Source organism: Cibotium barometz, chromosome 26, assembly GCF_041138505.1.
Source record: "Cibotium barometz isolate CiBa-2024 chromosome 26, ASM4113850v1, whole genome shotgun sequence".
NCBI classification, from domain to species: Eukaryota; Viridiplantae; Streptophyta; class Polypodiopsida; order Cyatheales; family Cibotiaceae; genus Cibotium; species Cibotium barometz.
Genome location: NC_141071.1, coordinates 424882 through 551150, shown reverse-complemented (window position 1 = coordinate 551150; position 126269 = coordinate 424882). Strand labels below are relative to the sequence as shown.

The 126269-nt window shown below is 45.5% G+C and overlaps 1 protein-coding gene across 11 annotated transcripts; it reads right to left on the bottom strand.

Moving 5' to 3' along the window:
• Positions 1-10452: 10452 nt before the first annotated feature.
• Positions 10453-112084, bottom strand: LOC147623544 (uncharacterized). Of its 11 annotated transcripts, XM_086820082.1 has the most exons (13): positions 111678-111995; positions 72378-73222; positions 72192-72256; positions 71967-72095; positions 71376-71461; positions 70809-71240; positions 48524-48893; positions 47902-48440; positions 47718-47762; positions 47486-47530; positions 47310-47369; positions 11451-11846; positions 10453-11354 (listed from the first exon to the last, which is right to left on the bottom strand). In XM_086820082.1, the coding sequence occupies exons 2-13, from the start codon at positions 72386-72388 to the stop codon at positions 11205-11207; spliced, it is 2328 nt and encodes a 775-aa protein (XP_086676208.1). In that variant the 5' UTR covers positions 72389-73222; positions 111678-111995; the 3' UTR covers positions 10453-11204. The 11 variants fall into 11 exon arrangements, with proteins under 11 accessions (XP_086676208.1, XP_086676201.1, XP_086676205.1 ...); XM_086820075.1 differs by having other exon boundaries at positions 72192-73222; positions 111678-111996; XM_086820079.1 differs by having other exon boundaries at positions 71967-72256.
• Positions 112085-126269: the final 14185 nt, after the last annotated feature.

Sequence of the window (126269 nt, the reverse complement as noted above, 5' to 3'; positions counted from 1 at the left end):
TTGAATAACGAAAATGTTGTGAAAACTAGGATGTCTACTTAAATTATCTGCCACAACATTTTCTTTGCCTCATAGGACTCAATGGCTCCTCAATGGCTGATGCATTTCCTCCAATATTAATCATTTGAAAGGTTGTGTAATACACAATCTCTTTTGGAAGAAAAGATAACCATCATGGCATCAATGATCACCAATAGGGTTCCAATTGTTGTCTACTATCAGTATAATCCAAACATCAGCAAAATTTGGGTCCTTATCATAGGATTCTCTCATAGGACTCAATGGCTCCTCAATGGTTGACTTTGAATAACGAAAATGTTGTGAAAACTAGGATGTCTACTTAAATTATCTGCCACAACATTTTCTTTGCCTGGTTCATATTGAATCATGGGTTGAAAACTTTGGATAAATGAAGCCCATTTGATATGTCGATCAGATATTAATGGCTAGGTCAACAAATGACGAATGCTTTGTTGGTCTATCTTGATTAAGAATTTAGATCCCATTAAATAATCTTTCCAAAGTCTTAAAGCATGCACGACATCAGCTAATTCTTTGTCATATGTACTATAACTTCTTTCTGCTAGTTTCTTGATAGCATTAGTCAAACTAAATGTCATAACTAAAAATTCATAATGTCCAGTTTGGGTTCTAAAGGCAGTCTTGAAGATATCCCCTTCGTCCATTTGAATCTAATGATAACTGGACTTCAGGTCAATCTTGCTAAAGACGGGCTCTCTTAAGCTTATCTAACAAGTCATCCACTTGAGGTATCGGATATCGATTCTTGATAGTAATCTTGTTAAGTGCATGATAATCGATACACAATCGATATGTTCCCTTCTTCTTTTTAACAAGAAGAACTAGAGCACCAAATGGAGAACTACTAGGTCTAATCAATTCTTTCTCTAGTAGTTCTTTAACTTGCCTTTGGATTTCTTTTTACTCAAGCATGTTGACTCGATAAGGAGCTTTACGTGGTGGTGAGCTACCAGGAATTATCTCAATTCTATGGTCTTCTGGACGAGGCTTGGATAAGCCAGGAGGTAAGTCATCTCCATGAAGCAGTTAGAGAACTTAGAGATGAAAGGGTCATGAGACACATTTGGAGTCATCTTGAGCAATTAGTTGGTTGACAAAAATAAAAAATGTCTTCTCCTTTTTTTGTACAACTCTTTTTGCTTGGTGAAGACATGATTCTTCGGTTGACCATTTGAGGGTCTTGTTGTTGTTGTCCTTCCGAGCATCTCCTTTAATTACATCTTTATCGTTATGCATCTTGGATTTATCAAAAGTACTAAAAGGAAAAGAAGGTTTAGTAGACTTTGTAAAAGACTTATCCTGTATCCTGAAATCTCTAGAAGTAGATGTTTTATGTTCAAAAGTTAAAGCGAGATCCATAGCAAAACTAAGATCATGCAGATGAAACATATTAACGTCAACCCTAATGGTAGCTTTAAGTGTAGTAATGAATTTTATTTTTTGCTCTTTTTCCTTGACTTTTTCAATTACTTGAACTTGTAAAAGAATGCCCCCAAATTTATCGATATAGGCTTGGACATTCTCTTTCTCGATCTAGCATAGTGTCCCATCCTTGACGCGCTTTAGCCTTATACTGAGATGGTAAAAAGTGCTTCTTTAAAAGTTTCTAGAACTCTTTTGATGTTGAAGGTTGATGTTTACCTTGCTTGATGACATTCCACCATAAAGAAGCACTTTCAATCAAGTGATTACAAGAACATTTAATTTTGTCCATTTCTGAGAATTTTTCGATAGAGAAATAGTCATCTAATTGGCTAATCCATGAAATAAGAAATCACGTATCCTTCTTGCCATCATAATTTTGGAAAGTGAACGCCTTTTGGGTAATTTGTGAGCCTTTCTAGGAACCATGAGCACGTAAGGTAGCTTTAATAGTGCATCTAACATGATCACTTTCCTCCTTGTTAGAGTTAGGAGAGCTGGAAGAGTCACGTTTGCATTTAGAACGCTGCACTTGACGCTCTAATTTGTGTCAGAGTTCACGCTCACTAGCAATTTTCCCTTGCAGTGCAAAGATTTTCTCTTGCACAGTGGGTTGTGCAGGTAAAGTGGCCATTGCAATTAAATAGATAAAGAAAGTGCAATTTAATAATGCAAATAAATAAATGGAGACGGAAAACTTAGCTCTTGAATTGTTGAATTCATCGCCAAATGGTTGGTCTAGGCACCGTTCTTCAAGAATTTTCCGGTATTTCTTTGATGTCCTTTGATGTCGAAAATTGCAAGAGGCTTTCAATATTTTTAGAAAAAGAGATGATATCTTTTCTCAATTTTTTCGATAGATTTTTTTGCAATCTAAAAATTTGAATTAGCTGAATTTTCCCTTGTAGAAGCCCTTCTCCTTCTTTGAGAGCTTTTCGAAGCATTGAAGATAAGTTTTATAAGCTTATATAAGATTTATAACATATAGCTTACTATAGAAGCTTATAGTTATAAGCTTTTTCCTTGCAAAGCTTATTAAGCTTTGAAAAAAAAACATAGCTATGTAAAAGAAACCCGCCAATGCTATCCAACAACACGAGAAAAAAAAGAAATTCTGCACTATCCGTAAACGCCGCCCCCGCTGGTCGCCAATTGGAGAGGAGGAGGAATAAAAAAGAAATTTACGTTGCCGCACTGCCAGGTTGTTGTTGCAAATGGAGTCCATGATGGGGGGTCTCTACAAGATCACCAACTTTTCTTCAAAGATTCGTCACACTGACTGAAATATTCATTAGCTTTTCTCCCCCTTGATGGATTTGGTTTATGAGGGGCAGATACTTCTCTATGGCATTCTTGCTTCTATCATCTACCTACTAGTACTGCCTTATAGAATTTCCATTCCATTAGGTTGTCAGAGGACTACCTCAACTTAGGTCTCTTTCACGCATGTGCTCATCCTACATGATGGGATCATCGAGATGCATTTCCAGAGGAGGCCACTCATCAAGCAACCCGAAGACTTTCAAATCTTGCTGGACCCATGGAGGTTGAGTCTCTTGGAGGGGCTTGATATTTTCTTCTTCTTGTGGATGATTTCACTCGCAAATCTGAGTATGTTTTTTGGCTCACAAGTCAGATGCTTTTTCCAGTTTCAGGACTTGAATGGCGATGGTGGAAAATCAATATAGGGGTATAGTTTCATTTCTTTGGATTGATAATGGTGACGAGTTTGTACGATTTGATGATTTCCTTGTGTCGAAGGGCATTCGCCCATAGACTATATAGTTCCTTACACTCCTCAACAGGATGGAGTTGTGGAACAGAAGAACCGGACCGTAAAAGAGATGGCTTGTTCTTTGTTGCATCATGTAGGTCTCCCTCTCCTGGTTGGGGTGAAGCTATGGCTACCTCAATTTATCTCATTAACTGCTCTCTCACAAAAGTGGTTGAGAGGATGACTTCGAGGAGGCTTTTACAGGACACAAGCCTTCTGTTTCTCATCTACGTGTTTTCAGTTATGTTGCTTATGTGCATATCCTAGATCAGAAGAGGACCACACTCTCACCGAAGTCAAAGAGGATGATCTTCACAAGCTGCAGTCTGAGATACAAAGGGTACCGCTTTTGGGATTTGAAAGTTGATGACATCATCATTTCTCGTGATGCTGGGTTTGATGAGAGTTTGTTTGGCATCGAATCCTCTCCACCTAATGCATCTACAAACTTTTTGGATGATCCATTCCCCGATGGATGTTAGTGATCTTATATCTCTTCCATGCCTAGATCCTCCTCCTCCTGCTATAACTCTAGTGCTAGCTACTACTTTATAGCCACTAGTTCCTATTGCACTAGCTTTTGCAGCTCCCAATCCCTCTATGAGTCCTACTTTGACTTTGGGATTACCCCCACCAGTGCTTACTTCATCGCCTCTCCCAGCAGCATTAGATGAGTCCTCTACTACAGTAGAGTTGGATCTTCTTCTTCTTCACGCTTTGAGAGGAAGGCTAGCTTACCTCGGTCGGTTCAGCAACTCTTTAGAGATTCTGGTCTCACTGTTGCACAACTCCATAACCAAATCTCTACCACCACCCATGGACCTCATCGTTCATCTCAGGCTTCCACATCTCATCACACAGTGAATTATGCTCTCCTAAGTCCTCACCAAAAGATCAATGAGCCTAAGAGGCGAGAGGAGGCTCTCTCACAGTCACAGTGGTGGCAAGCCATGGAAGTAGAGATGTCCTCTATTGAGAGGAATCACACTTGGTCATTGGTGCCATGGTCTTTACATCACATGTGAATGGTGTGAAATGGATTTTCAAAGTCAAGTTTCATGTAGATGTTACTTTGGACAAGTATAAAGCCCACCTTGCTCAAGGATATGCTCAAAATTCAGGTGAATACTTTGATGAGACATTTTCTCGTACCGTCAGGTATACCACCATCAGGCTTGTTTTGGCTCTAGTTGCACACTTCAGATGGCCCGTGTTCTGGATGGATGTCAAATCTGCTTTTCTGAACGGAGATTTAGAGAAGGAAGTTTATGTTGAGAAACCTCTTGGTTTTGTGATTCAGGGATAGGACACCCATGTGTATCTTCTAAAGAAGGCTCTTTATTGTCTCAAACAGGCACCCCGTGCATGTATCAAAAGATTGATGCCTTCTTGTTATCTATCGGCTTTGAGAGGGCATATGCAAACAACAACCTCTATGTGCTTCTTTCTGATGGGGATATTTGTGTCATTGTTTTGTATGTTGATGACCTCATCCTTTTTGGCTTAGATACTAGGTTGATCACATAGGTTCAGTCCAAGTTGACATTTAAGATGGCTGATCTTGGCCTTCTTCATTATTTTCTTGGACTCGAGGTTTGTCAGAACGTTGATTGTATCTTTATTTCTCAATAGAAGTATGTGAAGAATCTGCTCTCACTTTATGGGTTGTCAGACTATACACCTCTCTCTTGCCCCATGGAACCCAATGCCAAGTTATCCAAAGAGGATGATACACCCTTTGTGGATTCAATAAAATATCGGCAGATTGTTGGCTCATTGCTTTACCTAGCCAATACCCGTCCAGATATCTTCTATGCTATAAGTGTCCTCAACCAATTCTCATCAGTTTCTCGAAGGTCTCATTGGTAGGAAGCCTTGAGAGTTCTTTGTTATCTTCGAGGGGCTTCAAATTATGGCATCACCTATTCCAGTGGTGCTGATTTGGATTGGTTTCTCGGAAGTCTCAAAAGTAGAGGATTGTTTCAGCTTCTTCCAACAAGGCTAATAACAAATCCTACCTTCTCTCCTCGACTGAGGCACTTTGGATTCATCAGATTCTGGAGTATTTGTGTTGTGCCGACACTTTCCAAGTTACCATCTTCTCGGATTCTCAGAGTGCTATTGCTCTAGCTCAGAATCCTATGATACCGGGACAATCAAAGCATACTAAGGTGCATTATCATTTTGTATGTGATTGGATCGATTTGGGACTTCTTTGGTTGACCTATTGTTCTACCAAGGACAAAGTGGTTGATCTCTTCACCAAACCACTTCCGAGAACTACTTTGGAGGTGTTACTTCAGTGTGCTCGTATTGGACCGCCCTTGGTGTTGAAGAGGAGGTGTTGGAATATATATCATCTCCAAAGGGTCTACATGTACCTTTTCATGCTTGTACTAGTCATTTTTATGAGGCCCTACATTAGCATATTTAGCAGACATTATTTAGGATTTTTCTAGCATTTTATGAGTCTTTTTTAGGCTATTTAGGTATATTTATGCTCCATGACAGCTGTCAGCTTGCTACAGCTAGCCGATATGGGACATATATAAGGGATCACTCCCTTCTCTTCAATTCCCATCTCATTCTTGCATATTCGCTGGAGGTCACTAGTTGAGCAACAGTCTCTTATGCTTGTAACGGGCTTCCCTCATGCTCATTTTCAACAATAATCCATTGTTCTCAGCCTTCTACAGTTTGTGCTTTTGCCTACAACTCGTGTTTCCTCTTTCTTTCAAAACCATGCTAACTAATGGAGTGGTTAATAGTACACAAATTTTTTAATGGGGGGGGCTTGTCCTTCTCTCCACAATACCTCTAACAAGATTTTCTCTCCACAATTCCATCATTATTAATACTCTAATCAACTCTAAACACAAAACAAACATAAAATCAAAGCATAAACATAAAAAAACAACACAAAATCAACACAACAGCACACAAACAACTTCCGGGTCTGTGCCTTTTGTGGTATGCCACTACTCAACATCGGGTAATGGTGGACTTCATTATTGGAATCGAAATGAGAAGCCCAACAAACGAAAGCGGTAAGGTACTCTGGTAGCGACGTCATTTATGTTAACCAATTTTATGTACAAGAAACTTACCAAACCACCAACGAGCTCAAGAGCTGCGTCCTTGTGTGTGGACAGCTACTCAGTTGCACTCGTTGTCACACCAATGTAAATCGTCCCAATGGGTAGTGCAACTACTCCTCACAATGGTCAGAGTGGTGATCCTTGAGAGGAGTTGATCGCTATGCTAGGCCTAATTACTCCATAAAGAGGGAAGAGAAGAGAATAAGATGAAGCAAGAGGAGACGAGCTGATTAGCACAAAGCATGTCCCAAACCCCAATCCTCATCACCTCCACACATGCTAGATTGGAGTTGCAAGAGAGAGTAGAGAGAACACTAAAATCTATTGCATGAATGGGGAGAATGATTACAAACGTGAGAAATTATATTTATACTTCATAAGTCTTTTCTCACATTAAGCCATCTAGAAGTAGTTGACTCGAGGTGCCCATGAATAGAGGGCTTTTACAAGTGATTGGCCTGTCTAGCCAGGTTTCTCATGTTATGACCTTACATACAAGAGTCAAGAGATTTATAACATCAAATGACGGGAACTATAATATAAGTAAAAGAAGCTCATTACAAAGTGTAGGGTCATTGACGAATAAGAACAATGTTAAGCGGAAGTGGTCAGGCATCCAAGAGCCTTGTGACTATGTGACACACCATGTTTCAGGAGAGATCTATGGTTGGAAAGAGGCACCGTGATCAGTATTCAATTTGCACCGCCGGATTTTAAAGTGACCTACAGGTGAACTAGGGTTAAGTGAACTAAGGGTGAACTAAGATTAACATTATCTGGCAAAAAGATGAACTAATAGTGAACTATAGGAATAAACTTGAGGTGAACTAGGGGGGTGAACTGAGGGATTGGAAGATTAGTTTCTTAGCAGAATAAAGTTTTTTTGGTGATCCTAAGTTCTTATTAGAAAGTATAGCATAGTGGTTAGACATTTCACTTTCAAAATGCAATTTCTGAGTTCAAATCCTCTATTGAACTTTTTTTATTTTTTAAAAAGTCCTAAACCCCTCCCCCTAGTTCACTCCTAGTTCACCTGCAAGATCGCTTCCCCTAGTTCACTCTTAGTTCACCTGCAAGATCGCTTCCCTTAGTTCACTTCTGACAACAAATCAATGGTCCAAAATTACCGCGATCGCGATGCCTCTTTCCAAGCATGGATCCTTCCTCAAACATAGTGTATCACATAGTCACTTGTAGTTCCCGCCATTGTAGTTCACTTGTAGCCAACTATAATGCGGCTACTCTTGACAATTTTTAGTGGATCCCCCCGGGTGCCCGAGTCAAATGGGGACTTCACATCGTGGTGGAGCAGCAGATTGCCCCCCTTCTCCTCTTGAGCATTGGGAGGAAACTTCTCACCACCCACCTGTCCTTCCTTGATCGGGCGTAGTGGCCAACCAAGTCCTTCTCACCACAATGTGGTACATCACTAGCCAAATGCAACGGTTGATCGTGGAGATGGCAGGCTGCAAGGGCCAAGGTGGCCTGGCAAGTGCTTCTTCAGTCATCAAAGTAGGCGACCTTTTGCCCTCATCATAGACGGTCGGTCCTTACCCAAACTCTGCGGACATGGGAGGCGCTTCCCAAAAGAAACGCAGCAGCACCTGCTGGGTGTGCGTGGCCCCCTTTGATTGGCTTCTCCCCCTGTCGAGTCGAGAGCCTTCGGATGGCGTCATTCTCCAGGCCCGAGGTTCCCCTCCTCATCCTCCTAGGCCTGCCTTTGATCACGATTGGAGGTTGGTTCCCCCGCAAAAGCCTTAGCCGCTCACGACAATTACATCCCTCCACAGAGTTCAATAGTAGATCTCCAAGGTCGGAAGTGGGACATATCGCTCCCCCTCCTCCTTGAGGTCATGGGCATCGCACCTTGGTGCTTATGGCTTTGGGGAAACAGACCCTTGGTGCATGTCCTTTGGGACCCTTGCATAACCTCAACGCCCATCCCTATGGTCCCTTCGTCAGATTCTTCAACAACAGCAAATTGACAGCATCCCCACTGTCTCCCCTCACTCCCACCACCTTCCTCGAAGATTTTTGGCAACGCTTCCTGCCCCGCTGGTTTGATAGACGTTGGTTGGCTTTGGACAAGGTTGTACTACGCCTCATGCAGCCTAATGAAAAAAAGTCTTACAAAAGCCTAAAGTATAAAAGCATCGACAAAATTTGAGTTTCAAGTGAGGGCTAGAAATCTTAAAGCACTAGAGTATTATAGATATATGATGGATGGAAGCCAATGGAAAGACCCTTGGTGAGGATGATTTCGTGCATGATTGAGAGTGAGCCATCAGTGCCAAACGAGATTGTGCCAGCAGAGATGGGGACTGCACCGATAGTGACAGAGAGGCTCTACTCTCTAGACAGTGACATACTGGCGCAAGTTATGGGAGCTCCCACATGACAAATACCCCAAGCTTGCCATGGAGTCCTTGAGACACTCGCATAAGTTATGGGAGCTCCCACAGGACAAATACCCTAAGCTTGAAGACACACAGTGCTAGTATGCACAACTGAGCACTTGGTTGAATATACATGGCATGCAGATGGAAGCACTCCCCCCTTTTCAATACAACATAGAGGCACCCTCCTTGGATCTCAACCCCATAGAGCTGAAAAAGGTCATTAGGAAGGACTTGGCGCTCACCCACTCAGCCCTTGGGGACGAAGATGTCCTTCTACAAAGGTCACCTTCTTCACTTGACGGAGAATAGTTTTATCACACGCCCACGTTTCATGGACACACATCTATCATTTCGAGTGTGCTGTGCAATTGGCCAAATCCGCACCTTATCCCACCAGTTGAGAGTGGAGGCAGCTAGACATGGGATAGGAATGGTTGCACGAGCGACCGATAGGATGTGTTAGCTTTGCCATATAGAGGTTGAGACACATGAGAATTGAATATACCGATGTTCGGTATACTATGAGATCAAGCGGAGGTTCCGCTGCCTTGTCTGAGACGGCTCTCCAAGATCATGGACTTCCTACATGAGAGATGCCTAGGGCTCTTCCTTCTGGACACAGACAGTTACTATTGCAACCCGAACCAACAGCAGCTACCCGAGGCTCAACATAGAGAGCTCTCACTCATTTCTTCCAAACCCAAGCTCCAAGGGCAGACCTACCCACCCAGCTGGGACCCCAAGTTGACGTACGAGCCCAACCCACCGAGCTATGCAGAGGAGGTCGACCTCGCCCCAAAGGTCCATGCCTACGAGGATCAAGGCCATCATGTTACACCAACACAAGACTTCCTCTCGCCGACTCATCTTTGATATCTTATGATGATATGCCAGCCTTAGGCCATCTCAGTATTAGGATTTTAGCTTTGTCATTTTATTTCATTTTAGTACCCATGATGATGTATTCCATGGAAATGATGCAATCCTTTTGGTCCCATAGGTCATTTTGACCTTTTGTAGACATTACTATAACTTTATTTCTTTATCGCATGCTCCACAAGATCACCTATTATTATCTTAAAGCTCAATCTACGAACATGATACTTTTTTGTCATATGCTTGCATTTACAAAACTGAATAAGAAATAAAATTAAAGATAAAACAAAAACATTTAATAGTTGAAGCTGTTTGTTATGACATACCAAGCCATTCTTTTTGTAATCTTGGGGGGTCATCTTAATCATCTCCCTATATGTATAACTCTCTCAGTTTTCACACATCCTTGATTTCTAAAGCCATACAGACTCTCTGTAATGACAAACGTGTGACACCCCCCCCTTTTTTTTTAAACAAAAACAAAAACAAAAAAACCACACACATGCCTTCTTTACTTCCAAAAGAAAAAAGAGCTTTCTTATGTGTGAGAATACTACATTATCTTTGTTTCAATATCCTTCATATACCCTGAAACTATGCCATGCTTTTCACAATATCCTTCATTACAATCGTTACGGGTAGCTGTACCTTCGAACTGTTGGTTGACAAAGCACAACTCAAAAAACATTCATGGTGCTCATTTGGTGACATCTTAAGCTTGATTTGTCGAGATTGCAGTTTACTACACAATGCCTTGTGTTATTTTGCATTCAAATAACTGCAAGCTTATATGCATATGCGAATGATGTTTATGCTACTGAGGATGAATTTATGCGTGTCGTGATAGTAATAGTACCTAGAATGGCATGACATAATCCATTAACCATCAACGTCAATTTAAGAAACTGTTTTTGAAATAATATAATTCCTTCCGAGACTAGGATTTTCTCATGCTCAAAGCTTGCTACCTTTGCCACTAGCTCTAAAGAGTGCTCTTCCTTTTACTAGAATGTGCATCAGGACTTTCAACATGATCCATTAACGCTTCCTTGGGTGCACCAGGAGAATTCACAACCCCTTAAGTTTATGTCGATTCCTATCAGTTGTTTGGTGATAACTTTGCCTGCACGTCTATGTGTCCTTAGAGAAATTGGTTGATTTGGACGGATACTACAATGCTCAAGGAAACAATGATGGGTCATGTTCAATTCCTAATCCGCATATTGGTGGAAAATGAGAATGAGAAGCACTCTTCTCGCAGCTCGTGGTAGCAAACCTTGAGCATGAGATAATCCTAGGCTGTTAGCAAAGATATGACCTTTTCTGTAAGTTCATGGATGATCCTATATTATTACAAATGCTAGAGATACTTCCAGAGCTTTAACGAATAAAATACATAGAGGACTTGCAAGTATATCTTAGTGAAAGCTCGGTTCCTATATGATAAGACAGATTGAAACAGCTACATGTAGTAGCTGCAATGAGATCCATCACAGACAGGTTGTAGTCAAGATGACGTGGTCAAACAGATGCATACTGGGATCTCCATTTTAGATGAAATGGTCAATTCCATTGCACTCTGCAACCTAAATTTCAAAGATCAGGTGCTGGAGATTGAGAGGGATCCACCCTGCCCTTTGGAAGGACACCCACAGGCACCCAGGCATACCCTTTAGGCAACCGTTTGTTTTGTGCACATGCCTCCATTGCTGTCATGACCACTTCCGTAGGTAATGTTTCAGCCTGCCGAACATGTTCCAAACATGCATTAAAACCAAAACACAAGATTAAAAGCACAAAACCAGAACTCTCGACTATGAGCACAAACTCTCTCTCAACCTTTCTATGCTTCTTGGGCAGCAACTTTTCTTTGTCAGTTTTTGCGAAGGCATCACGGGCTGCACTAAGCCTCCCTTGTTCGTGTGCAGCACCCATTTCAGAGTTGTGATTCTGTGCTGGTGTATGCCATGAAGCCTCTGATGAGCTGAGTGGAGTTTGATAAACAGACTCGCCAGAGAGAGTATCTAGGTTCCTGTTCACCTCTCCGACTGCACTATTCCAACTGCATGATTGGCTTTCCAGTCCTTGCTGACTACTGTCCATAGTCCATGAATTATCTTTGACTGGCGTGTCCAAGCTAGTGAAAGTAGAAGATATGTCATTGGAGTCCACTGATGGAGGCAATAAAGACAAGCGTTCCATATACAAATCGATCATGCAAATCAGTCTCTCACGCTTGTAGCCACAAACAAAGCAACAAAAAATAAATAAAAAATCAGTCTAAAGTGTTTAAGATGAAAAAACAGACTCAAGAAGGGTAAATTAGAGCACAACATTGGTGCAACCTTACTCCTCCCAACCCACCTCAAAAAAAGTCCCTGGACCCCACAAGACTTGCAAGAATTCTTATACATAATCAAACATGACTTTTCCTGTAAATTTGATATCTAGAGAGCTAAGAAACGGTGTCTTGATCCATGCACTGATGACACTATCCTCAGTAACAATGTGATAATGACCGAGGTTGAAGATCTTCAATCATGGGCCATTGAAGTATTGTTTTTTTTTAATTATATTTTTTTTCCAAGAAAAAATCCTTCCATTAGTTACCAAAATGCAGCCGAAATGGCGTAGTACATGTCCCAGTCTCAATAAAGGGAGATGAGAAAAACAGTTAGGGATAGAGAGGGGCTTTTCCTCGCTGGCTGGCCGCTCTCAAAGGAAGGCTATCGCATACAATTTGGGGAAGGGGAAAGACAGCCAAACACGTGGCCTGTAATGCCAAGTAGCCTTGCTGTCTCTGACCCAAAGGAAAGAACACATATGCTCAGAGCCGCCTCGCTTGTATGATGTCTGTCAATATGCTCTAGATGGACTCGGCGGGTGGCATGGTTGTAAGAGGCCTCCCAGCCCAATCTAACCAAGATCTCCTAAACACAACGCAAACAAGATTAGAGAAACCAAATAAAAGGGATGCAAGCAAGCTCACCACCCAACCGTAGGATTAGTACTTCGATCCACCCCTGAGCTAGGGGCTAAGGTTCCACTCCATAGATACATGCCAACCAGCACTGGCCTCTCATACCACCAGTAACTGCCCAGAGGGGCCCTCAGGAAAAACATTGCACGACTGACTACACAAAAATAACCCAAGGCATCACTTATACAGTGATAACTACCGCTATAAATACCTAACTTGCTATAGATAGCCAGTAGACTAGTTTTATTAATTCTGAACCTTAGCCCTTTGTATCCGCTTGTGATCTCCTAATCCCAGGGTCCTGCTAGATTAGACCCGCTAATCCGAGGATAAGCTCCAAGTACAAAACGTACTTCCCCTCAACGTTTCCACTCTTGGAAAAAAAATCTGCCTAAGCAAGAAAACCGGGGGACCTTATAATAGTGGTGTAATGTGCACATAGCGCCAAATAATATATTAGGGATAGTGCACACATGCACATAAAGAATAAGTGCTAGGGGCAAATTAGGTGTTAGGTTTAATGAATGGTTGTAAACCTTAGTCTAGCACATAGCACTTCCATTAGTATAATTACACAAGTGCACACCTAGATGTACACATGGTATGAGAGCATTTACTTGCTATAACCTTTGTATGTGTCATTATTACTATACGGGCCAAAGGTCATATCTTGTAATAAAAGGAGGATTATACTTTAATAGAAATTATGCTTTTCCCAACTTCACGAATCCTGTTCATTTCCCTTCATCCCCTTCGTGAGCTGGTCATCATCCTCTCTCTCTCTGACTTACCTTGAGGATGACCTTACACCAGCCCGGGTGGCACACAGGAGGGAGTGCATGCCTCGCATACTGGAAGTGTGTAAGGCAGGAAAGTGGGCAGTGTACAGAGAAGGGAGGGTGATTATCACCGAGTGGCCCTCTCCATGACGATGCGTGGCCTATGGGACCAACCACACTAGAGATTGTGGTTTGGAACTGCAATGGCACTCTACGAATAGATGCAAGTCTGTTTGAAGCAACATTTAGAGGACGTGACATGGTCCTTTATACAGAGACACAACAGTGCCAGGGGAGCACTTTACCTGAGGTGCGGGGATATAGATGGGAGTCCGTCCACCACCCACAGCCCCACACAGTAGGCGGCACTAGAGGTTCAAGAGGAGTGGCTATATTATACAGAGAGGGACTGCAGCATGTGATACAGGTGGTCAGACGGGATGAGGATGCACAGTTCATGTGGGCAAGGATCAGGACGGAGAGGGCCAGTGATATCTACCGTGCAGTGTGCTACTTTGCACCATCCACAAATGCCACCTGCGGGGAGTCTCCATACCTTCCATGCTATGAGGACATTTTAAAGTTCTCCAATCTAGGGGATATCCTCCTTGCTGGAGACTTCAACGCCTGACCCAGTCATGAGGGACATCCAAAGCCGCATGGGAGGTCCTTGAAGCCATGCCTGTGAGTTCTTTTCTTGAAGCAGGAGTTGGATAACCTCAAGATGAATGAGGGAGATTCAATGGAAGATCACCTGACAAAGGCTGAAGGATCTCAAAGAACAACTCCTCAACATTGATGAAATCATATTATATAGACTATAAGTAGCTTGTAACTACTAGCCTCAACTCCTTGCAAGACTCCTATTTCAGTTTTCATACATCCATCAACCTGTCCATGAGGAGTGGTGTAAAACTTTTATCTTTTTATGAGTGGATTGGATTACTTCTTCAAGAGAAGCAGACAGGGAAGAACAAACATTATATAGGGGAAGAGCGGGCTTTTCTCTCTAAGGCAAGGTGGATTCTGGATCACACGGTGATACATCCAAGAAAAAGAAGGAGAAATCTCACTAGTGCCACAAGGCTAGACACTACATCAATGAGTGTCAGAAGCGGTTTGCCAACGAGAACAAAGACGCTGGAAATGAAGCTGCTAACTCAACCTTAGAGGAGCACAAGAAAGATGAACCCCAACTTGTTGACACAGGCTGGGTTTTCTAGACATGCAGATAACCATTGAGGGGGGAATGTTAGGAAAAACAGTGCCTCAGAATCCCCAAGACGAATCTGAGGTTCACTACATGCTTCTCCAAAGAACGGCTATATATCAAAATCTCGTCTAAGTATACCACAACGAATTTCGCCAAACAATCCCGAAAGAGATCGTTCATCATCTGGTGAAAAGTAGTTGGAGCACTCGTGAACCCAAACGGTAATACGAGAAACTCGTAATGACCATAATTGGTTTGAAAACCTGTCTTAAAGATGTCTTCCTCGGCTATGTTGATCTAGTGATAACCCATACGAAGATCAATCTTCGTAAAATACTTGGCTTCTTGGAGCATATCTATAAAATTGTCCACTCTAGGAAGGGGATATTTATTTTTGATTGTAGCTATATAGTCGACACATCCTCCAAGTTTTGTCTTTTTATGCTTCAAAAGCACTGGAGCTTCCCAAGGGGATTTACTTTGTGGAATCTATCCCATCCTAAGATATTCCGACAACTGTCTTGCGATCTCATCCTCCTCCAGCTCACTCATCCTATAAGATGCAATACTCGGATACCACATGCTCTCACCAGAGAGCTACGCATTGCATTGAGGAGATATGGACAGCCTTCTCTTTCCGCTCCGGTACTACCGCTTCCACGCAGGATAGAGCCCTCCTTGAGATTAATACTTTTCTCCAATCAATAGCACAAGTGTCATGTGCATGCTCATTCCCACGGCTATTTCCTTGAAGGGCAACAAATAAAGTACTAGATAGAACCAGATATAGGAGCTTGTGCTACTTGTATGGCTTGTGGAGGACACAGGAGGCTGTCAGCCAGCTCATAAGAAGAATATGCTTCTATCTGCTGCAGCATATAATGGAATATTTGTCCAAGACCTGGCCGACAGCAAGTCGGCCAGTCCATAGGGGATTTCATGGCTTATAAAAGGGCACACTTGCTCATTGTTAGAGTCATTGACTTTCCCATGGGCCGAGGCATAGAATAGGGTTTCGACTAGGTGATTCACCACCTTATGATGGCAGCCAAGGGCTAGCCAAGAATGTACCCTTCTGATACTATATGAATATACTAAAACTCGGCTCTCTCTCTCTCTCTCTCTTCTCTCCATCTCTCTTGTTTGCGTTTGTTCCAGGATGGTGTTTTGGGCTGAAAGATGACTCCCAAAGCTTCTCCATGTGACATTGGTATCAGAGCTTCAAGTTGGTTTTGAGATATTGTTGCTAACGATGTTCCACGCACCCTCCCTTGCTGCATCGTGCATAGATCAAACCATCGCCCGTGTCTTGATCTTTTGCTGGTGTGGGGACCAGGTAAAATTGTTTCAGTATCAAGTTTAGCAACGCTAAACATTGATGGTGACCCAAATGAAGGTGCACAGTCCAAGGAGAGTAACACAAGACATGGAAGAAGTTCCCAGGAGGTTGGTTGGTGGTGTTCCACAAGACCCAAGGGAAATGGAAGTCCTATGAGTCCGGTGCCACTTGGGGCACACCAGGAAAGGCTTCAGGCAACGGTTCCAAGGGAGGATGATCCTCCAAGGGGTGGAGTGAGAATGCCAGACTCAATACTTAGGAATAGAAGACCAGAGAAAGTGCTCAAGGATAGGCATGAAGGACTAGGGGACAAGATGGAACAGATGCATGGATTTTTAGCAAATTTGGAGTGAATTTGGAGACTGTCACCAATTGGCCAACCATTTGATCCATCTCCAGATTCTTGTCTTGTTCACTTGAGGCCAGACCGGTGTCTCATGTGAAGGGACCACTTTTTTTTTTGCATAACATGGACGGGAGCCAGCAGACTGGTGCCACCCGTGTGTTAGCAGGATGGTGTCGTATGGATGGGAGCCAAACTGGTGCCACTCGTGTATGACCTGGTCTATGTTCTATCCATGGGATTGTCATGCCATGGAAGAGCCAGTATTTGTGCCGTGTCTTGCCTATGGGATTGTCACTCCATAGGGAGGCTCGTGCTTGAATCTGTGTCTTACCTATGGGACTGTCACTCCATAGGAAGACCGGGATTCATGTTTTCTGTCGTGCCATCATTGTGCCCGACAGAAATGTTTAGTACTTGTTCCATGAACGGGAGATATGTCCATGATATTGTTTGCACATGCATTCATGTTTTGCATGTTTGGAACTGTTTTCGCATGACTTGTATTCTTGTGTTTACCTGTTTGACGTGCCACTTACTGAGCGGGGACGCCTGCCAGTGAGTCGTGAAGTTTGTTCTATCTTCTGACAAGTTTTGTTGCGTGTGAACAGGTGGTAAGTGTATTGCACTCGTTTATTTTATAGCATTCTTTTTAACCTTTGTTTTTATAAGATTGTAGATTCACACTCATTAATGAGTGGTCACCCTCCCCAAATATTACTTGGTGTCCTTGGTAGGGTGGGCACCCACGTTTGGGTCATGGTGGGGAGGGAAACCCCTCATGTGTGTGGGGGTGGGTGCATGGCCACCTATCCACTCCCCACTTTGGAACCTTTGGAACTGGCCGCCTCCATGCAAATGAGGTGGGCCGGCCCATCGCTCAGGAGTGAACCTCCTCTTGTTTATAGGCGACTGTGCATGACCACCTTGGATGATCTGTCCGCCAGGCGACTTCTCCAACGTCTACCCACAGACGGCTGCGTCCAGGCAATCTAATTCTCTCTTGCTTTGCCACACGACTGCGCCCTGATTGCCTCTCTTTCGCTTGCTTACAAGTGGCTGCGCTGGCCTTTCTTCCGCTTGCCCTCAGGCTGCCGCACACAGGTGGCTGCGCTGGCCGTTCTTCTTTCGCTGGCTTATAGGCTGCTGCACGCAGGTGGCCGCGCAGGCCTCTTTTGCTTATCCACAGCCGCACACAGGCGGGTGCACAGTTCATCATCCACTCGCCTTGCAAGTGGCTGCGCACAAGGAGCTGCACGCAGGTGGCTGCGCACTAGCGGTTGCACACAGGTGGTTGCGCAGGTTTTCTCCCTCTCTTGCTTTGCAGGCTGTCGTGTACAGGTTCCCCACCTCTTACCTTGTAGGTGGCTGCACACACAAGTCTTCTATCCCTTGCGCTCACGCGACTCCAGCTCTCCCTATCATCGGGCAGCTACTGGCAAACCATCATCTATCCCTCAAGCTGGCTACAACAGCAGTAATAGAGACTTCTTCTTTCATACGGATACTCTCTGCTGCTAACACCCGTTCGGTGCCGGGTAGTCCAAGCTTCTGGAGAACGACGGTCCATGGGTGCCGAGATCGGGAGAGCCGGGCGTTAGTACAAGAGCGCCTGTTTGTGCGTGGTCCTAGAACACCAGTGGGGCGCTCTCTGCGGATTCCAGTGAGGGCACGGGACCGTAGAGAATAGACTTCTTCCAGTGCATCGCTCTCCTTCGAACATCTACTTCAAGTTTCTTGTTTGGTAACTGTATTCATCTCAGTTGTACATGGACATCATCTGGTTCATTGAACCCATGGAGCATTGTATCTTTTAAATACTCCCAATAATATATCATATATTGAGGGGGGGGTCGGCGGATCGCTCTCCTTCGAACGTCTACTTCAAGTTTCTTGTTTGGTAACTGTATTCATCTCAGTTGTACATGGACATCATCTGGTTCATTGAACCCATGGAGCATTGTATCTTTTAAATACTCCCAATTATATATCATATATTTAGGGGGGGGGGGGGGGGTCGGCCCGTTCCGGCCCCAGTGCTGGTGTCCATTGATCATCATTTTATTTCATTTCAGTTTTCAGTTGTTATTAAGTTGTCCATTCATATTGTGATATTTAAGTTGTGCTATTACGCGTGTGGGTGTCCAACGAGTCTATTCCCACTTGACGGGATCGGTTTCATTGGTATCAGAGCATGGTTATTTTCCTCTTTTTAGTGGAGAAACAAACCTGTGTATTGGACACCCCGCTTCTAGCACACTTAACACAATGGACAGCCAAGGCTACCCTTTGGAAGTGCCTAATTCGAGGGGCCCATCACGTGCCTCGCGTGGTTCTGATGCTTTACAGGGAAGGCACAAGCCCCTTGAGAGGGATAGTGATTCAAGGGGACAACTGTCTCGAGGAAAGACAGTTATGCAAGAAGAAGAGCCTGATGCAATGAGGGCTGAATTGGAGCATATGAGAAAGCTTTTGCAGGCACAAGAGCAAGAGCTGAAATTTTTGCATGAAGATCCCCATGTGCAAAGTGCCATTGAAGCAAGGAAAGCCGATGCAACATAGTTGATGTGTACGTACGGTACGTATTTGTACGTTGTTCCGTACAGATAAAATTTGTGTACGTAAAAATACGTACCATTGTAAAAAATATCAATTTATATGGCATTTTATATCAAAATAAACATAAAAAGATCCAAATACATTTTAAATTGTGAGAGAGACCTACAAGACAATCTAATAAGGTCTTTGCTAATACACATTTGATTAGTAATCACAAAACCCTTGCCGCACGTTGTAAAACTTGTTACTTCAGAAATCAAACATCAGATACCAAAACCAGTTTTCAATCAGAGATCAATCTTCAATCACCAATCACCACTCTTAGCTCTATATAAACTGATGAATCAGTGTTTACACAACAAAAGTCTCAACTCTCATCCATGTTAAAAGGCTGCAAATGCATCAAAACAAACTGAATACAATGCACATACTACATAGCAAGCTGCAACACTACATCATAGAAATGTCCTCAAAAGGCCCATAAGGGCTAGTCCACGACTCCACAATGAAACGTGATCTAAGAGTCAAAACTCCTCATCAGATGATGATGACGACGATGCACCAGAAGAGAGCAAGTCCCTATCTGTCAGGCATTGCCCTCGTCGTCATACTCAGGCTCTGCCATCACGGGCACATGTGATGATGTGAAAGATATATCATGAGATCCATGTGCTACATCATCATCTCTTGGCCCACTCTGAGTATGAATGAGAGTGACAGCCTCATTCGCCCGAGTCCGCTGCGTACGAACAGGCAGCTTCCCCCGACGAATGCTCCTCCGTCTAGCGCTCTCTGAATCTGCAGCCTCCTCACCCAAAGGTATCGCCAAAGCCCGTGCGCATGGCCTTGTGACACGGCGATCGATGCTCTCCAACTCTTTATGAAGGAGTCCTATAATATCTGCCTGCTCGTCCCTGACACGCTGCTCCACGTCGTCCTCAGTAGAGGTTGGCACCATCTTCACACGGGTCAGATCTACCTGTGGAAAAGCAAAATCCGACAAGTCAGAACCACAAGAAATGACTTAATTATATTGAAATGTGTCAAAAGACGTACGACAGTTAAATATACCTGCTTGGGTATCCCCAAAGCATGATAATCTCGCACGAGCTTCATAATCGCTCTAGCTGAGCGGTACTAAGTCGATTGCGGATCTTCGTGTGAACCAAGGAGTAGGCGCTCCAATTGCGCTCACAAGCACCAGCAGAACAATCCTACGATCACGAATCACGATACGATTTTGGAGTCAAAACCCTTAATGAATTAAACTTTAAAGATGGATGCAATTGTGAAAGAGTCAAGAGTACCTGCGAGAGGATTCGGAGAGCAAGATGAGTCAGCTTTGGAAGACCTTGTCTTCCATAGCTCTGCCACCACGTGAGGAAATTTCGTCGCCTCCTCTCTCAAAACCACCGCTCCAGCAAAGGATGGTCCTAGATTGTTCATAAAACTCACCATCTTTGCATCAACCTCAAGTTGCTCATCCTCGTCGTACATTATGTTGATGTACTGGTCTTTCTGCGTGAGCAGAGTGCTCTCACTAAACAGCTCTGGCTTCTTGTAGAAGGGATTAAGCAATGCAGCCATCCCATGAATGGGACGGCTCATAAATGTCCATCGCCGCTCTACAATAGCCAAGATGTCACCTTGGCTACAAATTGACAAGCCAACATTCCAACAGTCATTATATAATATAACTTTAAACATATTGTTGCAGTGTGCATATTATTTAATATTAATATAATCAGCCAAGAACAATATCCAAGTGTACACTCACCGAGACTCCGTCAATGTCGTACAGGCGGCAATATGGCGCTTCATCTCCATGAAGAGATGATAGACCAGTCCAAGAGTAGAGCCCTCCATATCTGTGAGTCCGAGGAGGACATGGATAGGCTGCAATGCCACCGTCAAGCTCTGTACCTCTGTCCAAAAGGCCTCGTCAAGCACTTTCCGCTGAATGTATCTAGTGGCCTCTGTCTACGCATGGTGCATAAACCTCCATTTCGGGTCCACCACAGTCTGTAGTAGTGGGTCCCGCAATCTAAAAAGCCTCTGCAAGACCAGGAACATATAAGAAAACCTGGTCTTCGAGGGTCACACCATATCAAGTGCACTATGGCTCCTGAAGATGGCCAAAGCCTGATGTTTTTTTCGGAAAAATGTAGTAATCTTCGTGGCATCTGCAACATCAGGTTGCACCCATGGCAACTTTCCAATATCCTCCATCAGTAGGTCCAAGCAATGTGCAGCACAAGGAGTCCAAGCAATGCGAGGAAACTCTGCCTCGACCAATTCACCCATACGCTTGCAATTTGAAGCGTTGTCTGTCACCACTTGGACCACATTCTCTGGCCCAACATCCAAAATTGTCTGTCTGATGTGGTGATAAATAAACTCAGCACTGATGGATTCTCTTGCCTTTCCTGCATCCACAGCCCGCAAGAAGTATGTGCCAAGACATGAGGATACTAAAATATTGATAATGTGTCATCTACGCATATCACTCCAGCCATCAGATATGATGGTGCACCCAAAAGACTGCCATCCTGCCTTGACAGGTACCAATGCCTTGTCTATCAAGGCTTTCTACTCTTCAAGCATCGTGGTACGCATTTTGTTATACTCCACCCCGGACCACGAGTCTGTGTGGCCAACCTCTGCTATGGTCCTCACCATTCTCTTCCATTGATCAGTCCTCAGTACATTGAAGGAGATGTTGCACTCCACAAGAGTGCAAGCAATCTCCATCTCAGCCACTTTTTGTCTCTCTTTCACCCACGAAAGAGATGACACACGTGAAGGCAAAGTACTCTGTCTCAGCACATGTGCATCATCATCCTCATCACCCTCCTGCATGACACGGGCCCTCTTTCTGCCCCCTGTAGGTTGGCTATCCTGTGTGGAAGAATCACCCATCTCCCCCACAAGCGCATCATGAAGTGCATCTTGAGTGTGTTGGCTGCCCCTTACCTTCTTTGAACCCTTTGCTGTTGATGAATTCTCAGCAATGAGCTTGTCTCTGATATCCTGCGGCACCTGCTTGCACCCACCACAATTGTCGGTGGTGCCAATACCTGTCAAGTGTATCACGACACGAGAAATTGTGCTCGTGAGCTCGAAGTTGCAATACTTGCACTGCCATCTACGCGTGCCAGAACCAGCTTGGGTCGGCGTATTAATAACACGGATGACATTGGTGTGCTGCTGCCAGTAGGAGTTGCATGGCTTCAGCATATTGGATCCTGGAAGCTGTGTGACACAAAAAAAGAGAGAGAGAGAGCTTAGAGCATACTCCAAAGAAAGAAAGAAAGAGAGAGAGAGAGAGAGAGAGCTTAGAGCATACTCCAAAGGAGGAAAGAGAGAGAGAGAGAGAGGGGGAGAGGGACTCGGGAGGGAGCGAGAGAGAGACGAGATTAATCATGTAGTACATTGGCCGCTCGCGGTTGAGAGAGAGAGAGAGAGAGGGAGAGAGAGAGAGTACAGTACGAGACAGAGATGCATCATGAGGGACCAAGGCCATGAGCGAGAGAGAGCATGAGAATTACCTGGTTGCAATGTGCACAGTGTGCAGAGACAGAGCGAAAAAGAGCACTGCAGGCGAAATTCCAAAATAAGCCCAAATTCGTATGTTGAAGGTCAAAAAGGGACTTTTTAAAAAAATAAACGTACGGATCGATCTGTACGCGTACGGATCCGTACAGTACAATCCGTACGGTACGTACGGCTGCAACCTTGCGATGCAATGGTAGATATGACTTTTGAGTCCATGGCACGAGAAGTGGGCAAGAAGCCAAGGGAGTTGGCACTTTCCTACCTCCTCCGCAAAGGTGACATCAAAGAGGGGGAAGATGGAGAGCTGAAATTCAGAAATCCACCTCGCTTGAAGCATGGAGATCCCGCATCTCAAAGGTTGAGGTCATTTATGCAAAGGGAAGAGGTGACAGCCACCTCTCGTCATGCATCTTCTCCACAAGGCACAAAGGCTGACACGTATATGTATGCTAGTGCTCATGGAGGGCATGATGGTCACATGTATTCAAGGCATGTATCCCATGGAGGGGGTGACAGGTCTGCCACTAGAAGAGCTTTGCCTACTGAGTTGTCTCATGGAGAGACATTGCCTTATGCAGGAAGGTCACATGCATCTGATTCTCAGGTTCGTGGAGCACATGCCACCATGCTTCATGAAACTTCCATGATGGCCCATGGAGCCCATGCAAATAAGGCTGCCCCGTTGGATAAGGGGAAAAGAAAAAGAGAGGACCATGAGCCTCATGCCAGAAAGCTCAAGGAATTTAAAGCAGGTGACAAGCACGTTAAGTTTGATGTTTTTCATGGAGAGCATGATGCTTCCAAAGTGTTAGCATTTGTGGCACAGTTTGACATTGCTTTTAGCGATGAGGACTTCACTGAGAAGTCTAAAGTACGCCATGCTAGCATGTTCTCGAAGGGGACCGCTGCTCATTGGTGGATCACTGAAAAGATCACCAAAGACCCCATTTGCACCTGGAAAGAGTTTAAAGACAGATTTTATGCTTTGTTCTTGCCACCTAATGCGGAGCAAACTCTCACCCAAAAGTGGGATAGACTTGAGCAAAGAGATAATGAAAGTGTGCAACAGTATGTCAATAAGTTTTGGAAAGTGTTGCTTGAGGTAACTCCTTTTATGCAAATCACTGAGGATGAAAGAAAGAGGAAGTTTCGCTCCGGATTGCATCCAGTTTATCGTTCGGGCATTGAATTGCACCCGAAACACACTTTGCAACAGCTTATAGCCTCTGCTCTTACTACGGAGCAATTGGTGCTCAAAATTAAGCAAGATCAAGGGCAAAGATAAGGCTGTCCCAAATCTGCAAAAAGGTGGACAGCCACCTGAAAAGAGCTTCCGGGAGATCCAGAAGGGAGGCAAAGATGAAAATACCTCATCCATGGATAGTGTGCTCAAGAAGAACAGGTTTGGCTTGACTCCTGAGCAAAGGGAGCAATATGCGAAAGAGGGGAAATGTTTTGCATGTGGAAGCAAAGAGCATATGTTTCGGCAATGCCCCAAACGTAAGCAAGATGCAAGAGGACAAGCAGTCTAAGCCTAATGTGCATGCAGTTCCCGATATGCAGGGCAGTGTTGATCATGCTGGCAAAGAGGGAGATTCCATCCCTATTGTATAACACATCCATATTAATAAAGCAATACAGAAGAATTTGGTACCAGATGCATTGTCAAGTAGGCCATATGTGGCTACAATTTCAGTAGCCTCACATGGGGAATTGACTACTATGCGTGAATTGTATCATTTGAATGCTGATTTTTGTCATATTTGGGCTGATTTGATGGCTAGTCACACTCATGCCTCTTATGTGATCAAAGGGGGCTATCTCATGAATGAAAATTGCCTGTGTGGTGAAGGACATGCGTCCCAAGGTTTTAAAGGAATGTCATGCCGCACCCTATGCTGATCATCGTGGTGTCATGCCTACAACACGCATGATTGAGAGAGATTTCTTTTGGCCAAGCATACGAAAAGACATTGAGGCATATGTACGTGCATGTATTACTTGCCAAAAGGTGAAATTTGACAGGCAAAAACCTCCAGGTTTGCTTCAGCCATTGCCTATTCCCTCGCAGCCATGGGAAAGTATTACTATGGATTTTATTATGGACTTGCCTAGATCCCAGCATGGGAATGATGCTATTTGGACCATTGTTTAGCATAAAATGGCTACTGACAAGCATAGAAGGGACATGCAAGTCAAAGAAGGTGATTGGGTTTTGCTGAAATTTGAGAAAGCTAGGTGAGAAGGATCATATCCTAAGCTTTCTCCTCACTATTATGGACCCTTCAAGGTGATTCAAAAGATCAACGAAGTGTCATACAGGCTTCCTTTACCTAGTCATTGGAAGATTCACAATGCATTTCATGTGAGTCTTTTGCGGAAGTATGTTGGGCCAGATCCTGAAGCGCCTGCCACAGAAGATCCGCCAGAGATTGATGAGCTTGAGGAGATCCTCCAGCCACAACAGATTGTCTTTCACAAGGAGAGGAAGCTACCTGCACGAAAGCTTTCTAGGAGATACCTTGTGAAGCTCAAGAATTATTTGCCCATTGATGCAAAGTGGGTAAAGGAGGATTATTTTGTTGATTACCCATAGCTATTGCAGGCATATCTTGAGGCTTTTCAGTTGAGGACAACTCTTTAGAAGCCCGGGGGAATGTCACCAATTAGCCGACCATTTGGTCCATCTCCAGATTTGTGTCTCGTTCACTTGAGGCCAGACCGGTGTCTCATGTGTGAAGGGACCAGTTTTTTTTTGCATAACATGGACGGGAGCCAGCAGACTGGTGCCACCCGTGTGTTAGCAGGATGGTGTCGTATGGATGGGAGCCAGACTAGTGCCACTCGTGTATGACCTGGTCTGTGTTCTATCCATGGGATTGTCACGTCATGGAAGAGCCAGTATTTGTGCCGTGTCTTGCCTATGGGATTGTCACTCCATGGGAGGCTCGTGCTTGAATCTGTGTCTTACCTATGGGACTGTCACTCCATAGGAAGACCGGGATTCATGTTTTCTGTCGTGCCATCATTGTGCCCGACAGAAATGTTTAGTACTTGTTCCATGAACGGGAGATATGTCCATGATACCGTTAGCACATGCATTCATGTTTTGCATGTTTGGAACTGTTTTCGCATGACTTGTATTCTTGTGTTTGCCTGTTTGACGTGCCACTTACTGAGCGGGGACGCCTGCCAATGAGTCGTGAAGTTTGTTCTGTCTTTTGACAAGTTTTGTTGCGTGTGAACAGGTGGTAAGTGTATTGCACTTGTTTATTTTATAGCCTTCTTTTTAACCTTTGTTTTTATAAGGTTGTAGATTCACACTCATTAATGAGTGGACACCCTCCCCAAATATTACTTGGTGTCCTTGGTAGGGTGGGCACCCAAGTTTGGGTCATGATGGGGAGGGAAACCCCTCATGTGTGTGGGGGTGGGTGCATGGCCACCTACCCACCCCCCACTTTGGAACCTTTGGAACTGGCCGCCTCCAGGCAAATGAGGTGGGCCGGTCAGCTGTTTGTGGGATGTCTCTCCATCGCTCAGGAGTGAACCTCCTCTTGTTTATAGGCGACTGTGCATGACCACCTTGGATCATCTGTCCACCAGGCGACTTCTCCAACGTCTACCCACAGACGGCTGCGTCCGGCGATCCTCTTCTCTCTTGCTTTGCCACACGACTGCGCCCTGATTGCCTCTCTTTCGCTTGCTTACAGGTGGCTGCGCTGGCCTTTCTTCCGCTTGCCCTCAGGCTGCTGCACACAGGTGGCTGCGCTGGCCTTTCTTCTTTCGCTGGCTTATAGGTGGCTGTGCAGGCCTCTTTTGCTTATCCACAGCCGCACACAGGCGGGTACACAAGTCATCATCCACTCGCCTTGCAAGTGGCTGCGCACAGGCGGCTGCACGCAAGTGGCTGCGCACTGGCGGTTGCACACGGGTGGTTGCGCGGATTTTCTCCCTCTCTTGCTTTGCAGGCTGTCGTGTACAGGTTCCCCACCTCTTACCTTGTAGGTGGCTGCACACACAAGTCTTCTATCCCTTGCGCTCAGGCGACTCCAGCTCTCCCTATCATCGGGCAGCTGCTGGCAATTCATCATCTATCTCTCAAGCTGGCTACAACAGCAGTAACAGAGACTTCTTCTTTCATACGGATACTCTCTGCTGCTAACACCCGTTCGGTGCTGGGTAGTCCAAGCTTCTGGAGAACCACGGTCCATGGGTGCCGAGATCGGGAGAGCCAGGCATTAGTACGGGAGCGCCTATTTGTGCGTGGTCCTATAACACCAGTGGGGCGCTCTCTGCGGATTCCAGTGAAGGCACGGGACCGTAGAGAATAGACTTGTTCCAGTGGATCGCTCTCCTTCGAACGTCTACTTCAAGTTTCTTGTTTGGTAACTGTATTCATCTCAGTTGTACATGGACATCATCTGGTTCATTGAAGCCATGGAGCATTATCATATATTGAGGGGGGGGTCGGCCCCTTCCGGCCCCAGTGCTGGTGTCCATTGGTCATCATTTCATTTCATTTCAGTTTTCAGTTGTTATTAAGTTGTCCATTCATATTGTGATATTTAAGTTGTGCTATTACACGTGTGGGTGTCCAACGGAGTCTATTTCCACTTGACGGGATCGGTTTCAGAGACCGGGCAAGGTTTTCTGTGAAAAGGTTGCCAGGAATGGAAGGATGACAGGTTTGGGACTCCATGAATAGACAATGGGATGATGATAGTCATCCAAGAACAGAAGTTGAATCCCATCATCAAGTTTAGCAAAGGGGGATGTCATACATGTGCATGCTCATTCCTAGGGTTATTTCCTTGAAGGGCAAGGATAAGAACCAAATACATGAGCTTGTGCTACTTGTATGGCAGGGAATACCTTGTGGAGGACACACGAGGCTGTCGGCCAGCTCATAGGAAGAATATGCTTCTGTCGACTACAGCATATAATGGAATATTTGTCCAGGACCTTGCTAACAGCAGGTCAGCTAGTCCATAAGGGGATTTCATGGCTTATAAAAAGGCACGCTTGCTCATTGTTAAGAGTCATTCAGCCTCCCATGGGTTGAGGCATAGAATAGGATTTAAACTACGTGATTTACCACCTTTTGATGGCAGCCAAGGGCTAGCCAAGAATGTACCCTTTTTGTACTATATGAATATACTAAAACTCGGCTACCTCTCTCTCTTCTCTTCATCTCTCTTGCTTGCGTTTTGCATCAGGTTGTTCCAGGATGGTGTTTAGGGCTGAAAGAAGACTCCTAGAGCTCCCACATGTGACAACAAGAGAGATTGGTGGCTTTTCGAGGACAAGAGAGGAGCTTACGTGCAGGTTGGGTCCATAGTGTGAACCCAACTATAATTATGCCATAACTCTAGTAAAACAAAATAGCTGTCACATAGCCTGTAAATCACTAGCAGTGTATCAACCATAATCTCCACCAGATATTAGTGCCCCCCTCGAGCTCAACTCCATACCCTGCCCTCTAAGTAAGCTTCTAAACATGCAAAGCTTCTCTATACCTATTCTCAATGCTGATATAAACCAAATCCACATCACTTGCTAGAACCTTCTCCCTCACAAAATGATAATATTGCACCTCAATGTGCGTCAACCTAGGATGATACATTAGAGTACTGACCAATTGTATGCTACTCATGTTGTCACAATAAATTACAACTGCCATATCCATCGGCTCACCTATATCAGTAGGTAGCTTCTACAACAAAGCTATGTTGCCATGGCAATGCCCCTATACTCAGCCTCTCTACACGACAAAGTAATCATTGGTTGTGTGGCACTTGCATGGTCTCGATGGCGAGGTTGTCTCTAATCCTCTGCGGGTCAAATCCATTGCCACTCACTTCTACTAAAAGCTGCTATCGAGACAGACCCTCCACCCCCGACCTAGGAGCAAGTGCGGCACCAAGTCTAGCAGCACTTGCGACAAGACCTCCAATAATCATTGAATTTTTCCATTCTCAATTGATGAGCCTAAGAAGGCTCTTCAAGATCATCCATGCCATAAGTATCCAAGAAAGGATAGGCTTCCAATTTCTTTCTTTCAATAGCATTGGCATCTCTTGGCTTTCAACAAGGTGATGCAGACAGGCTCCCTCCCGGGGCATTTGGCAGAGCGCCTATCACCAACCTAGACATTTTTCACTTTGAAAGGTGCCTGGTGGGCTCCCCGACATCTAAATATTTGAAAAGTACAAGCTTTGGGAATGGGGGATTATTCTGGGATACAAAGGATCACACTCCGAAAATCTAGGAGGGTTACTATTTTTTGACAACCCCGAATTGAAATTCCATTAGTGTAATGGCATCCGTAAGCTAGGCAAATGGGTGGACTTGCTTAAGCACCTTTGATAGAATGTCTACGAGTTTAGATATTTTCAGAGATGAAGTTTTGGGCAGGCTTTATTGCTGCAAACTAGCCTCTATTACAAAGTTGCATCCAAACGTTTGGAACGTTAGTGAATGTACACTTTTGATTTTATAGGTTTAAAAAACGGACGCAAGTCAAGGTCGTTTTTTATTTCGCTTTTCCTTCCGTGCATGCGGAAGCCTCTATGCGGCGCTAAAGTCTCTCTCTCTCTCTGGACATCCAGAAGACATTGACAATTGTACATTGATTTGTCTCATAGGTCGAGTTCGGCCTCTAGTAGACGTTAATAGAGCTCTCTCTCTCTCTCTCTCTCTCTCTCTCTCTCTCTCTCTCTCTCTCTCTCTCTCTCTCTCTCTCTCTCTCTCTCCCCGCTATGTCGCCTCCCTCTCCCGCCTACTGCCCCGCTTGCTCTCTCTCTCTCTCTCTCTCTCTCTCTCTCTCTCTCTCTCTCTCTCTCTCTCTCTCTCTCTACTTCCTCAGTACATATTATGCTTTATGCTAATGATATTGTATTAGTGTCTGAGTCTCCAGGAGGTCTACAGCAGCATCTACATGCACTCGATGATTTATGCACACAGAGGGGTCTTACTGTGAACCTTGGGAAAACCAAGGTTATGGTCTTTCATACATCGAGACAGGGCAGGAGTTAGCTGACATTCACTCTCGCAGGACGCCACGTCGAGGTGGTGACATCATACGTGTACCTAGGGGTTACCTTCTCTGCAGCAGCCACGCGCTTCACCATGGGTTCAGCAGCCAGAACCAGATTGACACGGGGATATGCAGCATTGGCTATGCTAGAGAAAGAGTGCCACCAAGCGCATTTTCAGGAGCCCCGGACCAAGGGATGGCTATTTGACACATTAGTCACACCGGCACTGATGTATGGAGCAACGGTATGGGCGCCACGACTTGCTACCCATTGGTGGACACAGATAGAGAGACCACAGGCCCTCATGATGGCACGCATGATACACAGCAAACCGTCAGTACCTCATGACATTATCTGAGCAGAGTTTGCTGCGCCTCCTATGATGGTAGAGGCCATATTCCAGACTATATGCCTGCTAGACAGATTCAGAGAGATGCCACAAGACAGATTGTCATACAGAGCTTTTGAGGCATCTAGACAGCTGGCTAAAGCAAGAGACAAAGGATCATGGTATGCACAGGTCACACATTGGTTCTCACAGCATGGCCTAGACATGGATCATCTACCACCATTCCAGTATGAGAGGGATGCACCACATATCCGTCTCTCTCATAGTGAGAGGAACAGAGTATTGAGACAGGACCTATGGCAGCTCTATACACGAGAGACATGGATATCACCTACACAGCCTCTTCCACCGAGGATGCTATACTACAGAGATCACTTCATGAGTATCACTACAGAGATCACTTCATGAGTATCACTGATGATGGATTTATAGAGAGGCCTAGATACATAGAGGGCTTTTTACCACACGGCTCCCGAGTAGCTATTTGTCAGCTTAGAGTCTCATCACATCGATTGGAGATCGAGACTGGCAGAGCAGCACGGATCCCCCGAGAGGAGACGGTATGCAGATTGTGCACAGAGGAGGTGGAGAGTGAGGAGCATTATGTATGCAGATGCAGAGCATATACAGCCATCAGAGAGAGATACCCCATTTTATTTAGAGAGCCACATTCCCTACGCCACATCTTTGAGGCAGCAGACCAACGCATACTCGGGAGATTCATTCTAGACATACAGCGTCACAGAGAGACATCATTACAGGCTCAGACAGCTCCAGAGGGGGGACGACAGACACGGATTACTACATTTTTTCAGAGATCCACCCCACTCCCAGCCCCTACACAGCAGGGAAATACTCTCCAGAGAGCAGAGACACTCAGAGCCCGCAAGAGACAGAGGACACCTGGCTTTCGGACACCACGCCTATACCAGAGAGAGATGACAGAGATCAGAGCTCAGTTTCACAGAGAGGGTGCGGAGCGACTGGCTCCCTTCAGAGCAGACCCAGGCATGTTCTTCAGGGAGCTGTGGACACCCCCTTCATTGATGTATACCATTCTATACCCCCAGTATGGTACAGGATGGAGCTAGCTAGGTTGCATATCATGATTGTATACTCCATGCATATAGCTTTGCATTCTCCTAGTAGTAGAGCTCCATCAACTTCCCCACTCATTGTACTTATTGCACACCCAGATTCAGCTTTTTAGTTCAGTACTTTTTCATTTTGTTGGGATGACGGAGGATACCCCACACAAGTACACTGATTTGTCTCATAGGCCGAGTTCGGTCTTTTGGAAGACGTTAAATAAAATCTTTCTTTCTTTCTTTCTTTCTCTCTCACATTAGCAGGAGGGCGGGTCGAGGTGGTGAGCTCTTATGTTTACCTTGGCATCACATTTACTAGCTCAGCTGGACGCTTCTCCATGGCTCAGGCAGTCTGCGACAGAGTGACCCGGGGGTATGCAGCTCTTGCTGGCCTCGAGCGTCAGTGTCATCAGGCACATTTTCAGGAACCCCGCACGAAGGGGTGGCTCTTTGATACATTAGTGACACCAGCCTTGATGTATGCAGCAGCGGTTTGGGCACCAGGGCTTGCAACCTCCACATGGGTACAGCTGGAGAGACCACAGATCTTGATGCTCTCGAGGATGATACGCAGCAAACCATCCGTCCTGCACGACATTGTTCGAGCTGAGTTTGCTGCACCACCTATGGCAGTGGAGGCATTGTTCCAGACGATCTCCTTTATATACAGGATGAGGGAGATGCCCACGGAGAGATTATCCTGCCGAGCTTTTGAGGCATCCAGACAGCTAGCCGAGGCTGGACACACTGGATCTTGGTATGCACAGATGCTACAGTGGTTCTCACATCATGGGATAGACATTGAGCGGTTGCCACCTTTTCAGTATGATCAGTCTGCTCCACGGGGTTACCTCTCTCTCAATGAGAGGAACAGAGTGATGAGACAGGACATATGGCAGCACTACATACAGGAGACATGGACAGCACCAGAGGGCCCACTACCACCGAAGATGCTGTATTACAGAGACCACTTTATGAGCATCTCAGGGGATGGGTTTATACATCGACCGTGGTACATGGATGTATACATGCCACACAGCTCTCGCGTTGCTATTGGACAGCTACGAGTCTCATCACATCAGCTAGAGATAGAGGCTAGGAGAGCGGCACGGGTTCCCAAAGCTGAGCGGATATGCAGATTGCGCCGCGAGGAGGTGGAGACTGAGGATCACTTTGTATGTAGATGTAGAGCCCACCAGGGGGTCAGAGATAGATATGCACGATTGTTTGAGGAGCACTCTTCACTACATCAGTTGATGGAGACCTCGGACCAGCGACAGCTTGGCAAACTACTACTAGAGCTTCATAGTTCTCGAGAGAGACTCCTCCAGACACCCGCTCCCACTAGGGGTGGGAGACAGTCCCAGTTCACAGATTTCTTCCAGAGAGCTATGCCAGTGCCAGCTGATGTACCACGTGGGTTGACCGCACAGAGAGAAGAGGAATTTAGAGCCAGGAGGAGACCTAGACAGACTGGACATAGAGCACCCCGACTCCGTCACCGAGAGATAGCAGCTATCCGAATGAGACACCAGATGGAGACACAAGAGAGGGTAGCTCGCTTTCATTCAGACTCAGGGTACATGTTCACGCCATTCACAGCCTCAGCATCGGCGATGTATGATATCTTATATCCCTCTTATGGCACTGGATGGAGTTAGACATAGATCTGCATAGCATGCTTGTACTACCCCTTCAGCATATAGAGATGCATCTTGCCTTAGCACTCCATCCACATCCCCACCCCCCCTTATATTGTTTGTATATGGGCTCCACCGATCCATGATGATTCACAATTGTATCCAGACACATGCACACTTTTTCTTTTCATTCTTTTCTTCCGATGACCGGAAGAACACAGTTGTATTATTTTTTGTCTCATAGGCCTGCTTTGGCCTCTCGTAGACGTTAATATCTCTCTCTCTCTCTCTCTCTCTCTCTCTCTCTCTCTCTCCTCGCTTCCGCCGCTCTCTCCCTCCCGCTGCCTGCCCGCTGCCTGCCTGCGCCCTCCTTTGCTCTCTCTCCCGCTGCCTGCCCTTCACCCCCCCTTCGCTGCCTGTCTACTTGCGTCCCCCCCCCCACCTCCCGCTGCCTCTGCGCCCCCCTTCGCTCTCTCTCCCACTGCCTGCCCTTCGCCCCCCCTTCGCTGCCTGTCTACTTGCGCCCCCCCACCTCCCCTGCCCGCTGCCTGCCTGTGCCCCCCTTCGCTCTCTCTCTGCCCTCCCCCCGTCTCTCTCTCCTGCGCATCTCTCCCTCCCCTCCTCCCCGCCAGTGCGCCCGCTCTCTCTCTCTCTCTTCGCTGTTCGCCCGCCTGGGCAAGCGCATTCCCCCCTCCCACCCACCCACCCACCCACCCTCTCTCTCTCTCCTGCGCATCTCCCTCCCCTCCTCCCCGCCTATGCGCCCTCTCTCTCTCTCTTCGCTGTTCGCCCGCCTAGGCAGGCGCGTTCCCCCCTCCCTCCCACCCAGCCACCCAACCACCCTCCCACCCACCCTCAGGCCCCCCAAGGCAGCAACATAACTCTCTCTCTCTGCTGAATCTCTTCTCTCTTCTCTCTTCTCTCTTTCCCCTACATGGCTTGAAACCCCCCCCCCCTCTCTCCCTGCTGCTGTTGTTTCGCGCTAGTGTCATGGATTAATTTCCAATCCATTGGCTGTGGGAAGTTCTGCAAAAAGTCATGGCCAAGACCAGGTTTAAAGAGGAGCTCGTGAAGGTGGAGGACAAGCTTGGCACAATTATCAAAGAAAACAAGATGGTCGACTCTTCCGTTACCACAATCATAAACCGCCTCTCCAAACTCGAGAAGGGATTTGACAAAATCCAAGAGCTCGAAGAGAGAAAGAACATCCAAGCAAGAGGCTGAGATTTCAGCCTTAAAGGAGGAACTAGTGGAGGCCAAAATTGCATGGTAAAAGTCAAGCGGCTGAAATCTCAGCCCTCAAAAAGGAGTTGGAAGCCACTTCAAAAAGCAAGCTTGAGGATGGAAAATTTCAGCCCTCCTTTATTGAAGAGCTGAATACCATCAAGGAACAAATGAGGATCATTCGAGAGGAGGAGGAGCAACATAAAGAGAAGACATCTTCATGGGTGGAGGTGATCACAAAGACACAAAAGAAGATGGACGAGGCGGAGAAATGGATCGAGGTTGCCAAGAAAGGGAAAGGTAAAGAATCGCCACCCATCCCCACTCCCACAATCATCAACATGACCCTTGAAGAGGAGCAAAGGAGGAAGACCCGGGCCTTACATGTACGAGTGTCTGGTCTAAAAGACCGGGAAGGGGAAACCAAGGAGCTCTTCTCTATGATGGGCATTGAAGCCACGCACACAAAGGCATGGAGAGTGGGAAAGAAGAGAGAAGGTAGTGGCGAATCTTCTAAGAAGAGAGCACTTATCATTCGTTTCCCCTCCATGGAAGCGAAGAAGGACTTCTTGAAGAGACGTCCTACACTCAAGAAGACGGGAATATTTCTTGGAGATGACCTCACACTCTCGCAACTTGCCCACATGAAAGAAGTTATGCCCGAGATAAGGGCAGCCCGAGAGAGGGAAAGTGGCCTTCTATAGAGATGGTAGAGTGGTGATTATGGAGAGGCGCTCTTCATGACGGCGCGAGACCTATGGGACTACACTCAAAGTTTCTACTTTGAATTGTAATGGATCTCTACGTCTTGATGTAGGGGCTTTTGAGGATAGTTTCTCTGGGAGGGACATCATCTTCTACTGTGAGACGCATCAAGCTCCTGGACAGTCCATGCCACATGTTAGTGGATACCAATGGGAGACAGCTTGTAGACACGAGACTCGTTCAGAGCATAGAGGACGGGGCTCAGGAGGAGTGGCAGTATTGTTTAGAGAGGAGCTACAGCCACTGATACATATAGTCCGCAGAGATGAGCAGGCTAGGTACATGTGGGTTAGACTGAGGGCAGAGACGGGCAGATATCTCTACATTGCTATATGCTATTTTGCTCCTAGTACATCAGTGTATGCATCACCTAGCGGGCAGTCTCCCTTTTCTATTTTGGATGATGACATTCGGGAGTTCTCCAAGGATGGTGACATCATTCTCTTGGGGGACTTCAATGCCAAGACCGCCCATAACCAGACAGTATTTTATGATACCTCAGAGGAGATGTTGAGGGAGCTTGATGGTAGGGATATGGGCCTATCTAGACTCTCACAGGATGAGGAACATACATTGTATGGGCGGTATTTGATAGACATGGGGACTGCACATGGATTGGCCATCCTGAATGGCCTACAGAGATTCCCGACATCGGGCGGTTTCACTAGCTTTCCACATCGGCATGGTGCTAGTACAGTGGACTATGTTATGGCTCAGCCCAGTCTCATTCCCTCTTTTCAGGATTTTATGGTAGGCACTAGGCCGGTTGGAATAGCACTGGATCATGCTATCTTGTCCTTCACTCTCACATTTCAGTTTAGCACCGCTCCATTGGGACAGGTCCCCACACACACTCGTTATACCTTTACGAGGGAGACTGACACCGTGTACACAGATACAGACGCTTATGTGCCGAGGAGCCAGGACGGCCATTAGATGAGCTCACTCAGATATTGATAGAGACGCTTCATGCTGCAGCATCAGAGGCATATCCCCATAGTCAGCCTACACGGAGACGATCTGGGAACATGCCCCAGAGCAGTTGGTATGATGAGGAGTGCAGAGAGATAAGGATCAGATTACAGAGAGAGGTGCTCATGGGTGTTACCACTCACAGACAGTCACGGATTACCTTCCAGTACCTAGTGCGACGCAAGAAGAGGGCTTATCTTGCTCAGTTAGAGAGGGATTTGTATCAGTTATTTATGAGTCAGGACTCAGGCGAGGCATGGAGACTATTCCATGAGCATTCACCATCACCACCCATTACCTCCACAGAGATTTGGGGTGAGTATGCAGCATCCCTGTACACAGCACCAGGACAGCCGCCCCTGCCAGACCCATCGGAGCCATCCCCAGAGACATGTGCTTTCTTTACTGCTGAGATGGTAAGAAAAGCTATTGACAGGATGAGGACTGGGAGAGCATATGATCATGATGGTTTGGTAGCAGAGCACTTTATTCATGCCAGAGATATGCTTGCAGAGCTTATTGCTATGATGTTTAACCGAGCCATGTGTGAGGGTTTTCCTGAGACTTGGAATATGTCCACGATTGTGCCTATCTTCAAGTCAGGGGATCCCGTGCTTCCTGGGAATTATCGTACCATCATGATTGGTCACACATTGGCTAGATTATATGCATCTATTTTTGAGCAGGAGTTCAGTAGATGGGCAGAGAGAGAGGGCATACGTGCATCAGGGCAGGTAGGGTTCAGGAGAGGTTTCTCCACTCTTGACCATATCTTGACACTCAGAGCTATTATTGAGGAGGGCAGATTATATGGCAGGAGGATTTATTGTTGCTTTGTGGATTTCCGCAAAGCTTTTGACACAGTACCGAGAGCCAGACTGATGCGCAGACTACAGGAGATGGCAGTGCCCACAGAGCTGATTTGGGGAATCATGGCTTTATACAGGACAGTTGTGGGGCAGGTACGTACTACTCAGGGTATATCTGAGATGGTTCACTCCACTATTGGGGTGAAACAGGGCTGCCCCCTTTCTCCCACCTTATTTGGGATGTATGTGGATGCTGATGATATTGTGCTGATCTCAGATTCTCCAGAGGGGATGCAGCGTCATTTGGATCCATTGCACACGTTTGCACAGGACAGTGGATTGTCTGTTAACCTTGGTAAAACCAAGGTGATGATGTTTAACACCACAGCACAGTGGGTTAGGAGGTCAGTACCCACCTTTACATATGGTCAAGAGACAGTGGAGTATACAAATGCATATACTTACCTTGGTGTGGTTTTTAGTGGCCCACTATTTTCCTTGAGGAGAGCAGCGGAGACCAGATTGACCAGAGCTTATGCAGCATTGGGAGACTAGAGAGGATGTGTTCGCAGGTTCAGTTTTAGGAACCTCGAACAAAGCTCTGGCTCTTTGACACTTTGGTCACTTCAGCCATGCTGTATGGAGTGGAGATATGGGGACCCTCAGTGGATCACCACAGCCGAGCTAGTAGCACTGATGGATGGAGACGTATGGAGAGGCCCTTGGTTTCTATGATTTCCCGGATGATTAGGACCAAGGCCTCCGTACCACATGATATTATCCGTGCAGAGATGGCTGCCCCCCCATTGGTAGTAGAGGCACTCACTCGATCAGTCTCCTTTATACATAGCACTTGGGCTCTCCCTAGAGACAGATATGCTCGCTTAGCCCTGGAGTCTTCACGACAATTGGCATCACAGGGAGACGGATCATGTTGGTACGCACAGATGACAGCTTGGTTCCAACTGCATGGCTTTAGTATGGACAGGCTACCTTCATTTCAGTACTCCCTGGATGCACCCTCCCTCTCTCTCACACGGGCAGAGATTACCAGACTTATCAGGCAGGACTTGACTTAGCTGGACACTAGGAGGACATGGATACAGCCGACACACGAGCTTCGTACGAAGATGGCTTTCGATAGAGATCATCTTCTCTAGCTCACGGAGGATGGGTTTGTGATTAGACCCAGCTACATGGATACTCATCTTTCTCATGGGGTACGGTGTGCTATTGGTCAGATGCGCACATCCTCACACTAGCTAGAGATTGAGACTGGCAGATTCAGAGGAGTACCAGTTGAGGCCAGGATTTGTCAGCTGTGCCAGATGGAGCCAGAGACAGAGTTACATTACATATGTCACTGTCCAGTATATTATGAGCTACGAGGCCGTTTTCACTGCCTGTTTAGAGAGGGTTTCGGACCACTTTCTAGAGTCATGAGATACCAGGATCAGAGATGCCTCGGATTATACTTGCTGGAGCTGCGTAGACATAGAGAGGGTCTCTTGAGAGGGAGAGGATCAGAGAGGGAGACACACCTACAGAGGCAAATTACAAACTTCTTTCGACCAGAGATTGAGCAATCAGGCCAGCGCATTGCAGCTAGCCCCAGAGTATAGCCGCACCAGAGGTACACTGATTGATCGAGCTATAGAGCTGGGGCCGTCTAGGCGCCCCAAGATGAGAGGCCCATCTCGACACCGGCGAAGACTACAACAGAGGATCAGGACCATACTAGCACGGCATGGGAGACGTCCAGTCAGAGTACTCACCATGGAGGACATTGAGCATATCCGCCATCGACCGATGAGAGACATCTTTGGATAGTGATGTGTATGATGCTTACCTTTGTTGCTGGAGTTTTCCTCCCAGATGTTATCCATTAGGAGCTCCTAGTACCGCACTTTTCCTCATAGTTGTTTCAGTTTCAGTTAGTTGTTTAGTTGTTTTTAGCTTTTCTTACACAGACATTGTATCAGATCCACCAATTGTTGTAACCTTTTTGGTCTCATAGGTCATTTTGGCCTTCTGAAGACGTTAATATATCATTTCATTTCATTCTCATTCTCTCTCTCTCTCTCTCTCTCTCTCTCTCTCTCTCTCTCTCTCTCTCTCTCTCTCTCACACACACACACACACAAGCACTCTAGTCTCTAGTCTCTCTCCCTCAAGCCTCTATCTCTCTCTCTGTTCGCCGCCCGCTCCCCTGTATGCTACTGTCGCCGCCGCCTTCTCCTCTGTTCGCCGCCCGGTGCTCTCTGTTCGCCGCCCGGTGCTCTCTGTTCACTACTGTCGCCGCCGCCCTCTCCTCTATTCGCCGCTCCCTCCCTTCCTCCCTCTCTCTCTCTCTCCCCTCTATTAGCCGCCCTCTCCTCTATTCGCCGCTCCCTCCCTCCCTCCCTCTCTCTCTCTCTCTCTCTCCTCTGTTCGCCGCCCTCTCCTCTGTTCGCCGCCCGCTGCTCTCTGTTTGCCGCCCTCCTCTGTTTGCTACTGTCGCCACTGCCTTCTCCCTGGGCCACCCCTCCTCACCACCGCCTTTCGCCGCTTGCTTCACTTCGCGCCTCTGTGCGTAGCCGCCCTCTCTGTTCGCCACTGACGGCCAGTACTGCTGGCAATATGCTGGCCTACCTCCCTCTCCACTAGGGTCTGCGGCCAGTACTGCTGGCAATATGCTGGCCTGCCTGCCTCTCCGCTAGGGTCTGCAGCCAGTACCGCTGGCAATATGCTGGCCTGCCTCCCTCTCCGCTAGGGTCTGCGCTCATTTCCCCACCCACCCTCACCCTTGCTCAGGCCCCCAAGGTAGCAACATAACTCTCTCTCTCTCCTCAATCTCGAGGAATGGCCCCGAGTCTCCAAGAGAAACTCGAGGCCCTCGAGACGGCAATGAAGGCACTAATCAAGGAGAATAAGAAGACATCCGATTCCAACCTCAATGAGGTGGAGAACAAACTACACCGGCACATCATGGCCCTCGAAGCACGTGTCACGGCCTTGAACAAGAGAACACAGCACTCAAGGAGGAGGTGAGTGCATTGAAAGTGGAACTGGTAGCCGTCAAGAACACCGAGAAGGAAGAAGGGGAGATCGATGAGAACACTCTCACGGCCATCAAAGAAGAGATCTCCAAGGAGATCACAAAGGACATGGAGGGAAAACTCGAAGCCAAGTAGTCAGGATGGGTTGAGGTGGTGAAGAAGAACATCCGCAAAGAAGTGAGGGAGGAGACTCAAAGGGAAGAACATCAAATCATCACACCACCATTGAGGAGGAGAAGATGAGGCATGCCCGCCGCCTCAACATTCGAGTCACAGGTATAGCCGAGACACCCAACTCCACTCCCGAGAAAGATGGACAGCTTCTATGCATGAAGCTAGGCTACAGGGAAGAGGACCCTCTCCCCTTCACCAAAGCATGGAGAGCCGGGAAAGACTCAACACGCAAGCGAGCCCTCAGAGACGGAGAGGGTCACCTTCATGAGGAAGAGGGTCATACTACGAGGCTTAGAGGGAGCGCCTATTTTCTTGGATGATGATCTCACGAGGATGCAGCTAGAGCATAGGAGAGCTTGCATGCCACGAATCTTACACGTGAGGAGAGAAGGCAAAGAAGACCTTCTATCAAGATGGTCGGGTCATCATTGATGGCCGGCCCATGGATTAGCGGTTTGGGGCCTATGGGACACAGACCAGGCCACTGACAGAGATACACATGGCAGTATGGAACTGTAATGGTTCACTATGGGTGCAGCTTGGACGACTGGAGCATGTTATGGTGGGGAGAGACATCTTACTTCTGACAGAGACACATCATACCCCAGAGAGAGGGATACCTCGAGTAGAGGGATTCTAGTGGGAGTCAGCATACAGAAGGACCACACGCCAGTGTACCTCAAGAGGGTCGGGGGGAGTAGCAGTTCTATTGAGATGGGAGCTACAGGGGAGACTGAGAGTGGTAGCACAGGATCCAGAGGCCAGATACATGTGGATCAGCTTACAGCTCTCACAGGACAGGGTCATATACATAGCCCTATGTTACTTTCCTCCTCAGGATCCTCCTATGTCATTACAGAGGACATGCCACAGGAGGAGGAGACAGGAGCCTCGCCATACACTTGTCTGTCAGAGGAGATTATGCATTATTCTGACATGGAGATCTCCCACCCTACCAGATTGACCAAAGCTTATGCAGCATTGGGGAGACTAGAGAAGATCTGTTCGCAGGTTCAGTTTCAGGAACCTCGAACAAAGCTCTGGCTCTTTGACACTTTGGTCACTTCAGCCATGCTGTATGGAGTGGAGATATGGGGACCCTCAGTGGATCACCACAGCCCACTTGGTAGCACTGATGGATGGAGACGTATGGAGAGGCCCTTGGTTTCTATGATTTCCCGGATGATTAGGACTAAGGCCTCCATACCACATGATATTATCCGTGCAGAGATGGATGCCCCCCCATTGGTAGTAGAGGCACTCACTTGATCAGTCTCCTTTATACATAGCACTTGGGCTCTCCCTAGAGACAGATATGCTCGCTTAGCCCCGGAGTCTTCACGACAATTGGCATCACAGGGAGACGGATCATGTTGGTATGCACAGATGACAGCTTGGTTCCAACTGCATGGCATTAGTATGGACAGGCTACCTCCATTTCAGTACTCCCTGGATGCACCCTCCCTCTCTCTCACACGGGCAGAGATTACCAGACTTATCAATCAGGACTTGACTCAGCTGGACACTAGGAGGACATGGATACAGCCGACACACGAGCTTGGTACGAAGATGGCTTTCTATAGAGATCATCTTCTCCAGCTCACGGAGGATGGGTTTGTGATTAGACCCAGCTACATGGATACTCATCTTTCTCATGGGGTACGGTGTGCTATTGGTCAGATGTGCAAATCCTCACACCAGCTAGAGATTGAGACTGGCAGATTCAGAGGAGTACCAGCTGAGGCCAGGATTTGTCAGCTGTGCCAGATGGAGCCAGAGACAGAGTTACATTACATATGTCACTGTCCAGTATATTATGAGATACGAGGCCGTTTTCACTGCCTGTTTAGAGAGGGTTTCGGACCACTTTCTAGAGTCATGAGATACCAGGATCAGAGATGCCTCGGATTATACTTGCTGGAGCTGCGTAGACATAGAGAGGGTCTCTTGAGAGGGAGGGGATCAGAGAGGGAGACACACCTACAGAGGCAAATTACAGACTTCTTTCGACCAGAGATTGAGCAGTCAGGCCAACAGGCATTGCAGCTAGCCCCAGAGTATAGCCGCACCAGAGGTACACTGATTGATCGGGCTATAGAGCTGGGGCGGTCCAGGCACCCCAAGATGAGAGGCCCATCTCGACACCGGCGGAGACTACAACAGAGGATCAGGACCATACTAGCATGGCATGGGAGACGTCCAGTCAGAGTACTCACCATGGAGGACATTGAGGATATCCGCCATCGACCGATGAGAGACATCTTTGGATAGTGATGTGTATGATGCTTACCTTTGTTGCTGGAGTTTTCCTCCCAGTTGTTATCCATTAGGAGCTCCTAGTACCGCACTTTTCCTGATAGTAGTGTTTCAGTTTCAGTTTTTAGCTTTTCTTACACAAACATTGTATCAGACCCACTAATTGTTGTAACCTTTTTGGTCTCATAGCTCTCTCTCTCTCTCTCTCTCTCTCTCTCTCTCTCTCTCTCTCTCAGAAAGAGCACCACAGAGAGACACTGCTACGGACTTATACCACAGGGAGAGGTGGGCGACAGCTCCAGCTCACTGATTTCTTCCAGAGATCTATCCCAGTGCCTACCCTGGCACAGGAGGGCGTTACACTTCAGTGAGCTACGGACCTCCGAGCCAGACGGAGGCCACAAGAAAACACCCTTGCTCGGTCGCCATCTCCTCTCTCCCCCCTTCGCTCCAAAGTAAACACCCTTGCTCAGTCGCCATCTCCTCTCCCCCAGTACCGCGTTTCTTCTCTGTGCGTACTGTGTTCAGGCTGTCCGCTTGTCCACCGTGTGCGCAGCCCTTGTCCATTCTTCTAGAACTTTCTGTGGTGAGGTGTCAACTGCCAAAAAATAGAAACCTCCAAATTTAGCAAGCACAGTTAGGAGGCAAAAATTACTAAATATAGTAAGTGATTCCTAAATTTTAGGAAATCTTTGTTTTTTAGGGTTAGCCTTCTTAGGGTAAGCCGAGGTCCCTATTTTTTAGGGCTCGGCCCTAGATTTTAGGGAACCCCCAATATGGGAGTCAAATGAAAGCTCTTTCCGTCCACATTCACAAAACAGTAATGGTTTTTCAATATGATGCATCTAACTCATGCAAAATGAAAATCAAGCAATCACTCTAACATAGACTTTAATTGATCATGCCATCTTATTGATTGTAACTGTCTGTTCTAGCGGATCTAGCCTAGACACCCAGGCATCAATCCTTTTTGTGTGCGAGCTTGACCCTATTATGCTTGAGTTCCAACCATAGGCACCCAATCAGGTCATATAGGTGGAAGTGTGCACTATCCATGTTCTAGCCCACTTTGTGGACCCACCATGACCTATGGCCACTCACCAGTAGAGCCAGCTCCTATGCACGAATCTATCCAAATGAATGGATTTTTTTGCTTATCTAAATTCAAAGGAAAATATGAAAAACATAGAAGAAAGTATAATTATTAGAAAGGATACAGAGAATTCTTTCTTTCATTTTACGTTGAGTCATGATAAACACTCTTTATCTGCGATAAGAGCATCTTGCATAACATCTTCACGTTTCGGGAGTCGACCGCTTCGGCTCAGCTGAGGCAAGAGAATATGGTGAATCTCCTTAAAATTGCTCAAAACCCTTGCCATCATGTAGAAATCCATGAAAAAGTAGCAAACTAGGTCAACTCGGAGCTAGACCATGTATAAGCTCCACCATGAAAGCGAACCACTAAGGACCAAGCATGAGAGAGTATGGAGTGATTTTTATGAGTAAAAACTCCAACAATGTCTCTTAAAGTAGGTGCCTATTTCAGAGGGAGGAGGGAGAGACAGAGATAAGTTTTCCATACACATACTGGAGGCCACACCTCTCCCATGAGGCAATAGCCTCACCGATCAAAAGAAATAAATGACCCAAATTCTACCCGCCCACTCTTTAATGACGTATGAATCCCCAACTCACTTACAAGCTGTCCGGCCACACTTTAATGAGGTGTGGACTGCAATACAGAAAAATGAGCCATAACTTATAATTGAATAACAAAGAGTTTAAAGACACACTTATTACCTGTCTACAGCTCACAAGCATGGTCAGAATATAGATTGAAGCACACAGTTCATGGGCGGGCATCCCCTACGTGTGAACTAGACATACAAGTCTTGCAAGCAGTAAAACAGTTCACGACGCGAAAAAAATTCCAGTCATGCAAGTATGCCATGCATAAGAATGTGCTAGACAATCTCTCTTTCATTTAGGTTGTAATGGGCGCTCATTTTGGGCGTAAACATTACCTCTTGAGTCCAACTAGAGTACCATACTTTCATATGGGTATGGACCAAAATCCCCGGCCTCACATATCCAACCTATTGGCTCTTAGCTTAGACATAAGTCCCTTGCTCTAAGGTGTAAGTCTACATGACCCTTGGCATAGACATAAGTACCTTGCCATAAGGCGTCACGTCCATGTCCACTATGAAGATCTCGTCCATAGGTCAGCACCGCAAAGAATGCCCAAATTGTGACACGCGACTTGGTGCCCAGTTGATGCTTTTCTACTGGATTCCCAGAGGCACTTCGGCATGCTACCTTGGATGACAAGTGGGCATTGACATGACCCCCCAGCAGTAAATAGCCCTCCTCCTGTGGATGCTACTTTATTACAGCTCATCTCGTCTTACTCTTGTTGGCCGAGGGTCATAGCCAACCAGTTTTTGCTGGCTACTACCATAATACATATGGTACATTGCTTTCATATTGGGCCTCATCTCCCTTCTGCATTGGCCAAATTCAAAGGCATCCATATCTACTTGCGATGGGCGCGCAAGTAGCTTGGAATGTAACTTTCCAAGCCCTCCACAAAGGGGGATAGGCATCATTGATCCCGCTTCACATTGCACAGCCCTTTTGGACAAGTTGATTGTCTGCAGCCTCCCACCAAGAGAAGTTGAGAACCAAGGAACAATTTTCTTCTAGCTTGCATCCTAGCTCGCACCCCTTCTCGTGGTGGCCCATGGCACATGGCCTGTGGCCCCCTAGCATCAAGTGGATATTCTCGACATATCTGCACGCAGATGAGTTTGTGGCCAACCTCTTTCATGCTTGGGAGGCCCTTCGCCCATCCCTCTTCCAGTTACCTCCCAGATGCGACAATGAGTGCCCTTGATAGCCTCTTATGAGGAATGCCCTCATTTAGCTCCCTTGGGCTTTGGAGGAGAGCCTTGTCCCACGTTGTAAGGATAACAACGGCAATGTGCGCGTTGCTAGGGCCAAGGTGGCTTAGTATGTGTGTAACATATTTGCTACTAATCCTTGAGATTAGTGGCCTAATCTAGCAGGGTTACAGAAGCCCTAAGATATAGGAGAAAGCAAGCTAATACAGGCAGCTAAGGTTATTATTAATAAATCCATGTGTATTGGCTATTTATAACAATTTGGTTAACAACATTGGCCGTTGCATAAGTGAAACATTGGGTTATTATTAATGTAGCCTCACTTGGTCTAAGTCTTGACAACGAATCTAGCCACAATTAGTGGCACAGCACAAAGATAGGGTTGCCTAGAGCCTCTATGAAGCAGATGCAGCTAGTAGGATTCCCAAGCTGTCAAGCATGGATCTGTGGGAGTCAAACCTTGGCCCTAGCTTGAGCTAGCATGCACCCCTCTTAGGAGGGTTGTACAGTTCATAGTTGTTACGAGGCACACCTCTAACAGTTTGAAGCGTTCAAGGCGTACCGAGGCGTCCACAAAAAAAAAAAGAAAAAATTTCTGGTTTGAGTCTCTAGACGGGGGCTTTAAAGGCCAAGGAAGCCCCTCTCACATACTCTCTCTCCCTCTCTCATAAATTGTGTCCCTCCCTCCCTTAAGCCTTTCTCAAGACCCAAACACACACGATGTTTTTTAGACCCACTTTTGGAAGTATCTCTGTACTCTACCATGTACTTTATAGTTGGATCATGGTTTTGGATCCGCTACAATCTCAGCTCATAGACTTTAGAGCTTAGATAGCTTAGTCCCCATCATACCCTACTTAGGTTTATCCCAGTTTATTTCATTTTACTTTGTACCGTTGATGCTGTATCCAAATGATGAGGATGTACTATTTTGGTCTCATAGGCCATTTTGGCCTTCTGCAAACGTTTGATACAGCTATCTGTCTTTCTTCTTTCTTTCACACACACACTCTTGCTCTCTCTCATACACACCCTCTCTCTCCCTCCCTCAAGGCTCATACATACACACTCTAGTGTCTCTCTCTCTCTCTCTCTCAACTTTCACTATATATCTATCTATCACTATACATACATACATACATACATACATACATACATACATATATACATACATACATACATACATACATATATATATATATATATATATATATATAACAAACACCTCTAACGTCTCTAAAAAATACGAGTCTTTCGAGGCACGTACCATACCCGCATCGTACCACCAACCAGGGTTGTTAGAGGCGCAATGTGATTGTCCAACCCCTCGACACCACAAAGGGGGTTAGGCATCATTGATCCCGCTTCACACTGCAGAGCCCTTTTGGGCAAGTTGATTGTCTGCCGCCTCCTCCCAAGAGGAGAACCATGGAAGGGTTTTCTTCTCGCCCGCATCCTGGTTCACACCCCTTCTTGCGGTGAACCCCCAACACCCACCCCCCCCCCCCCCCGCGGGCAGGGCGCGCGCATCAAGTGGATATTCTCAACAACCGCTCTTATGTGAAATGCCCTCATTCAGCTCCCCTGGGGTGCAGAGGAGAGCCTTGCCCCACATTATGAGGATAACTTATGGTCCGACGGCGATGAGCGCACTGCTAGGGCCAAGATGGCTTGCCCAACCCCTCCACAAAGGGGAATTAGGCATCATTGATCCCGCTTCACACTGCGAAGCCCTTTTGGGCAAGTTGATTGTCCAACGCCTCCTGCCAGGAGAACCATGGAAGGATTTTCTTCTCGCCCGTATCCTGGCTCGCACCCCTTCTTGTGGTGGCCTGTGGCCCCCCAGCATCAAGTGCATAGTCTCAACGGCTCGTATCCGCAGGCTTAGCACCTCTTTTGAGGATGATGAGTTTGTGGCCAACCTCTTTTGTGCTTTGGAGGCCCTTCCTTCGTCCAGTCACCTCCCAGATGTGACAAGGAGTGCCTTCTACAACCTCTTATTCGGAACGCCCTCATTTAGCTCCCCTGGGCTTCAAAGCCACGTTATGAGGACGGCACCAGCCTCGCCTCTCCACACACACACACCACGAGATGTAGTCTCCCTCTGAAAGTGGCCAGCCAGAGAGGGATCCCCACCCCCTCTTGTTCTCTTTTCCTTTTACCTCTAGGAGGGATGTACAAAGTAGGCGGACATCTCTTTACTAATGAATGATCTTAGTCACAAGTCATAGAAGATGGTAGTCAAGGAAAACTTTGAAACAAATGTATTTAGTTTACTTTCGCTTGATTATGATGGAGGTAGCTCAATGTGCACGGCTAAGGACCCAGAAAGCAAAAGAAGTGGAAAAGTATGAGAAAGGAAAGAAGATTATATGAACACATGCCGTTGCTACTTTTGGGGGATCTCAAATTTGAACGCTAATAAACGGAAGGGCAATACAGTCTTATGCAGAGTTTACTTGTGTTGACTGATCTACCAAGTTGACCAAGTTTTGACTTGGTTTGACAGTTGACCATGATGGGAAAGGGTTCTAACAGTTTTTGACCAAAGTTAGTTTTAAAGCCAGACAGTCTTCTTGCTGTTATCGTGAAATGAAAATCCTGACCCCAGCAAGTAAAATCTCAATTCAACATTGCACAGCAGCATGTAACCACACAAATTATCTAACCTTGATGTGTTCACGCCTGGTAATGCGCTCGCATAGAATGCGTACTCTTTCCAACTCACCCTGAAAAGTTAGACATCCCCCGATAGAAGCCAATGGACTTAAATCAATATTTTGCCGCCTAATCATCAAGATTTCTTGATGTCACCAAGCAGGTATGGAAAAAACCATATATTTACCCGTATTTTCTTGAGGGCATCCCATCCATGCCTTCCAGCTTCTCCCTGTATATCATGGAGAAAGTTCAAAAATGATTGAAATAAATGTGGATAATGGCTACAACAAAACAAATCCTGCATTCATTGCAAACACTGCAAGAATTTAAACTAAACCTTAGAAATTACTGAAAGATCCCATCTATCCTTCAATATTTCTTAAATCATACACAAAAAAAGGTGCCAAAAGTCCTACCAAATCCTCGATCGAACTTGTTTCGTCATTCACTCTGGGCACCCACTGCATAAGACAATATATATTCCATAGAACAGCTACCTTAACAATATCAAATTTATGGAGGACAAGTCAAGACACGCATGCACGCACGAACACATACACACACACAAGCGCCCACACACACAGACACAAATATAATTACAGGGTCAGAAGAATCTTTGTTAATGCTGTATGAGGCGAACTTCTCCTTTACTCCACCAGATGTGAGGACACTGCCGTGACTCGTGATAGTCGACAACCTTTCATCAAGGTTCTCAGCCAAACTTGATTTATTACGAGAAGTTCGAAAAGAAGAGCTTGTATTGGCCCTAAAATTCATGTTCATATGTCTTGATGTGTCTAATGGGGACACTACGCTGACCCCATATAAGTGTGAATTCGCTGCAATGGAAGCAGACGTGCAAAGTTCACTTATGTACGCACTTCCAAGTGAGCGTTCCTCATTGTTGGTGCACCCTCCTAGTCCGTCTTTCCTCAATGAGCCTAACCTGACCAATGCAACTGCACTTGCCATAGCCAAGGCAGCTTGAGCTCCCTTATTACGTCGTTCTTTCCGACCTTGCTTCTTTACTTCCTTTAAAGCGTCCAAATATTGGTTCACCAATATCAAATCTTTAGCTCGTCTTCGAGCAGCCCGGAGATCATCTGACAAGTTTGTGATGACTTTCATAATCAGTTTCTCTGTAAAACAGGAAGCAAAGATTTAGGAGCTGTAAAATTATGGAACTAACTAGCCGAAAATTGCAAGCACAAATCTTGCATACCGCCTTGATGATGGTTCTTCTCTGTGCAAGCAATCAGCCTTGCTTGTAATGCAAGAATTTCCTCCTCTAGCTCATTTTTTGGCACCTTATCAAATAACCCTAACCCCTTTGCCTCTTCGAGCTGCTTTATCTGAGCTTTAAAAGATTTATTCACTGGATCACTTTCTGGCTCCAATGAAGGATTAACCTTACAAACTGAGCCTCTTGAAATTCCATTTGTACCCATCTTCCACCCCTCTGCCAAAGTACTCCTTTGATGGGCAAAAAGTTCCTCTTCAAGTAAGGGCATACAAGGTGGTTGATCACCTTTGAAATTCTTATCCGGTTGAGATTTATCTTCAAATGAACAGCTGATTGAGGTTTGCCTACTCTGCAAAAGTAAAGAATGCACAATCTCAACAATAGCACATCAATAAGATCTGGCCAACAAAAAAGAATGCATTTAAAACGATAACCAACACGGATTAACTAACATACTGATTAACTGTGATAAAACATAAACAGACAACATGACAACACAAGATATAGAAAAATAAACAATGATTATTGTATTCTGATAATCTGATCATCTGATAATCTGGTTTGTGCTTTGTGCTGAATAAGTTACAACTGAGATGTGATACAAGCGTCACCAGACATCAAGTGCGACTGTCAGTATTTATGCTGAATGAATAAATGAAAGTATATTCCTAAGCTAAAGTATTATTAGGCTAAGGATTAGCACCTGGAACACCTGGTGGGTCAGCAGCCATACTACTGATGAATACCATACCCACACGGCTGCAAGGGTTAGAAGATGGATATGTAACAACGTATCTAGAATGGCCCAGTCCTAATCTATCCCATGGATGACGATTTGTTATATCACTAACTTGGGCTTCCAGATGACGAGCGGCATATTGTTGAAATTGTGATATTGCATAAGGAAAGAAAATTGGTCCCCAATCTGAAACTTCTACGGGCTCTGCATATGACCATAATCCTTCCGACTGGTAGTCTGAACTGCTCTAGCCATGATGTCAGTTAATAAGACTAAGGCTTCAAGTAGAGCGAGGTCGGACAAGAGACTTCGATGGCCGTGGTTGTGTAGGTGGTCTCGAAACTGCTGGTGCAGAATAACTTTCAACTGAGTGCATCCTAATAATATCTTGAAGTGGGTCCAAATCCAGGTGGAACACTTATACAGTAGACAAACAAGTACTGAATTTCTCTCATGCTCTCTTTTTTTTTTCAAGAAAGAGACTTCGATTAAGTATGAAAAAAGACATACAAAAATCACGGCTGTAAGCTGGAAAATGCCTTCTCCAATTGCCCAGACTCCAATTGATCCTATGCCACAGCAGACCACACAGCGTTGGGTTGTGGTCAGGGATGGCAGGCACCCTTGGGCCCCCGTACCTGCCCCTTCACCTACACCCCTAGTGGAGCACCCCAACCCTTATGCAGCTCTTGCCTCACAAGATGTTGATCCTTCTTTGGAGGATGAGGCTTTGCAGGCACAGGATTTGGATCCCTCACAGGAGGATACTGCTTTTCAGTTATAGGATGATTGTACCCTTGAGGACCAGCCTTGGCTTTTCCCCAGAGTGGGAAGGAGAGGTAAGGTTTACACCGTCAGATTTTTCCTCCCTTACCTATGCGAGACATACTTCCGTCTCTAAAGGGGGTCCTTCGTTGACCACGAGATTTGGTTGCTCCTACTCTGAGTCCTTATGAGGATTGTCTCTTGGAAAATTCAGGGTCTTGGGGGCTTTTTTCCGTGTCGGCGGAAAAAAATTGTCAAAATTTAGCTTCATTGTGCAGTTATAGGTGGACCTATGGATGTATTGCTTTTGCAAGAGCATAAACTGGATGCTAGCCAGTGCGGGAGATCAGGTAAGCTTCTCTCGGGACACACCTTTTGGTCACTAGCTATTGGTACCAAAGGTGGTGTCTATATCTCTGTTTCAGCTTTGATCTTGCCTTGCATTATTGGACATGGTGTCATTTTGCCTGCGAGAGCGCAGTGGATCCTTCTTATGCAGGGTACTACACGCATTGGTATTCTCAACCTCTATGCTCCTAACCATAGACGTGAGAGGAATTGTCTTCTGGAAAGCTCTCACTAGGTTGATGCCTCTTGCCGACCATTGGATTATTGGTGGGGATTTTAACATGGTTGAGATGCCAATGGATAAAAGAGGTGGACATGAGGGCTTGGTGCATCCTCTTGAAAGAGCGTCTTGGGAGAGGTTATACTCTCCATTCAAGGCAAAGATTGTTGGCATGAGGATGACATTTCGAAGAGACCATCCACTTGGGTGCTCGACAAAGGGGGGCATACTTTTATTGCTACAGGCACCTTTAAGTCGGATCACTGCCCAGTGGTTTTATGCATTAGAGATCCGAGTCGCCATGGATCAACACCCCATGTACGCATTCTTGATCATTTGTTCTCAGATGCAGAGCTATCACGTCATATGCTTGGTATTTGGAGATCTCATGATTTCTTGCAGGCCTCGCAAAGTTTGGCCTCTGCTCTTTGTGATATTAGTGACTTTTATTATCACACATGTGCCTTGTCTAAGAGGCAAGAGGCCTTGGATTTAGAAAGGGCTATTAGATGTAGACAGAACGAGCATGAGAAACATCCTCATGCTCAATGGGTTGCAGATTCTTTATGTACTGTTAGGGCAGAACTTCATCACTCTCTTGAGTAGCGTGCGGAGTTCCGTTACCATGCAGTGACCATCAAGCACCCCCCCCCCCCCCGAGAGAGAGAGAGAGAGAGAGAGAGACTCCTCCAGACACCCGCTCCCAATAGGGGTGGGAGACAGTCCCAGCTCACAGATTTCTTCTAGAGAGCTATGCTAGTGCCAACTGATGTACCACGTGGGGTGACCGCACAGAGAGCAAAGGAATTGAGAGCCAGGAGGAGACCTAGACAGACTGGACACAGAGCACCCCGACTCCGTCACCGAGAGACTCCTCCACACACCCGCTCCCACTAGGGGTGGGAGACAGTCCCAGCTCACAGATTTCTTCCAGAGAGCTATGCCAGTGCCAGCTGATGTACCACGTGGGGTGACCGCACAGAGAGCAGAGGAATTGAGAGCCAGGAGGAGACCTAGACAGACTGGACACAGAGCACCCCGACTCCGTCACACCGAGAGATAGCAGCTATCCGGATGCGACACCAGATGGAGACACAGGAGAGGCTAGCTCGCTTTCATTCAGACTCAGGGTACATATTCACGCCACTCACAGCCTCAGCATCAGCGATGTATGACATCTTATACCCCTCTTATGGCACTGGATGGAGTTAGACATAGATCTGCATAGCATGCTTGTACTACCCCTTCAGCATATAGAGATGCATCTTGCCTTAGCACTCCATCCACATCCCCACCCCCCCTTTATATTGTTTGTATATGGGCTCCACCGATCCATGATGATTCACAATTGTATCCAGACACATGCACACTTTTTCTTTTCTTTCTTTTCCTTTTCTTGCAATGACCGGAAGAACACAGTTTTATTATTTTTTGTCTCATAGGCCGACTTGGCCTCTCGTAGACGTTAATATATCTTTCTTCTTTCTTTCTTTCTCTCTCTCTCTCTCAACTCTCAACTTTCAAGCCACTCTCTCCCCCATAGGCCATCTCTCAAGCCTCTCTGAAGACGTTAGTATAACATTTCATTTCATTCTCTCTCTCTCAAGCCTATCCATCTCTTGAATCTTCTAACTTCTCTCTGTCTATTACAATGACGAGGGAGAAGAATGAAGCCTTCAATGTGCATGCTATCCATGTAGAGAAAGCCGATGGAAAGTCCAAAGTCATATAGGTGGACTTGTAAGTATTGTGGCAAACAATACACAAGTGGAGTTACTAGGCTTCTCCAACATCTTGGAAAGGTGGAGGGGCAAGTTGCACCATGCAAGGAAGTCCCCCTTGCTATATCCGATGAGATCTTCAACAAGATCAAGGGTGGATTGGGTGCTCACCGTGATAGTGGTAGAAGCTCAAGGGCGGATGATGAGGTCATTTCCCCGTCCTCCCCCTATTCCTCCATCGGTGCCGCCTCCGCCTCCTCAAAGAGACTAAGGCTTGAGTCTCCCATGAGGCAAGCCACTCTAGCCCAAGCCACCGGGGGGTTCTCTTCTCTATCACATCTCTGAGAACGGCAACGGCTAGCGGATATAGAGATTGCACGCACCATTATTGAGTGCAATCTCTAATTCCATGTGCTCAAGGTAGATCAATGGAAGTCAATAGTGAAAGCCATTGCAAATGTGGGCCATGTGAAGGAAAAACCGACGTCTCCTATCATGACATGCGCACGAAGAGGCTTGTGGATGAGAGGGAGAGAATCGATAGATCTCTCAATCCGGTGCGGGCGGCATGTTCCAAGTATGGGTGTAGCATCCTCTCCGATGGATGGAGTGACCAAAAGAAGAGAGGCATTATCAACATACTTGTCTCTTGCCCTCTTGGCACATACTTTGTGCGGGCGTGGATTCCGGAAAGGCGGTGAGGAAAACATCGGGTGCATTCATATATCGCCATATTAAGCAAGCCATCATGGAGGTAAGTTTCAAATTGCACTCAAGTCTTTAAAGTTTAAAGTTTAGACTTTAGTAGATATGATATGTGGCTATGTCATGACTAAGTCTCATACCGCATACGCTCATTGCATCCATTCATGTGCATTGTGACATCTAGGTCGGATCGGAGAACGTGGTGCAAGTCATCACCACGACAACGCTTCAAATTGCCGTCGCATGGGAAAATTGCTTGAGGAAGACTATCCCTCCACAGTATGGACGCCTTGTGCCTCCCATTGCATTGACTTGCTCATGGAGGATATGGGCAAGTTAGTGTGGATAAAGGAAGTAATGACCGAAGCTATCTCTATTGTCACCTTCTTCACCACAGAGGTGAAGGTGCTTGCCATGTTCCGCGAACATAGCAAGTTGGAATTGAAGAAGCCTTCATCTACACGCTTCGCTTACATGTGGCTCCTCTTGGAGCGCCTCCACGATGTGAAATCCTCCCTTCACCAAACAGTGGTCTCCACAATGTGGAATGAGTGGGATGAGCGAGAATCGGCAAAGGCCAAAGCCATGCAACGGCTTTGCCTAAAGGAGGAGTTTTGGCACTCGGTCCGCACTATTGTCATTGCGGTCACGCCCTTCTATAGGGTATTGCGGATGACCAACATGGAGGGAGCCACCATGGGCCTTCTCGTTCACTTCATGAGAGAGGCCATAACAGAGTTGCACGCTTCTCCTTCGATCGACGAGGAGAAGCGCGATGGTATGTTGGCCATTGTGGAGAAGAGATGGAAGTGGATGCGAAGACCTATCCATGGTCTTGCCGCATTATTGCATCCGGCTTACAAATCACCCGCCCTCTTCACCAACGTGGAGCTACTTGAAGCCCGAGATGCTTACTTGCCCAAAGCATTGCTGGAGGATCGCCATGGGACGTTCCTTGAGGAGCTCATAAGGGGAGGAGCCGCGTTTGCATCTACTACTTGTTGGAAGAAGGAATCCCTTGTGAAGCCCCTCTTTTGGTGGGAGACATTTGGATATGCGCTCTCAAGCCTCCAAAAGGTGGCTTTGAGAATCCTAGCTCAAGATTGCTCTTCGGGTGCATGTGAGAGGAACTCGAGTTCCTACTCACTTGTACACACGAAGTTACGCAATCGCTTTAGCACGCAACAGTTAGAGCGGCTAGTATATTGCCGCGCTAACTTGCGCATGGTGCGCGCGTAATGCAAAAGATGGAATTGGCGAGACAGGTATAAGTTACAACTTATAGGTTATAAGCATTCAAATTTCAAACTTCAATGTTTATTGAAATTTGAAACTAAATTCTAATACATTGCTTGTCACTTGATCATTGTACAATGTAGGTGAATGTGGATGCATTCAAGCTCACAGGGGGCACTCTCAAGAGTGTTAACAAAGTGTAAGATGAGGAGGAGGAGAGGATCTATGCAGAGATCTATTGAGAGCTCAAGTCATTTGATCGACGACCTACTCGCACTCGTCGTGGGCGTGGAGGTAGTCGCAGAGGAGTGCAAGTAGGAAGCCGTGGATGCACGGTTCGTGGTGTTTCCAGGGACATAGTGCATACCTATGTGCAGCGTGGTTCGGGTAGCTCCACACACTCTTGCAAAGGAGGATGCTTCCTTTGGCTTCTCACATGAGCTTAGAGAGCCCGAGTTCGATGATGAGGGCACCCTTCTTAACGATGGTGACTTCGGCGAGGCCACTGATGTGTCCTCTTCTCATGAGGATGATTTCAGCAAGAGCTCTGATAGTGATGCCTTTGTCTAGTCTCTCCTTGGGCCTTGGCTCTCTTTTTGTACTCGCGCCTAGCGTGCATGATCGCATCACACCTCTATGCTTTATGTACTTTTGTTTGTCACTTCAAACTTGTTTTTAATGAAATTTTGATTTGAAACAACTTCTCTAGACTGTACCCACCAAATTGAAAATGTCTATGTTCGTAGGTGTTCTTTAATTAAAAAAACCATATTTTATCATACGGTATCCCAAATTTTCATATTTTACCAAAAATTCCCGTACGGTATCGTATTTTCGTACCGTGACAACTATGCCTAGATGAATCTAGGAACATGCCTAAATTCACCTTTTAGGAACGCGCATGTTATATACTCATGGTAGTCAACCCACAAGACTATATAACTATCAACTCCATTATGCATAGTATGGACTAGATACTACAACATCCCCACTAACGTCATCATTGCCCAATAGTGGGTGTAGAACTTTGTATCAAGATATGCTCTCACACACGCACACACGCACACACATAAGAGCATATATTTAGCCCCTTTATGATGACATTATGAAGTTTTCCAATCTAGGGGACATCCTCCTGGTTGGAGACTTCAGAGCCCGCACCGCAGGTGCACAGGTACCCTTCTTTGAGACAGATGATCCCATGTACGCGGAGATCGACACGGTGGGTACGGATATGGAGCGGACATCACAGGATACAGCAGCCTGCACAGACTATGGAGAGTATCTCTTAGCCCTCGGCGGGGCTCATAGGCTAGCCATTTATAATGGCCTGGCTAGATGGCCTAGATCCAACTCCTTCACCTCCTACCCCTTCGGACATGGAGCCAGTACAGTGGACTATCTAATGGGATCCCTCTCTCTGATCCCACTCATTCCGGAGTTTACCATCTCACCTCGCCCCATCGGTGTTGCAGTCGACCATGCATACCTGGCCTTCTCCCTCACATGCCGATACACCATCCAACCACCCGCTTTGCCCCATCACCGTCCGAGATACCACTTCACTAAAGAGACCTCTTCCATCTATTCTTATCACGTCTACCGCATCCTCTCCGACCTCGACCCCCACATCCCACTTAATGAGCTTACCACACCCCTCTCAGCCACCCTCCATACATCCGCACAGCTGCCTTCCCACACTCCAGAGCCGCCTACATCACCAGGAGGGACTGTCCCACACAATAGCTAGTACGATGAGGAATGTCGTGATACCCGAGCCCGTCTACATCGGGAGATGGCGCTAGGATCCACCACTCACCAGCAGGCACGAGTGATCTTTTGACGTCTCACATGGAGAAAGAAGAGAGCCTACCTAGCCAAGCTTGAGCAAGAGCTATACCAGCTATTTCTTGGAAGGGACTGTAAGGAGGCCTGGAGGAACTTCCAGGATCATCGCCTTCCAACTCCGATTACTTCACCCAGCAGCTGGCACACCTATGCCACCTCTCTCTACCATGCCCCCGAGCTGCCACCTCTCCCCCATCCACCCGAACCTCGTCCCCCACACTCTTCCTTCTTTCACCTCAGCATGGTGAGAGATGCTATTGACAGGATGCAGACTGGGAGAGCACAGGATCATGATGGACTCCTCACCGAGCATTTCTCCCATACTAGCCCCTTTACTAGTTCACATGTTTAACAGGGCTTTATGTGAGGCTTCCCCGTCAGCTCGTCATCGAATACTATTGTACCTATCTTGAAGCAGGTGACCCCATGGACCCCAACAACTACAGGACTATCATGATTGGTCACACCTTGGCCAAGATTTATGGTTCAATTTTGGAGCATGAGCTTAGTAGATGGTCCAAGGAGCAGAGACTCAGAGCACCGGGGCAGGCAGGCTTCAGGAGAGGGCACTCCACACTAGATCATATCTTTACAATACAGGGGATCATTGAGGAGGGGAGAGCTCACGGGCATCAGATATACTGCTGCTTTGTGGATTTCTGCAAAGCTTTTGATACCGTCCCACGGGCCAGACTGATGAGGAGACTGCAAGATATGGGAGAGTGCTAGCAGAGATGCTTTGGGGGATCATTACACTCTATGAGTCAGTCACAGGCAGAGTAGGGCTCCAGGAGGTGACTCAGAGATCACACACAGCACTATCAGGGTGTTCTTGTCTCCTACTCTATTTGGTCTATACATTGATGAGATCTACATAGACACACAGGGAGGACCAGGAGCACATTTGGCAGGAGTCCTGATACCGATCCTCTTGGTATGTAGATGATATTGTTCTTATTTCTGATTCACGAGAGGGACTGCAAAGGCATTTGGATGCATTACGGGCCTTTTTTGAGGACCGGGACCTCACTGTGAACCTTGGAAAGACCAAGGTCATGATCTTTAACACCTCCTCACAATGGATAAGTAGATCTGCAGTACAGTTTACATACAGTGGAGAGCCTGTGGAGTATGTATACCTTGGGATCATTTTTGCTGGACCTCAGTTCTCGATGCGGAAGGCGGCCAAAGCTAGATTGATGAGGGGATATGCAGCCCTTGGCTCGCTAGAGAGGCAATGTTCGCAGATACAGTTTCAGAAGCTGAGGACGAAGCTTTGGCTATTTGATACTCTAGTTACACCTGCACTACTGTATGGTGCCCCCATCTGGGGTCCTAGCTTATACCACAGGAGGAGACAGAGGAGAGAGCCGGCCGAGACAGATACAGAGGAGGTATATGATGGGTGGAAGCCGATGGAGAGGCCCCTAGTGGCGATGATCTCACACATGATTAGGAGTAAGCCATCAGTGCCACATGAGATTGTGTGGGCAGAGATGGGGGCTGCACCGATAGTGACGGAGGCTCTATTCTAGACAGTGACATACTGGCATAGGCTATGGGAGCTTCCACTTGATAGATACCCGCGGCTAGCCCTGGAGTCCTCGATACAGTTGACACTTGAGGGAGATACAGGGTGCTGGTATGCACAAGTAGGCACTTGGTTTGGCATGCACAGTATGCAAATGGAGGCACTCCCCACGTTCCAATACAGCATAGAGGCCCCATCATTTGCTCTTAGCCGCACAGAGCGGAACAGGGTTATCAGGAAGGACATTGTCAGACTGGATACTCAGAGGACATGGAGTTCACCTAGTCATCCACTGGGGACGAAGATGGCCTTCTACAGAGATCGTCTCCTATGCCTGACAGAGGATGGGTTCATCATCTGTCCACGCTACATGGACACACCTATCCTTTGGAATGAGATGTGCGATCAGCCAGATCCGCACCTCGTCCCACCAGCTAAGAGTGGAGACTGCCAGATATGGGCCTAGGGCGGCCGCACCAGAGGACAGGATATGCCAGCTCTGTCACATAGAGCCCGAGACAAAGGATCATTACATATGCCAGTGCCCTGTATACTATGAGATTCGGGGGAGGTTCCATTGCCTCTTTCAAGCTGGGTTCGGACCACTTTCCAGGATCATGGACTTCCCAGATCAGAGATGCCTAGGACTTTTTCTTCTAGAGCTCCGTAGACACAGGGAGTCCTTAGTGAGATCCAGATCAGCTGTACTTGCTCAAGGACGAGCTCTCACGGACTTCTTCCATACAAGCACTCCGAGGGCCGATCCACCCATCATACCCAGACCATAGGCTAGTGCAGGAGCTCGGCCGAGAGGTGTGACACTCGACAGAGCCACTGAGTTATGCAGAGCTCGACGCCCCAGACCCCATGGCCCTCGCCCACGGCCACGCCACCACAAGAGGATCCGGGCCATCATCTCCCATCATCGCAGGACCTTCTCGCACCAGCTCTATTTTACCACCTTGAGCACCATGTCACAGCGGCCCATGAGGGATGTATTAGGGTGATATGAGAGCTCTCTGCCATGATCTTAGATCAGATTTTTTAGTTCTAGATTTTTGTTATCTTTCTTTATTACTATTTTGTACCCAGGATGATGTACCTCATGGATATGATGTAACCTTTTGGTCTCATAGGTCATTTTGGCCTTTTGAAGACGTTACTACAACTTTCTTTCTTCTTTCTTTCTCTTATTGGCGGAAGAACAGAGTTGTATTATTTTTTGTCTCATAGGCCGACTTTGGCCTCTCGTAGACGTTAATATATCTTTCTTTCTTTCTTTCTCTCTCGCGTACACCCGAAAGGAGAGAAGCATCTCTCTCGTATCGGCGGAAGGAGAAAGAGACACACAACAGCAGTTGAAGAAGGAAGCTTTTTGAAGAGCCGTCAATACAAGTCAAAGAAGAGGCTTTCTCTCTCGCTTTCGAGGCGGCCTTTTCTCGATATTTCTCTACAGCCCGCACACAGCAACGGGACGAGAGCGGTGTCTATAGCAAGGCCGCTAGACAACATACTGCCGACGTGAGCAAGACGAGCTGGTTTTGGTCAGGTACTAGTCTTCATCTTGCATTCGAATTTGATTTGTTACCATGACCTCAGAAGATTTCGAGCACCCCGAGGGTCAGCAGCATGGTGGTCATCCAGCTTTGGACATCAATATGGTTGATCTAGATGCGGGTGATCATGGATTTGTGGATTTACATGCATATACTTTATTAGAATCACGCACACAGCGTATTGAGCAAAGTTTACTTGTTCTTTCTCAAAGTTTACAGACCATGCAAGAGACTCTTCGGCAGTTGGTCGCTAGTTCAGGGTTTCAGAGTGTCCCGGTTGATACTCCAAGGGCATCTACTCCTACGAGGTCAACTCAAGACACCAAAACACCTAGGAATCAGGAAGTGGTAGCTATGCTCACGAGCATGAAGCCTCCTGTGTTCCGCGGGGAAGAGAATGAGCATAATAAAGATGCATTGAACACTTTTTTACAAAAGTGGACGAACTTGCAACTTTTGAAGCATTCTCCTAATGCTGTTCGCGCGCTCGAGGCAAGTCTCACGCTTGAGGGCAAGGCCTACAAGTGGTGGATGAGGCTCGGCGAGAGCGATTGACCTACGACATGTGCTGCTTTTGAGGTACTTTTTTGGAAAGAATTCTTACCTGAGAACGAGAAGGACCACAATTGGGATGTGTAGGACAATTGTAAGATGGAAGGTCTTACGTTGACCCAATATATTTCTAAGTATCGCGAGATAATTCTCAAGCTCGAAGATTTGGATGATTTCCAAAAAGTACGAGGTTTTCTGCGTGGTTTAGATAATGAATATAAAACTAAGGTTAAAACTCAATATCGTAAAACTTTGAAAGAGGCCATAAAAAGTGCGTAGATCTTCGATGATAATATTGAGAAGAAACACACAGCCAAGACACCTTGGGTTGGAGCATCCGACTTCCATAGTTCTAAGAGGAACAAATGGAATGGAGCCAAACAAGGTAATGATGTGGTTAAGAAGGCCAAGGGGCCAAAGGGTCCCTTGTCACCACAAGATTATGAGCGAGCTAAAAAGGACAAATTGTGTTTTATTTGCATGGCTGTTGATCATGATAAACAGAATCGTCTAAAGAACCGTGGCAAAGATGTCGATAAGGGCAGTAATAAGGTAGTGCACACATTGCAAGTCTTGCCACTTGAAGCTTCTTAGAAGTTTTCTAAAGTTCAAGTATGCTATACCGATGCCACGCATGAGTGTTGTGTAACCTCTATGATATAGGTACCCTCTTTCGGACCTTATGATTTGGTTCCGATGCATAGACACATCAACGGACGAAGACTTCGTGTCATGATTGATGATGGGGCTACACATAACTTTCTGAAATATCATTTGGTTAAACAATTAAAATTACCACAAAGTCCTAGTGATCATAAATACATGGTATCTCTTGCTAATGGGCACCGTGTACCTTGCATTTGATAAAAAAAGCTCATGAACTAGCGGTAATGGATGCTTCTTCTTTATCGTGATTGCGTTCAAACTGTGATAGTCCACGCATAGACCCATCTTTCTTCTTCACCAATAAAATTGGTGACGTCCAAGGTGAATTGCTCGGCCTAATGAAGCCCGTGGCGAGGTGGTCAACAAGCTGACGCTCTACCTCACTGGCTTCACTAGCACTAAGCCTATACGGAGGCTTGCAGACTGGTTTTGCATACTTGAGCACTTCAATGGCATGCTGGACATTGCGCTCAGGGGGCAGACGAGACGGCAAGTCGCTTGGAAAGACATCATAAAATTCATGTAAAAGACTTTGTAAAGAATTAGAAACTTGTTGAGTGAGCTTACGAAAGTTTTTAGCTTGTTCATTATTATGCATAGCACTAACATGTTGTTCACATATGACATAATTGAGAGATTCAATATTGAAACAGGAATTAAAATCACCACCACTAGCATCATCATGAGACAAAACTGAGGGAGAGATGTAACACAAAAAGAGATTTTCTATTTCATGAGCATGTACAAAGCGGTCTACCTTAGCAGAACAAATGAGTGGAGATGGGGGCACATCACGGTCACCTTGCAAACGAACTTGTTTACCATTGACCTCAAAATCAAAAGTATTATCTAAATAACTCCGAGAAAGAGATGGTCCTAAATGAAACGACCATTTACGACCCAAAATAACATGAGCTCTCGTAATATGCATAACCTGAAAATCTAAGTGCATTTCATGTCCCTGAATACTAAGTGATACTTGCTTACCACCACGTTCCATACATGCTTATCATACTTAAGCAAGATTGACTTAAGGTCAGGCTATCATCAAGTTCGCATCCGCATGGAGGATGTGCCTAAGACAGCTTTTCGTACTAGATTTGGACATTATGAGTTTTTAGTTATGCCGTTCAGTCTAATTAATGCTCCAGCTACCTTTATGATGCTTATGGATAGCGTCTTACGCCCACATCTTGGTCGATTCGTTGTACTATTTCTTGATGATATTTTGATCTTTAGTCGTATATCGAGAAAGAGCATTTGCAACATTTAAGATTAGTGTTCGAATTGCTAAGGCAAAACGCATTTTATGCTAAAGAGAGCAAGTGTGAGTTTTTTGCCTCAAAGATCCATTATTTGGGTCACATAATCTCAGCCTAGGGAATTCAGATGGATCCTACGAAAGTAGAGGCAATCCTTAAGTGGCCTCATCTAACCACTTTGGAGGAATTACAGATATTCCTTGGTTGGCAAGGTTCTATCGTAAATTCATCCGAGATTATGTTAAGTTAGTGGTTCCTATGACGGACCAATTAAAGGCTAAGGGTCACAACTTTATTTGGGGTGCTGACCAACAACAAAGTTTTGATCGCCTTAAGGTTGCACAGCTACCGCACCTGTATTGACAATAGTAGATTCTAATCAACCGTTTGTGGTTGAGACGGATGCTAGTGACCATGCAGTTGGCGCTATGCCTTTTCAAGGAGAAAGACCGGTAGCTTGTGAGAGCAAGAAGTTGGATAGAGCTCAGCGGAATTATTCTACATATGAGCGTGAGCTTTATGCCATCATTTATGCTCTAGGAAAGTGGAGAGATTATCTCTACGGTGCTAAGTTTGAGATTGTCTTTGATCATGAGAGCATCAAATGGTTCACAACTCAAGTCAACTCGTTGAGTTTCACGGAGTTGAAAAGTGAATTTTTAGATTCACTTAAAGGCAAGTGCGAACATGATCAATCATATGCAAAGGTGTGGAAAGTTGTTACACGCAAGGATCCCTCCCACTCCACAGTAACAAGTGCAGATGATAGTTCCACACCTAGCTCCTCTCTTTCTAGGGACGAGCTTAATCGTTGGAAGCATTTTTCCATCGATAATGGGTACTTGTTACACAAAGAAAGAGTGTGTACCCTCGGACTCCAACACTAGGAGCCAAATACTTTGAGTGTCATGATAGTCCTAGTGTAGGTCATCTTGGAATTAGGAAGACATATGCCTTAGTGAGAAGGCAATTCTATTGGCTTGGACTTCACAGGGACGTCCAAGAATATATTTTGCATTGTCAATAATGCCAGGTCAATAAGGCTTAGCGACTTAAGATAGGCGGGCTATTACAACCATTAGAGATCCCTGATGATAAGTGGGAAAGCATCTCTATGGATTTTATTGTCCGTGTACCTACAACTAGCAGAGGCCATGATGCCATTTGGGTTGTAGTGGACAGGTTGACCAAGATGTGTCAGTTTATTCCGGCCAGAGTTAGCTCATCTTTTCATTGACAATATCTATCGACATTATAGGCTGCCAGCCAATATAGTCAGTGATAGAGACCAAAAGTTTAATAGTCACTTCTGGTGAGCAATGTTCAAAAGGTTGGACACAATGCTCAGCATGAGCACTGCTAACCATCCCCAGAGTGATGGTCAGACAAAAAGTACTCGAGGATATGCTAAGAGCATATGTGAGTAAATGGCAAATGAATTGGGAAGATTACTTACCAATTTTAGAATTTGCCTTCAATAGTGTGAAGCATGTCGCTGCAGGCTTTAGTCCTTTCATGCTTATGTATGGGTTTCAACCCCGATCTCCAGAAGCTGGAGAGTTAGCTACTAAAAGAATTCAAAAAGTGAAAGATTTTCTGCAAGATCATAACGATATGCTGAAGATCGCCAAGGAAAATGTTAAACGGGCCCAAGATCGTTACAAGCGTTATGCGTAGGAAGACCGCAGAGTGGTTACATTTGAACAAGGTGACCAAGTATTTCTCAAGGTTCCCCCCAAAGTTCGGAAACTTTGAAGACGGGAAAAGTGCCAAAGTTATCGCCGAGGTATTGTGGACCTTTCACAATACTTAAGCGTGTAGGTGAAGTTGCCTACAAGTTAGCTCTACCAGAACATTCCAAGGTTCACCCAGTTTTTCATGTTAGTCGTCTACGGAAACGACTAGGCGAAGATGCCAATGTGGTGGATACAGGTGTTCTTGTAGATTTAATTGAGCCTTTGGTGTTAACACACGAGCCAGAGCGCATCTTGGATTATCAAGAGAAGTGAACTCGTCACAGAATTAGACAACAGTGTCTAGTTAAGTGGAAGGATAGACCGGAAGAAGGTTCAACTTGGGAGGACATCAGTACTCTCAAGACCCGATATCCTATCTTTGTTTTCGAGGACGAAAACTCTTCCAAAAGGGGGGAGTAGTGTCAAGACACGGGTAGGACTAGGGGGAGTCGGACGGTTCAGGGGAGTCCGGACATTTGTGGATGGCTAGGCCTATTTTAGCCGGCTCGGGTTCCTATATCCGGTGATCGGGTGGAGAGTTGCCCTATTCTCTTCTAGCAAGTTTCATGGAGGTCTCTATGGCTGTATCCGGCGGTCGGGTGGAGAGTTGCCTTATTCTCTCCTAGCAAGTTTCATGGAGGTCTCTATGGCTGCTCTCACAATGACCAAATGTACCCAATGTAATTAGCAAACCCAATGCCACGGGGACGGGACATGAATACAATGGCAAACGACCACCCATGAAATGTTATCATTGCGCAGGACCTCACCGAGTGGCTAAGTGTCCAATCAAGAAAGGGATGGCAAGTACCTTTGTAGGTGCTTCCGCATTAACCCCTTTGTGTTTGGTGTGGGATAGACCATATGTATAAAGATTGTCCACTAAGACCTGGAAGCTAATCCCAACACCAACATTAACCTGCTTAGTGTAAGAGACGGCTTCATTCACACGGTCCCTCTCAATGCCATAACGAGAATGCAAAACAGACAGAGGGCCACAACTCATGCTGCAACCGAGACGTCAACCTCGCGAGACTAGGGACAAGCAAAGGTCTTATCTTCAAAGAATGTCCCTAAAACAAGCACGAGCATCTAGACAATCGAGAAAGGAAACCACAAAAATCGGCAAGGGAGATAGCCGGGTAGTTATCAAGAGTGGTTCGGAAGATGGCACCACTAACCAGCTCCCTAAAAAGCTTGCCGAATATCCTAAAGGGGTAGGCATGCAAGAATCCATAGAGCTAGACAACTCTAATGAGTCAGAGGAAGACGAGCTTGTTAAACCCCACAAGATCACTGGCACCCCCACAGTTCGAGTACATAAGCTCAGACAATACTTTGAAGGCGATGACCTCAATGCAGCATTGCCGATAACCTTCGATGGCCTCCACGTCACAACAATCCTGGACCGGGGAGTAGGAGTGAGCATTGTTACCAAACAATGCTGGGAAAAATGGGGAGCACCCGCCATGGATGACACAACATTACTAGTCAAACTCATTGATGGAGCCACTATTAGACCCGTTGGTCTATTGAAGGATTTGAAAATAAAGATCCTCGGAACTACCTTCCGCCACACCTTTGTGGTGATGAACTTTGGACGTCAGCCAGTTTCATATGAGTGCATCCTTGGGCGGCCATTCATGAGGGAAACCAAAATGATCCACGATTGGGATACCCACCACAACTACATTCGAAGGAAAGATCAAACAGTGAAGATCAACCTACGCACGTGAAAGGTACATCCCATGAGTGACAGACCCTTCGCAAAGGACTCAGTAAACGACAACCAGATCCATTGTAGTCCATCTGTGTCAAACATACCACAAGACACTAAATGATGAAAAGGATAGTGAGGAATGTACACCTCTTCCAGAGCCAGAAGACTCTGAGAATTGGATGCATATCCTCGCTACCCTGGACATACTTCCTAAACGCATGGGAACCAGGTTTGCCACGGCAGACGGGCAGGAGATCACATCTCTATACATGCTTAGTACTGCATACTTACCTAATGTCGCCACTCAGGAACTTGAACAAGCCATTAAAGCGGAACCATCAAGGGAAACATGCTCACACAGAACTCGCAAGCTTGATGGAGTCCTTGGGCCAGAACGCTATGTCTTCCTTGACAATTCACACACCCACTGGCTAAAATATGTTGGGGCAGTTGAAGCGCATGACCACTTCAACAAAATATGGCAAAAGGAGTTCACAAATAGCTCCCTTCTGGTCCACATGACCACCCCAAAGCCAACGGAACCCATTGATCCCCAACCTGAACCCGAAAAGCTTTGCCGCTCTGCACGCAAGGCATGCAATAAGAAGCTAGCGCTGGTAGAAAAAGAGGCCAAAAAACCAAGAGAAGAAGAAAGCACTACAACAGAAGAGACCAAACAAGTACCCAGACATTTCAAGACCTTTTAGATGGCCGACAGATTTGTGCAATATGACTTGGCCCAAAGCTCCCACAACGGGCAACCAGGGACCTCATATGATGATCCAGCCAAGGTAAAAGAAATTAACCTGGCAAGCCCGAGCAAAGACCCGAGGCCAGTATACACTGGAGACGATCTTTCTACAGAGGAAGAGACTGAGCTCATTGCTCTACTCAGAATTCCAGGATTGCTTCGCCTGGAAGTACACGGATATAAAAGGTGTACCTCCCGAAGTAGTCAAGCACAACATTCCAATGGTCGATGGAGCAAGACCGATCAAACAAAGGGCTTATCCTATGAATCCGAAGTATTCTAAGATGGTCCGGAAAGAAATCGATAGACTTATTGACGCCGGGTTCATCTACGAAATAGAGCACGCAAAATGGGTATCACCCATCGTGATAGTGCCCAAAAAGAATGGGAAGGTAAGAGTGTGTGTGGACCTCAAAAAGGTCAATGCCGCCACCATACGAGATCATTATCCCTTACCCTTCACTGAGCATGTGCTAGAACGAGTCGCAAGAAAGGAAGCCTACAACTTCCTTGATGTACGGGTGTACCTCCCGAAGTAGTCAAGCATACCATTCCAATGGTGGATGGAGCAAGACCGATCAAACAAAGGGCTTATCCTATGAATCTGAAGTATTCCAAGATGGTCTGGAAAGAAATCGATAGACTTATTGACGCCGGGTTCATCTACGAAATAGAGCACACAGAATGGGTATCACCCATCGTGATAATGCCCAAAAAGAATGGGAAGGTAAGAGTGTGCGTGGACCTCAGAAAGGCCAATGCCGCCACCATACGAGATCATTATCCCTTACCCCTCATTGAACATGTGCTAGAACGTGTCACAGGAAAGGAAGCCTACAACTTTCTTGATGGATTCTCCGGCTACAACCAAGTGTTGATCGATCCCAAGGATCAACACAAAACATCCTTCGCCACAGAATGGGGCACTTACGCATACCATGTCATGCCCTTCGGTCTAACCAATACCCCGGCACCTTCCAACGACTAATGTGCACGGCCTATAAGGAATATCTTCGGAAATTCCTTGAGGTCTTTATAGATAACCTTTGTGTCAACTCCTCGTGGAAGGCATACCGTATCACATTTCATTGAACCCACTCAAATGCCAATTTTGGGTTAGACAAGGAGTTATCTTGGGACACATTGTCACCTGATAGAGAATCTTCACAGATGATAGCAAGGTGCGGCTTATCCTTGAGCTACCCCCACCCACCAATTTTAAGGGAGTCCAGCGTTTCATGGGACATGTTGGCTATTATCGACGATTCATTTTTATGTATGCTGATATAGCTCGATCTCTTTATGGACTCTTGATCCTTTTCAAGTGGACGGAGGAATGCCAATAGGCTTATACCACTCTCAAGAAAGCCTTGGCTAGTGCTCCTATTCTCAGGTCCCCCAACTGGGACATTATCTTTCATGTCCACGTTGATGTCTCCACTTTTGCTGTTGGATGTGTGCTAACTCAACCCGGTGAACACAAGATGGATTTTCCCATCAGCTTTGCCAACCGCCAACTGAACGAGGGCGAGAGGAATTATACCACGACTGAAAGAGAAGGGTTGGTAATGGTTTATATTGTTAAGAAGTTTCACCATTATCTTCTAGCGACCAAATTCATCTTCTTTGTAGACCATCAAGCTCTTCTATACATGGTAAATAAGCCCTGTAGAACAGGAAGGATCACAAGGTGGCTACTTATCTTGCTTGAGTTTGACTTCACTGTCACACTGAGGAAGGGCTCACAGCATGTCTTGGCAGACCACATGTCAAGAATCCCCAACAGTTAGCCGTCACTGGGAGTTGATGATGATTTACCAGATACCGCTCTATTCCAATTATGTCTAATTCCTGAGTGGGACGAGGAGGTAGCACTAACTAATGGCTTACCAGTGGACCCCCTTCTAAACAAGGACCATACCCGATGCCTAATTAAACAGGCGACCCCCTACCAACTTATTGCACGCCAACTTTACAGGCAGGGGAAAGACAAGATTCTAAGATGTTGTGTCCGTGAAGACGAATATGTCTTCCTTCTAGAACAGGCTCACTCTGCCTGTGCTGGGGGACACTTTGCAACAGAAATCACTGCACGCAAAGTCCTCACAGCCGGGTTATGGTGGTCCACCTTAAAGGCTGATGCACCAAAATACGTCAAGTGGTGCGATGAATGCCAACATACGGCAATTCCCTATTTTAAGGACAACATGCCCCTAAACCCTGTTGTGTTCTTGCAACCATTTGAAAAGTGGGGCATTGATTTCAGTGGGCCTATTAGTCCCGCAGCCAGATACACTCAAGCCCGATATATAGTCGCTGCCACGAACTATTGCACCAAATGGGTCGACTACCCATAAAGCTGATGCGCGATCGACTGCAAAATTCCTATACGAGTCAGTCATCACATGCTTCGGTTGCACCCTTGAGCTTGTGAGCAACAATGGAGCGCACTTCATTAATGAGGTAATCCAATTCCTCTCACAAGAATTCCTTGTCACTCATAGAAAGTCCTCCCCATATTACGTCCAAGCGAATGGCCAAGCTGAAAGCCCTAATAAAGTTGTGTATGCCATTCGCACCAAAACTATTGAGGCCAGTCGCAACAATTAGGAACAAAAGTTACCGGCAGTACTCTGGGCCTATAGAACCTCCTACAAGACAACTACCAATGCTACACCCTTCAGTTTGACCTATGGTACTGAAGCGGTTATGCCAATGGAGTTCTTGGTCCCAAGCTTACGTATTGATGTAGAAGATAAACTCACAGGGAATGCCTTAGGCTGTCACCTTTTCGAGCTTGAAAAGCTTGATGAAACACGCCTTCTAGCTGTATATAGCATGATTGTCGAGAAGCTAAGGCGTAAACAATGATTCAACGACCAACTAAAAGACAAGAAAATGAACGAGGGCAACATGGTCCTCCTATTCAGCACAAAAACACACAAAAAGAAACTCAAGCTCAGAGACTTAGGACCCTAGTCACTGAGATAACCCTACAAGGTTCCATGCGCATAGAGACACTTAACAGTGTCGAAATGGTGGGATATTTCAACGGTAGTAAGTTGAAACGTTACTACAGCCCACTAACCGAAACTACCCTAAGGGCCATTCACGAGCAAAAAACAAAGAAAAAAGAACTATGAAGAAATGAAACAAGCTGGCCAACAAGAGGCTAAAGTGAGGCAAGCCAAGCTTCGGCAGAAACATATCATGGTCAACATGGCCCAAGTGGTCGACCTCGAAGAAGAAGACTGGGAGGTGAAGCCTGCTCACTTATGGTTAGGAATGACCACCCCGATAAGCTTCGCCCAAAAATTGGCTCTTGTAGACACGTGGGCTAATTACATTTGATGTCTCATGAAACATGGCTTTCCCTCGGGGACCCCCCATTGAAGGATACTCCTTCCACGGTCACAATAGTGGCATCTCAAGAAGTTCACTGCTTAGGCACAGTCACACTTTTGTTCCACATTGAAAATAATCCCTTGGAAGGGATGTTTTATGTGATGCCTGTAGGAACAATGCGCGAAGACATACTCCTCGAAAGGGTTGGATGGGACACAACAGGTGCAACATCGATTGGGATGCAAGGACAACTACCCTACAGCTGGCCTCCAGCCAAGTTACTGTCCTCATGACCGATGAAGAACATGTACCTGCTGCTCCCCCATGCCAAGAAGTCCCCACTCCGCCCAACACCATCATTCCATCCTCACATCCACACAAATCTATCCCACTCAAAAAGAGGCCGCTCATCACTCAAAACACCCACTGCCTCTCATATCGTCCCCACTACCCCACTCGGCAGCAGCCCACTCCCATATCTCAAAAGCCACCTTTAGAACTTACTCAGTTCGGTCTTAACCCTAATTTAATTCAGACCCTGAAATAGCACACAATTCTTTGAAATGATCCTCAACTACCTAAAATAGCCTCTGGATGCTCCCTCTTCCTTAGCAATTCAAATGGAAGGGTCATCTCAATCTTGGCCCTATCTTCCCTCATCCCCCTCAACCCCCCACCCCCCTTCTGGATGCTCCCTCTTCCTTAGAGATTTCCCTCCTCCCCCCCTCAACATAAAATAAAATAAAAAATAAAAAAATCTCTTTTACTTTACTCCTAACCTTAATCACTGGTGGCACTTAAGAGACAGACAATGGGTTTGAATGGCAGAGGCAATTGTAAGACGTCAATTCTCAAGTGTGGTACAGGTGGCCTCCTTGTATGTGGTTCCCCATACCCCCTGCAGACCACTGCATGTAGCAATTGAATCTTGATACAGGTTGGGAGATTATTGGGAGCCTGACAGCTTGGCAGATTGGGAGGTCCTGATGCATTAAGGCCAATGAGGACACCATACCTTTCACTTTCACTCCCTTTTGCTCATCTGGACACATATAATGCATACTCTAGCTGCCACCACATGGGATAGGAAAAGGGCGCAAATGGTTTGCCTGTCAAACTAGCTTTTGACATAAGGATGTGAATTACATCAAGCCTTCGTCAGCTGGGACAATACCTGTGAAGCCTCCAAGGGAAGCCCTCAAGGGGGGGAAGCCTTTCAAGGCTCAAACATTACATCACTACAATCGTGGGGTTGAGAAATGTCTTTGTAGCCTTATCAGAAAAAGCGCCCGTTGCTATGCCTCTCGATAGTCTCTGTCAACAGTGGATAGCACTCTATTCAACAGTGGGTTCTTTTTTTTTTTTTGGGGGGGGGGAGGGGGGCGCGGGGGGGTTGTTGTTTTACAATAAAATACATAAGATAGCAGTTGAGTTCAACATAAGGGATTTTATAAATGTGTATTTCAACAACAATTTGTAGAATTTATATACACGAGGACTATTTCCATGGGATTTTAGAAAAAAGTTGACATCCATTTCTACTGTGCTCAAAAAGTAGTATACCTGCACAACCTGCCCTTCAGATACAGCACCAGAGAGCCCCTTCATATTTTTGATGCATTTTGTGTCTTTCACCTTTGATGGGAACTGATTTTCAGGTTCAAGTACTTCTGATTGCTCTTGAAATGAGAAAACTGATTCTCTATCCAATTTGCGCCTCTTGACACGGTGAGTTTCAAGTAATCCTCCATCATCAGATCTTGGATTACAAACACTGCTGACCGACCATACATCATTACATGATTCACTCACAGTATCGTCCAACATACTGGCCACACCCAGCTTCTCACCAACTTTTCTTGTTGGACCCTCAGCAAAGGTATGGCTCAAATTATCAGCCTCTGATGTGAATTTTCCTTCAAATTGTGCACATGCATTTACATCAGGGGTGCCAACTTGTGTTGAATGCTTTGAGCAAAATGCACGAAGAAGAATCTAAACACAAAAACAAAAGCACTTCAAAACCCAAAATCAAGATCACAAAGCTTTAGCAAAAGGCTTCCGAAACAACACAAAACAAAGCCCACCACAAAGCCCTTGAGAATATCACTTCCATGGAAACCGACTTACCACATCACTACCCTCTCTGCTGGAGACCTCCATATGAAATTTAGATTTCCTTGCACAAAGAGGGTGGAATGTTGTTTTGCACATGCCTGGAAGGGGAAAAGTAGGAAAGCCAGCTCATTGTGACAGGAGACAAACAAATTAAAATAGAAAATCAGCTCATTATGAGGGGAAACAAATCATTTAAAATAGAAAAGAACAAGGACAAATTTTACAAGAAACGTGTTGTGGATCGCAAGAAAGAGGAGAGCCCTAATGAGAGGCTGACGTGAGGACAGGAGAAGTGTGCTTGGCTGACACGAATTTAAGAATGTGGTAAGTTTGAATTTCCAGAAAAGGAGTGCAAGACTTGATGGTGTCATGGCCCCATGGCGGGGCACGGATACAAGGGAGCAGGTCAATTCTCAGGGAGTTGCAAGGATATCATTCCCATAAGTTGCATGAATTGCAATGATGTCTTGCAATTCACCTCATAATAACAATTGATAAATGCTTCAAGAGATTCCTGTGACTTTGAACCAATGTATACAAGTTTCAATGTGTGCAGCCTCATCAAGCTTTTTTTAAAGAAGCAAACAGAAAAAATGAGGTTACCATGGCTGCACTGGACACACGCCCCGTATTTTTGCTTGCAGATACTGCACATAAGCTTCCAGCTCTCCTCTCTAACTCCTTTCACATTCATTATCGGCTCCATACACTGAACATCCCCAATAATGGTCTCTGGAATCCACAGACAACAAAACAAATGTCCAAAGGATTCTTTCAATGGAGCTTTGTACATACTTTGGTTTGCTACAACCAACTTTACAGCCCCACCTTTTACAGGACACAAGACACAGTGTGGCAACTCACTCCGTAGAGCATCCTCAAGCATATGATTCCTATGACACCAAGAGCACAACCATTGGCCGTCAGGAAAAACGTTAATGCCATAACAACCCTGGTGAACCGCAACCTTACATGTTTCACAATGTAGAATCCGGTTTTGTTCAGTGCTATCACCTCCGTAGCATACATGGCAAAGCTCTTCCTCGCCACTTTTAGGAGGGGATATTACTGTAGTGATTACCTCCAAGGCTGAAACCATAAGTTTCTCTCTCTTACTGATAGGGCTTGCTCCCCGCTTCACACCTGACACTGTGTTGTGTTTATGCATCTCAAAAGCTTCTAAACCAGCTTTTGCATCCTCATCAAAGTAGTGTTCTTTTTGAAGGGGAACAATCAATCGTTCATCCAAATTTGAAACCTCCTTCACTTTGTTTGCACTATCTAGTAAGCCCTTGTAGACAGAACCAACTGGTGGCATCTGGAATACAGGATCCAAAGCATTTTTGTAATTTAATCTAGACAATTCTGTTTTAAGTAGAAAGAGTTCAATGTCATCTTGTGTAAGCTCTCGAAAATAATCTTCCATCTGCAGCCAAAACTGACCCACACCAGAATCCTCATTAGAATGTCTACGCCTATTTTCGCCTGCTCTTGGTACATTAGCCAAACCATTCATGTCTTGACTGGAATGCTTTTTTCCATGTGTCAACTTTACGGCAAGTACTTTTAAAGCCTGTGAAAATGCGTCCCTATCCCTTCGATCTTGCTCAAAGACCCTCTGTGTTCCACGAGGACCCTTTGACATGGAGCCAAGGTTTGAATTTGCAATGAGAACCATTCCCATCTCTGTGGCATCTATACCCTTACACATCATCTTTCGCCTGGTTCAAACTTTGTAAGTTTGCTAGCAGTTGACACACAGAGCTCTGCCCCTTGTCAAAGTAGCGATTACACTGCCCTTCATAAGCTGAGACCGAAACCCAGTGCGTTACATTACAAGAAAGAAAACTCACACCATCCTGCAAAACAGTTAGATAATGCATCAAAAGCAGTTCTGTGCATTGAATTCAAGATTAAACATTGAGATCAACTTTTTAACAGAGCATGCACATGTTGTATGATGACCCATGGGACTACACATGTTGTAACCGTATTTTTTTCCCAACCTAATTTGTGCTACCTTCCTCTATTCGTAGCCCTATCTTTTCCTATTTCACCCGTTTTTGCTGCCTTTTGACATTTTCTTGCTGGCCCATTTTGTTTGCTCAGCTCTCCACACAGCCTCTTTTTGCCTCCATTTGCAGTGTGTTCGTTCTTTTGACATTTTCTTGCTGGCCCATTTTGTTTGTTCAACCCTCCACACCCATTTACAGTGTGTTCGATCTTCATTGCTAGCCCTCCACCTGCCTCTCTTGCTGCCGGTCAGCTCCTCCAGCCCCCTTGCTAGCCTTGCGTGTCAATTTCCTCCTCTTTCCTGCTGCCCATTCCTCTGCCTGCTGCCCATTTTTCCTACCATGTTTCTATTGCCACTTCCTTTCTTGCAAAACCCTAATTTTATTTTTCTATTATTTTGAAGTCTAATGAACAATTTGTTTCAATCTATTTTATTGTATTAGTTGAATATTTTGATTTTTAGCTTTTTCACTGCTCCCCCCTTGTTGTTCTTCTTCCTCATGATTTACTTCTTTCTGCCCATAGCCAGCCTTTCTTGCTTGCTCAAACTGGCCTTACTTTGTCTTTTCTCCTGGATAGTTTATTCTCGCCCATCCCATTTTTTTCTGCATCTGCGGTCTGCTGTACAGACTATTTACATTGATGGGTCAACGTTTTTACTCCATTTGGTATAAGGGATTCCTCCTCAGCTGAGACCATGTCCACCCCACTGGCCAGGAAAGTTTTCAAAACCAATAAGGATAGAAATTAAAAATGATGCTGCAAACTCTCTCATTAGTGAGACCTCTCAATCCTACTCTCATCACATCCAAAAAGCAGAGATTTGCTTTTTAACAAGATTGACACGATATCTTATTGCACTTTAGCCATGCACACCTTCTTGGCAAAGGTTCTTTCATTAGTGAGACCTCTCAATCCTACTCTAATCACATCCAAAAAGCAGAGATTTGCTTTTTAACAAGATTTACACATGACATCTTATTGCACTTTACCCATGCACACCTTCTTGGCAAAGGTTCTTTCAACTTGACTTTCACTCTCCAATCATGCATATGGTGTATATGTGCAAAGCCATTGTTATCCAATCATGTATTCACCTTACAAAGTCAAAAAACACCAGGGAGCTAAATTTACACCAAAAACGATGATTGACAATACAAGAAAACAAAGGCCTAGCCCTGGTACTCCTCTCATCATGGGCTGCAGGACACTCTCACCATCATGGGCCTGCTCAATCTCGTGAACCCTCAGCCCCATGTTATTGCGGGTGGCACTGGCAGGGCACCATCACCCTCGTCCCTATCGACATCCGCACTCTTCTGCCTAGATCTCGACAAGAAAAAAACATGCGCATGGTACAAACATACTGCTCCTGCACCTTTTCCTTTGCTTGTTTGATTTCTGCTTTCCTTGCTTGCAATTTGTGGTGTAGCTGCTCAGGCAATGTCATGCAGCACTCTCTGCATCCGAGCAAAGATGGCCTTCATCCTGATTTCTTCTCAACAGAGGAAAACAAAATGTTTTCCTGGCCATTCTTTGATTCAAGGAGAAGATCAGTATGTTTTGCTCAATTCTGATGTTTGATTATCTTTAAATAATGGTGAGGTACATTTCAGCCTTGTACTTTGACGTTCGCATATCAATGAGTTAAATGCAGCCAGCAACGTATGTCCTTGCCAGTGGAAGAAGCCTTGGGAAATGTACTGGTACAATAGGCTTCAAAGGCCCCACATATGTTTGCTGATGAAAGAATCAAACGGAAACCCAAATCTTTCCAGAACTGCTACATCAAAACCATAATCAATGGTTTGTAATAAAGTGTTTTTAGGATGGATGTGCACATGGGATGGGCCTAGGCACATGGACATAGGATCATTTACATGTGGGATTAGGGCACATGGGCCTTGGGACTATAAAAGGCATGTGTTCTAGTACTATGATAGCTTTTGAACCTTTTGATATCTTTGGATTATCATTACACTTTACTTTTCATTTTCCTTAGTGTTAATCTCTCAAGATTTCCTTAATCCAAGATAATTAGGCTAATCCAAGACTAACTAAGATGTTACTTTCTTTCATACCCAAATCCCACATGCAGGGGAAACATCAAAAGCATGGTTTTCCATTTAAAAAAATTGGAAGACAATGAGATTAGGGCACTAAGACTTTAGCAAAGAGATTGTAAGCTAATTGGAGTATTGAGGGAGGGATTAAGTGGGAGAGACCAAGAGGGAGCTTGAGCCTCAGAGAAAATAAGTGAAAATCACTACAAGAGGGGGAGAGCATAGCCATGCAAGGTAGCCACGCAAGGATGAGAGAGAGTAGTGAGAGAGGGCATGCGCATGGTATGCGGCTATAGCCGCGTGCAATCACGCACCTATAGTCGTGCCCATATCCGGGCACTTCAGACCAACATCAATGTCGAAATAATGGAGGCACTTCAAGGGGTAGTAATCCATTGGGTGGCCCATGAGACAACAACAGCACCCAAGGACTTTGGGGTGGGAAAAAGGGAAAGGGGGAGGGGGGGGGGCCTGAGCCACGGTCAGGTATGAGGGGCGGAGGAAAGTGGAGGAAGGGGATGAGGGGCAAGCCTGAGCAGGTCGTCAGAGGAGTGGCAAGGGTCCCACCAGAGGAGTGCCTGACGAGAGGCCCAGGGAATCTGCTAGCAAAACTGGCTCGAGATTCGGTGATAAATGCTTGTAGCAATTCGCTCTATGAGCAGGATCCTCGGGGACTGGAAACTCGGGGGCTAGGCGCTCTCTACGATGGTGCATATGACGACGGCGAGCCCCACAATTGGAACCTGCTACCTGCACACATCAAGTGCCCACTGATGTTGGTGTGCATGGCAAGCGTCTCCCCTCCAAGGCAATGCCCGGGGGAGGGGGGAAGAGGGGGGGGTGGCTACTGACACTACGCACGGAGCGCTGGGGGGCTCTGGCGCTGACATCGCCCAGGGTGGCCCCCTAACCTCTGCAGCAGCAGCAAGGGCAAGCTCTTGCGAGGTAACCTATCTGTTGGGAGATGCAGCGCTGGCATGTCAAGCTTGAAACTTAAGCCTCTAAAGGAGGATGTTGCCATCCAACTGGGGGCTCACCGAGTGACACAAAAGGTTCTCTGGCGAGGCAAGCAACACGCAAATGGAGGGGATCCCCGTTGTTGGGGTAAAGGCACTATGCCCACCCTTATAGTGTGTACAAGCCCATAAGTTATAGTACATAGTACACTTAGTACTTTTAATGTACTAAGTGCACTATGTGTACTAGTGCAATATACATGTGTGATAGGGGAGTCACACACTCACACTTGGTGAGTTGACTTATCCCCACAACTCTCTCTCTCTCTCTCCCATGTTCTCTCTGAGTATGTCTCCCACACATGAATTACTCTAACCCTAATTCACCTTCTCCCACACAACTGGTATCAGAGCAAGAAGCGCCTCCCTCCCCTTTTCTGTATCAGATTTCTGTAAGGCGTGGAGTGAGTGAGTGAGGCCGATCTTGTGAGAAACGGAGACAGCACTTACTGCTGAGGCAGAATGAGGTAGTGGGCGCCCAATTTGCTTGCGCAGATGCTGTAGCGCTGCTACTCGGCGAAGGCGAGAACCTACCATAAGGCAGTGAAGTGCAGGCGAAGTCGACATACCATGGTGCGGTGAGCGTGGAGCGAAGAAGCAAGCGGGCGTCAATATAACAGGCCAGCCCAAGTCGCGTGTAGCGCCAGCGCTAGGCGAAGGCAGCGTGGCGACGTGTAGCGCTACTAGGTGGAGGCGGCGAAGGTTTTGTTGGTCGTCGGCTGGCTATTAGTAAATGCATATCTGATAAAAGTGTGGAGCTGGAAAAATGGTAGGCTATGGGAAGCAGCTGAGATAGACTCATCCCATAATGTCTCGCATAGGTCGATCCAGCATAGATAGGCTGAAGCACCGACGTGCCAATATCGCATGTATCCTCTGATAATGTCTCGATTGGGGCCGCGGCCCAGCGGATCGTGGACGCCGTGCACTAAATAGCTCTCGAGCTCTGTCCAGGGTGACTCCTCGAGGTGGCTGTGTGGGCCCAGTCGACTCGTGGTAGGAGAGAGAGAGAGAGAGAGAGAGAGAGAGAGAGAGAGCACAACTCAAATGATGCTCCTTGTATTAGAAGCACCCAAGTACATGCTTTTATAGGCATCAATCCTTATCTTTTGACGAAAACCAAATAAGGGTTGTTCACACCCAAAGAGAGTGTTAACACTCACTCACTCCGAGATACCCAACAATGCCAAGGTGGCTGCACCATTCTAAGCGCCATGGCAACGTGGTATCCTTAACAATTAATATTCTCGCTTATTTTCAATGGTTATTCCATACTTAAAATAGATTCATAACAAAACTAACTCCAAATAACTCTGGAATTAGTTACAACACGTGTGCATAAGATAGCAATACATATTGGAAGTAAAGTTGAAAGACATATGATGGAGCCAGATTGAGGATTGAAGACGGGCAACTCCCCCAAGATGGGAATTTATTTCTACTCAATCCAAGTACTTTAGGATTGAGTTCAGTTACAATCAACCTAAGAGTGAAGAAGAAGTAATCTTCACTCTCACAGACCATGCAAAAGTCTATGCTAATGAACATACAAAAACAAGCAAGTATGCAAATGCATTTTCTTACAATACGTAGATAGTGAGAAGCCCGAATGGGAGAGAGTGTAATCAACCTTCTTGTTGATGTAGAGCTGTACAATGGCTGCAACTTTGTACTTGATCCAAAGATGAAGAGAAAAGAGAGTTTATAAAGCTGAAATTGGAGTAATAAGAGAGTTGAAACCTCATTTACAAACTTGCTGCACTAATGGACAGCATGGAAAAAGGTGGAAGATGGAGTAGTTACATCATGTGGAAGCGTTGATGGAGAGATAGGAGTTGTACCCAAGTGGTGTGGGCTGCTTTAGGGTGAGTAGGGACTGATTTACAGCAAGGGAGTTGTATGTAGAATGAGAGGAAAAGGGTTGTATTTATAGGGAAAGAGAGCTTCAAGGCAAGAGGGAAAGTAAGGCTGAAAAAGACAAGTGTCCAGCCACATGTTAGAGGGTGGGACAAGTGGAGGGACACTTGGAAACTCACGTGACAAGTGTTGGGACACTTGTCCATTCTTCTAGAACACTTGGAGCTCAAGTGACAAGTGTTGGGACACTTGTCCATTCTAGAACTTTCTGTGGTGAGGTGTCAACTACCAAAAAAAAATAGAAACCTCCAAATTTAACAAGCACAGTTAGGATACAAAAATTACTAAATATAGTAAGTGATTCCAAAATTTTAGAAAATCTCTATTTTTCTGGGTTAGCCTTCTTAGGGCACACCGAGGTCCCTATTTTTTAGGGCCCGATCCTAGATTTTAGGGACCCCTAATATGGGAGTCAAATGAAAGCTCTTTCCGTCCACATTCACAAAAAAGTAATGTTTTTTCAATCTGATGCATCTAACTCATGTAAAATGAAAATCAAGCAATCACTCCAACATAGACTTTAATTGGTCATGCCATCTTATCAATTGTAACTGTCTGTTCTAGCGGATCTAGCCCACACTCCCAAGCATCAATCCTTTCTGTGTGCGAGCTTGACCCTAGTAAGCTTAAGTTCCGGCCATAGGCGCCCAATCAAGTCATATAGGTGGAAGTGTGGACTATCCGTGTTCTAGTCCAATGCGTGCACCCACCATGACCTATGGCCACTCACCAGTAGCCAGCTCCTATGCACGAATCTGTCCAAATGAATGGATTTTCTTACTTATCTAACTTCAAAGGAAAACATGAAAAACATAGAAGAAAGTATAATTATTACAAAGGATTCAAAGAATTCTTTCTTTCATTTTGTGTTGAGTCATGACAGCCCTCTGGCTTTCATTCAGTTGTCCTCAATTGAAAAGCTTCTTCGTATGGTTGAAGAATCCTTGGATAAGATTGCATGAACTTTCCATCTATCCATTTTGCATCCATTGAGGATAGATCTTTGAATTTCAGTAAAAACTTCCAAGTCACAAGGCCACTTCTGGTGGTCTGGTCCTTGTGAAACAATATCTGTTCTGGTTCTAGCACTTGTTCAGCTTCTTCCACCAAAGGTGGATCTACAATGATGGGTTCTTTTGGTTCTAGTCCAACATAAGGCTTTAGCGAACTTACATGAAAAGCATTATGTATCTTCCAATGAGGTAGAAGATCAAGCCTGTAAGATACTTCGTTGATCTTATCAATAACTTTGAATGGTCCATAATATCTATTGCACAACTTTGGAAAAGATGAAGTTTTGGCTGGTTCCTTGCTTCACACAGCTTTTATCAAATTTCCGCAAAATATAGTTGCCCATCTCGAAGACTAAATGCCTTCGACGCTTGTCAGCTTGCTTCTTTTGTCGCTCCTGAGCCGACCTGATTGTGGAGCGGACTTGATTCATTGTTGTTTTAAAATCTAAAGCAAACTCATCAGCAGAAAAAATCTTATCTTTGGTGCGAACAATTGGTGGTGGAATCACCTTACCCTATATAACCTCATTTAGAGCTTTTCCTGTGGATGAATGCACTGTATTGTTGTAGGCAAACTCCACCAAAGGAAGGTATTTCTCCCACCGGGTCTTATGTTCACTAACATAAGCTCTGAGCATATCAAGGAGTGTGAGATTCATGACCTCTCTTTGCTCGGATACCACTGTAAGCGCCCCCGTACAACGTGGTATGGAGTTGTTGGAGGGTTTGTTTTGTCCTTTGTTGGGACAGTGTTTGGAGATGTGACCATGCTGTCCACACTTGAAGCACTTCCCTTCTTTCATGTAGCATTTCTTTTCTTCTTCAAAGATCTGCTTTGTTTGGAAATACATATTGGAGCGGAATTGAGGGGCATTGGAAGGTCCATAAGGCCTCATCTTCTTTTACGTTGGTGGCTGCCTTTGCTGTTGTTTTCCCCCTTCTTTAGTGGCTGAATTATCCTCCTTGTCAAAAGACCTCTTCTTTCATTCTTTTGAAGCACCGTGTTGTTGCCATGCTCCATTTCCTATGTCTCTGCATGGTCTATGAGTTCTCAAGTCTGAAGTGTAGGCCACCTTGGAACTTCCTCATCTTTTCCGTGTTGCTGATTTTCTTGAAGTGTTGAACCTTCAAGAGTAGCTCCCAAAATCTCTTCATATAATCATCAAGAGACCAAAAACGATCCCACTCCATCTTCACATCTCTTTTGAAATGAACAGGAAGAAACTGGGCCTTCAACATTGGAATAAAAGACCTCCAAGATTTTGGGGCAGCATGGTCGCATTCCAACCCCGTCCATCAAGTGTGAGCTAAGTCGGTCAAATGAAGAGCTCCAAACTTGATCTTTTCTTTTTCTTTATAGTTATCACGACCATATAAAATTTGAAATTGGTGAATAAACTTAAGAAGAAGATCGATGTTACGAGAACCATCACACGTACTGAATTTGATCTTCTTTTCAAGCTAGGATAAGATTTGGTCTTCTTTGATTGCCTTCTTCTATGCCCAGAACTTGATGCTGAAGAAGTCAAAGAGGAAGATGGAGAAGAAGATGGTGATTGACGATGTTTGCGAGGATGTTGATGAGACTGCCTTTGATAGCTTCATCCATCCCATCTGATGAAGAAGAAAATGTTCTTGATGAAGAAGAACTCTGATGACGCCTCTTTGATTGTTTTGAGACTGATCGGCCTCTTTCCTTCTTCACACTATTCTTCTTAGTAGCCTCCATATTTGAGAGTTGCTGACGAATTAATTGATTTTCTTCCCAAAGGTTTTCTATTGCTTTCAAAAGAGTGCTCTACTCTCCCACATGGTTTTCGTGGGTAGCTTGAGTCTCCATGTGGATGAGTATGATTATGAAAACAAGCAAATGCAAAGAGTAAAGTCACACTACACACGTAACTAAAGAAAATACTAATTGCAAGCGCTACCAGTGTAGGGGGTATAGGATCACGCCAAAGCTCTGATACCACTGTAAGCGCCCCGTATAACGTGGTATGCTTAACAATTAATATTCTCGATTATTTTCGATGGTTATTCCACACTTAAAATACATTAATAACAAAACTAACTCCAAATAACTCAATGCTAAAATTAGTTACAACACATGTGCATAAGATAGTAATACATATTGGAAGTAAAAATGAGAGACATGTGATGGAGCCACATTGAGGGTTGAAGATGGGCAACCCCCCAGGATGGGAGTTTATTTCTACTCAATCAAGTACTTTAGGATTGAGTTCAATTACAATCAACCTGAGAGTAAAGAAGAGGTAATCTTCACTCTCACAAACCATGCAAAAGTCTATGCTAATGAACATACAAAAACAAGCAAGTATGCAAATGCATTTTCTTATAATACATAGATAGTGAAAAGCCCGAATGGGAGAGAGTAATCAGCCTTCTTGTTGATGTAGAGCTGTACAATGGCTGCAACATTGTACTTGATCCAAAGATAAAGGGAAAAGAGACTTTATAAAGCTGAAATTGGAGTAATAAGAGAGTTGAAACCTCATTTACAGACTTGCTGCAATAATGGACAGCATGGGAAAAAGTGGAAGATGGAGTAGTTACATCATGTGGAAGCCTTGATGGAGAGGTAGGAGTTGTACCCAAGTGGTGTGGGCTGCTTTAGGGTGAGTAGGGACTGATTTACAGCAAGGGAGTTGTGTGTAGAATGAGAGAAAAAGGGTTGTATCTATAGGAAAAGAGAGCTTCAAGACTTAAGAGGGAAAGTAAGGCTGAAAAAGACAAGTGTCCAGCCACATGTTAGAGGGTGGGACAAGTGGAGGGACACTTGGAAACTCACGTGACAAGTGTTGGGACACTTGTCCATTCTTCTAGAACACTTGGAGCTCAAGCGACAAGTGCTGGGACACTTGTCCATTCTTCTAGAACTTTTTGTGGTGAGGTGTCAACTACCAAAAAAAAAAATAGAAACCTCCAAATTTAGCAAGCACAGTTAGGATGCAAAAATTACTAAATATAGTATGTGATTCCTAAATTTTAGGAAATCTCTATTTTTTAGGGTTAGCCTTCTTCGGACAAACCGAGATCCCTATTTTTAGGGCCAACCCTAGATTTTAGGGACTTCCCAATATAGAAGTCAAATGAAAGCTCTTTCCGTCCACATTCACAAAACAGTAATGGTTTTTCAATCTGATGCATCTAACTCATATAAAATGAAAATCAAGCAATCACTCTAACATAGACTTTATTTTGGCATGCCATCTTATCGGTTGTAACTATCTGTTCTGGCGGATCTAGCCCACACTCCCAGGCATCAATCCTTTTTCTGTGTGCGAGCTTGACCCTGGTATGCTTGAGTTCCGGCCATAGGCGCCCAATTTAGGTCATATAGGTGGAAGTGTGCACTATCCATGTTCTAGCCCAATGCATGGACCCACCATGACCTATGGCCAGTCACCAGTAGCCAGGTCCTATGCACGAATCTATCCAAATTAATGGATTTTCTTGCTTATCTAAATTCAAAGGAAAATATGAAAAACATAGAAGAAAGTATAATTATTACAAAGGATACAAAGAATTATTTCTCCACCACGAATGGTGTATTTGCTTTATTAGAATGATGCAAATCAGCAAAATAAAGACTGAAATCTTGTCCTTCAATGTTCACCTTGACTGGCGCTTCCCCTTGGCTGTCCTGGCCCTTTGAAGGCAGCAATCCTTTGTGAATTATAAGATGAATGAATCGTTTTCTTGGTTGGAGTATATATACTCCTAGAAGCTTCCAGTGGGCCAGCTATAAAATAGCCTCACGACTAGGTCTAGGGGAAAAGTACCATTTAATATTTTCACACCATGCAAAGCTGCTGGCCAAACTGCGCATGGGACAAATACAGTGCCCAGGCTGCTACTATTGGGTACTACTGGGCAGCCTGTGTGGGCTGTCCCACATCTGGCCGACAGCCATTCTAGGGCTTACGGCCCAATCGGCTGGCTGTCCAAAGGCCCTAGGGCTGGCTAACAGCCCCTTCCAGCCCAAGCCATGGCTGGTGGGCATAGCCTAGGCCCTCTTGGCCCCTTGGGGGTCGTTCTACACCTCCCCCATGCCCACACTAAGAGTGCAAATCTTAGCCCTAGGGTAGCCCTATGGGCTAGCCCCATCTCTACATTGCAAACCTACATGCCTATAGAAGTTTGGCATGTAGTCGCAAACCAGATACATAGAGCATCTAACATCATTCCAGAGGGAGACTCACAGCACGGACTAGCATTGCATCATGTGCAAGACAATGCACTCCTGACCTTGGACGCATAGAGTGCAACCCTGGTTCACTCGTCTCGGACTGGGCTCACATGGGACCAGTTTTCCACTCCAGGTCCTACACCTTCTTGGTCAGATATGTCCACGTGGCATCCAAGTGTGAGATGCGCGTGACAACCCCTTCTGCTTAACTTGACGGAAGCTGCATAGCCTCCAAATAGTCCGTCAATAAAGCCGGATAGTCGTCGAAGTTAAGTGAGCTTTCTGGGTTGGAGTAAGCTTGGGCGCATTGGTCGAGTTCTTGGAGCCAGAGGCTCCCGTGCTCTGTCTTGGGGAAGACCCCGTCTGGTTCTAGCCTTTTCTCCCTGAGGCAGTTGCCTCGAGAGTGGCAGGCTAGGAAGTCTTGGGTTTTCCGCCATTACGCTTCATTTCAACACTACGCAAGCAAGAGTGCGTCTACGAAGGTGGCTGGCCTAAACATACGCACCTCCCATTGGATTTACGTGTCCAAGCCATAAAGGAACTGCCCTTTCTTGTCCTTGTCAGATAAGCCCAACATAAGTTTGAAATCTTTGGCAAACTGAAGAACTGGTTGCACATTTTGACACGCTCCCCTAAACTCGTCTTCGAGTCGCTCAAGGTAATGGGGCGGTAGAAACCGCCGCTTAAGGTCGAGGACGAACTCATCCCAAACATAAGTTGCCATACCTAATCTAGTGTGGGCATGAGCCCACTGGGTCCACCAAGGAATGGCCTCACCTTCCAAATACAAACTAGCCAAGATCACTCTGTCAGTATCACTTTTTCTAATTGCGGCAAATATGCTTCAAACTAATGCAACCAGGAATACAAAGTTGTGGGGTCGAGTTTACCATTATACTTACTAAAGTTCATTTTCTCGAGAAATCGTACAAAGCCGCAAGGTATCTTTCATGTTCCATGCATCGCCTAGTGTCGTCTTGTGCAACAGCACGGGCTACTACCACACGATCTTCCATCTATCGAATCTCCAATGCACGCATCTACACCTCGAGCATAGAACTCGGCTGCGGTCGTGACCCTTCAAAAGGGTCATTTTGTAGAGGATTTGGAATTTGGGAACAGAAGAAGGAGAGGGAGGAGGAGACGGAAAAAGAGTTGGAGAACGGGTGCGCTCTTCCAGGGCAAGATCTGCGCCTTCTACTCTTCCAATTTGGTACCCTATTCTGTGATTGCTCGCATCATCTATTGGAACATCTCCGATACACTCATGTGCCTGATGTCCTAGATGGACTGCCTGGTGCACATTGGTCCCAAGGTTGTCGTTCTCTCTCTTCATCGTAGCTCACCATAGTAGGAAAAAGCACTTCTTTTCCGGAGCGCAATCTGACCATCCACTGTGTGGGAGACTTCCGGAGGCTGAAAACCAACTGTCCTTCAAGGGACAAGAGTCACACCGAAAAGGAGTGGTCCATTGGAGTCTAGAAACCAACCACACAAGCGATTTTTTTTAAAAAAAAATCTTTCTTTTTTTTTCCTGGTTTTTCCAGTTGAATCTTCACACTTGAAGAAGGCTCTGATACCAATGTACCATGCAGAAGCGTCGGGGGCGAATCAATCATAGTCACATGGGTCGGGAGATGGGAACGGGGATGAGGAAGGGTTTGGGTATGGGGAACGCCTGGAGGCAGGGAACGGGGATGGGGGGGTGGGACGGGGACGGGGACGGGGACCGGACATGTATGTGGGCATTCACCTCCTCCCACGAAGACCAACCTGAACCCTTGCCCCCAACACGGGCTGCTGGTCCTCGTGAGGAAGAGGCCATTGAAGGCTGATGGCAGCTTAGATGGAGCTTTGGCACGCTCAAGCCTCAAGAACTTGTGCATTGTGCACTGTGTACACTCCAGAGGAGAGATGGAGAAGTGCAAGTGTGCACAGCAAAGATGGAGGAGAGCAAAGATCACTCAGCAAACTTCGCACTTCAGCCTTTAGATAGGCTTTTTTTTTAACATTAAAACTTAAAACTTAAAACCTAAGAGACAAAGCCTTCCAAAAATTTCTTCACGTCCCCAAACACCGCCCCGTCCCCCCTGATAGGGGACCCCTTGTGAGGGATGGCACATGGGACGTCCCCCCTGTAGAGGGACGCATCCCCGTGTGAAAGGAAGGCCAGGATGACATTACCCCATCCCTAAGGCCCGGGACGGGCGTCCCATGTGACTATGGAATCAGTAACTTCAATGCTCAGAATTTAGCAATCTTTCACAACGAATATAACGCACAAAACTGAAGTAGATGTGCAGAAAAGAGAGAGAGAGAGAGAGAGAGAGAGAGAGAGAGAGAGAGAGAGAGAGGGAGAAGAAGACACAGTATTGGGTCCCAAATATCCTCTGTAGAGCCCCCACCACGAATGGTGTATTTGCTTTATTAGAATGATGCAAATCAGCAAAATAAAGACTGAAATCTTGACTTCAATGTTCACCTTGACTGGCGCTTCCCCTTGGCTATCCTGGCCCTTGGAAGGTAGAAATCCTTTGTGAATTATGAGATGAATGAATCGTTTTCTTGGCTGGAGTATATATACTCCTAGAAGCTTACAGTCGGCCACCTATAAAATAGCCTCATGACTAGGTCTTGGGGAAAAGTACCATTTAGTGTTTTCACACCATGCAAAACTGCTGTGGCCAAACTGCGAATGGTGGTAATTCAGCCTTCCCAGTAGAACTCCTGAAGCCTGCAAAGAACCTGCATCTGGCTTCTTTTCCACACAGCATCCACAAACAAGTCCAGCCATTGTTCATATCGAAAGACTCTTCTCACATTGAGTCTGCATACAGAAGCTTTCTCCCATGATCAAGGCTGCCACAACCATCCATAGCCTCTCACACTATGAACAGCATCACACCCTGACACATCCAGTGCTCCTGCATCACAACACAGACTCCCAAACTGTCTCTCAGAAGAGAACTCGTATCACAGCACAGCATACCATACAGTTGACACACCTGTACAAACCCTCTCTACCATCCAAGGGTACTATCCATCTCTGTCATGGATTCCCTGTCCCTTGTCCTATCAGTAGCAAGGCTGTACCAAACATGTGTCCACTCCTGTACCTTCTGCCTGCATGTGACCTATCTCCTGGAGAAACCCAAAAACATGTCTCTTCGAGAAAACCTACAACCTGTTTCCATATGAAACCCTTAGGCCTGTTTCCCTTTGAAACTACTGTCCTGTTTCCATACATCTAGTTACCTGTTCCCTCATGAAACATCTGGCAACATAGAGATGCCCATATCTGTAGGTCCCACTGTTCCTTTCTAGCAAGAGAAAAACAATCTGCTCCATGAGCACGCAGCCATGCGAGCTTGCTTCACTCCCATGCCAAGAAACATAACCAAATAACCTTGTACTTGCAGCCAAAGACCCAAGCACATAGCTGAATTTGCTACCAAACAAAATCAGCCCATAAACTGTCCTAAAACAGTCCCGAATCCCAAGCAAAGAGAAACTGAAAGTTCCATCAGATGAACGCCATCGATGAGATGTCTATGTTCATGAATATCCAGCCCTTGTTCACCTTTATATCCTGAGAAACCAGCTCCTGTCTACTTTTCAGCAGAGGAAGAGGGAGAGAGAGAGAGAGAAAGAGAGAAAGCGGTACTGACTGTCCCCACAAGTACGCCCTTGTTTCTCCTGCAGTCCCCTCTTTCCAAGAGAGCATCTCAAGCCCTGCTTACCTGCGCAGCTTTTCACTAGGAAGGGGGAGAGTCCCACGCTCAGATCAGCCACTGCCCAACTGTCCTCTCTTGCACGCTGCTGACTTGCTCCTGCAGTTCATGCATCTGTGTCCAACTCTGCCTGTATGGACAGCAACGCAGCCAGCCAGCGAATCTGCAGTCCAGCCCGCTTGTTGGCATGGGAAAGAGAGAGGGCACACCCAGTTCTGTGCGCCTGCAGTCCTGCAGCCGCCTGCAAGAAACGCAGCCCTGCAGCCCCTGCCTGTATGCGCCTGTTTTTCAGAAAACTCTCCACGCACAGCAGCCTGTATGCGCCTGTTTTCTGTCCTGTCCGTCCAGCTGTCCGTACAGTCGTACAGACCTGCAAGCAATCCCCTGTGCGCAGCCAGCATGCAGTCCAGTTCTACCCAGCCACCCCAAAAAGCACATGCCTCTCATCTAGGGATAGGCGCCTCTTTTGCCTGCCAGCTCCCCTTTTTTACCAAAAAGCTCACACGTGGCCCCAAAATAGCTTATGGGCCACGTTTTCTTTAATGAAAGGCTTTTTTTTTACTCCAACCTGATGCCATTCACACTGTCCACCATGTCCCCGTGCACATCTGCATCTTGTCCAGAGAAAAACACAGGGTCGTGACAAACAGCCCCTTCCAGCCCAAGCCATGGCTGGTGAGCACAGCCTGGGCCCTCCTGGCCCCTTGGGGGTGGTTCTACACCTCCCCCATTCCCACACTAAGAGTGCAAATCTTAGCCTTGGGGTAGCCCTATGGACTGGCCCCATCTCTACATGCAAACCTACATGCCTACAGAAGTTTGGCACCTAGTTGCAAACCAGATACACAAAGCATCTGACATCATTCCAGAGGGAGACTCACAGCACGGACTGGCACTGCATCATGTGCAAGACAATGCACACCTGACCTCGGACGCATAGAGTGGAACCCTGGCTGACTCGTCCTTGACTTGGCTCACATGGGACCAGTTTTCCACTCCAGGTCCTACACCTTCTTGTTCAGATATGTCCACGTGGCATACAAGTGTGGGAAGCACGTGACATTCTACTCATTCAATAAAGCAAATACACAATACGTGGTGGGGGCCCTTCAAAGGGTATTCGGGACCCAATACTATGTATTTGTATCTTCTCTCTCTCTCTCTCTCTCTCTCTCTCTCTACACACACAAACTCCTCCTCCATGCTCAATACACAATAGAGAGAGATGACCTAACCTACCATTGTAAATGGAAGGGCAACTTAACACGGAAATCTAATCAATCATGAAAACTGTAAATACACATAAGTATGCCAGACAAAGGAAGATGACAAATCTACACAATACGACACACTAGGGGCCAGAAGATGGGCTGACACCCCCCCCCCTTATGATTAGATTACCAAAAATGAGTCTGCTTCAAGATACAACTAGCACCTGTCTCTTCCAATACAATATGAAAGCAAAACAAATACATATGCAGAATTTTGTTGACAATCCTCAACACAAGAAGGTACTTCCGGCATCAAGCACATGCAAGACAACTATGGACAGCCCATAGCACTCCCACATCAACCCAAAACAACCCTATATCTTCACCTTCCTCTTGTCTAGCTCACAGGACAAGTCGACTAGCCATGAGGGGCTGTTTACAACAGTCGACCAGCCCTCAGTAGCCACAGAAGGATGCGACCAGCAGCAGTACAGAAGCCTGCAAGCCCCCGGTCAGAAAATAAGAGCATATATTCACACAAAGCCCTTCGTACGGAGTTTCTGTCAAACCTCCGGAGATGTAGGGCAGACTCAGCCATAATGAAGCCTAGCACTAAGGGAAGTAAATAGAAAGAATTAGTACAGCAAATAAGTAGTTGATAGGGCAAATGCACCGCTAAAGATAGAAAGAATTAGCACAATATCAACTGGTCGCAACTCGAACGAAAACTTCACAATGTGAAATCTGCATGTCCAATAATACGGCTGAATTATATACCTAGATGAATCCAAGAACATGCCCAAATTCACCCTTTAGAATGTCTTGTGTTGGTGAGTTGGCTACCAAATCTACCAACCGTAATAATAATGCCCAACTAAGTGTGTTCACACAATAACCCAATAAGTCTGTCCACATTGAGCTGCTCATTGGGCCCTTGGGCGATATTACAAATATCCAGCACGATAGCCCTTACAAACACATAAATTCGGTCACGTACTTGAACTCTGAGGTGGCCAACGGATAGAAGCATGTCCACATAACATTCGGGAGAGTGTGCATGTGACATCCCCATTTGCTTAACTTGGAGCACAGATGCAACCAATGCTCCACCCGGGACGGATCTTCTAGCGAGCTCGCTCTCTACCCCACACACCCGTCCGAACTCCAATAGCATGGCTATTGCACCTACTATCTCCAACGATGTCTCCGCCCCACTGCCGCCTCAAGAATTGTGGGCACTGGAACTAGCCCCTATGCCTCTAGATGCTCAGCTAGCATGGTAGATGTCACTATGGAATCGCTCATCTAACCCTCCTCCTCAAAGGATTTGGAGTGAAAAATCTGAAGTTCACTTGATGACTCCTCTTTGTCCTCATACACTAGAATGGACTCTGGGATGAGTTGTTATCAATCTGTCTAGATCACCTTCAAGCATGGTAGTGTCTCCTCCTTGGGCTCATCTTCGTGAATAAGCTCCTTTCTTGGGGACTCTGTCTTCGATACCACTTCCTTCCTTGAAAGCTTTCCGGCATCCTCAGACACTCCCTCCTGTTGAGCTTCATATGTGGATGGACTTACCATCGTATGTGCTACCTTTCTTGCTTGGACTCTTGTAGGCAACTCGCCAACTAGCTCTCCCATAGCTCGATACTCTCCTCACTCCCTCTATCCTATATGGTGCCACTATGCTCTTGTAGAAATTGACGCTAGTGGACCATGCTTTCTTCCAAGCAACCAAATAGCTCTCTGACAACTACCAAAAGTCCATGATCTGTACCTACTATGATGTTACATGCAGAAGCTCTGGGAGTCTTCTTTCAGCCCAAAACTGTAAACACCATCCTAGAACATGCTGATGCAAAATGCATACAGAAGATAGAGCAGAGAGAGAGAGAGAGAGAAAGAAAGAAAGATATATTAACGTCTACGAGAGGCCAAAGTCGGCCTATGAGACAAAAAATAATACAACTATGTTCTTCCGGTCATCGGAAGAAAAGAAAGAAAAGAAAAAGTGTGCATGTGTCTGGATACAACTGTGAATCATCATGGAGCGGTGGAGCCCATATACAAACAATATAAAGGGGGGTGGGAATGTGGATGGAGTGCTAAGGCATACGCTGAAGGGGTAGTATAAGCATGCTATGCAGATCTATGTCTAACTCCATCCAATGCCATAAGAGGGATATAAGATATCATACATCGCCGATGCTGAGGCTGTGAATGGGGTGAACATGTACCCTGAGTCTGAATGAAAGCGAGCTAGCCTCTCCTGTGTCTCCATCTGATGTCTCATTCGGATAGCTGCTATCTCTCGGTGACAGAGTCGGGGTGCTCTATGTCCGATCTGTATAGGTCTCCTCTTGGCTCTCAATTCCTCTACTCTCTGTGTGGTCACCCCACGTGGTACATCAGCTAGCACTGGCATAGCTCTCTGGAAGAAATCTGAGCTGGGACTGTCTCCCACCCCTAGAGGGAGCGGGTGTCTGGAGGAGTATCTCTCAAGAACTATGAAGCTCTAGTAGTAGTCTGCCAAGCTGTCGCTGGTCCGAGGCCTCTATCAACTGACGCAAAATGCATACAGAAGATAGAGCAGAGAGAGAGAGAGAGAGAGAGAGAGAGAGAGAGAGAGAAAGATATATTAACGTCTATGAGAGGCCAAAGTCGGCCTGTGTTCTTCCGGTCATCGGAAGAAAAGAAAGAAAAGAAAAAGTGTGCATGTGTCTGGATACAACTGTGAATTATCATGGAGCGGTGGAGCCCATATACAAACAATATAAAGGGGGGTGGGGATGTGGATGGAGTGCTAAGGCAAGATGCACATGATGTTACATGCAGAAGCTCTGGGAGTCTTCTTTCAGCCCTAAACTGTAAACACCATCCTGGAACATGCTGATGCAAAATGCATACGGAAGATAGAGCAGAGAGAGAGAGAGAGAGAGAGAGAGCTCAGTATTCAATATAATCATATGGTACAAAAAGGATGTAGAAGTCTTGCAGCCCTTGGTTGACTTCATGAAAAAGGTGTAAACCTAATATATGCCTAAGTCTAAGACCCAATCCAAGAAGGATTGAATTAATCTAATCATGAGCAAGCGAGCCCTTTTATAGGGCTGGAAAAACTCTCATGGACTGGCCGACCTGCTGTTGGCTAGGTCCAGGACAAATAAATCATTATCATGCTGCAGCCGACAAAGAAGTACTCCATCCAAATCTGGCTAACAGCCTCAAGTCCCTTTCCACAAGGTTCTCTTGCCCCAAACCTCGCAGCACAAGCTCCAATCTGTCTTCTAATCTAGTTCTTTATCTGTTGCCCTTCACACAAATAGCTCTGGAATAGCCTGCATGTAATATGCGGAAGCTTCGGAGAAGGATCGGTACTTCAAAACTCAGAAAACAGCACTCTTTTCGCGACGGAATTAACGCACAAACTGAAAGACGATGTGCAGAAAATAGAGAGAGAAGGGGGAGATGGAGAAGGACACAGTATTGGGTCCCAATTACCCTCTGTAGGGCCCCCACCACGGATGGTGTATTTGCTTTATTAGAATGATGTAAATCTGAAACAAATACAAAGTACTTGACCTTTTCTTGGCTGGAAAACCTGCCCTTGACCTTCAGTCCTTCACCCCTTAGCTTTAGCAAACCCTTGGCTGTCCTGGCCCTTGAATGCTTGAGGCTCTTGGTGAATTGTGAGATGAATAATGGGATTATGGGCTGGGGTATTTATACCCCCTCTTGCATCCAGTCGGCTGGCTTCAGGAAGCTCCACGACTGAATATTTCAATAAAATACCTTCACACTTTAATAACCCATGTTTTCACACTAGGCAATAATCTGGCCATTCTGCGCATGCTTCTGGGACAGCCCCTGGCTGCTGGGCATGCTGCGCATGGGTGTGGGGACTGCCCCTACACCTGGCCGCCTGCTGTGTAAGGCTTTAAGCTCTGTCGGCTGCCTGTCCAGAGGCTCTGGAGCTGGCCGACTGCCCCTCCAGCCCTTGCCTTGGCTGGTGGGCCATATCTTGGGCCCTTCTGGCCCCTTGGGGGTGGTTCTATACCTCCCCCATGCCCATGCTAAATATGCCAATGCAAAACCTTGCCCTGGGGTAGCCCTATGGGCTGGCCCCATCTCTACATGCAAACTACATGCCTACAGAGGCCTGGCATCCAGTTGCAAACCAGATACACAGCACATCTGACATCATTCCAGAGGGAGACTCACAGCGCGGACTGGCACTGCTTCATGTGCAGGACAATGCACGCCTGACCTTGGACTCATGTGCAGGACAATGCACACCTGACCTCGGACGACTGAGATGGATCCCTGGCTGACTCGTCCCGGACTGGGCTCACATGGGACCAGTTCACCATCCCAGGTCCTGCACCTTCTGTACAGAATGTCTACGTGGCATCCAAGTGCGGGATGCACGTGACATCCCCTTCTGCTTAACTTGACGGAAGCTGCATAGCCTCCAAATAATCCGTCAATAAAGCCGGATAGTCTTCGAAAAATTCCTTGTCGAGCCATACCGCTTCATGAGTTCCTCGGTCTTGAAACTTCGTGAGGAACTGTCGTAGTCTTCGGCCTGAGCCATGCTTGAAACGGTGCAGAAGAATCTGTTCTGGAACCATAACTTCTGCTTCATCAATGATGTCTAGTTCCGCTTCGTCTTTGACCTCTGAAGGGGGTGGACCTGCATATGGCTTTAACCAACTGACATGAAATACATCGTGCATAGTCCAACTCGGAGGTAGCTTTAACTGCATAGACACCTCATTAATCTTTTTCCGGATGGGGAATGGTCCGAAGCTCCTGAAAGACAACTTTGGGCATCGCTTGCCCACCTGCTTTAATCTTTGCTTCATAATCCGAAGATATACCCAATCTCCTTCCGAAAACTTCATGTCCCTTCGGTCTTTATTGGCCTGTCGAGTGTAGGCCTCTTGCGCTTTAGCCAATCTGTCTTTGACGGACTCTAGGATCTCCTGGTAAGACTCCGTCACTCTGTTCGCCTCCGGTACTGAAGACGACGTCCTGGTTAACAACGACTGGAAAGGCCTTCCAAACGCTGCCTCATATGGAGTCCTGCCAATAGCTGAAGAAAAAGAGTCATTCAAAACAGCTTGAACTAAAGGCAAAAACGATTCCCACTTACCTTGCTGGTCGTGGACATAACACTTCAGCACATCAAAGGCCAACTGGTTGTATATCTCTGTCTGGCCATCTGTCTGTGGGTGGAATGCACTGGAAAAATTCAACAAAATTCAACTTAGTACCAAAATTATCAAACAATGCCCTCCAAAAATGACTGGTAAACTTGGCATCTCGGTCTGACACTATGGTCCTAGGAATCCCACCAATCGGGTACCAATGCCGAATGAATAGCTGGGCGACATCCTCGGCGGTCACATTGGCCCTGCAAGGAATAAGCATCACAAATTTGCTGAACCTGTCAACAATAGTCAAACACTGTGTATTACGCTTACTCGGACTGGGAGGCAGATTTGTGACAAAGTCCATCGAAATGTCTTGGAAAGGACCCTCAGGAATTGGCAAAGGCTGTAACAACCCTATCTTCTTTCCACGAGGAGCTTTCACCTTTTGACAAATGTCACAGCGTTGTACATAAGTAAACACATCACGCCTCATCTTTGGCCAATAGTATTGCCGTTCTAATTTCTCCAGAGTCGAATTCATGCCCCTATGACCACTTGTAATGGCGTCATGGGCATCATGGAGAAGAGCTGCCCGGAATGATTTCATGACACACAGTCGGCCTTTGTAGTAAAGCCAACCATCGCGTATCAGAAAATGGCATGGTCCTGTGGCATCCAATGCCTGTTCCCACTGCGTACCGAATTCCTCAGAATCCGCGTACGTGTGCTTCATGTCATCTAGTCCTGTACCAACAAGGTCAAGTCTAGTGGTCTGAATCGCAGATACTTGTCCCTTCCTGCTCAAAGCATCGGCCACTGGATTGGCCTTTCCTGGAAGGTACTCAATCATGCCACCAAACTGCTGGAATATCTGACTCCAGCCGTGTTGTCGAACACTCCACTGTGCACTTGGCATCGTCTGAATCCAACGCAATGCCTGATGGTCAGTGCGGACCTCGAAGTCACGGCCATACAGGAAATGTTTCCAATGTTTCAAGGCCTGAATGACTGCTAGGAGTTCACGATCATAGACTGAGTAATTCTTTTCGGCGGGCAGTAACTTACGAGACATGTAAGCTACTGGATGACCATTCTATTGTAATACACCTCCAATTGCGATGTTACTCGCATCGGTGATCACCTGAAATGGTTCGTCCCACGAGGCAAGGGCTAAACAAGGCGCTTCAGACAAAGCCACCTTGAGGTTCTGGAATGCCTCCAACGCTCGTGGAGTCATTCGAATCTTTTGCCTCCTTGTTTTCACTCCCTTTAGCAGATCGGTGAGGTCTGCCGAGAGATCAGAAAACTTGTCAATGTGGGTGGAATATGCCTGGCATATACCCACAAATGATCTAATGTCATAAGCAGTCTGAGGTACTTTCCAGTTAACAATCTCGGCCACTTTAGCCGGATCAAGTCGAATGCCTTCGGCACTGATTATATATCCCAAGTAATGTACCTGGAACAGATAAAATTCTGACTTCTTTTCATTGACATAGAGCTTGTTGCTTTCCAGCAACTTAAGGACTTTCTCCACATCAATGTCATGCTACTCAACTGTAGCTGAAAATATGAGTATGTCGTCCAGAAATATGAACACACACACGCCAATCAACTCCCGAAAAATACGCATCATCATGCGGTTAAATGTGGCTGGGGCGTTCGTCAAACCAAATGGCATGACCACAAATTCATAGTGGGCCCGTTCTGTACGGAAGGCTGTCTTGGGGATGTCCCCCTCAACAATCCGAACCTGGTGGTACCCACTCTTTAAATCCAATTTAGAGAACACCTTAGCTCCATTCAGCCTCTCGAGAATATAGTCAATTCGAGGCATCGGGAATCTGCTTTTGATAGTCAGCTTGTTGAGTGCACGATAATCGACACACAACCGAGAAGACCCATCTTTCTTCTTGACAAATAAGATCGGTGCTGCAAACGGCGACACGCTGGGGCGGATGAAGCCAGCTTGCAACAATTCTTGGAGTTGGCGGTCCAACTCCGATTCCATTGCCTTAGAAAGGCGATACGGAAACTTGCTCGGGGGTTCCGAGCCTGGGAGGAGGTCAATCTTGTGATCCTCCGGTCTGGACGGGGGAAGCTGGGGAGGGAGACTGTCCCGAAGAAAAATCTTCTGGAACTTTTCATGGAGAACCGAGTACTTCTCGGAAGCACTGGCCACCGTCTGGGCTGTCTGGATGTAAATCATCGCACACTGTGCGCCTTTCCTGACTGCTCGCTTAGCCTGCAAGTGGCGTATGAGCGGAAAGTTTGGAATACCTGGCTCACACTTAATGGTCACCGGGGTGTTTGACACATTCCGATCGATCTGGAACGTGTGCTTGTCCCACTTGACATCAGGAAGAAACTTGTGAAACCACTGGATACCCAAAATTATGTCTGCTCCTACAAGAGGGGCAACCATAAAGTCACGCACAAACTCTATGCCCTGAATCACTAATTTAGCACCTAGAGCTTCATACTTGACGCTCGTTGTCATACCTGTGCTAAAACCCTCAACTTGTTTGTCCACCGGAGTTAGCTCGAAGCGGGCACGCCTAGCGGCCTCTTCCGTGATCACATCCTCCGTGCTGCCGCTGTCAAACAAGACAACGACTCTCTGGCCACCTATGTAGCCAAAGGACTTGAGCAATTCGTTGCGCTCATACTCCTGGTCATGGGCGCCCTTCTGCTTATCTTCGAGCTCCCGGCTAATAATTGCTCCAACTGAAGCACCGGGGGTTGAAGAACTAGGGGTAGCCACTGGGGTCTGTGTGGGAGCTGTGCTCACCACGGAAGCTGTGGAGGCGGCGGCGGCCTTTGGAGGCTTCTTCGGACAATCCCGAGAAGTATGTCCTTTTGTGTGACAAAAGTAACATCTACCCTCCTTCCTGTACTGAGCAAGCTCCTCAGTACTCAACTTGCCACCTGTCTTGCCTGCCTCCGCTTTCTGGTCTGGAGTAAGCTTAGACGCATTGTTCGAGTTCTTGGAGCCAGAGGCTCCCGGGCTCTGTCCTGGGGAAGACCCTGTCTGGTTCTGGCTTTTGCCCCCCGAGGCGTTAGCCTTGGGAGAAGCCGGCTGGGAAGTCTTGGGCTTGCCACCATTGTGTTTCATTTCTGCAGTCTGCGCAAGCGAGAGTGCGTCCTCAAAGGTGGCTGGTCTAAACATACGCACCTCCCATTGGATGTGCGTGTCCAGGCCATACAAAAACTGCCCCTTCTTGTCCGCATCAGATAAGCCTAATTGTAGACACAAGGTCGAAATTCTATTGGCAAACTGAAGGACTGGTTGCGCATTCTGACGCGCACCCCTGAACTCGTCTTCGAGTCGCTCAAGGTAGTGGGGCGGTAAAAACCGCTGCTTAAGGTCACGGACGAACTCGTCCCACCCATAAGCTGCCATACCTGATCTGGTGTGGGCATGAGCCCACTGAGTCCACCAAGGAATGGCCTCACCTTCCAAATACCAACCGGCTAAGATCACTTTGTCAATATCTGATTTCCTAACTGCGGCAAAGTAAGCTTCAAATTGATGTAACCATGAATACAGAGTAGTGGGATCGAGTTTACCATTATACTTACTGAAGTTCATTTTCTCGGGAAAATGATTCGAGGGTGCCGCCGGTGTCAATCTGGCGTCCAAAGCTCGGAGGTAACGCTCGTGTTCCACTCATCGCATGGCTTCGTCTTCTCGTTGTCGAATCCCCAATGCGCGCAACTGCATCTCAAGCAAGGAGCTTGGCTGCGGCTGTGACCCCTCGAGAGGGTCCCTGTGACGAGGATCTGGTATCTGGGGTACGGAAGGAGAGGGAGGAGGAGATGGAAAACGCGACGCTGGAGAGCGAGAACGCTCCTCCAGAGCCAAAATCCGCGCCTTCTGCTCATCCAACTTGGTTGTCTGGTCTGCGATTGCTCGCATCATCTGCTGGAACATGTCTTGTACACTCAAGCCGGGTGCCCTCGCTGGGCTGCCTGGTGCACTCTGGTCCCATGGTTCTGGTTCTCTCTCGTCGCCAAAGCTCGCCATAGCGGGAAAATGCAGTTCCTTTCCGGAACGCAATCTGACCATCCACTATCTGTGTGGGAGACTTCCGGAGGCTTCCGGAGGCTAAAAACCAACCGTCCTTCGAGGGACAGGAGTCACTCCGAAAAGGGTAGTCCACCGGCATCTAAAAACCAACCACACGAGCGAAAAATTTTCTGGTTTTCTTTGCTGAATCTTCGTCCTTGAAGTAGGCTCTGATACCACTGTAATATGCGGAAGCTTCGGAGAAGGATCGGTACTTCAAAACTCAGAAAACAGCACTCTTTTCGCGACGGAATTAACGCACAAACTGAAAGACGATGTGCAGAAAATAGAGAGAGAAGGGGGAGATGGAGAAGGACACAGTATTGGGTCCCAATTACCCTCTGTAGGGCCCCCACCACGGATGGTGTATTTGCTTTATTAGAATGATGTAAATCTGAAACAAATACAAAGTACTTGACCTTTTCTTGGCTGGAAAACCTGCCCTTGACCTTCAGTCCTTCACCCCTTAGCTTTAGCAAACCCTTGGCTGTCCTGGCCCTTGAATGCTTGAGGCTCTTGGTGAATTGTGAGATGAATAATGGGATTATGGGCTGGGGTATTTATACCCCCTCTTGCATCCAGTCGGCTGGCTTCAGGAAGCTCCACGACTGAATATTTCAATAAAATACCTTCACACTTTAATAACCCATGTTTTCACACTAGGCAATAATCTGGCCATTCTGCGCATGCTTCTGGGACAGCCCCTGGCTGCTGGGCATGCTGCGCATGGGTGTGGGGACTGCCCCTACACCTGGCCGCCTGCTGTGTAAGGCTTTAAGCTCTGTCGGCTGCCTGTCCAGAGGCTCTGGAGCTGGCCGACTGCCCCTCCAGCCCTTGCCTTGGCTGGTGGGCCATATCTTGGGCCCTTCTGGCCCCTTGGGGGTGGTTCTATACCTCCCCCATGCCCATGCTAAATATGCCAATGCAAAACCTTGCCCTGGGGTAGCCCTATGGGCTGGCCCCATCTCTACATGCAAACTACATGCCTACAGAGGCCTGGCATCCAGTTGCAAACCAGATACACAGCACATCTGACATCATTCCAGAGGGAGACTCACAGCGCGGACTGGCACTGCTTCATGTGCAGGACAATGCACGCCTGACCTTGGACTCATGTGCAGGACAATGCACACCTGACCTCGGACGACTGAGATGGATCCCTGGCTGACTCGTCCCGGACTGGGCTCACATGGGACCAGTTCACCATCCCAGGTCCTGCACCTTCTGTACAGAATGTCTACGTGGCATCCAAGTGCGGGATGCACGTGACACTGCACATGTCTTGCACATGACATCCCCCTCTACTAAACTTGATGACGGGATTCCAATCTCTATTCTTGGATGACTATCATCATCCCATTGTCTATTCACAGAGTCCCCAACCTGCTATCTTTCCCTTTCTGGCAATCTTTTCACTGAAAACCCGGCCCGGTCTCCAAATCCAATCTAACTCTCATGAAGATCTATGCATCTATTCCATCCTGTTCCCTAACTATTCCTGGCATGTCCCTAAACACTGTCTCTAGTCTTCTTTCCTGGGTATTAAGTATGGCACTCACTCCACCCCAGGATCATCCTCCCCTGGAACCGTTGCCTGAGAGCCTTTCCTGGTGTGCCCCAAGTGGCACCTGACTCACAAGATTACCATTCCCTTGGGTCTTGTGGAACACCACCAACCAACCTCCTGGGAATTTCTTCCATGTCTTGTGTTCCTTTCCTTGAGCCTCGTACCTGTGCACTTTCCTGTACCTTGGACATGCACACCTTCATCTAGGACTAAATCAATGTTTAGCCTTACTGAGCCTGATGTTGAAACAATGTTACTTGGTCCCCGCACCACCAAAAGATCAAGACATGGGAGATGGTTTCATCCATGTGCCATGCAGTAAGAGCGGGTGGGACATGGTCAGTAACAATATCTCAAAATCAGCCTGAAGCTCTGATACCAATGTTACATGCAAAAGCTCTGGGAGTCTTCTTTCAACCCTAAACACCATCCTAGAACATGCTAATGCAAAATGCATACAAAAGATAGAGAAGAGAGAGAGATAGAGAGAGAGAGGGAGGGAGAGATAGCTGAGTATTCAATATATTCATATGGTACAAAAAGGATGTACAAGTCTTGCAGCCCTTGGCTGCCTTCATGAAAAAGGTGTAAAACCTAATCTATGCCTAAGTCTAAGACCCAATCCAAGAAGGATTGAATGAATCTAATCTTCCATACCCAAGACAAGAGGACACCCAAAAGTGCCCATGACCAAGCTGGGGCAATACTTTGAAAGTGCCCATCCCTTTTATAGGGCTGGAAAAACCCTCATAGACTGGTCGACCTGCTATCAACCAAGTCCAGGACAAATAAATCATAATCATGCTGTAGCCGATAGATAAGTACTCCATCCAAATCTGGCCAACAGCCTCTTGTCCCTTTCCACAAGGTTCTCCTGCCCCAAACCTTGTAGCACAAGCTCCAATCTGTCTTCTAACCCGGTTCTTTATCTGTTGCCCCCTTCACAAAAATAGCTCTGGAATAGCCTCCACATGTCTTGCACATGACATCCCCTCTGGTAAACTTGATGACGGGATTTCAATCTCTGTTCTTGGATGACTGTCACCATCCCATTGTCTATTCACGGAGTCCCCAACTTGCCATCTTTCCCTTCCTAGCAACCTTTTCACTGAAAACCCGGCCCGATCTCCAAATCCAATCTAACTCTCATGAAGATCTGTGCATATGTTCCATCCTGTCCCCTTTCTATTCATGGCATGTCCCTAAACACTGTCTCTGGTCTTCTTTCCTGAGTATTAAGTTTGGCACTCTCACTCCACCCTTGGAGGATCATCCTCCCCTGGAATCGTTGCCTGAAAGCCTTTCTTGGTCTGCCCCAGGTGGCACCTGACTCACAGGACTACCATTCCCTTGGGTCTTGTGGAACACCACCAACCAACCTCCTGGGAATTTCTTCCATGTCTTGTGTTCCTTTCCTTGAGCCTCGTACCTATGCACTTTCCTATACCTTGGACCTGCGCACCTTCATCTAGAACTAAATCAATGTTTAGCCTTGCTGAGCCTAATGTTGAAATAATGTTACTTGGTCCCCGCACCACCAAAAGATCAAGACATGGGAGATGGTTTCATCCATGTGCCATGCAATAAGAGTGGGTGGGACATGGTCAGCAAAAATATCTCAAAATCAGCCTGAAGCTCTGATACCAATGTTACATGCAAAAGCTCTAGGAGTCTTCTTTCAGCCCTAAACACCATCCTAGAACATGCTAATGCAAAATGCATACAAAAGATAGAGAAGAGAGAGAGAGAGAGAGAGAGAGAGAGAGAGGGGGGGAGGGAGAGATAGCTGAGTATTCAGTATATTCATATGGTACAAAAAGGATGTACAAGTCTTGCAGCCCTTGGCTGCCTTCATGAAAAAGGTGTAAAACCTAATCTATGCCTAAGTCTAAGACCCAATCCAAGAAGGATTGAATGAATCTAATCATGAGCAAGCGAGCCCTTTTATAGGGCTAGAAAAACCCTCATAGACTGGTCGACCTGCTATCAACCAAGTCCAAGACAAATAATCATAATCATGCTGTAGCCGGTAGATAAGTACTCCATCCAAATCTGGCCGACAGCCTCCTGTCCCTTTCCACAAGGTTCTCCTGCCCCAAACCTTGTAGCACAAGCTCCAATCTGTCTTCTAACCAGGTTCTTTATCTGTTGCCCTTCACGAAAATAGCTCTGGAATAGCCTCCACATGTCTTGCACATGACATCCCCCTCTGGTAAACTTGATGACAGGATTTCAATCTCTGTTCTTGGATGACTGTCATCATCCCATTGTCTATTCACGGAGTCCCCAACTTGCCATCTTTCCCTTCCTAGCAACCTTTTCACTGAAAACCCGGCCCGGTCTCCAAATCCAATCTAACTCTCATGAAGATCTCTGCATATGTTCCATCTTGTCCCCTTTCTATTCATGGCATGTCCCTAAACACTGTCTCTAAACTTCTTTCCTGAGTATTAAGTTTGACAATCTCACTCCACCCCTTGGAGGATCATCCTCCCCTGGAATCGTTGCCTGAAAGCCTTTCTTGGTGTGCCCCAAGTGGCACCCGATTCACAAGACTATCATTCCCTTGGGTCTTGTGGAACACCACCAACCAACCTCCTGGGAATTTCTTCCATGTCTTGTGTTCCTTTCCTTGGGCCTCGTACCTGTGCACTTTCCTATACCTAGAACCTGCACACCTTCATCTGGGTCTGAATCAATGTTTAGCCTTGCTGAGCCTGATGCTGAAACAATGTTACTTGGTCCCCGCACCACCAAAAGATCAAGACACGGGCGATGGTTTCATCCATGTGCCATGCAGTAAGGGTAGGTGGGACATGGGCAGCAACAATATCTCAAAATCGGCCTGAAGCTCTGATACCAATGTTACATGCAGAAGCTCACGGAGTCTTCTTTCAGCCCTAAACACCATCCTAGAACATGCTAATGCAAAACGAATACAAAAGATAGAGAAGAGAGAGAGAGAGAGAGATAGCTAAGTATTCAGTATATTCATATGGTACAAAAAGGATGTACAAGTCTTGCAGCCCTTGGCTGCCTTCCAAGGGCTCCTTCATGAAAAAGGTGTAAAACCTAATCTATGCCTAAGTCTAAGACCCAATCCAAGAAGGATTGAATGAATCTAATCATGAGCAAGCGTGCCCTTTTATAGGGCTGGAAAAACCCTCATGGACTGATCGACCAGCTGTCAGCCAGGTCCAAGACAAATAAATCATAATCATGTTGCAGCTGATAGAGAAGTACTCCATCCAAATCTGGCCAACAGCCTCCTATCCCTTTCCACAAGGTTCTCCTTCCCCAAACCTAGCAGCACAAGCTCCAATCTGTCTTCTAATCTAGTTTTTTATCTGTTGCCCTTCACGGAAATAGCTCTAGAATAGCCTACACATGACATGTGAGAATTCGTGAATATGAAGCGGAAGCAAGTAGAGATCAACTAAGAGAAAGTAGACAGCCAAGAATTGAAATATTGAATTGAATTATGAATGAACAATGTCCATGCTTATATACATATATATAGAACCATTCGGCTGTAGCAAAAAGCTACTAATTTGGACAAATGGTAAAATGCCTAAAAAAGCCTAAAACTAAGCTGTAAAATAGCTGAAAAATATGGGAAAATTCCCTAATTACATCAAATAAATATCTGGATAAAAAGGTGGCATAAAATGGAGTTAAATGGAATAGAGATGACATGTAAATCCCTAATTACATCAAATAAATATCTGGATAAAAAGTGGCATAAAATAGAGTAAAATGGGCTAGAGATGACATGTCCAACACCTCCTCTCAGGTCCAACATAGGGATCCCACTCCAATACGGGTAAGGAGCTGCTTAATAAATATCTCAAGAAAGAGATTTGGTGAAGAGATCAACAAGGTTATCCTGAGAAGGACAATACTCCAGTGTAATGATACTGTCGGCAACCAGCTCACAAACGAAGTGAAAGTGGACCTCAATATGTTTGGTCCTGCCATGGAAGGATGAAGTTCGAGCCAACGCCAAGGCACTCTGGCTGTTCGTAAGAATACGGATTGGAGAATCCGAGTGTACATCAAGATTGCTCAACATCCAGAACAACCATAACAGTGTTAGAAGTCATCTCCTGTCTAGTTTTATACACCAGGGCCTTTGTTGTGGGTGTGCCCGCCCTTATGAGGTGTTTTCCCATTTTTCCCCACTCTCCGTATTTTTCCCCTATTTTTCCCATTTTTTCTGAGGCTTGGGAGGGCTGCCAGAGGGTGCCAAGAGCAGTACAGTGCTGGCCGACTGGATGTTTATCAGTCGTGGGCACTCTTCCTGCTGGCCGACTGGTTTTGATCAGGTTTTGGCACCAGATAGCTGGCCGACTGCATTCATGCAGTCGTGGACTTCTTTTATCAGTCGTGGGCTTCTCTTATGCTGGCCGACTGCCCTCTAGGGGAGTATATATAGGTCCTCAGCCCCCATACCTCATTTGTATCATATCTCGGGATCTTCTTGTGTATATAGAGCAGAGTTACACGCCTACATCTGTCTCTCTCTTGTGCTGTTTTTCTGCCTGCGTTTTTGCTCTTGTGTTCCCAGATTTGGTCATCATCTCCGCTGCATATTCTGACATGGTATCAGAGCCTAGGCTCTAGATAGGTCTTGGGATTTGTGTGAGCACGAGGGGGACTGTTTTGTGGCTGATTGGTGGACTGTTTTGGACTGTTCGGGAAGAGGAGAAGCAAGAGGAAGGCGGGCTGATTTGCTGGACAGCCACTTGCAGGTATCAGTTCTTCTTTGTTCCCACCCACCCACCCTTTTCAGAGTACATCCCCGCTATGGCAGATCTGTTTGAGATGGCCGAGAGACATGTGAAGATCCCGACACTCCCCACGTTCCCGGTGGACCGTCAGTTAGACGGGAGCAACTACGGCATATGGAAGGTGATGATGGAATCCGTTCTGGAGTCCTACGATCTCGCCGATTTCGTCGTTGTTGGTGTTCCACGGCCGGAAGTAGAGGAAGGGGAGTTACCGTCAACCCGAAAGGACCGGGAGGCCCAGACGCAGATGTGGGATCGCGTCAACGCTAGGGTCCGTTCGTTTATTTTCCTCAACTGCACACCACAGGTAATTAATCATGTAAAGCATATGACGCTGGCCAGAGGTATATGGCAGCATTTGGCCTCACTTTACAACAGGGTATCGCCCATGAAGAGGATTTCCTTGGAAGTACAGATGCGGGTTATGAGCCCTGCAAAGTCGTCGACGATGCGGGAGCATATTAACAAGCTGCAGGCTCTTCAGCAGGAAGTTCTTCAGGCTGGGAAGGAGATATCGTCAGAGGACATGGCCATCACGTTGCTGTCACATTTGCCCTCTTCGTACTCAGCATTCTACTCGTCGTTGATTACCAGTGGCAGGCTCAGCACCACGTGGGAGGAGCTTGTGCCTATGGTCCTGGACCAGGAGGAACGATTTACGAACCCTCCTCAGGATGGAGGTTCGGAGGCCTTTACTGGCCAACGGTCGAAAGACCGTAACACGGGCAAGGGGAAGGCTTCGTCGGAGAAGTCTTCTGAGAAGATGTCCGTTAGTGACCGCGAGAAACTGAAGACAGAGAGAACCTGTAATGATTGTGGCGAGAAAGGCCAGTACTGGAGACAGTGTCCCAAGCGGAAGACCGAGAAGGGTGAAGACTCCTCAGCAATCATGAAGACTCCGGCTTTTGTGCACCTGGAGGTGATGGACACCGATGCTTCATTTTCTTCAGGCAGGGAGGAGATTGGAGGACTCTCCGCAACGGATACTCGGGAGTGGATTCTCGATAGTGGTGCTTCCAGGCACATGACTCCTTCCCGTTCCGGTTTACAGGATCTCTGCAGGCTTTCTGGTCATATTCTTACTGGGGATACGTCCACTATCCCAGTTCACAGTGAGGGCAGGATGGAGATAGTTCCCGATGGCAGAGGGGGGAAGCATTCCTCCCAGGTGTTGTATGTTCCGGCACTTGGTTTTCATCTGTTGTCAGTGCATCAGGTGTGCAAGACTGGCGTACGGGTGGAGTTTGATGAGCATTTTGTTGCTCTCCGGGACAAAGCAACAGGCCAAGTGGTTTGGGAAGGTGGAGTGGAGAATGGAGTCTACAGGCTTTCAGCACTCTCTCTCCCAGGTCCTCAAGGTTGTGATGAGTGGCAGTCTGGTAATGGCTACTCAGGTGTGGATACGCTGCAGGAGCAGGCTTTCCGAGACCAGGTGGTGGATAGCTTGCCAGTAGATGGCAGCAGTTGGCAGGAACTTTCCAGTACTAAGGTTGGTAGTTCTTGTGTTCGTGAGTCAGAGGAAGCTGAACAGGTCACTTATGCTCTGATGTCTCGTCGTGTTCGGGACATAGAACTTCCAGTAGTTGAGGATGTTCTTTCCACGGGGACCTTTCGGAAAGCCAGGCAGGTGACAGGTGCTTACTTGCAGAAGGAGGTGGTTTCTCCAGGCTTTGTGGTTCCGGATTCAGAGGGGGTAGTTGACAGGTTTCATCAGGTTTCCAGGACTTGCTTGTGCACCGTAACAAGTGTTGATCCTTGTGAGCAGTGTGATGTCTCTGTGCCTCAGAAGCTGTATGGTTCATTGATCTGGTTGATGGACACCGGATTGGACGGGAGCTTCCTGATGAGGCAGTTGAGCTCTTGGTTGCAGATGTCTCTTTGTGAGGCAGGATTGCGTTTCCTGTGGTTTCTGCAGCATGCGAAGGATCATGGACTCTTGTACACAGGAGGGGGATTGTTGGATGGAGTTCGACTCCACGGTTGGAGTGACTCGGTTTGGGGAGGAGATCCGGACACGAGGAGATCTACTTATGGCCCAGGAGCAGTTTTATGGAGCAGGAGGAGGTTTCATTGCAGGTTTGGGCTTCCATTGGAGGAACCCATGGTCATCCAGAGGCACTTTGTTCGTGAACAAATCGTTGCTGATGACATCTTGCTGGAGTTCTGTTCGACGGAGGACAGTACGGTGGACCTCTGCACGAAGTCGCTCTCAGGATTTGCTCAGGCGGCACCCCAGCTCCCAGTGGTTGGTCACACAGCCAGGAGCTGAGAGGGGGTGTTAGAAGTCATCTCCTGTCTAGTTTTATACACCAGGGCCTTTGTTGTGGGTGTGCCCGCCCTTATGAGGTGTTTTCCCATTTTTCCCCACTCTCCGTATTTTTCCCCTATTTTTCCCATTTTTCCCCACTCTCCGTATTTTTCCCCTATTTTTCCCATTTTTTCTGAGGCTTGGGAGGGCTGCCAGAGGGTGCCAAGAGCAGTACAGTGCTGGCCGACTGGATGTTTATCAGTCGTGGGCACTCTTGCTGCTGGCCGACTGGTTTTGATCAGGTTTTGGCACCAGATAGCTGGCCGACTGCATTTATGCAGTCGTGGACTTCTTTTATCAGTCGTGGGCTTCTCTTATGCTGGCCGACTGCCCTCTAGGGGAGTATATATAGGTCCTCAGCCCCCATACCTCATTTGTATCATATCTCGGGATCTTCTTGTGTATATAGAGCAGAGTTACACGCCTACATCTGTCTCTCTCTTGTGCTGTTTTTCTGCCTGCGTTTTTGCTCTTGTGTTCCCAGATTTGGTCATCATCTCCGCTGCATATTCTAACAAACAGCTCATAGCAGGTAACTAGATAAGCACAGTACTCAGCCTTGGTAAGAAGATAATGAAACTGTATTTTGCTTCTTGGATCTCCAAGAAATAAGACCGGTACCAAGAGTAAAGCAATAACCAAAAGTGGATCGTCAAGTATCTTGATGACCTGCCCAATCAGCATCATCAAAGTATCCAACAAGCTCAGTGCCTCCTCTAAAAGAGAGACCATGGTCCAAGGTATCGGGTAAGTATCGGAGAACCCTCAGAGCAGCCTGCCAATGAGAATGTTGAGGAGCGGAAGAAAACTGACTGAGAAAACTGAAATGTCGAGCCTAGTGTAAGTCAAATAATAAGAGAACCAACAAGCCTCCGGTACTAATTGGTGTCACGGTTTTTCTTGTATTTATATGGTGCAAAAAGGTGGCTTTAAATGTTTGTACATGCTTGGACCTTGGTCAGCCCCATAGGGGTGACCCGTGGCCCCTTCTACATATCTTCCATTGATAACTAGACTTGCTACACTGCTGAAATGACTGATGAATGCATGAATGACTTATGACTTGGGGTATTTATAGGTGTGGCGTGTAGCCAATTGGCTCGGGCAGGAAAGCCACACATACCCAACTGTATAAAACACTGCCCTATCTGTCCCCTCTGTCCACGAACTGGCCGGCCTGTACCACCCCCTTGGAGGCGCCCTTCTGCGTTTAGCTGCTATATATGGCCGCCTGCTGTGTGCTGTCCTGCAGCCTAAATAGGCTCCGTTTTTTTTGTCGAATCTGGTTGCCTATTGTGTGCTGTCCCTGCAGCCTGCATAGGCTGTGTTTTTTTCTGAATCTGGCCGCCCTTAAGCTCTCCTAGATCTAGCCTTTGAGTGCCCACCACTAGACCCCCCTTATGCGCCTTCTTGCCCTCCTGTCGGGCCACGTTTGAAGCACCAACAGGGTGCCTTGCTTGTTTGCTCTATCTACCCTCTACTTGGTGCGTTTGGCCCTCTTTCTTGCCCTTTGGCAGAGCGCCCCTTGCACACACAAGAGCTATCTCGTACAGAAATTACAAAACACAGTCTTCATGAAAAAAACGCAAACCTGAGGGAAAAGCCGGATGATGATGGGGTTCTTCACGATGGATCTCCACACCCTCATGAGAGAGGATTTGCAGCCTTTCTACCGTCAAAAACCGAATGCTTTGATACCAATGTAACATGGGTGCTTGCGGAAGCATATTTATGAATTGATTAATTGCAATTAGCGCCTAATCAAAGACTTAAACCCATGCACAAACTACTTCTTCTTCATGCTCAATACCCAGTACAGAGAGATGACCTAACCTACCATGTATTACTAACATGAAATATGTACAATGCTGAATAGACATACAAAGTGGTAGTAAAGCACCTCAGCTCTCAATGACTCAATGATGATCAATGAATGAATACAGCTAAAGCCTAGACTCCTATTTATAGTGTCTAATGTTGGTGAGTTGGCTACCAACTCTACCAACCCTAATAATAATGTCCAACTAAGTGTGTTCACACAATAACCCAATAACTCTGTCCACATTGGGATGCTCAATGGGCACTCTTTAGACCTCTAAAGTGGCCAATGGATAGAAGCATGTCCACATCACACTCGGGAGGGTGTGTGCACATGACAGAGGAGGCTCAAACATGTGAGAAGGGGAGGACGTTGGGGCATGAATAGTAGGCAAGAGGTGCAAAAGGGCGAAGGGGGGAGAAGCCACGAAGGAAAGAGGCAGAGCACCAATCACTACCTACAGCCCCACCTCCCCAATTTGATTCATGGCACCCAAACCGGTTTCATCCAAGATAGAAGCATCCTCAATAACATCTTCACCTTTAAAGACGCGACCGCGACAACTCATCTTCGCAAAGAGGACATGGCAATTCTCCTAGATTTCAAGAAAGCCTACGATAGAGTTGACTAGGCTTTCTTGGTAGGCACTATGCTTCAGATAAGGTTCCCTGCCGGCTAGATTAAAGGAATCTCAGCATTGTATTCAGATGCCCACAACCAGGTCTTCATTCAGAGGGCTAGAGGGGGAAGAGGTTTCGGATTTTGATATCTATTTGTCAAGGATGCCCCCTCGCCCCTTTCCTCTTCCTCTTTGTAGTTGAGGTGATGACAGTTTCTTGTCCACACAGGGCACAAGACTTCAGAGCCTTCATCTCCCCATCACGCCACAAGAGGAGCTTCTTGACTCAAAATTTGTAAATGACAACAGCATACCTTTCCGGCCCTTCAAATATTCATGCTAGCCATTGAGCACTTTTGCACGGCTTAAGACACCCTCATCAACAAGCACAAGTCGTGCATTCTTTGTTAACATCGATTCAACCTTCCCCTAACCGACACACCCCACTTCAAGATCCTACCCCCCCTCATTGGCTCGGAGCCTTCACTCGCCATGATATCCCCCTTGCAGTCCTTGGTTTAGATGGGGGTCTAGTGCTCGTTTTTAAAATCAAGGCCTACTGACCCTTTCCCCTCACAAAGGGTTCCAGTGGTGGCTCACTTCAACGAGTGAGGATTCTTGGTTTTCATGCTCATTAGGGGCACATCGACCAAGATCCAACCAAGGTGGCCCACGACAGTTCTTGGCGGCTTTGCCTTTGGGAAGGCCAACCATTGTTGATGCACGTTCAGTGGGACACCCAAGTGAGTGGAGCGGTGGGATCCCTTCAGCCTAGAGAGCCCAACCACCCCTTTCTTCCATTACACAATGAGGATAGATCGCAAGATCCAGATGCAAGAGATAGATGGCACCCCCGTGATGTAGACCATGGGGCATCCCAAGGCATTTCACCCCGCTTCCTAATGAGATTTTTGCGAGCAAGTATGAGACAGCTTTTGGCAAAGGAAGAGCACAGGAAGTGTGTGCTCTTCCTCTAGTAGTTAGCCCACCGCAACTAGCTGTCGACACTTGATTGGGCTATCGGTGGTAGGCCGTCACATTGTGTGGTGCAGCCACCCCCTTGAGTCACAACGGCACTGCCTTTGGGATTGTGCCAAAGCACAACAAGTATGGCAAAGGATACTTCACCTCTACATGACCGGGAGATCCTCTCAGAGTATCATCACACGGGGAGCTATTGCCTGTGTGACTCTAACAAGCCCCGCCCTCCACTATGAGGAGGCAGTAGGAGGATAAGCTCTCTGACTTTCGCATTACTGCAGGTTTGACACAGTTCCCACTACCGACCTGTCATCAAGCCTGCTCTCCAAGCATGTGTCAAAGGTGGGAGATCATCAACAGCGTTGATGCATGGCATTATGGCTGGCCGTATTGCAAGTTGAGTCCATCGAGGGAATCCTCACTATCATCACACCCTCCGAGGCTAGTGGGGGAAGCTCCAGGGACGTTCAAATCACATGTGTAGGCCGCGAGAAGCTTTCTTACAAGCATTGCGTCAGGGACGGTGGGATCATTTGGCACTACACGCCCCATGTTTGGCTCTATACCCCCTCCCCCCCCACGTGTTGTATGAGGTAGTTTTCTCTGAGAGCAGCCAGCCATGGAGGGACTACCCTCCCCCAGATTTAATCCACCTCATTTGAAGGTTCTGAGCTTGTACATGTAGTCTATGGCTGCTTGATCGTAACTAATAGGATCTTTTCTCCAGAAGAAAAAAAAAAAAAAGAGGGGGGCATGAAAGCAGGGGAAGAGAAGACGGGAAAGAGGGGAGCAGCCACAAACGGGGGGAGGCAGCTGGCACGTGAAGCTGGAGGGGGCCGAAGGCTCGAAGGGAGGGGGAAGGCGCAGAAGCAAGGGGAGAGGGGAGGTGGGAAGCTGCTATTACTCGTGGAGGGAAAGGTCCAGCCCTCTCCACCAGGTATGACAAATTCTGGAGCTCAAAGTACTTTGTGCGAGCACGGAAGATGAGATTTCTTGCAGTCACCATGTGAGTCTGATAGTGGCATTAAAAGTTCGCTACTTCTGCAAAGATCCCATATCTTGCAAAGTCCACCTCAACCATATGTGAAACACATGGCCTTGTATTCATCCTTCATAAAACAGAGGACCGTCACTGTGGGCTGCTTCTTGCCAGAAATTCAAGAAACGCGCTCCAAACTAAATGTGAAGCAATACCTGTTGCTGAGAACCTGGAGTCTAAATCTCAGCAGGTTGGGTTTTTGCCTGATCGGTAGATATCTGTGTGCCTTTGATGTACTACCTTCCAACAATCCCGCACTCCCTCGACTAAATACTCACAAAGCCATATCTAGTGTTCATGGGAGATCATGGAGTGCCCAAAGGAAGCCCCACAGCATTAGCCAACCGAGGCAGGATAGACTACAAATCTATTCAGTGGGACATACCATCTATCCCCTCATATTATCATGCACCTGCACCAACTCACTCTCTCATATAGTGAGAATGTGAAGCAGCAAACAAAAACCTAGCTAAAGCCAAAAATGTTGAAACTCATCACATAAGCAGTCCCAGAATGGAAGGCAAAATTCGAGTGTTTAAGGTCCAACGTAGTTTATGGTGTTGGGATTACACAGCATTAGCATTAGTCCACCACTCAGACGGGCATCGAAGTGCTTTTGAATGATTCAAACAGTTTAGATGAGATCTAATAATTTTTAATCATAAATTTCATTTCATATATTTAGAGGGCAACCGAATCCTTTTCCGTTTTCACGAATTTTCAAGGGAAAACAAAACCAAAAAAACAAAAAAAAAACAAAAACAATATGATAAATGTGGGCCATGAATTTACCCCCTTAACTTGCAAACCCTAGAATATCTGTAAAACCCGCATAAGAACTCTCTTCAGAAGGCAAACAGGAAATTCAGATAGTTAAGCTTAGAACGTGGGCGCTGAAACAAAGGCATCCTTTGGCTACAGCAAAATTAGGGTTCGCAAAGCTTGCCGCCATAGCCGTCGCAAAACTTTGGTTAGAGTGATTCGTCAGACGTGGCAGTTGGGTCCGACGTGGACGCTACCGATTGAATGCTCAGATGGAATGAACAGCCTTTACACATCTGCCCGCCCACATCCCTGGGCCGGAAGAACCCTAACTTGTAACCAAAGGAAACCTTGGGGTCCTTTCACTTTGGATCTTTAAAGTTTAGAGGCATGCATGAAGCACGAGAGGCCCATGGCCTCCCTTCCCCACCCATCGTCATTTTTTGTCATGTTTTTTTATGAGCCCGAATACGCTCAATAGCGATTGGCCATTCGTTTGTTAGCACGTGTATATTCCAAATTCTTGGCTAATCAAAAAATAACATTGAAACTGTAAAAATATCATCGACATGATTGTGAACTAATGGCCTTTCCTTTGGTGTACCTTGAGAGTACATTTGATAATAATATCATCTACGTGATTGTGAACGAATGGCCTTTCCTTTGGTGTACCTTGAGAGTACATTTGATAATAATTGTAAAAGATTCCCAGGCACTAGGCCTTTTATGAGTTATAAAGTCCTTTACTCTAAGGTAAAGGGGCCAAAATCATTACACTTCAAAAATTCCTTCAATGAAGGGATTTACTATGTTGAAATGCACAACATATAGGCAAAGGGCCTTCGTTACAACTTGACATTCATTCTAGGGTTGTTTCTACACTCAAAGCAATAACACTAGGCAATTGTGTAGGGATAAAAAAGAGGGGAGTAAACCATAAAAAAGAGGGGAGTAAACCATAAAAATTGCTTCAATTCACCTAATATATGAAGGACCGCTCAGCAAGAAATGAGTATGTGAAATGCAAAAGTCAAATTCATGGTGCCTTGAAATAGGGGTGGGGATTAGCACCCACCTCCTTACCTATTCTCGAACCCTCTCTCTCTCTCTCTCTCTCTCTCTCTCTCTCTCTCTCTCTCACACACACACACACACAATGGGGCATCCATAGCTAATGCATATACTGCATCTGTCTTATCAAAACACTATGCTACAAGTTAACATAGACAAAACCAAGGTCATGTTAAGATCGAGCTCAACTAGTGTGAATATTAGTGACATGCCAGGATGACAGCTCTGCACTTATCCCACTAGTGAAATTTTGCACATTAAAATTGAAACGCGATTTGGGCACATTTTGGGACCCATTTTAGCTTTACAAGTTTACAAAAGCACTATGTAAGTATCAATTTTGATTATATATGCCTGATTTTTGGTCTAGTGAAAAGTTAAAACAAAAAATTAGTTACAGGATAATCTGTGTAAAGATTCTAAGATCTGTAAATTGTTGGTGGATGTATGTTTATGTAATTCATTCATATAGAGTTACAATATGACAAGTTTACAATACCATTTTGTTGGAGATTATAGATTTGATGCAAGTGCATAAGTATTTTACAAGCACTATTTGGTAAGTTGTTACAGGTATAGATATCTGAGAGCTTATCGTAGATTGTGAGTGAGAAGCTAGACAAGAACAACTTCCAAGCATGGAAGTTTAGGATGAGAAACTTCCTCATGGGAAAAGGATACTAGGAATTTATTTCAGGTAACGAGGAAAAGGATACTAGAAACTTCCTCATGGGAAAAGGATACTAGGAATTTATTTCAGGTAACGAGGAACAGTCGAAACTTCCAGAATGAAATGTTACTCCTCAATGGGCATAGGCTTTTAAGTCGTGGTATGAGATATCCAGTAAAGTGATGTATTGGCTATCTGTGTGTGTTGGATGCTATGATTGCTTATATACAGGATGCATGGGATACCTAGTTAAGTTGTATAGCATTAGTACCAAGGCAAGAAAGATGCAGTTGAAGCAAGAGCTACATAATGTACAGAGAAATAAGATGAGTATAACTTTGGTAAAGAGTATGACCAATTTCGGACATCTATCCAAACTTGAGAGAACTTTCCAAACTTTGAGGATTTTATAGCCCTTCTTATCCAACTAAAGAGATAAATGTCAAGAGTAAATCATCTTTCAAAAATATGTAAGAGCAAGCCTTCTACATAGACACAAGTAGAGGTAGAGGTAGATTACTATCTAAAGGTCGAGGTGCAGTCCGGTTGGGAAACTAAAATCATGGGTAGCAACAATAACAACAATAACAACAAGAATTTAATGTATAAATAGGTGGAAGAGGCTACTCTAGAGGCAGAGGGAGCCAAAGAGGCCGAGGTGGATGGTAAAGAAACCAGAGTGGAAATAGCATGGAGTCCTATTATTGTGGCAAACCAAGTCATATATCAAAGGAGTGCTATAAAAAGCAAAATAACATCAAAAGTGGGAAGTTGCAAACAACAAGGTAATTATGCATCTTCGAGCAAACAAGTCAAAGATAGAAGTGAGCAGTTATTTATGATGAACGTATGCTTAGTTCTATGACTTGATGCAAGGAACCTTGGAGATGTATGGTATGTTGATTCGGGTGCCTCTAATCACATGACCAGTCATGGAGAGTGGTTTAGAGATATACAAAAAATGAAAAAACCAGTGTATGTAGAAACAGGTGATGATACTACACATCCTATTGCACATGTTAGTAAGGTGCCATTATCAAGATGAAAAAATAAAGTACTTGGTTGATGTACTTCATGTTCCCGATGTTATGAAAACCTAATTTCTCTTAGACATACGGTGGTTGAGTAAGGTTTAACCCTCATGGTTGTGTTATGTAGGATAGTGCTTCATGGTTGTTATGTGCAAAAACCTAGTTTCTCTTAGACAAATGATGGTTGACCAATGTTTGCAAGTAAGGTTTAACCCTCATGTCTGTTATGTAGGACAGTGTTGCATGGTTGTTTGCGAGGGCAACACAATTGGTAGAATGTTTACATTAGATGTAAGCATGCTAAAGTGAAGGCTACAGTGTTTGCGAGGGCAACAGAATTGGTAGAATGTTTACATTAGATGTAAGCATGCTAAAGTGAAGGCTACAGCGTTTGCACATAGTATAGGTGTGATTATAGACATTGACATTTGGCATGTCAATATTCAGTAGCTCAAAAATATACAAGCCCAAAGCATTGCTATAGGTTTGCCAAAGTTTAAGTGGATGGAATGCACAAGGTATGTGAAGCGTGCCAATTGGGAAAACAATTTAAAGCAGGCATTTCCACAATTTAAAGCAGGCATTTCCACATGATAGGAATGTAAGTCAAAGACCGTTAGATGTGATGCATTCTGATATTCGGGGTCCAACAAAAATGGCATCAATAAAAGGATCCCACTAATATGTATCGTTCATTGATGAACTAAGAAGGTGTGGATTTTCTTCATGAAAGAGAAAAGTGAAGGGTTTACACACTTTTAGAGCTTCAAGGCTGAAAGACAAAAGCATGCATATAAATTGCCTAAGATCAGATGATGGGGGAGAATATTTTTCCAATAACTTCAGTGATTATCTAAGAGAGCATGGGATAAAGAGGCAATTTACATGTAGGTACATCCTGTAATAACAAAATGGGGTTGTAGAAAGGAAGAACATGCACATTGGAGAAGTTGCCTGTGCGTTGATGAATGAGAAAGGAATGCCTCATTACTTTTGGGCTAAAGTAGTAGCAATTGTAGTTTACATTATAAATAGAACCCCACTGCAGCAGTTCATGGCATGACACCTGAACATAAATTTACTAGCAAATAACCAGATTTGGCACACTTGAAAGGTAGCATTTCCTATGTATATGTGGTAGATGAAGTGAGAAGAAAACTAGATCCCAAAGCAAAAAAAAGTATCTTCATTGGATACTCTCTTGAGTAGAAAGGTTATAGATGCTATAACCCAACTATTCGTGAGATGTAAGTGAGCAAGGATGTTGTTTTTTAAGAGATGACTAGCTGGTAAACTCTAGTGAAAGATTCCATAAAGGCTCATATAAACAACAATGTGGCTGAGCAAATGGAGAGCAGCAATCACATAAACAACAATGTGGCTGAGCGAATGGAGAGAAGCAATCACATGTGCTTAGTGGACCTAGAGGACTTCTAGGTCCACTAAGCACATGTGGACCTAGAGAGTCCTCTAGGTCCTCTAGGTCCACTAGCAGTGGATCGATTGTTAAACCTTGGTCAAGAAGGTTGAGGTAGAATGCCAGAAATTTTGACACATCACCCACTGGTACTACAAGTGCTGAAAATTTAGCAAATTTATATGTATCCTGTAAGGGAAAAGAGAAGGTGGATCAGCCTTTCATAATGTCTGATGTTTCAATAGGTCATTCATTTGTTGATAGTAGCGATAGTGAGGACTGAGAACAAAGCCTTGCTGAGGAGTTTGGGATCATAACTATTGTTACGCTAGGTGTATAAAGAACCAAAGTAATGTTGAGAACACCTGGTAGTGATCCATGTGTGCACAAGTCTATTAGGGTTAGATATCCAGTAGACAAGTTGAGATATGGTTTACATAGCCCATCATTATGCTTATATAGTCAAAGCAATCCAATAGATAGAGACCACATGCTTTGAGGAGGCACTTGGGCATAAGCATTGGGAAGATGCTATGGATGAAGAGATGGCTACATTGGATACAAATAAGACATGGGAGTTGGTTCCCTTGCCTAAGGAGAAGAAGGTAATTGGATGTAAGTGGGTCTATAAAGTAAAGCAAAATTCAAATAGGTCTATGAGCAGGTACAAGATAAGATTGGCAGGTTAAGGGATATGCAAAGACCTATGGTATTGATTTTGAGGAGACCTTCAGTCCAATTGCTAGGATGGTAACTGTGAGAGTAGTTTGCCTATGGCTGCACAGCTAAGAAAATGGTCTTTATATCAGATGGATGTAAAGAATGCATTTCTACATGGCAATTTATAGAAGGACGTCTACATGGTCCAACCACTAGAATATGGAGACCATGCACGCCTAGAGTTTGTTTATAGGTTGCATAAAACCTGGTATAGCTTCTCTACGGCTTGAAATAGGCACCTAGAGCATGGTTAGACAAGATAGGAGAGTACCTTTGTCACTATTGGGTTTCATATATCTCCAGTAAATTTTTCACCTTATGTGAAGACGATGGACAAGGGCACTATTTTAGTAGTTATCTATGTTGATAACTTGATTATCACAAACAAGACGTGAGAGTATCTTGTCACTGTTGGGTTTCACATATCTAATAGATTTTTCCCTTTATGTGAAGGAGATGGACAGGGGCATTGTTTTAGTAGTCATCTATGTTAATAACTTGATTGTCATAGATAAGCGAGGAGAGTATCTTGTCGCCTATTCGGTTTCATATATCTACAATAGATTTTTCACTTTATGTGAAGAAGACGGATAAGGGTATTGTTTTAGTAATCATCTATGTTGATGACTTGATTGTCATAGGGGATAGTGATGGTGACAGCTATGAGGTGAAGATGCTCCTTAAGAGGAAGTTTGAAATGAAGGATTTGGGTGAGTTGTGGTACTTCTTGAGTATAGAGGTGATTAGATCCCCTCAAGGGATTTGTCCAAGTATGGGATGACAAGTTGTAAGACAATCTTAATGCCATTAGAGCAGAACACAAAATTGGTTGTAGATAGAGGTGATCTTTTAGAGGACCCTACTATGTATACACATATTTAAGGAGTTTAATTCATATAACTATCACCAAGCTAGATTTGAACTATGTCGATGATGAGTTGGTGAGATAATTTATATAGGCCCCAAGGAAGCCACACTTGGATGTGGCTTGGAGGAGGATACTCAGATATTTAAAGTCCAGAGTACACTATGGACTGTTTTATGAGTCTGGGTTATGAGTCCGGAGTATAGGTACAGGTGCATGGATATACATATGTAGATTGGGCTAGTAGTATTTTAGACACATGAGATTTACTAGCAGCTTTATGTTTTCATTTGGGAGTGTTGATGTTAACTAGAGAGCAGTAAGAAGAAACCAACAGTTGCTTTGTCAAGTATAGAGGCTGAGTACATGGGTGCTGCCTATGGCAACATGTATAGGGTAGCTTGGTTGTAAGAGCTACTGGTGGTAGATATGGGTGAGTATATGGATAGGGCTATTGTAATATATTGTGACAACATGAGAAACATATAGTTAACCTAGTGTGTCATGCTAGAACGAAACACATTGAGGTGCATTATCACTTTCTGAGGGAGAAGGTCCTAGCATGTGGATTTGGTGTGTATGTCACCATAGAGTATCATGTGGATTTGGTGTGTATGTCACTTTCTGAGGGAGAAGGTCCTAGCATGTGGATTTGCTGTGTATGTCACCATAGAGTATCATGGAGCAGTAGAGCTGACATCTTCACAAAGATATTAGGCACAAAGAAGCTCCGCAGGTTCAGGATAACCCAGTGTATCATGCTAGGATGAAGCACATTAAGGTGCATTATCGCTTTGTGAGGGAGAAGGTCTTAGCAAGTGACGTGGATTTGGTGTATGTCAGCAGAAGAGTACCAAGTAGCTGATATCTTCATAAAGGCGTTAGGTAAAGAGAAGCTCTACAGGTTTAGGAGCTTACTTGGAGTGTAGGGTGTGGCGTTGAGATCGAGGGGGAGTATTGAGATATCGATCTCAACTAGTGTAGATATTTAATGACACACCACTCTACACTTACGCCATTGGCATGGTTGGTGAGATTATGGTTGATATGTCACCAATAGATGATAGGCTGTGTTATAACCACATTTAGATTATTAGAGCATGGTTGGTGAGATTATGGTTGATATGTCACCAATAGATGATAGGTTGTGTTATAACCACATTTAGATTATTAGAGTATGGCAGAGCTACAACACCAGCTCATATAGTCGGGTTCACACTATGGACCAACCTTTGTATGTTATAGTAGAAGAGTTCTTTCCTTTATAGTGGTATATACTCTTATGTCTTTATGTGAATGGTTATAGAGAAGAGAAGAGAATAGAAGAAAATTCAGCCATCCATCTCTCGTGTGCATGTCTACACTTGCGTGTTATAGTAGAAGAGTTCTTTGTATGTTATAGTAGAAGAGTTCTTTCCCTTATAGTGGTATATACTCTTATGCCTTTATGTGAATGGTTATAGAGAAGAGAAGAGAATAGAAGAAAATTCAACCATCCATCTCTCTTGTGTGCTTGTCTACACTTGTGTGTGTGTGTGTGTGCACGCGCGTGTGCACGCACGCTTGCCAAGGAGCTCAAGCTCATCCTCTCCCCCACATTCTTCTCAAGTCATGCTTGTCAAAAGCCACACGTCACACTTATAAGGGGGAGGTCATAGAGACAATGGAATCTTTCAAGTATCCTAGGAATTAAAGTCCATTTAAACCATAAATGGCATAGCTCTATGGACATATTATAGCAGGTTGAAAAAGGTATTGCGTATTTGAGAACACTTTAAAAGCAAGAGTTATAGAGCTTGAAACTTAAAAAATACCTTTATGATGCATTGGTGTTACATTTGTTGCTCTATAGGGTAGAGGTTTGGGTGGCAACTTATCCAAATGAGCATAAGAAAATATAAAAGAAAGTACTTCATAACTAGTTTTCTTGGAGCGAGAGACTTCACGCCACACCCCATCCTACTCCTAGAAACCTCAACCTTTTGGGAGTGTGTTCAAGTCGTCAAGAGCTTAGCTTAGCCTTGTCGAATTATGTGTCATTGGGCCTTGCCTTAGAGCCATAATTGTAACTTCCCAATTTGCATGACCTCCTTCTTTGGAATGTACTTGGGGTCAATGTGGACTTCTCTCCTACAACCATGTATCCCTGCCACATTTGGTGATCATTGAGGAGATAGGCCGTGTGCGGTGCCGGTCGGGTAGGACTCCTATGTGACTTGTAGTTGGATATTCCTTAGATTAACAAAGTGCCAACCTCCTCTAGTGTGCCATGCGAGTGGTTGATCTTCCACACTGGGCAAATAGGTGATCCATGTGTTGATTTACCCAAAAAAAATTTGGCCATGTCAAAGGGTGTATCCAGGTGGTTATGGAAGTTGCCTTGGAATGCAAGAACATGCACAATCATGGGTGAGTATGTGAGTTGTTTTTTATGGATAGGCAAGGATACCATTGGGTCCTTCCCATTATCTTCATCATTAGTTTCTTCCTGTGACTAGTTGGAAGTGGTGCCTCATTGAGATTCTACCTCATGAAATGAATTAAGGATGGGGGCGCTTGTGGATGTGGTTAATGAGGTCGTTGAGTTAGAGGAGAAGCTCTAGGTTTTGGGGATAAACGGTGGATGTAGGGGCTCCCATGGAGGATGTTGTTTACGATAGATAGATTGACAGGTGGGTATTTTGATCTTAGCTTCAAGATTGGCATTCTTCTCATGTGTAGCGTGAAGTAATTATTGGGAGTGGCTAAGATTCCAATGCTCTTTCTAGATATATTCATCTCGGCACACTTGAGCTCTTGTTGTTGCCGAAGCATGTGGTGCTTAGAAGTCTCGGCCACATAAGATATCGATTTTGAAAGTGCTTGGGGGAGCTAAAAAGTCATGGTTGGTTTTGGTGGAATGAGATGGGCCGTAGCTCTACTCTTCGTGGTGGTGGGGAGCACTCTACCCTCAATTGGGAGCGATAATGAGTAGTAAAAGGAGGTGGGATAAATGTTTTACCTTCACTTACCGATTATTGAAAACAAGAGGACGTTGACATTGCATCAATCGTCCCCTACGAATTATTGAGATATTGAGCTAAACTAGTGCTATAGAAATTGATGACTTGTCTTGGGTGATAGCTTCAGCACTTACACCACTGGATGGGTTAGTGAGATTATGGACCATATGCCACTTACAAACTATGTGCCACTTTAGTGTACTAGAGTTATGGAATAGTTATAGCAGTAGCTTATTTAGTCGTATTCACACTATAGACGGACCTTTGTATGTTATAATAGGAGAGTAATTTCCCTTATAGTATATACTCTTATCTCTTTATGTTAGCTTAAGAAATAACAAGCCACAATAAACTTTATAATCTTAACTTAGAGGTAGTTTAGGAATAGAATTCTAACAGTCGCCATGTGTCGTTCTAATTCTCAAAGCTAATAACTATATACCCGCTCACAAGCACTCATTGTAATAGATGAATGGATAATTAAGAAGAAGAATAGCTTTGAGTCTACTTTTTGTTATTTGCATTATATGTGCAATGTCATATTCACCTGCAATATGTATTAAAAGACTATTCATTATTTAATTATGCTATAATGTTTACTGTTAAATACTTTATTACCGTGTTGGATTATCCGCCACCAACACTTTTGGCGATCCTGCTATGATCGATTCCCCACCCATGATCTGGTTTCATCAACTAATCATTATGTCTATGCTCTGTGGAGTAAGCATGGGTGAATTCTCTGCCCTCGCCGATTAAATGACGGATCATTTATTGTTTGTTAATAAGTCCTCCTTTCTTTCTCCTTTGTTCGCATTTAGACCAAGATGGTGAAGGCACATGTTACAAGTTTGGATTCAAACATGCCTTCAAGGATTGTCCCAACAACAAAATGATAACCACCCCAATGGCCATAGAATCATCGACTTCAATAAGCCTCAACCTATGAATTTATACAAGGAGGAATCTGTAATGCACAATTAGTTGTCAAGGGCAACGATATCGTGACCATTGAAAGTGGTTCGAATGATAGCTCCAAAATCTACCTCCCTCATAGAGACAATGAGCAATCTCCCATTCAAAACAGCTCTTTCCAAAGAGAGAAATCCATTGACTACACAAACCTTCCAAAGAAAGAGCGAATGAAGCAAATCTCGTGTTGGAGTGTTGGAGAAAGAGCGAATGAATGTTGAAATTCATGGATCAAGCTCCCTATTGATAATCGATAATCAACTATCTAATTAGATCGTAATCCTAATCTAATGACAACACTAATCCAAGGTGGATAAAAATGAACAATACTCATGGTGATGAGTGTGTTCTAATTAAGTTTAGACTCAAGCTCAATTAAGTTACAAGATGGAAACTTGTACTCATCATAAAAAGACTTGAGATGTTCTTGTATTCCAATGCTTGAAATGTCCTCCTTTTATATGAGGAGTGTAAGATCCCTAACCCCACTGCGCAACGAATTTGGGGGTGCTAGCAACGGAAGTAGCACTTCTTGCACGGGGAAGGGTCCCACACTCGGGGCCTCGGATATCCAGACAAGAGACTAATCCATCGGTTCTTCCAAAACCGAACTCAGAAAAACTTTCCTTGCCCGGAAAGCACGGGCGATTCCTTCAGGATAACTTTTCTCTAACGTAGTCAAAAGCCTGAACTGATCTGACCGAACCCGTAAGTCCCATAATCGGATCAGGGAAAAGATTGTACTTGGATCATAGAGACCAACACTTTTTTCCTCATTGAGAGGCACAGCCGTTGATTCTTTTCCATAGAACAATTTTTATCCAGGATTTACCTCATCTATCGTACTATACAGAAATTGAGTCTTGATTTATGGAACCATCAGTCCAGCCTAACCCCATCCAGTCCCATGGGTTAGCCAACCACCCAACCATTGTAGTGATGGGATCCAATTAGGAATTTGGTTAGGTTTTGTCCTGGGTACCAGGGAAAAGAGTTCCCAGGCCCCCTAGCCGGATATTCATGTAAACATAAAACTAGTCACACCACTTACACGCCCCATATGAACTTGCCTTTTTCACAAATTCAACAATCTTTAAAACAATCATTTAATGAAACCATAGTGTTACTGATCATAATCCTCTAATTATCCAGTTGAATCCTAATTTCCAATTCCTTCCTTCATCGGTGTACACCAATTCCTTCCTTCATCGGTGTACCTATGGCATCATTGGCAACTAGAACGCTCACCACCTGTTCACTTAGGGGCCTTGTCAATAGTTCCTAGCTCATAGCACCCGACAATATAATCACATAAAAATATCCAGATGGAATTTTCGTTGAAGATCAGCAAGATAAACCAACAGATCCATATAAAAGAGCCATGGACTCATCCGTTGTTGAGGGCTAGCAAGGTCAATCAACCAGATCCATGCCCGAATTCAAAAAACAACTCTTACTCCTTGTTCCAATATCTTCCTCGACGTATTCGTGGGTATCTTCGGCAACACAGAGCCCGAGCACCGTATGGTCAGCACCCTCTAGGATCCTTCGCAGGTCACCTAGCGCTTCACTTATAGGCCGCTTCCTTGGTCCCTCATCCACTGTACCAGAAGCTCACCATTTAATCAAACCGAGGCTGGTCAAGGCCTCGGCCGACCTTGCTACGCGAGACGTCCTCCGATGACTCTCCGTCTCAGCAGTTGCAACTTTAGGAGATAGGTCTCCACGACCTCATTCACAAGACGGTCAAAATGCTTCCCCAACATTCTTGACATCAAACAGTCACTTAAAAACAGATTTCACAAACAATTACAGTTCCAACAATATTTTCATCTTTTCTCATTACTCCGCATCCTTTCACATTAGACCCCATCTTTTTTTCATCTTACCACAATTTTATTTTCATCATCGATCCCTATCACATCATATCATTCCTACATCAAATCACATCCAATCGCATCATCCACACATCAATCCACATCATCCATACATCCATCCACATCAATCCACACGTCAATCCACATCATTCAAACATCCATGCACATCAATCCACATTATCCATCCACCTCATCCATACATCCATCCACATCAATCCACATCAATCCACATCATTTAAACATCCATGCACATCAATCCACATTATCCACACATCAATCCACCTCATCCATATATCCATCCACATCATCCACATCAATCCACATTATCCACACATCCATCCATATCTTCCATACATCCATCCACATCAATCCACATCATTCAAACATCTATGCACATCAATCCACCTCATTTCATAAGCATTCCCATTCTCATCTAATCACATCTTTTTCTATCTCATCACTTATTTCCTCATTTATCCTCATCAGATCTCACCCACTTGCATCTACCCATATATCTCATCACTTCACATACATTAACATCGATCCAGTTTACATCGCATCTTATCACATTCATTTCACATCACATCTCATTCATTCACATCCTGATTCACATGCTAATACATTCATTCATGTCCCTTATCGTTCATTCACATCCTAATTCACATCACATCACATCACATCCATTCACATCCCTTATCATTCATTCACATCGTATATCATTCATTCACATCCCGATTCACATCACATCACATCCATTCACATCCCTTATCATTCATTCACATCCCGATTCATATGCTATCACATGCATTCACATCCTATATCATTCATTCACATCCCTTATCATTCATTCAAATCCCGATTCATATGATATCACATTCATTCACATCCTATATCATTAATTCACATCCCTTATCATTCATATCTATTCAATTTACATCACATCTCATCGCTTCAATTCTCGTTCATATCCATCACATTTACATCCACATATATTCTCCCACATACATCCACATCCATACTTATCACATACACATCCACATCTATCCTTTCACATACATCCACATCCATACTTATCACATACACATCCACATCTATCCTTTCACATACATCCACATCCATACTTATCACATACACATCCACATCTATCCTTTCACATACATCTACATCCATACTTATCACATACACATCCACATCTATCCTTTCACATACACACATCCATACTTATCTTATACACATCCACATTTATCCTTTCACATACATCCACATCCATACTTATCACATACACATCCACATCTATCCTTTCACATACACACATCCATACTTATCACATACACATCCACATCTATCCTTTCACAGACACACATCCACATCCATTCTTTAACATACATCCACTTCTATTCTTCACATACATCCACATCCATACTTATCACATACACATCCACATCTATCCTTTCACATACACACATCCACATCCACATCTATCCTTGCACATACACACATCTACATCCATTCTTTAACATACATATGAAAAGTTTAATTCCAACAGTTAGATTATTTAACTAGGATAAAGAAGGGCTGAATTTAAGAATGAGAGAGGGGGAAAGCCTTTCCAGCAAGGCATAGCTTCATATTATCATTTTAAAGATAACAAAAATTAGAAAACCATTAAAAGAATAAAGAAAAAATAAGATTTCTAACTTACATAAATATCTAAGTGCTTTCCTTTGGCTTGATGGTTTGAGGGATCTACTCTTGTTTGCAACAAGAGTGGCCACCAATTCTTTAGAAGAGGGACAGGTCAAAAACTAATGAATTATTAAGAAATTCATAGTTCTTGGCTCTGGGGTGGAGTAGAGTAACAGTGCATAAAACACTATTAAGCTTTAACAAAGGGAGGAGGCTTCTATTTATAGGAAAAAGTGAGCCTCTAACCAAGCAAACTAATTCTAGAATTTTCCAGATCAGTTTGGTCAATTTTTGATCATTTTTAGGTCAGTTTAGCTCACTTTTTGGATCTAGTTGAAGAAGGAGAGAGGAGAGATGAAAATATCTCATTATTTTTGAGTTTAAAACTCAACCACACATGTGAAATAGGCGTCTCCTTCATGAGGGGAATTCCCCCACACTGAGGTGTCAAAAATGCATCATTTCACTAAATATCTCTTCTTTTTTAACTAATATCCTTGTCCTTAGTCAACTCTTCATCTTATGTGAGTATTTACTCATTTTTAGGGAGATTTTCTTTATTTCTTCATTTATCTCCTCCATACATTTGGATGAATCTGATTGGCCCCTCAGAACCTTAATTTAAAATTTTTCAAAAAGCTGGACCCCCAAGATAAGGCCTTTTAAACAGATTATAATTGATTTCTAATGCACCTTCTGAAAATCTTTTTGAACTTCTGTTTCGGGGGAATTTATTTTAATAAAAAGAGATATTTTTCCATCCAAAAATATCCAAAATCTGAATCTCTCTTTAGAATATTTTCTCTCTCTAAGCCAAAACAGGTGGAAACAAGATCTTTTATATTTCTGAAGAGGGATTTGATTACAGGGGAAGATACTAGACATCCTGAGAGGCTGGGGAGAAATCTTACATTCTACCCCAACTAGAGGAGAATTATTTTCCTTAAGATCCAATTGATTCTGGGTTCCTTATTGTCTGGAGAACCCAACAGAATCCTGGGATAAAGATCCCTTATATAAAACTCATAATCAGATCGTAACATTCAATCTTTATCACAATAATGGTCCATTAGACCGAGATTTCTATCTAAACAGTCTCCCATGGAAATTTTTAATTTTACAGAGTTTTAATTTGACACCCCTTAACTTGATCCACTGGGTCAAGTGTTAACAGCAGTAATCTGCCAGCACAATCCACTAATCTCATAGTGATTTGTTGAAGTCATTAATGTCATTCCAGCTACGAACATTATCACAGGGACTCGTCCCATTCATCCTTATTGTGGTTTTGCTTAGTTATTACAATTCAGC

What these genes read in the sequence shown, in the direction of transcription:
- LOC147623544 (XM_086820072.1), bottom strand. Translation starts at nt 73,077, where the DNA reads ATGATGTGTAAGGGTATAGATGCCACAGAGATGGGAATGGTTCTCATT. An exon ending in GAAGAACCATCATCAAGGCG is followed by an intron (nt 48,441 to 48,523) that starts GTATGCAAGATT and finishes CCTGTTTTACAG; the next exon opens with AGAAACTGATTATGAAAGTC. An exon ending in CCAGGCGTGAACACATCAAG is followed by an intron (nt 11,847 to 47,309) that starts GTTAGATAATTT and finishes TGTGGCTACAAG; the next exon opens with CGTGAGAGACTGATTTGCAT.